The sequence below is a fragment of the Ammospiza caudacuta genome, chromosome 6 (genome assembly GCF_027887145.1).
Source record: "Ammospiza caudacuta isolate bAmmCau1 chromosome 6, bAmmCau1.pri, whole genome shotgun sequence".
NCBI classification, from domain to species: Eukaryota; Metazoa; Chordata; class Aves; order Passeriformes; family Passerellidae; genus Ammospiza; species Ammospiza caudacuta.
The window spans coordinates 9,097,366-9,241,544 of record NC_080598.1 but is presented as its reverse complement, the minus strand read 5'-3'; the positions used below and the strand labels follow the sequence as shown (position 1 = coordinate 9,241,544).

General features: G+C 38.2%; 3 protein-coding genes across 4 annotated transcripts; 1 reads left to right on the top strand and 2 right to left on the bottom strand.

Moving 5' to 3' along the window:
• Nucleotides 1-38,859: 38,859 nt before the first annotated feature.
• Nucleotides 38,860-40,222, bottom strand: FANCF (FA complementation group F). The gene has a single exon (XM_058807767.1). It carries the CDS (start codon nucleotides 40,220-40,222, stop codon nucleotides 39,044-39,046), a length of 1,179 nt encoding a protein of 392 aa, XP_058663750.1. The 3' UTR covers nucleotides 38,860-39,043.
• Nucleotides 40,223-57,376: 17,154 nt separating this feature from the next.
• Nucleotides 57,377-132,461, top strand: GAS2 (growth arrest specific 2). Of its 2 annotated transcripts, none has more exons than XM_058807431.1 (8): nucleotides 57,377-57,401; nucleotides 68,078-68,236; nucleotides 76,139-76,263; nucleotides 89,006-89,147; nucleotides 98,867-98,930; nucleotides 104,216-104,360; nucleotides 107,582-107,689; nucleotides 131,307-132,461. In XM_058807431.1, the coding sequence occupies exons 2-8, from the start codon at nucleotides 68,095-68,097 to the stop codon at nucleotides 131,523-131,525; spliced, it is 945 nt and encodes a 314-aa protein (XP_058663414.1). In that variant the 5' UTR covers nucleotides 57,377-57,401; nucleotides 68,078-68,094; the 3' UTR covers nucleotides 131,526-132,461. The 2 variants fall into 2 exon arrangements, with proteins under 2 accessions (XP_058663414.1, XP_058663415.1); XM_058807432.1 differs by lacking the exon at nucleotides 131,307-132,461 and adding an exon at nucleotides 114,533-114,675.
• A 1,830-nt stretch (nucleotides 132,462-134,291) lies between these two features.
• On the bottom strand, nucleotides 134,292-142,329 carry SVIP (small VCP interacting protein). Its single transcript, XM_058807158.1, has 4 exons — nucleotides 142,174-142,329; nucleotides 141,111-141,161; nucleotides 138,892-139,005; nucleotides 134,292-138,087 (listed from the first exon to the last, which is right to left on the bottom strand). The coding sequence occupies exons 1-4, from the start codon at nucleotides 142,234-142,236 to the stop codon at nucleotides 138,073-138,075; spliced, it is 243 nt and encodes an 80-aa protein (XP_058663141.1). The 5' UTR covers nucleotides 142,237-142,329; the 3' UTR covers nucleotides 134,292-138,072.
• Nucleotides 142,330-144,179: the final 1,850 nt, after the last annotated feature.

Below are 144,179 nucleotides of genomic sequence, written 5' to 3'. Positions count from 1 at the left end.
CAAATTATTTATTCCATAAAAAAAATAAAAATAAATACTATATATAGATATAGTGTATATATATATATATATATATACACTATATATAGTGTATATATATATATACTATATCTATAGTATATATATATATATACACAATATATATAGTATTTATTTTTATTTAGTATTCATTTTTAGTATATATATTTATATTTATTTTTATATATATACTATATATATAGTAACTTTGCAGGGAAAAGGCTTTTAAACTTTTAATTGCAAAATATTTATTTGCTTCACTGGTTCCTAAAACACTGTTTTGGCACAGTGAAAGGATTAAACATGGATATTAAAGATTTCAAAGATCAATTAATTTTTTTTCAATAGTCTTGAAAACAGAGAGAAATCCTGGACATACTCAGGCCCACACAAGCTTTGCCAATGAGTTAAAGTCAATACTTTCAGTAAACTTCAGTGGTAGGAAAAAGAAATAATATCATTAAGCATTACCTATAGGCAGGAAAATGCTTTTGTTTACATTATTTAGCTCTGATTCACCCTACAAAGACACTGATGTGATGACGAGGGTCAATGAACCTTTATTTATCAGGCAGAATATAAAAAGAGTTCTATTTTCCTGTCCTGCTGCCCCAGCCATTGCTGGGAGAGAATTGGGAATGTGCAGGAAGGGCCCTGAAAGGATCCTTCACTCTCAACAGGCCCTGGTGTCCTTGACTCCTTTGTCCCAGGCTCCATTCAAAATGACAACCCAGAGATAAAATGTAGTAATTCTTGCTTGTAGATGAAAATCCAACAGGGAAAAATAGACTTCCTTGTCTATTGTTTAGGAGACCTATGACTTCTGGAGTCTTCAATCACTATCAGCTCCAACTAATTTTCAATTCATGTCTGATGAGAACAGCGTCTCAAGGACGTCAGAAAAAAAAATTTCTTCTTTTTCAAATGGATTTGCAGAACAATAGAGGCTGTTTTTTAAAATAAAATATAAACTTTTGGGTTAAAAAGTCTTTTTAATAAAAGAAGTTTCCACACTAGCATTTTTTTTGCTTGAAAGTACTTCTTTAAAATGAAAGAAAGAGGAGATAAAAATATCTTTTACTCAGAGATCATACAGATGTCACAGTTCAAGCATTTATTTTATTATCTGTCAAATAGCACAAGAAACTCTGATATCTTTCATCAGTTTTAAAACTTGCAGTCCAAAACCTGGTAAGGATCTTTAGACAAACATTTAATTTTAAAAGATTGGGAGTTTTTGCAAATTCATTGCATTAGTCTGGGGTGTTGTAATGAGGGGCAAAACCAAAAATAATTTGCTTAAAAATTAAAACTTCTGCAGCAGTTTGAGGACCTGCATTTTAGAGCTGTTCTCTTTCCTATTACAAGTCCAGCCATTAAATATTTCTTCTCTCTCACAACTTTTTCTCACCAGTTTCCCAAAATGGATTTTCCACCTGTCTGCCTTTCTGTCCCTACTCAAACATCAATTTTCCTCCCATTTCATTGTGTGCAGCTAGAGAAGTGAAATCATTGCAGATATTCCCCTTTTTTTTCATTGTGGCAAAGAGGAGGGCTCTTTTCATGCTGACAACATACTCACAAAAAGCTGGACTTTACTTGTTTTAGCAGACATTTGCTTTTTAAAACTCTCAGAGGGCCTGACCATATGTTCAGCTCACATTTATACAGCCTGATTAATTTAACCCATTACTGTCTCATAACTGGCTTGAGAATGTACAATTCATAAGTACACCAGGCCTGTAAATGTAATTCTATAAAACACGAGTAAATTTGCAGTGTTAGAACACTCAATCTAGGTTTTTCAGTTTAAAATACATTTATATTATAGAAATCACAGAAACAAAGAAAAAATGCAAGCACTGGAGGTCCTTTGTAGCTTGGATACGGCGATTGTCGAATATGGACTCTCACAGGATTTTTATTGATCATTTGGTAAATTATGCTTTTCTTACAAAGATACATTTGATGAATATTTGCAGTTGTTCAAAATAGTAGCATTTCTTGTGTCACCACCATATAATTTGGAGCAAACAAAGGTGGGGATTCCTCCCCAGCACTATTAACAGCATTTCTTCACAGTAGGGGAAATGATGACACTGAAGTTGTTCTCATTCTTACAGTCTTGAGATGAGGTAAGACCTTTGCCAACAAATGATTCAGAAACACCTAGTGACCCCAGAATCTCTCTTTTCTACGTGTAAAACCTTTTGGGCTGAATTTAATCCATGGAGATGTGTAAGTACCTGGGCTGGGGAAGGAGCTCAGCAGACTGAATTAAACACTGCAATTACCACATGGCTGCCATTATCCCAAAGCAGGACTTTCCACTTGTGAGGTTATGTTGAGGAAGGCAGACTAGATACTATGTGGGACCAGTCTGCCATGCCAAGGCTGAGATTTCCCAAAATATATAGTCCTGGCCTTTGTTTCTTCCTATATCCTAAGTGGAAAGAGAATAAGCTAACACCAAACAGTTTAAAAATCCTGTCTTTCTGTTCTTTACTTATTCATGAGGATATGACTTTGTCATGTGAAACTGAAAATAGTGATTACTTTTTACTAGTTGAAGTAAGACCTGCAAATAGTGCAGGCTTCACAAGATGCAGGGAAAGAGCCATTCTTCCCTGAAAGGATCACAAAAGAGAGGACAAGCAGGTGAAAGAGAGAAGGTAGCATCTCTGACAAGTTCCTCAGATGGGATCAGACTTGGCTTAAACAATCCCAGTCCTGATAAAAAGCATACTGAAGCCAGTTAAAAACCTTGCTTTCAGGATTTAACTCAGATATAGAGGGATAGAATGAAATAATTTATTTTTACAAACATTTTAAGTTAAAATACACTTCCAATTACCTTCCTCAGCTGAAAAGGACAGTTGGAATATGCTGGTGTACCTCATTTTGGACAATGGCTTTGCAGGCTGTTTTGTTAGATATTTCTTCTATAAGCAAATGAGACAAGATTAACTGAACCATATTTTTAACCTCCTCAATATCTCTCATAAGTGAAAAGCAGCAAATCTATTTCATAGGAACGTCTTCTTGCAGAACTTCATCTAAAACTCTCATTTTCAGGGCTAAGGTTTTGCTTTCTCACTTATGCCAGCAACTGGGTAACAAATCTTAGGTGCATGCTCAGGTTACATTTCTCTGTTTCTCACACATTTTTTATTCACTGACTCAATCCTCAGAGCAGTTATGCCAGCAGCAAAGCATGCTATCTTTCCAACTTATTTTCTCAGTGACTGTAGATAGGCATGACAGGGATCTGGTCCCAGCCACTCACACATTGAAGTCAAAACGGTTTAATTTACAAGACTCTTTAGGGTTTTTTTTTTTCCTAGCCACAGGAGAAATTAGATGAGACGTGTCATTTAAATAGCATTCACACCACCTATTTTTGGAGAATCGATTCATTCTACTCCTATATCAGAGTATATACACTGAATTTGGAAATGAATCAACTCAGAAGTTCTCATTTCCCCACTGGTAGGATACAGTGTGATGCAAGATGTGCTTCCAACCTATGACAGCTGCATGAAACTTCCAAAAATTTGGTAGCCAGAGTATTATTAATTACCCCAGATTTTTCCTGGGGCCAGCAACCTCCTGGAGCACCTTGCTCTCAGCCACAGACTGGAATCATCACACACTGGGTGTCCAGCAGGAGGCAAAGATTGGGAGGACATAGTGAAATAAAATTATTCCCACCACACAACATTTATGTAAGAATCTCTTGATATGTGAAAATTGTGGAATATAGACACTGCCTCTTATTCGGTCAAGACAGCTAAGAGGAGCAGTGATTTTTTTCAGAATTCCTTCAGAATCCAAAAGTATTTCAACTGTTTTCATTATCACTTGTATTCTAAAGGAAAAACTGCTACCCTTGCTGATCATTCAGGTCACTGGGACAATTCTGAAATCCCATAAGAGGAAGCAGCATGGCACTTCAGAGTAAGAGCTATGACCTTCTTTTACTGAGTTGTGTACTATAGTATCCCACAATACTTAAACCAAGTCCTACTATTCAGTAGTACTTGGGCTACTGGATAGCCCAAATGCAATACGAGTGATTCAATTCTGCTCCACATCTCGCAGATCTTGGTTGAAATTCAGTTCTGCAAGTGCATGCATAAAAAACTGCATGCAAATCTTGCTAGCTGCAACTTCAAATATTGCTCAGAAAATGGAAATTTTAAGCCCTGATCCTATCTCCTCCCACTGACTTCAGCAAAGCAGGATCAGGGAAAAAATTAGAAATTATATTTGATTAGTCAATCTCAATCTGAATTCCTACTCTTATTACTACTAATAACTAGTTTACTTTGTGGCTTTTAAACCAGATTATTTTTCCAAGCCTGTCAGAAAATGCTTTTGGAATCACAAAAGAGTGGAGGTGACTCCCCTGCCTGGAGCAAAACCCTGATAAGTAAATTTGCTGATAAAACATTTCCATGAGATTAGACTGCAAATGAGCACCAGGGTCTATGAATCTAACACTTAGAGTAAAAAAGTAGGTTAAAGCTTCTACAAAAAGTCACTAATTTGGAAAACAAAAATACAGCAATGTTTCATGCCACAGTACCAGGAAAACTTTGTATACTTTACAGGTGAATTTTGCCCACTGATAAAACAATGAAATGAGTAAAAGTGATAGGATGCTACTTTTGGAGTCAGTATTTTCTATAGGAATGAAGTTCAGGAAGTCTCTGTTGATTCATCAGAGTTTTTTTTTTTTCCCAGATAACACCTTATAATATTTATAATCTACCTGCTGAGTATTTAAAATCATTGATGAAGAAGTGGGAACGGACATGAAGCAGTTCCACAAAGTTGTCTCTAATCTCATCAAGTCTTAAACAGAGGAGCCTCAAATCCAATTGGAACATACAAAGGCTCCAAAGAGTTCATCACCACCACACCAGAATAATTTCCAACTCTTCTAAAGTAAAAGCAGAGCAACCATTAGCTTATAATAACTTAGAAAAAATAACTATTAGAAGAATATGTGTCTTTAATCTACCATGGTTTCGAGCCGAACATGCTTTATATTCTATTGTTATATAATTAATACATTAATTATTAAACTTTCATTGTTCTATTTTATACATTGATTTCATCCAAGCATGGATTTCTCGTGATCCCCCTCAAACCCCTGAACATAGTTTCTCATGATTCTTCTTACAATTAAACAATAATTGCATCTAATTATTAAGTATCAGAACCCGGGACATTCCTCTGGCTGCCCTGAGGGACTCGAGACCCTGCCCAGGGGTCACAGAGCCCAGGACCCCTGAGCCTTTGTTCTTGACCCATGGAGCAAATTGCCACCTTTATACGAAGAATTGCAAGTCAGGAGAGTTTAAGCAGAATAATAGTTAGTTTGTCATGGGGTGAAAAGTAGATTTTTGAGGTTTTAGAATGGGGGCTCGGGGTCCCAAGATGGAGGAATTTGGATGTACCCTGTCCTTCTTCTTTCTTCTTCTTGGCCTCCATCTTCCGGGTGATGCTGGCACTTTTAGATTGGTTTAGAGTAGAAGCTCACTGTCTAACATAGGTGATAGGTATTGGGAAGTTATGGTAAATAATGTACACGTAGCTTTTAGTATAAAAAGATAACACCACCTCCAAGGGTGGTCAGTGTGCCTCTGTCTGACCTGCTGGACAGACCTCGGCAGGACAGGAGAAAGAATTTTATAGATAAGAAACAATAAACAACCTTGAGAATGAGACCAGAAGAGCTCTGACTCCTTCTTCGACAGCCAGGCTGGGAAAAAGAGACTTTCTAACCCATCTCGGGTCACTGTGAGCAGCAGAGATTCTGAGAATTAAGTAATCATCACATCTAACAATCATATCATTTATCATATCCTGATTTCACAGCTGCAGTTTCACATGAACTAGCAAACACAAGGCCTAACATTTCCCAGGGCCTACCCTTAACATTTCCCAGGGCCTATCCTTAACATTTTCCCAGGGCCTACTAAGCCTAACTTTCTTTCTAACTCCCTGAATTTTCTATGAGTTTAAAATCTTTTACTATCAATATGGCCTCCAGAGGTTCTTTACCAACTTAAGTTTTCTGTGGTTCTGTGAGTCAAGTTGGTAGAAGGTGAGCAAATGCCAGCAGAATGGTTCCCCACTCTTTGTGCTGTGGTACCATTGCAGCTGGACACTGGGGACAGCTACAGTGCTATTGCCTCCAAGTAAGAGTAATTTCATAAAATTAATTCCTTCTCAAGCAGCATCAATAATGCAATGTTCCCAGAACAGGGCATGTTTGGTTCTTCACATTAAAAAGGGATTGTGCTTCACCCTCACCATGAGCTCCTTTCCAGCTAGTGGCAGGACTTTGCTGGAAGCTCTGAACACTCAGCTGATCTGCTGCATTATGTATGAGCAGAGCTTGCAAACAAAAGACTGTGTTAAACAAGTTATGTTTTTTTAAATTAAGATGAAATTTGAATTTCTGGTGCTGTTACAAAATTTATGAAATCAAGACTCTTGGTATAGGCTTAGTATGTTTATAATTTAATTTTTTCTCTTTGCCATTTCTTCTGATAGTCAGCAATGAGATATTGTGATTCTTGTTGAAGAAAAATTCATTCTTTTAGATTAGTAAAAATTGCATCTGAAATACAAGTGAGAAATAGAATGAAAATATTGTTGCTATTACAATATAATCACATTTAATAGTCATGGAGCCATGGTTGCAATCTCAACATTTCCCATTGCCTAGAAAAAACTTCAGATAATATTACAAGCCAAATTTAAATGTTCCATACTTCCATAATTGCATCATTTCTCTTTCTATGTCTCCCCCAACATCTCTTCATCTTCTGCAAGTGAGTCAACATATAAAGTTAAATTCTGATCATAAGGCAACATTCAAGTTTTATTCTGCAAAAAATAAACAACAGGCTCTGCTAACTCAGACTGATTTGGTGCTCATGTTAATGCAGACTTTTGGATGAATACAAATTGTCACAAAATGTCCTCGAAAGACCAGTGTTTCTGCATGCTCATGAGGTTGTCAAACCATGGCATCATTAACATTGTGTAGTGTCCAATAATTCTGTTCTCCCCACGGACAACAACTGTGCAGAACTAATTACTTGGCAATCACATGCACTTCATCACTTCCAAATTAGATTTTAGTGATCCACTGCTTTATTTCCAGAGTAATCTAATTACTACAATGGAGTTGCCTTCACCTTTTTTTTTCTTCTTTCATTTGATATTTATTGCCACAGATGCAGTGTGAGTTAAGTACAGCCAGAAAAATGTGATTTGGGGAGAAGCAGTTGGATAATTTGCTTTAAAACATAAATGAAAATGATTCTTTAAATCTCTATTCCAATGTAAACACATGCAGTAAATCAGCAGTATAAAAAATAAAAGAACCAAAAAGTGCATCATTCTGATCACATAGAAATATTACTTTGATTTTTTTAACAGTGCTATTAAAATGCAATTCTGAAAAAAAATTCATTTAGTCACCTTGGAAAACTATGAGTGTCTAGAGAATGGCAATGAAACTAGTAAAAGTTGTGAAGCACAAGTGTGATGAGGAGCAGCTAAGGGAGCTGGGGTGCTCTGCCTGGAGAAAAGGAGGCTTGGGGGGACCCTCTGTCCCCACAAACCCCTAAAAGGAGATTGAAGCAAGGTGGCCTCTTCTCCTGGGCAGAAATAACAGGACAAGAAGAAATGGCCTCAAGCTGCACCAGAGGAGGCTTAGATTGAATATTAGGAAGAAGTTTTTCACCCAAAGAGCTGTCAGACATTGAAACAGGCTGCCCAGGGCAGGGGTGGGATCCCTGGAGAAAAGATTGGCTTAGAAGGACATGGCTTAGCAGTGGGCCTGGCAGTTCTCAGGTAAATGTTGGACTTGATGAATTTTAAGTTCTTTTCCCACTTAAACAGTTCTCTGATTTGCTTCTGTGGTATCACCAGAAGAACAGTCCAAACTGGTTTTTCCTCCTAATAGATAATTGGCATGTGAGAATTTGATCTTTTTCTGAACTCTGGATGGTTCTGGATGAGGCATTGCCCACATTCACCAGGCTGTGACTGTTCATTGCAGTATTTCACCAAGTGCTTAAATTTAAGAACACAAGAAGACCCTGGCTATTGAATGAGACCTAAGGAGATACTTATACAAAAACTATAGTTAAGAGATTAGCTAAAGCAGATGTATTTGACTATATTTTTTATGCTCAGAGGTTTTGGCATATTTTGCTCTTTATTTTCTGGACTGATTCTTGGTTGAATCAAACGTATTGAAATTAATACCAAGTCTTGCAGATCCTCATGATTTGTACAAGCTGGTGATTATGATTGTAATTTTTATTCCTCTTTTTGTGGGTTTTAAGAAAGATATTTATTTTCTCAATAGCAAGGCTTGGTTTTCTAATATCCAATAGGATCATCTATGGGATGTGTGTGTAACCACCACCTATTATATTGGACTTTTATGTATTTAGATAACTTGATTTTAGTAAAGCCTCAGTAGGCCTTTCACAGATAAATTAGGTCCTGTAATGCTAAAATGAGCATTTTTAGCACAGGATTGATCAGCATTTACAGAGTTGGGATCTTTTTCAGGAAAAAGCATATCTTACTGATATACTTACAATTAGAAAGGTGGCTTTATGTTTAAAACACATAATGATGTGTTGTCCAGAAGAAGAGTTCTCTATTGCTTGGACTTGTGATATAAATGCACTGAAATATTATCGTTTACTTATTTGTGGATGTACATTTAAAAGTACCAAGGTGAAATTAAATTCCAGAAATCATATTCTTGGCAGACTAATAAAGTCTTTATTTCCACAATAACCAAAGCCTAATGTTTTAAATTATACATACTGGTTATTGGCTATGACAGCAGAACCCATGCATCTCTTTTCTGCCATTCTAGTCCAGAATATTTAATATATATATTTCTTCAGAGACTCAGTATCACTAAAGTTTCACAATTCAGACTGGGACAACAACCACATTTCATATTATTATCACACTTTTTTTTTTGGATTCTCAATCTGCTCTCTTGTGCATCTTCTACTAGACAAAGGCATTCTCTAAGATCCTTTGACTTAGGTTAGTTACTAAAAAAGACACCCCCAGGGGCTGAGCTTACCCCAGTTCTTGTGTGTCAGAAGTGACAGAATGGAGATTTCAATGCTGTGGCCATCAAGGCAAACTTGGGAATGGAGCACAGATCCTCATGGGATGAGGGTCTGGAGAACCCTTCTGAACAGTACAGAAAAGCTACAACTCCTTTTGAATGGTAAGTGCACTCCCCACACCAAAGATATTTCTTCCCCCAACACAGCGAATAAAATCCTGGCTTTATCATGTAAGCTTTTCTATTCCTAAAAGCAGAAAAAAAATTTCATTTTCTTAAATGTTCTCTTGTTTTTGAGCACAGCTGAATCAGCATTTGCATTCAAGTTTGGGTTGCAGTGATAGCACTGCAACACAGAGAAGCAAGCCAGGAAGTCTGAATCTGAAACCTGCCAATCCCAACCTTTGTGTCTTTTTCATGAGCACCTCCCATTTTTGGCAGCAAGTCAGGATCAGATTTTCATCTCTCAACTCAAACGCTGGTACAATCACATTAACTGCAATTCTAACTAGAAAAAACAGTCAGAATTCTGTCTCTAATCATAATTTGTGTTTTCCACTTTACACTTGCTCAATAAAATTGATTACCACAAAGTCAAGTGCTCAAAATGTCTGTTGCCAGAATTAGCAAATTCATTTGGCTTTTGTGGGAAGAACTGTGAAAGAAATGGGGTTTAACTATTGCAAGCCTAAAGTCTAAATTGTATTTTTGATGTGATGTACCTAGAAGCAGATATTTTCTCATTAGACATGTATATTAAAAATGGGACAATGCAGACATTTTAGAAGAGAGTCGTACAACATAAAAGAACACTATTTTAAGGAGAGGGAAGTTAATGCAATCAGTCCATTACAACCAAACATTTTGGTGCTCTCTAGTGGCAGAACATTGAGATGTACAATAGCTTTGCTATTTATTTGTTATTTAAAGTCCTGCAAAAGACAGAATAATTTTATTTTTTCTGAGTGTACAGGTAAGTAAAGTGTCTTATACTGTATTGGCCTGGTTCTCATATGCAGGGGAAGTGTAGCATTCCTAAGTGTCAATAAAAGACAAATAAGGCTTGACTAGTGATCTCCTGTAGTCAACAGACTTCAGATTTAAGGCTTCATCCCAACACAGGCAAGGAACCACTGACACCTAAATCACACTGATTTATACTCCAGAACTGCCTCCCCTTGGAGCTTGTGGGCTTTAATTCTCAAGGTTTTATGACTGATGGCTACCAGTGCATAGCTGATGTAACAGGCACATACAGATGTGCACAACTGGATGCACACTTGCATTCAACCATGCACATGTAAATGGATCTAAAAACATTCATCCAGCCAAAGGACTGTAAGATAGGAAGGGAAAAGAAAGCGTGAGTGCATGCTGACCAACAGTTGCCCAAACATTCATAAATCAAACCACTGAAAAACTCATGAATGAAAAAGAGAAGGCATAAACATAATTATGATATCCTGAAGCTTTAAAATTCAAAAGCAGGGACAAAATTGCACTAAAATACTGTTATGTGCAAAACAGCCATTGTTAACAGAATAAAATGTTTTTTACTAAAAAGTTACTTAACTTATCTTTAATTGCTGAATGTGGAGCCATTAGGAAGAACTTTCAAATATTCTGAGAAGATGGAGAGGAGATGTTCTACCTCTGCAAGGAAAAAGGAACAAAATTTCTTGTCTAACAGAGCCTCACGTGGATTGCACTTGACCCCTAGTTCATACACATAAAAACTGAGGTGCAGGAAGATGAAGTTACTTGACCAAATTAATTTCACTGCCTAATGGCAAAGTTGGATTAGATCTGAGTTTTCCTGAATTCCTCTCCAGTGCTTATCCAAGAATCCCTCCCATTGAAAGCACACATCTTAGAACATATGGAAAGGTGCTTCTTTATGTGGAAAGTATATTTACAGTAATCACTCCAGCCCAGGGTATTTTGCTAAAAGCTTCTGAGATAAATTCATGTTTAGAAATCCTGCATGGCACACGATGGTGTTTGAGAATATTAGATGAATGTGTATTAATATATTTCCTCAGAAGAGTGGTTGCACTAGGACAAAATAAGCTCTGTTGCCCAACCTGAGACATTACATGGCTTGTCTCTTTTTTTTTGAGTACATAGACTTGATGTTCTTGTCACTTGCTAAGCTCAGAACTCTAGGTACTGTTCAGAGCATACTGGTTTCTCTCTGCTACTTATTTATCATAAGAAAAAATTTTGACCTTCCAGATCTCTTTAAATATCCTAGAACTAAGGCCATAAGTCAGGAAGACTAAACCTCATGAAGTCTGTGAAAATTCTGAGAAGTCACAGAAACTTAAAAACCTAGAGCTTACAACAGAGCAGTCAGAATATAGGACAAGAATTAAACAAAAGTTCCCTGCTTGAAGGACAGAATAAATTTTAAGACTACTTGCATGCACAAAAGTCACAGCAATTGATTTTCCAGGAGTAAATACAAAGATTGGCTCTTGCAGATAATTGCTTTGAAAGATTGTGTCTACTTTGTAGTATAAAACATGATCAGAACTTCTGCTGATGTATGTAGACCAGCTTTGAACCAGGTATTTATGTGGATAATAAGAATAACATCATTTGCTCCTGCCTGGTTCCTGAGGTCTGTATTCTGTAATGAAAGCCCAGGCACAGCATCTGCAAGTGTTTTCAGTAGCCAGATTACACTGTGGATATCTATACAAGGTGCAGTCAAAACTTTGGACTGAAACATAGGCAGAGTTTCATATAATTTCAGTTTTAAAATAACTTGCACCTCCCCAGCAAAGCTACTCGTTTCAGGACTCCTGAAAGTAACCTTTCAGGTACTCCAAAAGATCACAATTACATCCACTGAAACCAAAGGAATTCTTCAAAAACAAGGCAGAGCAAAGAATAACTTGTTTAATTGCAGTTCAACCAAAGGAATTCAACTTCTTTGCCCAGATAATTAAAGACACAAGTTTGCTATCATGGTGCTCCTTCACAGCATCATGGCCTGACGCTTCCATCACAATACAAGTTTGGAAAGGGAATAATCTTCATCAGTGAAGTTGGTTCTGCCAGTCAGATAAAAGTTGCACTCTTGGGTTATTTTTGAAAATGTTATGGAGTTGCAGTTGTTTGCAATTGTTTGCCTGCCCCAAGTTCTCAGAATGTCTGAAATGACAAAAAAGTTTCAAGATCATTTTGAGAGGACTCTAAAATATTTTTTTAAAAAAATTCATCAGTAACTTAAAACCTTCTAAATATAAGGTTCTTCTGCTACTCATGTAATTTCTGACCATGAAACCTATTGTCTCTTTTGCTGTGGAAAGACAGCAAAAAGAAGCAGTGGCCATTTAGGACTTTATCTTTGTCCTACAGTACCCTGTTGTTCCCCATCTTCCATATGGTTTTTAACTGGGGAGCAGAACAAGCTGTTTGCTGAACTTCCTTCACATACCAATTCCAAAAAAGCATTTCATGCCATCTGGACATTGCCTACAGGTTGGTAACTATCCAGAGGTGTGGGAGGAAGTCAAGGGCTGGTGCTCTACCAGTGCTGGTATGACACAAACAACAAGTGCCTTATTCACAGAGAATGAATATATCAATTTTACCTAAAGTTTGCTGGTTTAGAACATGCATTTCCAAGCTGCATTGCAGGCTCTGAGAGCACTGTGACAACCTGCCAGCTACAAAAGGACACAGGAATATTTCCTGCTTAGAAGGAATGTATGGCTTCACCCCAGAGTATTGAAAAGCAATTAGTTCATAGAATGGATCAGGAAAGTTTAAAGAAGGAAGAGGCTTTGCATTTGTACATTGAAAAATGAGGAATGCTACTTTTCTTATTCAACAGAGTATTTGTGTTATGGTAATAGCTGTTTCAAAACACATTTCAGTATATTTGTCCCTCTTCTGAGGTTCAATAAAATGAAGAAGTTAAGCAGTCAGCACAAGGTCTATTACTTGGAGACATCTTTATTCTGGATGATTCCTTTACAGGCATTATGCCCAGGTCTGTGGAAGCCTCGTGTGCCCTGTATGCCCTGACAGATTCAATTGTGCTCACAGCAGCTCCTGTGCCAATGACTGCCATTGCAGGGAGCCCCAAATCATCCCTCACCTTGTATTTCACCTGATGCCTATGCTCAGCAAGGCAGCAGCTCTGTCCCCACACCTGCTCTTTGACTTCCTCCAGTCACCTCACACCACAGGTCAGGAATTTCTAAAGGCCCTAAGGCAGATGAGGTCCCACATCATTATAAGTATACCTTGCGATTAAAGAAATGAGTCAATGTGTAAAACAACACCACCCAGAGCACCAGTACAGAAGTCTGTGAGTACAGAAGAACTGTGATTTCAAATCACCATCTCAAGAAATCACCGAGATTTAAAATCTTAACAAAACATAGTAACCAAAGTGCAATTAGCCAACAGCAAGTTCATTTCCCAATTTCTAACAACAGACTAGTGAGCCAGTTCAGGTAACAATGCAGAATCATTAGTGAGCTTAAACCAGATGGTATCTCATTTTTAGCTATAGGCAAAATGCCAAATGACATGACTAAATAGAAAAAAATCCCTATAGTATTGAATTTTTGTGCCTATTGAGCACGGAGACTGAAAGGCAGGAACATTTTTAATAACCTTTCTTTGACAAGCTTAAAGCCATTTACTGCTGAAGCCTGTCTTGGACATAAAGCCAAGAGAATAGGCCTCTAGAGAAAGCTCACTGCTGTACAGCTTCACCTTCCAGCAAAACACATTATGCAACAAAGACACATAATACTCACTTCCATTAATAAAACAGAGCCTGACTGCCTATCCCAGCAGTGACCTTTCAATCCAGGCTTCTATAGCATTTATTGGCTGAAAATTTGTTTCTGTGAATAGCAATGGTCTGATTTTAAAACTGAAAAATCTTTTCTCTCTTTCAGGGATCAGCATTTGCAAAGGCAATGGCATTCATTGAATGAAAAAGGAAAGGTAACCAAAGTAATGAAGTGGCACGTACCAAGTGGAATTTAAGAACAATATCCATACTGGTTCTGCTGATATAGCAACAAATCTGACTCCTAAAAATGTATGCAGTAAACTATAAAAGAGAATCAGCTGTACTTAGGGAGTAAAAAGCTAAGAATATCAAGATAAAATGGGGTCATTTCATAGACCAGAAGTCAGAATTACAAAGAAGATGCAGAAAGGCTGAAAAGGGTACAGAGGAGGAACACAAAGTATCAAAGAACTGTAATTCTGCCATTTGAGAGGTGGATCAGAGACCTGGTTTTGTCCAGACTTTGGAAAAGAGGGCTTAGAGATCCATCACCATGTTCCAGAATTTCAAGAGAGGCTACAAAGGAGATGCAGCCTCCCTCTGTTCCAGGGCAATGGGCCCAAGTTTCTCCTGGGAGATTCTGATTACACACAAGGGTGCAATTTTTAGAATAAGAACAATCAGACATTGGAATAATTTCCTCAGGGAAGTGATGAGTTCCCCAACATCAGACACTTAAGATTCAGCTGGACAGGGTGTTGTGCTATCTTGTCTGGACAGTGTTTTTGCCAAAAAGATTGGACCAGATGATCCTTGAGGTCCTCCTCCAACCTGGTTTTCCACGAATTAAATTTTGAACAGCATATTAGGGTTTTTTTGCAATGTCATATAAAGAAGGGTTAATTTAATGTCCATTGATTTAACTGGAAATCAGTATTGTCAAGTCCTGTGATTTTTAACAGAAAAAGCCTTAATTATTTCATGATTTATTACTCTTTTTTTTTTTTTTTTAAGAAACACCAATTCATATAGTTATATCAAGTGAGAAAATTTGGTTTTTTTAAAAGACCTCAACCTTAGAGTGTAGGGAACTATATCTAAAGAGCAGAAGCCTTAAGGCTCTAGCATTGAAAGGGAAGTTGAAAAAAAAGAAAATGCATCCATTTAAAATACCCAGGTGTTTAGGCCAAATTTATGACTAGGAGTTTGGATTATAACTGTAAATCCTAGAGCTTCAACTATTGAGCATTGTAACAAATACAATTGGAACAGGACTTTTTGTTTATGCTGGGCATTTAATGCAGTTTATGTGCTATTCTACAATCATTCTACTAACATGGAAGAGGGAATCCCCAAAATGAATGTGTTATAATTGGATGTTTTTTTCCAGCACAGGGTCTAGCATCACCCAAAACAAAATTAGTATGCTAGCAATATCTTTGCTCCTCTGAGCTTCAGTTATTGACAAAATATGCCAACAAATTGTGCTTGTGTTGTAAAGGTTTGAGTGAGGAAGAACACTTATAAAAACATTGGGCATTTCCCTCTTACATTAAGGATTCCAAATGTCTCAGCTGTCATTTTCTTTTCAGCAGCCCACAACGTCCCTGCTGCAATATCCACGAGCTCCATAGGTCTCATGTTCCTTTTCACAAGGACACAAGGGCATTGAGGCCACTTTCATTTACGGTGGGTGTTTCATTTAACCCTTACTGTGTTAACAGGAAACCCAAACTCCCCGCACCCACCTTCAAAGGGAGGAAACACCTCTGTGAAATTTATCCATCATTTTTCAGCTGTACACACTAAGCTTGCTTGATGCTGCCACCCCACATCAGAAAGGGCAACACGTTTTGCTTTTCAATGTGAATGAAAGGGATTTAAAACGCTGTCAGACATTGAAGCAGTAGATCCTGATGTAGCCCCAGAAATGCAAGCCTATGCTCAAAGAGGGTGGAATCAATTCAAGTTTTTCCACTCCATTGTGTTATTGATCACCTGCTGTAGTGGAAACTGTAGCAGAACATTTTCAGATTCAAATAACTGCTTTATTTTATTACTACTAACTTGACTCATTAAATTACACACACATACTCAATTTTATAGGATAGTTTTCAGAAAAGCTCTTTAAAGACACCACCTTTCGTATTTAAAACTATCTTAATAATAAAAAGCATTTAGTTCATCCAAAAATATGTATTATACCATGCAGATATATGATGAATTCAAATGTTCTCGTGCTCTTCCATGTGCTTGTGGGTTCCAAAGTGCCCAGTAGCTCTGAAAGCTCTGCTCCTCTGCATCCCTCCCTTTCAAGCACACTTCCCAACCTCCATCAGCATTACAACAGAATTAAAAAACTTATCACTGCCTGTTCTACAATTCTGAATAGGTTATTGCTCTTCAGCACCATCAGCCTTTAAAATCCTCTAAGATGCAGCTGCAGAATATTCCCCATCACATTAGGAAAATTTGAGAAAAATCATATAAATGGAAGCTTTAAATAAAATCCCCCAAAAAAACCCTACAACAACACAAGAACCCCTCCAACCAACCAGTTAAAAATTTTTGTATCTAGCAGAATTGGAAAGAACATAAAGGCAACGTGGCTGCTGCCTCCTGAACAGCAGTTTTTCGAGAAAGAAGGGGATGAAATAGGATAGAGATGGGCCAGGCTTGCAGCACCCCAAATCTGATTATTTGACTTAGCAAGTAAGAGGAAGCATGACACAAAATGTACAAACAATTTAAGGCTTTAATGCAGGAACTACATCGAAGAATTTTGGCTCCCAGGGACTCCCATTTCCTTCCAATACGGGAGAACATAGTCCTGCTTCTAATGATATTAAAATTACAACAACAAAGATATTACCGTAGTATTTTATCTAATTTTCTACATCTCAGGCACTCAGAGAAGACTTTCAATTATTAAAGGTATTGCAATTATCTATTTTTTCTTGGGTAATATTATAACAGGTTTATTTTTCCTGTTATTTAAATACCTCCACTCTAATATACTGAACTCCTGAGGCTACAAACAGAGCTTTTGCAATAAATTTTGTTTTTCCTCTTTCTTCTTCAAAATGTAAAGGATTCTTGAATTCTTTTACACCTTGTTGGGATTTTTTTTCCCAACTATAAAAACCTGTTGGTTCTGCATTTCATGGGTAATGCTACCACAACGGGAAAGGCTGGAAAATAAAGATATCTAAGAATGTGCTTCACTACCCTACTATTGCAGAAGTTCCAAAAATTCACACTAAAGAATTTAACAATATTAGAGTGTCTCCTGGAAGAAGAATTAAAGATAAATAACTTTGTATTGCTTAGGGAAAAGGAACCTTTTCTGCTTCCTGGGTTTCTGCATTAATTCTTTTCTTTCAAAAGCAGTTGCATGAGTGCATGCTGTCTAAGACAGTTCTCAGTGGCAAAGACCTGAAATGACATGAGTTCTGTTCTCTGCCTCCTGGAATAGAAACCTGCATGAAGAGATCATTTAGTCTGTTCACTCCAAGCATAAGGTCTATGACAAAGGACTCAGCTTCTATCTGGTAACTCTATTGGATATCTCATATTCCCTCAAAATGGCCTATTTATCAATGAAGCTGGTTATGAATGTTAGAGTGATAAAATACAGATTCAATCCAATTTTCAATACCATATTTATTTATCAATTCAATAATATATGGCACTGAAAACCTCAAGAATCTTGAACCAAAATTTTAATTTCATTTTTTCTTTAGTGAAAACGTATGTGAACTACTTCATATATCCTCAACCTTTTCCCAGATCAAGCTGAAGCCATGATCTACAGTTCCATTCTTAATATAATTTTCCTTATTCTTTCCTCTGAAAAAGTTATATTATTGAATTTTTAGTTACCTGTACATTTCACTATTGTGAAAGAATAAAGTACACCTTTAGTTTAACCAACACACAAGACAATTCAGAATAGTAATACTGAAAATAAGAATTTTTTTATGCTTAACAGATCTTAATTAATAAATCCAAAAAACTACAAACACAAACACTAATAAATGGGTTTTTGTAGATTTCCATACATTACTATGAATGTATACTGAATCTGACCCAAGATACACCCAAGCTCACTATTTTCCCCAATATTTTAGCAAAAAGGATTGTTTCATTAATCAGTAGTTTTGTAACATCTCAGGATTCCAAAGCATGTTGTAGTAAATTAATTTGGATTCGCAGCTCTCTAGGGAACACAGAACATATCACCAAACTTTTATCGGTTAAGAAGACAACAAACCAACAGACATTAAATACTGTGTTACTACACACAACTAGTTCCTACAACAGCAGAAAATGCAAACTTCATCTGTATTGAAAACTTGATTTTCAGAGCATAATTATGACACTTTCAGAGAAGGGCTGGTGGCACCACCCATGCTCGTGCAAGCCTTAACTCAGCATCTCTGCTGCTCCCCAAAAAGGCTTGCTTGCCACACAAAGCAGTTTTTTGCCGTGTGTCCACAGCTATGGAAGACCCAAGTCCCCCATCAAGAAAGAGCTGTCTGTATAAAATGTCTCTGAACAATCACAGTTAATAAATTGCCTGAAACCAATAAGGGCACAGCATGAACCAAAAATGTACAGGTGTGGAACAGATCCTAGCACAGGAGGAGAATCAAACAAGTGGTGAGTGGAATTTTCTCTACATTTGGCAGAATGTTTATAGAGAAAACAGCATGGAAAGTGAGGGAAAAGTCAGAATACTGAATGTATTTTCCAAGTACCTGTGCCAAGAGTAGTAAAAATTTTGATTATTTACTTTATAATGCTTGTCATCTGTATAACTGATGGCAGGCCTAAGGCCATCATTATTATGCTGCAAGCATGAACCATTACTCTTTCCTGTTTGCTTCAGTCTAATAAAGTAAACTTATCAATATAATAAATTATACTATTTATCATTAAACTATTAATAAAAAACCATTATATCTATTAGTGGACCTACAAATTAATGAATGCATCAATAAATCCCTACATCTGATTATAAATTATGGATATATACATTTGAAGTATTTATTTAATGAATAAAGATTTTTTAGCCTAAAAACTAAAAACAAAAGCCAAATGTGAATGAATATTTTTGGCTCTGCTCTTGATCTCGGTGCTAGCATAGTTTGTGTCACCTGTAAGAGGTTTTGGAAGGGAGGACAGGAGGTGGAGCAATGTCTACACGAGGTAAAACCTTGTGGCTGGGCTATGTTTGAAAATGTCCTGTAAAGATAATATCTACCTCAGTCCTTTAACTAGCAATAAAGAAAAAAAAAAAAAAACAACTGGTTTTGCTTAACTGAAGAAAATAAAATAAAGAATGAAAATAAGCACAAATTATGTGTTATGAGACCTGCCTATTTGCATTGTCTTTAGTCATTAGGTGCCATATAAGTAAGAGAGACAGGCCTGGCGATAAAGCCAGAAGAGAAAAAATGGCTATTTGCCAAAAGACTGGATGTCTATTAGAAAAGCAATGTGATGTGTAAGTTTCTGTAGGAAAATGAGCCCAATACAGGAAAAACAAAATGAAATTCTGCCTGTATCAGGTGACTGACTCTGGCTGGCTGATAGAAGATGGTTTTTCACATCTACATTGCCCACAATTCACTTCTGTAATTCTGCAATGATGTATGAGCAATAGCAAGAGCCATGAAGTAGTGTTGAGCCCAGGGATGAACGCGAGGGGAAGGAACACCATTTGAGGGACACAGGGAAGCACAGTTTGCTAGCAGATACCCTGAGTCTCCCAGATGTCTGAAAAGAAAGAATACATCACCAGTCACAGCAAAAAGCCAGTTCATGAACTGCTAAACCAGAAACTGAACGCTCTTGACTCCATGCCAGAGAGGATGCAGTTCATCACAGCTCCACATACTTAATCTCTATCACTGCACTCCGTGCTGTGAAACCTTAGAACAACCCCACTGCCCCAAGGACTTGATCGTTAAAATTAACAAAAAGCAAGTCAGGTAGACAATGAAGTTCAAAAATAACACGCCATATTTTAAGACATAGATGTATTTAAAAAGTTGTAATTTGATATTCAAGCTAAGCACTAAATTATCAGGGATCTTAAATCTGCAAAAATGAAGAAATCTGCGAGCTATTAGGTTTCTAAATATTCTGTGATGTAGAAACATGCCGGGAGGCAACTCCAAGGGAGTGATACATGCAATTGCTATTGATTTCAGCTATGCAAGGTTATCTCACAGCTGCTTTCAAGATACTCATCCTGTTTGGCTTTTCTAGCTGTGCAAGAAGCCATGATCTCAGTGTACACAGACCTTCTAGAAACAACAGTCTGTACTCCCCATTTAGAGTCTTCCCCCTGAAAACTTCACTAGGCCATCCAGTAAGGAGAGAAATGATTTATTGAGGCATACTCCCTAAGAGGCAGCCATCCTAAAAATTCAAATGAACAAAAACTGGAAAGTACTCTGTGCTATAAATAAGCCCACAGCTATCGTTTTCTCGTTCCTTCATCACCTCCTGCTCCAAAGCCACTGCAGATATATGCATTTTAGATGGCTGCTCTTTACAGCTCAGACTAGATGATGACACAAGATAGTTTCACAGATGTCAGACCACCAGCTACGAAAGGAAAAATATGGTGGGGAAAAAAAACATATCTGCAGGCCCTACTTTCCTGACACTAGGTTACTCCAACAAGTAAAGAATTCCAACGCTATTCAGAAATTTTCCTCGAGTATAAACCATTGGTAACTGCATTCACCCAACTGCATTGCCAGTAAGCTCATAATTTTAAGATGTTTGTAAAAACACAGTGCAGCTGGGAACCTTAAAGTATTTATAATGCAGCTGAGAGATGAGAAGTTATGAACAGTTGTTTTAAAGCTGCAGCCTAAGCAGAGAGATGCCAGGCAAATATCCCTCAGTGGCTGCATACTAGCCCAGTGGCAAAAGGAACAATAGTAATGTTCGACATCTGGAAGATAAAAGAGGTTATTAATCTCTTTTGGAAAGACTCATAACTAAAAATTGCTCTACAGTGATGTCTAGAAGCTTAAAAGCATTTAAGGCAACTGTTTTTTAAATTAATTTTTGTTCATGATTTTATTCAAACCAACCTCAAAAAAAAAAAAAAAAAAAAGTTAGGGTTTTTTAAAACTTCATTGACTCATATTAGGACTGAGTTTGCCCAGCAGACTTCAGCAGAGTAGTAAAACAAATGTTACAATAGTCTACACAAAGAACTTCCTGCCATGCACTGCCTTGCTGGTTTCTAATATAAAAATATTGCTTGGAATTGAATTGTGAATGGAACACATTTATGCCTGACAGATACATACTGAATCTCTAGTAATTCAGCAAATAATTTCATTTTATTTAGAGAAACTACTAAAAAAGGGCACTGAATTACATGGAATACTAAGCACAGTACGTCTTAATACTTATTTCTAATAGACTAATTGTGGGATATGTAATTTCTGACATAAATTACTACAAGTTTTTTCTTCCGGTCTCTAAAAAATGGCCCAAAAGTCTGAGCTAGAAAGATAAACAATGATTTCCTGGAAATGGGGAAAGCCAGGGCGGGTAAAAATGCAAGATGGTTGGGTTTGACAGGGACTGCAGTTACAACATGCTCTGGTAATTCTCCTCCCACACATCTCCCAGGGATCCAGCTCGGCAAGTTCTTTCATTTTGCACTTCCAAGTGCCAAACTGCTACAGAATAAATACTATACAGATTTTCAATTTGGCGTTTTTTTGTGAAAGAGAGAGAGGTCTACTGTGTAGCACATAAATGCCAGAACCTCAAAATAAAACCCCTGAATATAGCTGACATAAAATCAGAGCCTTTCAAAACCTCAGGCACCCAAAATTCATCAAAATCTTTTCCCACATGTGTTCATCAATTGTAAGACCAATCATAACTTATCAACAGAACTGATAAGTAAAAAACCACCAAAACACATATGGACAGTAACACACCACAGTGATAAAAATGCATTTCTTGTTGTTGAAGAGCTTTGGACTGTGAATTTATCTGCAGGGTGTTAACCAAGATACAGAGACAAGTGTACCACATTTTCTTGTTTGTACCACATTTTCTTGTTATGGGTGCTTGCAGTTAGCAGCTATCAATATATAAAATGACTTTCCAGATGGGCTAATAGTGTCTGGCTGGTCTGGTAAATTGTCTTAGATAAATGCAGCTTATTTTTCTGATGAAAACTGCTGTGAACTTTCTATTGAGTAAAATCTTTGGTAGGATAAATACACAGATGCTTGTGGCCCACCTCTTTCTTTCTGTCTTCATTGATGGTATTATGGTAGAAGTAGCAGAGGTGGCTTGTCCAGCATTATTCCTCACTCAGAATATCAAGGGCTTATCTTTCAATTTTACTTTATTTTCAATAGATATTGAGCTCTCTTCCATTTACTAAAGTTGCTCTTCACAGGACAGAGTTGTCACTTTTCTGATATTCACTAAAAATCTCAATGCCTGTCCGCTGCAGGACTCCCATGTTGGCTCTACACCAGATCTGACTGGCCCTAGCCCAGAGTTTCTCTCACCAAAAAGATCTTTTGGAAGGGATGATAGGAAACAGACTTTGGGGCAATGTCCACCTAAGGTGAAACCCAATAGGCTGGGCTATATTTGAAAGTGTCCTATAAAGATGAGATGTACCTCTGCAAACTGGCATTAAACAAGAAATATACTAAAGCATCTTCAGATATTACATCACAGCAACCCATTAGTATGCCTTGATGTATAAAAAACTATCTTTTATGATTGTGTTAGCTCTTTCAGGTTACCATCACACAATTCAAACATCCTATTAACAGACAGGTTACTCTATGTGGCAGTCGAAACAGTTTTAAATTGCCAGTCTACATTTAACCACATATTTTGATACCATTAAATTTTATTAGAACAGAACAACTGAAAGAGAAATATTACTTCCAGAAGTGATGGGTCTAAATATTGGATTTGTGGGGTGCCCTGTGGCAGGAAGGAATGATGAATCTGAACCCATGTTATCAGATGGCTAATTTATTATTTTATGATACTATATTAAAGAATACTAAACTAGACTATACTAAAGAATACAGAAAGGATACTTACAGAAGGTTAAAAAGATAATAATGAAAACTTGTGACTCTTTCTAGAGCCCTGACACAGCTTGGCCCTGATTGGTCAAAGAGTGAAAACAACTCACATGAATCCAATGAAACAATCTCCTGTGGGTAAACAATCTCCAAACACATTCCACATGAGCACAACACAGGAGAAGCAAATGAGATAAGAATAGTTTTATTTTATTATAAATTATTATTTATAATTTATAATAAATAAATTATAAAAATTATTTATTTATTTATTTATTTATTTGTAACTAATAAATATGACTACTACCCACCAGTCCCACCCATGCCCAATGGGCAAAATCCACCAGAAGAGAATCCATAATGATCCAGCATTTAACAAACCTATGCTGAATTACAGGGGGGAAAAGAAAACCCAACAAAATGTACATTTAGAGATCTCAGAACATGGAAAGCAAACACAGGTGGCATAAAAATGCATAGGATTCCTCTGGTGTGAGTAAGAGGAATTAGCCTCTCTGGTTCTCACTTTGCTCAGGAGTTGGCTCAAAGAATGCCATAAAATTATGAAAAAGTGCAGACGCCATTTCTGAAGCTCACCAACAGGCGGGCTGGCTTCATCAAAAACTGAGCAAAGACACACTCTTTTATCAAAGCAAAACATCTCCCTCAAAACCTCACCCAGGCTACAGCCCTGGCGGCACTGAATCCCTGCTCAGCACCCAAACTAAGCTGCTGCTCTCCTCCACTCCCCATGCAGAGCAGCACAACCTTCCCAGCACCCAAACTGCTCAGCATTCCAGCTTGGATGTTACCTGGGACAGCACCTACAAAAAGCTGTTTGCTCCTGACTTTTTGTTAACTTGGTTTCAAGATGCAGTCCCATTATATTTGCACATCTAATAGTTAAATACTCTTCAGTTTTGGATTCGAAAAATATTTTTCAGGTATATAATGCTTAACACAAATTTAAGAATAAAATTGTATACACTTCACCATCCTAATAAGCGCAAAAATATTCTTTGGAAGATTACAGAATCAATAAGGAAAATGTTATGAGTTCCATAAAAAGAGCATTTAATTCTGCATAGCTGTATCCCTGTAGGCAGGTAGGAATTGCAGCACTGGCTGCATGCTCCCTCCATTCTGCTTGAGGGATTCTCATGTTACAAACAGCATTCCAAAAGCCTTGGCCCTCCTGCCTCTCAACCACTGCTGAATACCTCTTTGTTTTTCATAGCCAGGGAAAGCAGTTTCTTTTTAAAGTAACCAGGCTCTCTGAATTAGGAGATGGGTCTTCATGAGTACAAAGAAGTGTAAGAATGTTTGCATTGCTATTTGAAAAAGAAACATGCAAATTTTTCAGACATACATTTTTCAGGATAAATAAAATTTTCACATTTCCACACGGGGAGAGATTTGTAAAGGGCTCCTGTATTCACATGGGCACTCCAGTAAAGCAGCAGGTTTTAAAGGAGTAACAGTGCTCCTCACTGCTACTACATCTCTTCTGCAAAGCACCTCACTATTATACAGCTTTTCCCTTCTTCATCTGTTACAGATTCTGTTTGGAAACAGAATTTTTTTTCTGCTTCACCTTCTATTTACATTACAAAGAGCAGAACCCAAGCACAAAGTCTTTGGTTTTAGATTCATTATTATGATTCAAGCAGTATGATACCTTAGGAGCAAGACTTTGTCACAGAAATAATTTCAGGTAAGATCCTTATAAAAGCTAAATTTAGAAAAACTTAGTCACCAATCTTCCAAAATATAATCAGGAAAAGTTAATCAACTCTGTGTGCCATGTTAAAACAAGCACAGAAGGAAACATTTTAATTAAAGAACTTGAATATTCAAATTCATCAGAGATCTTTGCAGAAAAGTGGGGGAAAACCCAGCAAAATTACTGTTCTTAGTTAAGACCCCAAGGACATAAAATAAACAATATTTAACAGAGCTCAATTTTCATTTATCTTTGAAATAATGAATACTAGAATAATAATTAAATGTCCTAAAGATTTCCATGGTATCTGGTAAAAGCAATATAATGAATCTCCTAGTAAATTTTGATTCCTTAACAGTAGGTATGTTGACTTGAAATAACTTTTGAATAAAAGTCTCATTTTCCTGCTTGTATATCCACCATCCTTGTGTGCCATGGGGTTCTGACTAATGGGTTCTGGCTCAAGGACCTGCTGCAGCTCTGCTACCCCAAAATCCCTAGACATTGCCTTAAACTGTGCAGTTTTGCTCCATTCTGCAGGTCAGGGCAGTCAATAGATAGATTAATGTGACTCAACAGTGCCAGGATTCCACTGCTTATTTAGGCCCACATATTATTGTTTCCTGGCACACAATAACAAAATGTAATGAAAGCAGTTATGGGCAGAGGGTTGGGAGACAGACTCCAAACTATAAATTGCTTTCCATGCTGGTCTATACCACTTCCAGCAGAAGAAACAGGGTTCATACTTAATATTTCTTTTCTCTGAAGCCTCAGTTATTTTACAAATGGCAATTTCAGAACAGATATTATTATGTGTTTCCTATCAATAAAGATCTACAGTACAAGAGGAACTGACAAGCCTGCTTGCTGACTTACAAAGCACTCAGGGCAGCACACAAACAGGCAGCAGTCAAACAGAATGAAAGACCTGAGGCCATTTTCATGAAGGAACACTCGAGAAATCAGTGAAAAGACCACTAAGCTTCCATGAGGATTTTCAAGTACATCAGTGAAATGGCACTGTATTTCTATAGCTTTATTCTCCTTAGATCTCCATCACCAACAATTCTTTGTTCTAATAAAACCTACAATAGGTGTTATGGTTTAACCCAGCCAAGCGCCACACAGCCCCACCAATGAGATCAGCAGGAGAATCAGGAGGGTAAAAACTAATAAATACATGGATTGAGATAAAGACAGCTTAATAGGGATCTGGGGATTTCTGCTGGTCACAGTGACCCTGAGGTATGCACAAGTCTCTTTTCCCAGCCCTGCAATTGAAGAAGCAGTCAGGATTCCTTGGTTGTGGTTTTCAAGGTTGTTTATTAATTCTTATTGATAAAATTCTTTCTCTGACCTGCTGAGGCCTGTCCAGCAGGTCAGGCAGAGGCACACTGACCACCCTTGGGGCAGTGTTACCTTTTTACACTAAGAACTACAAGTACACTATTTACCATAACTTCCCAACACCTATCACCTATGTTAGACAGTGAGCTTCTTCTCTAAACCGAGCCAAAAGTGCCAGCATCACCCAGAAGACGGAGGCTAGGAAGAAGAAAGAAGGACAGACCATGCCCAAATTCCTCCATCTTGGGACCCCAAGCCCCCATTCTAAAAACCCCAAAAATCTATTTTTCACCCTGTGACAAACTATTATTCTACTTAAACTCTCTTATTTATTTATATATATACCTCCTCCTTCCCCCCTCTCATACCCTGAGCCTGATGCCCCATGGTCTGGAATACCCCTTTGGTCAGTGGGGTCCCCTGTCCCGGCTGTGTCCCCCACTCCCACCAGCGTGGCCGTGTGAGAAGCAGAGCAGGCTCAGGGCAAGTAATTACAAAAACACCTCCACCTTGTTAACCCTGCATTCAGCACTAACCCAAAACACACCGTCATACCAGCCACTGTGAAGAAATGAACCCACCTAAGCCCAAAGTAGCACAATAGGGTGGCAAAACCTGTGTCTGTATGGTCACACACCATGTGAGCCTTGTTCCCATTCTGTTTGTGTAGAATTTACGGTTGGTTTTCTTCCTCTAAACTGATAGTTATCACAGGAAAATACAAACAAAATGTGCTGCTCCTGATACTAACCACCTACTGATCTTACAACAAGAAAATGTTTCAGATTCTTTTTACCTAAGAACTCTTGTTGAGGTGTGAGAGAAAGCTTAATTAATACAGTCTGTCAGCAAATGCATCTAGTGGTATTAAATTCTGCTACAAGTTTAAAACTGTAGTACATGTAGGAAGAGCTCCCTTTCAGTTGTTATAGCACACTAATGGTCAGAAAGCAAATTTTAAAAGAGGAGAAGTTTGCATAATAGAATGCAAAAAAATAAGTTATTTACATAAAGTGGGAGAGAAAGTTAGTGTTTACAAGAATGTAAAGATAGAAGGCTTAGAAAAACTTAAAAAATCAGGGTGACAATCTTCTGTGGCAGAAGATGAGCAGGTTTTTAATTACTTCTTAGCACACCAGTCCCGTGAGGCTGTAGACCAAAGATGGTTGTTCTTTTCTGAGCAGGTGGAACACTCTGAATGCTACACAGAAAACTGGAAATTCAGCCTGTAGAAAAATGGAGACTTCAACAGTTATTCCTGTTCAATTTAGGGAAAAGGTATCTAAAACTCAGAATTTCTTAAATGAAAATCTTGGGAAACAGATGTTTTGAAACATTCTATTTTGTTTCCATTCAGTGTGTAAGAAAAATTACAAATTTTCAGATGAGAAGAGCCAAAACAGGTTGCTTTATTCTTGACACCTCTTTTGACTTTCAGCTAAATGATATGTCAATGAAAGCAGAGTATTCCAGCTTTCAGCTGAGAAAGGCATTGTTAGGCAAAATAGTTATTTTCTTTTTTTTAGAAGACAGTTTTATTTCTATTTGGTTTAGTTGTCCTTGCTAAAAAATCTTTTCTCCGTCATGTCCATGTTCGCTATTGGAAGCAAGCTGAAAAACCTTTGGGTCTGACTCCACAGAAAGGCTCTGTGCCAGGTGTCCTCAAAGGGCTGCATTAATTTCTCTGTATTTATCAGTTTCTCTAGGTCTGGACTGAAGGCACCTGAGACAGTAATTCATGTTCACACTCAGGTGTTTATTATTTCTTATCGGTGAAACAGTCTCACTGCTGTGAGTTCAGCAGCTTTTCATTAGAAGGCACAAAATGGCCAACAATCTCTTGGTACAAGGGCTTTTAAGACTAAACTATCCAGTTAAGCACTGACACCTGGATTATTTTCCCTTTTAACCCAATAACTGATCCCAAAGAGCTGCAATGGGGACTTTCCTGCCCAGTCACAAAATGCCACCCAAACCCATGGAGAAGGAGGAAGAAGAAGCATGAAGAAGAAACCCAGGATGACACCCTGTGCCCTCCATCTTGCTTCCATCCACAACATACTAAAAACCCCAAAACCTGAATTTCTCACCCAGTGATACACCCACACTGCTCTCTACAATCTATTTCACACTTTTGTGGATTCCAGTCTGTCCTGAAATCTGGGAAACTTTCTCCATGGATGAGGGTCAGAGTCAGTGCTGCCCTGGGGATCAGGGCACCCAGAGCAGACAGGGAAATATTCCCTGTGTGCCCTGGGCTTCCACACTGATGTAACAGTAAAATGCCATCTCAGAAAGTGTATCTAAAATTATCACATTTTCTATTTCAAGCAGCTCAATTCTAAGTGAGTGTAACTTATCATAGCTCCGTGGGAATTCTATATTAGCTAAAAATTCAGTTATTGAACAATAGAAATTCATATTAGAGCAGAAGAGATAGACTCAAATTCCATATATGCCTGAGAACACTGTTGGGTAGTAACAGTGCTGGTTTTTAATGCTGCCTTTCATCAGTAAAGCTAAGGAGAAAAAAAACCCAAAAACAATGAATGCCCCATGAAAAATTAGGAGAGAAGTATTTTATAAACCTTTGTTAGTTTAGCTGTTATTAGGCTATTGCCTAACGGCCCCATACTAATTTTATTGGCTCATAGCAGATATAATTTGAAAGTATTATGTTACCCACATAAACCATGCACATGGCTCAGAATGTCAGCCTAATCTGTCTGTGGGAAGCATAATGTATGGTTCCAGAACAGAGATGGTGGATATAAATTATGCAAGGTATTTTCTAATCCCCATAATATCTCAGTGAATGGGACAGTCATTATGTAACAAATGTCTCCTACACCTTCCTGACAGATGGGACACGAACATTATTGCTTTTCCCTGTTCCTTCAGGGCAGGTCACTCTCTGAGTTCACTACAGTAGTGTTGCCACTAATTCTAAAGGCTTCATCATTCATTCAGATTTCAGCATTTCATTGTGGAGGAAAAGCTACCATTTTCCATTTTTTTCATATCAAGTTCAGTACCTTTTACCACAGGAGTGCCAAAAGAATAAGCAAGTCACCAAGATGAAGTCTACAACAGTGCATGTGATGAACAATTTTGTTGCTAATATAAAATGTCTACTTGCTTTTTCTTAAGCATTGCTTTTGAACCACTGTAAAACATTTCAAACATCTTAGTCTCCTATTTAAACAAGGACAGATTTGCAATCAGAGCCAGAAGTATAAATACCTGCACCAAGAGCACAACTGCTACAAACTTCCTGTATCACTCTACACAATTTGATTTCTCTGTGCTCCACTCAGCAGACTGACACCAACATTATCTACTTTCTTTAGAAGTCAGTTAAAAGATACAATTTTTGGGCAATAACTCTTAATTGAGTGTGGGTTTCATTTAAATCAAGAATTCCACAATCCAAAACCATGTTTTGGCAGTAAAAACACTGCTTAAAAAAATTTTTCATGGGGCATTCATTGTTTTTGGGTTTTTTTTCTCCTTAGCTTTACTGATGAAAGGCAGCATTAAAAACCAGCACTGTTACTACCCAACAGTGTTCTCAGGCATATATGGAATTTGAGTCTATCTCTTCTGCTCTAATATGAATTTCTATTGTTCAATAACTGAATTTTCAGCTAATATAGAATTCCCACGGAGCTATGATAAGTTACACTCACTTAGAATTGAGCTGCTTGAAATAGAAAATGTGATAATTTTAGATACACTTTCTGAGAAGTACAGGCAGGCCTACAGACTAAGATTTTGTAAAACGTACTAAAAATAATGCAAATAGCATGGCAATTCGTGAAACACTAAATTCCTGTTTTTACCATTACATATCATAATCTCTCTTCTCTCAACCAGTTGCTTTAGTTGGACCAAACCATTCTGGTCATGCTGCATGCATGCGACAGGCTCAGAAGGGAAGACTAAAAGAATCAATTATTCCAACCTTTGTACTGACAATTCCCACTACTAAATATGAAGTTAAATACAAAGAGAAATGAAAAACTAAGGCCTTTTCTACTATTTTTGGGAAAAAGTCCCTTCCAGACCTTGATCAGTAGCTGAACATTTTACCTCATGCACACGTGCAATGTTCTCTAAGCACTGAAGACACAAACTTCAACACAAAGAGCAAAATTCCACTGTGACTGAAGTCTTGCAGACACAAGGATGCATCAGGATGTTACCATTGCATGTCACAGCTGCCAAGATGATGAAAAACCTTTGCATTTTAAGAAGCTCTGTATTTGAGGTTTATTTGGATATGCCTTTATGAAGGCTGAAGGAAAAAACTTCATCCAACACATGGGTTATTTCTCTGTAATTATAAGACAGGGGAAAAAATCTTTTACCTTTCATGTTTCTTTTTATCTATTATTTTAAAACGCTGTTGGAAGGAAATTTAAAAATTAGCATAAGAGCAAATTAATATTCATGAGCACAGCAAGCCATTCTCCTTAGCTTCTGAGAACCCAAATACTTTTCAAGATGTCTCTTTTGCTAATACATACACATTTTTAAAATATGATTTCTGATTCAGCTAATCCATTTCTTAGGCCAACTCCATGGGATGTAGTTTGGCATTTTTCCTCACCTCCTCTACCTTCCAAAAGGAGTAAGAATTCATCAGCTGTGGTCATCACATACTCAGTGATGAAGAAATAATAGGCTGTCTTTTCTTCCAATTTATACTGCAAAAGTCAAGCTATATTTCTATAAATCATTGTCTTGATTTGATATTGCTTATAATTTGTTGAGTCTTCTCAAATAGCAATAAGCATGATAATGCAGTTATGGCATGTGATAGAGCTTTGCAAAGCAGATGTGAAAAGGACTGAACAAAGTTCATGGTAAAAGGCATTAGCAACCCATGAGTTCAAAGAATTGAGATCAGCACATCAGTTAAACTGCAGTGAAATAAAAACACATGCAAGTGTTTAGAGCTCGTGCTGTAGTACAGTGCACACATACCCAGAGAAGAGGGCCAGCTCACTGAAGCATTACAAATCAAAATGCAATCACCTTCTTGTGCTTAAAGTGCTCTAGGAGGAACTGAAAGGTTAATGAGCAAAGTGGCTTTAATTGCTTTTTTCTAAATATCTGGCCCCTAAAATAAACATACCTGCCCTTAAAAGCTCCATATTCCTAAATTTCTATAGTAAACATTTTCTGTTGGAATTTTCTATTCATGGAATTGTAGTATAAATAGGGATATGGTATCTTTAATACATTGCAGACACCATACCCTTTTCAAATATCCCGAGTTTGCTGGAGGCTGTAATGACAACAGTGAAATATCTTAGACACCACTGGGAGCAATTTGTCAGTGCCATGCACAGGGCCCAGTATTCTCCTTGAGGAATTAGTAGCAAGTGCATGCTCACCATTACCTGAGAGTTACTGCAGTAATCCCAGTCTCAACCAGCTGTCCCGTGACTAGTGGAGTGTGCACATACAGACTTTTGGATAATGCACCTTCTTAAACTGCTTCTATTAGTCCTTTACCATTTATTTCATGTTTCCAAAAGTCTTGAGCTGGCAGTGTCAGCAACACATTTTGACATCACTGAACACAGAAAAGAATTATTTAAGTAATTTTTCTCCTTCCCAATTGAAAAGGAATGAAAACTGTCATATGTAGAAAGTCATAGGACAAAGATAAAATCTTAGAGGGCTTGACATAGATGCAAGGTGTGAAGATGAGAATTTTATGTTACTGAATTAACACCATAGGAATCACCCCTCAGTCACTTAAACAATTTTTTTTCACATAACAAATTTCTTTCATAGGAATGGATGGTCCTACACATTTGTATGGTCTTCAGAAAATAAGTCCAGTGTTTCTTCTCGGCAGGGATACTGTCTCTTACACCTCACACCAAAATTCATGCCCTACCCAGCTCAGCTACAGCCAGTGCCACAAATCCAATCACACTCAAAAGGAAATAGCATTAAGTGTGATCCAGATGAAACCTTTCATAGGTTTATTGAGCAATGACCACACCAAAACCTTACAACCGCAGTTTTGTCATTATGAGCCACGGGCTCCACGCTACACTCCTGTGTTCTACACCATGCTCACTGCCACAGAGCTGTGAAACAACACCCAAATTTCACTGTGGGGAAGTGCACACCTGCCCTTTCCTTTTTCTTCCTTGTTTTTTCCTTCCCAGGCCATATGTTTGGTCCTACTAGTCAAAAAACGTTTGCATGAAATAAAAAAGCACATTTTAGGAACACACAAAGTCTCTGCAAAGGATTGCAAGTAAGCAATGAAAACCACAAAAGGTACTGATAAATTATTCCATTAACTTGACAATCTTATTACAGAAAACAGAATCTTTCTTTTAATTGTTTCAAGTTTTCATTTTCTGCTACTGGATCTTATTTGTGCTTTTTGGGTTAAATCATAGTTTGAGGTACTGTTTGCAGGTGGAGGGGGTTGTCTCCTTACTGAATTTTGACTCATTTAAAAATAGGGGAAAGTTCTTGTCTACTTCAGCAGTACTAAGAAATTCCCTCCATTACATTCTAGAAATTATTTTCTGCATTATGGTCATCCTACTGTTCCCTTGATGCATATTATCTTTGAAGTTGAACAGGATTTTGTACACATTTATGAAGAATAAAAGGGAAATTGTTTTTGCTCCATTAGGGAGAAAGCAAACCTCTTCAAAAAAAGCAAAACACCAGCAAATTGGAGGTGAATTCAGTGCTCAAACTAATTTGAAGCAAATAAGTGATGGGTCAGATTATTTCAATGCTATAATAAAAAAATGCCATCAAACATGTGTAGAAGATCTAGACATTAATTAAATTATGACATTTGCTTGCATATCACTTCCAATGCCTGAAGATCCCTGCATGGCTGAGAAGACCCTTAGTTTCCTATGTACACTTTATATTTTTGCCCTAAAACCAAAGCTTGAACAATGCAAATTATAAAATACTTCAAGTCAGCGACTTTCACCTCCACAGTAAGAATGATGAGCCTGTGAGAAACAACAGTACACAATTTTTTGTCAATAGCACAATGATTAAAAGCCTTTTCTCCAGGGCATGGCATCTTTTCCCAGCTGAAAGGGCAAGCTGAGGCTATTGCAGTGTTAAGCAGCTGATGAATGACCTTGTTGTCACACGTGTTTTAGGGATTTATCATGCCCAATTAATTCCTAGAAGAAATCAATTGTTCTTACCTAGCTCATTTACATTAATAAGAAAATATTAATGACTCCACTGCCTATAAGTATTGGAAAGAGAGGCTGCATTCACATTTCAGCCTACTGCTCTTTAAAGAGGATTCATTATCTCCTCCTGTGAGAGCAAAGCAAATAGAATTCTTTTCCCCCAGTCATTCAGCATTTAAACCAAGTATTTATCTAGGTATTTAACTAATTTAATCATATAGCAAATAGTGTTGCATTGTTGGCTTATTTGTATGGGTCCAATATTTATTATGCATGATAGAAAGCACATGATAATTTTCTTCCATTGCTAACTTTATTTTGAGAGAAGAACTATGCACAGGAACTCAAGACCATAATTATGATTTCCTGTTCTGAGTCCAACACGCCATGAGAGGAACAACGATACAAATGTGCAGGTAAAAGCAGTACATATTTCATTACTGGAAATTATCCTTAGGAAAACATTCAGACAATCTTTGTGGTGGGATTTAAAACTCATGACAATTGCCAAAAGTCTAGATAGAGCTTTATCAGATGCTGGGACTAGCGTGTTTGCGAGCTCCATGCTATGAATAGCCCATGTCTGAGCAATCATCCTGAACATCCCTCCCAAAGGAAGAAATATAATAGGAAGGTGCAGCTCAAGACAAGATTCAGAATTTGATTGCTGCATTTTCTGTTCAGTGCACACTGCTATGATTTCTGGAAAAATGCACTAGTTAAGTGTTACAGTAAATTGATCACATAATACTATGGAATTTATCATGTAATAGAAAAGGAATTTAAGAGCTGCATACCTAATATTATTAATAAAGTGGGCTTGTGGATAGAGACAGAGGATATGGTTTATATTATTACCTGCTCCTAGACTACATTAAAGAGCCAGTAAAATGAGAATTGCAAGGACAAAATGAACTTTCAATAGGACTTTTCAATTGGAAACTTCTGACTGCTTAACTTCTGAGAACAGTGGGTGTTTACTCCCTGCATCTCTTCTGCTTCTAGCAATGACCCTTGAGCTTGGATTCTCTCACTGGATCACAAGTCCAAGCATATCTGTGTAGAGAGGCTCTGCTGCCACCCTCTGTGGTATCTGAGATGAATCAAAATACTTACTATAAATAAAATGCCAACCACTCTAAATATCTAGGGACACAAATATCCAGTTGTGAAAGAACTGACACAATGGGAAATTACTGGCATATAATAAAATATTTATAATAAATCAGTAACTCTAAGGTACTGGCACACAAGGAATTAAAGGATAAATTAAATTATCTTTGTAGGCTACCTCTGAGAAATTATCAAAGAGAATGCACCTTAACTGTGTGTTTATCTCTGGTCTAGCTCATTGATACAATAATTTTTTTATCCTGGAACTTTTTAAAAAGAAATACATAGGGGAGAACAAACATGCAATTTTTTCCAGGTTGTCCAGCACCTCTTAACCTGGAATCCATCACTAAGGGGCATAAATTAATAAAGAAGGATATGTTTGATTAATTCCTCATGAGACAGATACAACACTGAGAGCAAACTGGCTGTGAGAAGGATTTCTATTAATTATTACCTGATAAAGGCTAGTTTTCCAGACCATACTTGTGATTATGCAACTCTATTTTATACCAGGGCAGATATAATGCTGTTCCTTTGGTCTCACCTCTGAGACCAGCCCCTATTTAAATAAACATTTGCCTACCCTGCACAGCATTTCTCATTCAGTACCTTGACATTATTCCAGTTACACCACTGATCAATGTGGTCATTTGGGCACACTGAGGATGAGTGCTTTAGAACAACTGCCAATATTAAATCAAAGCCCTTCTGACTTTTTTATCACAAAACTAATGCTGTTTCCAGCAGTAGCAAGGCCATTCAGTTCTGGTGAAATGCAAATCTACCCTTTCTCAATGGGTCCTCAAAAATCAGCAGCCTTCCACCTTTTCTCCTCACCCTTTCCACTTGCATTTTATTTACTTTTCTGCAATGCTGCCCAATAAATAAATAAATAAGCTACTCAAGTACAGGGTGCCTATGCTACTGCTGTTTGTTGTATTCTGAATGGCAATGATGTGCCTTTGCTGGCGCTCTGCAATGGGTCACTCCTCAAACTCTTCACCGGGAATAGAATTCAGCTTTAAACCTTCTGTTTTTCAGAAACAGCAGAACTAAAATTAGCCTCACAACTTCAACTTTCTAGTTAAAAGGTATCTGACAATGTTACTTCCATGTGATTAAAATATTAGTCTGCCTTCATGACCTAATAAATATTTTCTTACACATGAAAAGAAAAAAAAATCATCCTTTATGCTCACTGAAAAGAACATTAGACCCTTATTCACCTGTTTGGGAAAGGGCTGGGGGAAAGAAACCTTGTGTGCAAAAAATAAAATTCCTGCCCATGCATTGTGACCATCAGGCTTGTATATTCACCTGAATAATAACTATTTGCTAACATTGTTTTCATAAATTAACCATTTATTCTACATTATTTATCTTTATTCTAGTATCTGCATACATACTGCAAAATACTAGAATATATAATTTGCTTTCTTCTAGATTTTGCTTATTACAAGGGAACAGACACTTCACAAGAAAAATAAGAAAAAGAGGCAACTTTGTATCCAGACATCTCATAGTATGTCACTTGTGCAGCTGCAATTCTGTTTGTCAAGGGGTAAATTGTTTTTTCTTTCTTGAGGGAAGAAAAATCAAATATCAATAGCAGGAAAATGTCTTAGCTGTTAATTGGGCAAGCAAGATCCTCTTGATACCTTCCACAATCCTTACCAATCCTCTAAAACACAAGCATAGCAGTTTCTTCAATCATCATTTAATAAAGAGCAGAGATCTGCTTCTCCTTATTAAGGGAAAAAAAAAGAAAAAGGAGGAAGGTGATTGTGGAAGAGGCCTTAGCCTGTTATTGACAGTATCTTGCTTCTCATGATAGTTGAGATTGTCAAGACTTTGCACACATCAGCTGCAAATATATAAAAGGAGGAGGTTCCTTTCCTGTTTATACTTTTATTAAAAATGGAGTTCCAGAAAAAATTCATCATTCCCACAGCTACCTGGAGAACTCCACAAGCACGCTGAAATAACAGGGAAAGCGCACCAGTGTGTTTGTGCAATGAATACCATATGGATTTTGGAATTTGGTAATCAGAGATCTGGCCTCTCTTTATAATGTATTTGGGACAGACTGGAACATTTCTGTGTAATTGCTATAAAACCAGGTGCTTTTGTCTCACTGAGGTTAAAGTACCTTTTACTATCCCTGTTTCTTAAGGAAGACAGAATTGGAAATCAGTGTATAAGGTTTATACTGGCCTGGCTCTTGCCTGTCCATGCCCATGATTATTTATTTACTTTCTAAATAAAGTCACTGATGAGCCTATTACTTCCTAGCTATGCCAGTAAAAGATTCTGTAGTTGCACTTAGTTAGGTGTAATAAACATTACTTGAAAGAAAGACATATGCCTTCATGAACTGAATTTTATTACACAAAGCTTGTTTATCAAAAGGAAGATTTGAAATACTGCAAGAAGAAATTTCCTACAAGGATCTGATTTATTCTAGAAATAGTTAAAATTTATAGTGAACATTCTTAGAATAATTAGGAAACATATCTAACCTGACTTAACTTAGCAAAACTAAGACTGAACCCTCATTGAAATTTGTCCCAGAGATTCAGATACCTGGGAACAGTAGGTTTTAATAGCTGAAGTTTGGTTTGATGGTACAACATTTGCAAGGTTATTGCAGTATTTTTTAATCACCCTTAATGTATATCAGGGGAGAAGCAAATAACTTTGTCCAGCATCTTTGGGTATATTATTCATCAGGAGCCTCTGATAGCAGAAAGTATTCTAGCAGACACAAAATCTTATGCCTGTTAAAAGCTTTAAGAGCAAGCTCAAGTGCAGAGTTTCCACACCAAATGCCAAAACTACATAACACAGGGAACTGTGGCTAGACAACATAAATTCAAACTTCATGCTTTACACTTCTAAGCAGTTTTAAGCACTGACAGATTTCAGACCATTTTTTAGACAGATTTCTCTTTTTTTGATACCACAGGAATACTGACTCAGTCAGCAGGTCCACTGACATTGGTGCCTTTTAAGACTGACCACAAGTTCCAGAAGGGGCAACAACTCCATGAAAGACAGAGCCAGACAAGTGCCACAGTTTTAGAGTATGTTCATCCACACATCTCCATAACTTGTCTCACTGATGTCACATAGCAAGGAATGCAAAGAAAAGTTGTATTTTGGATAGATTAGTAGCATGTCCTCCTAACTACATAAAGGCTGCTAACCCCTAAGTATCTCTTCTGTTTCAGAATAGGTGAAGAATAAGAACTTATTTATGTCTGTAATTACTTCCATACAAGTTCAAATAAGCATCACTTCTTTCCTCAGATAAACAATATTCAATCCTTGCACTAACTGCTTCCATTTCAAAAACCAGTTTATCCTTCCCACCTTAGTTCTGCCATTCAGAAATATCTGCCATAGTTATATAGACTATTTCCTGTCATAAGACAGGCTACTACTCTAATTCACTTCAATGCAGTTTATACATTTAATAACTTGTTTGCTGTCTTTAAGCTGATAAGCAAAAGTGAAGAATCTTCTAACCCCTCCTACAAAGCTTTTGCAACAAAAGAAAGAGATGTCTCAATTGATCTTGAAACTGTAGGAACATGGTCTACAGGAACTCTGACAGGTCCTCCATACAAAAGATTAATGAGTAACTCTTTTGGCAGTAGTTCCATACATTTGCCTCATCTTCCTTGACTATTCTCTTTTTACAGTGCTCACTTTTGGTAATACTAGTTCACAGAGCTGAATATAGCCATTACTTCTGCATTACAGTACTCATTCCAATGAAAGTGGAAAGGTAGAAACTACCCTGCTCCTAACAGAAACAGGTAAGACAAATAACGAAGGGGGGAAATATTATATATACTGTATATTTTACACATATAATTATTTAATATTTTGTATAAATATATAGACATAGTTTTATATATATATATATATATAAAATACATATTATATATATACATGTAATGAAAAAGTTTACTGTTCACTCACTTTTCTGCTTCACAAAGCAAGGAATGGAAATGGGAAGAAAACCACACAGAACATCCTACACTTTACCTCACTTTTCTTAGGAAATACCTGGATATTATCAAATAATATAGCAACTAATAAAGACCTTTATTTTAGAACTTTTCAAGAAGCTTTCCAGTTGGCCTCCTCTCACTTTCTTCACTGACCCTGGGGCTAAGTCACGTGCAAGAGCTGTGGAAGCATTGACATGGCGTGGCCACCAGAGCAGACAGCCCAATGGAGACAATCACTACTAAAGGAACCCTGAATTTGTGGTTTTCACATTTGAAGCTCCACCCTCCCTTTGAACTTTTGCTCAGCCTCCAACATTTAGAAAAATTACTCCCGTGACCATATCAGAATTGTCATATTTTTTAAACACAAAACTACTCCATATTTGAAACAGAATGGATTTTCTTCATTTTATTAGATAATTAATCAGCAAGTACGGAAAAGGAAGACATTTTCTGTGTTGACCAGAAATGACAGCACAACCACAAGAAAACACCAGGCCTCCCTGAAAGATTTCAGAACCAGATGCAGTCAGAATCATTGTGATCAGCAGTCACAGTAACATTTGGTTTTCAACGAAGTGAGGAGTAGCTGTCTGGCCTTTCACACCAAATAAAGTTAACCAGATTTACTTGATTTTTTAAGTTTCTTCGTTGCTTTTGTGTCCATGCATGAGTAGCCTATTTCCATCAGTAAGTCAGTCCACACACTTAGGCCACAGACTCTGAAGTCTCCATCTTGTGTCCTCAGGAGTTCCAAGGCAGCTTGGGTCTGTTCTTTGAGCGGCGTGGATCCCTGACAGAGGCAGATGAAGTGCTCCCTTAATTCCTCCCAGGACAATTCAGCTTTCTCAAGGCAACTTTTGACCCACTGTCCCTGCAAGGGGTCATAGTGCAAGCACCTTCCCCAGCCTGTTAAGAGGTCCAAATAAGATCTACATAACTCGGAGTAGTGACCAGCCAGGAAGGCGAGATGGGAACAAGGCATGCAAAGGCAGAAGGCAGAAAATCGTTCCTGGTTGCCCAGCAGCCAGGAAAGCAGGAGCCCGGCAGTGCATTCCTCTCCTGCAGCACTCTCCTGGTACCCCCCTGGGCTGCTGCTCCCATCCCCATCCCCGGCCTGCTCAGCGCCATGGCCTTGCTTGAGCAGAACCAGCGCCGCCGCCACCACCCCGAAGGCGCGGGGCTGGGGCAGCAGCTCCAGAGCCCCGCGCAACCAGGGCAGCTGCCCCTCCTGAGCCCCGCAGAGCCGCCCCGCGGCCTCCCCGGCCCGCAGCCCCCCCTGAGCCCCGCAGAGCCGCCCCGCGGCCTCCCCAGCCTCCTGCCGCAGCCGGCTCAGCAGCAGCCGCGCCTCCACCTGCAGCTGCGGCTCGGGCCCGGGGCCGCGGCGGGGCAAGGCCAGCAGGCGGGCAGCGGCCTTGCGGCGGGCCAGCAGCCCCAGCCCGCGGGGGTCGGAGGCAGGCCCCGCGGCGGGAGGCTGCAGCAGGCTGCGGAGCAGGCGGCGGCAGGCGGCGGGCGGCAGAGCGCGGTTCTCCAGCAGCGCCAGCCCCAGCAGCTGCGGGGAGCGGCCCAGCGCGGGGAAGCCGAGCAGAGGGCACGGCTGGGAGCGGCGCAGCCGCCGCCCGAGGGCCTCCCGGAGCTGTGGACGGGCACGGAACCGGTCATGGAGGTGCTGGAAATAGCGGGCCCACTCCAGAGCCCTGTCCAGCGTGAGGCCGTCCCAGTCCCGCACCAGCGCGGAGCGGGACACGGCCAGGAGCGCGGGCAGCTGCTCCACCTGCCCCAGTACGGCCTCCATGGAACAGGCTTGGCGCTGCCGGTTTGAGCGCGGGGCCGAGCCCGGCCCGAGGGCCGGCGTGTGCAGCTCGATTGGCCGGGCGGGGTGTCAGTCGGTGCGGATCGCTGCTGGCAGCGGAGCCGTCACTCGACTTCCGGCCGATTACCCAACCCGGAGCGGGAAATTGAATTAAAATTATAAAAACCGACCGCGACTTTTCTTTCTTTTTTTTTTTTTTTTTTTTTTTTTTAAGTAGATCATTTTGCTCTATACCCTTCGCCATCTTCGCTGCCCTCCTAAAGCTACTCTGCAGTAGCTTTATTTCTTTATTATATCGTGTCGCCCAAACCACACACAGGATGCGAGGTGAGGGCACAGCAGAGCAGAGCAGAGCAGGACAATCACTAACCCTAAACCTGTTTGTGCTGAGAGGCACAGAATGATATGTACCATGGTATTGCTATATTCCTGACCATCCCCCGTGGGAGTACCAGTTGTGGGTTTCTCTGGGTCTGGACTGAAGGCACTTGAGACAGCAATTCGTCTGAGGCAGAGAGTTAGTATTGGGGAAAGGGCTAGGAAAGGCAAAGTTCATGTTAAGAGATACAGTAAGAACACAGAGATGGGGCAGGCAGAGTGGTGAGTGGATTTTCAGATAGCACTGTGTGCACTGTGCTTTCCTGCTTGATTACTTTTTTAAAAAGGACCCCAAAGTTTATTTTTAGGCTTCACAAAGGTCTTTGGTTGCTTGATATCAACCTGCTTCCTCTACTAATGATGCTTGTAGGAGTCTCTCATACTGTTTCATGGTGTGTTTGGATGTGTATTTCATGTTATGTAAACTATAGAGTCTATTTTTACCTAACAAGAAGTGAAACTCACAATGATACCTTAAAGAAAATCATACAGAAGAATGATCACTTTATTACAGTCTGAAAAAATAACCTTTGTTATGTCTTATTTAAACACAAAGAAGAAAATAGAAGAGAGAACAGTCTATCTTAAATGCTAGGCCAGAGCACAGATTTACAATCACACCATATTGCATTGCTCAGATGTCTGCTGTATTCTTCTTCTGAGTAGATGTGATAGTATGAACAGGGGTGGTCAGTGTTTCTTGTGTGGTAGCTTTTGTTTCTGTTTTGTTGTTCTATTTGGTTTTCCCCAATAAAGTCTATTGTGTAATTTTTTATTTAATCTCTAAAACGAGCATTAAAATAAGTATTTTGAGGGTATTCATCTATGGTTGTGCTAAGCTATAGTAAATGTTCCTCCATTGCAGCTTTTGATTGATAACATACATGGCAAAGAAGGTTGATGAGGAAGTAAGAGATGTGTCTGCTAGATACAAAAATCTGGGCAGTCACTTTCTCAGCTCCCTGAAAACAAGCTCACTTTTCAGTGAAGCACTCCAAAGCAGTTTCACAAGCCTTGCATTTAATATGAATTACTGTGCTGTTTTATCTAAGCTGAGAAGTCAAGTAAAAGATTCATAGGAAGTTTTATGGAACTAGTGAGTTTCTTCACTCTGCTTATGGAGCCAGTAAAATTCACCCTGGCAGGAAATATCAGTTTTGAAGCAAAATTGGTCAAGGTAGCCAGAAGTCTGGATTTCATTGCTATATTTTCCTTCCTCTCAGAAGTCATGCTGGCTATAACATGGTTATACTATTTCTCCTGAACAGAAATTCAGGACATTGTTTACTCGTTCCAACTGGCATTATAAAACTCCAAAATTATCTTTCCTTAGATAAGGGGGTGTTATTCTAAATTATAAAAATTAATACATTGAGAGAGGGATGTATAATCATCTTCTATATTTCTGCCACTAATATTCACTTTCTAACTGTAAGGAGATTTGTTTTGCTGCCTCAAATTGTGTGTCAGGCACAGGTTTGCCATACTTTATTATCTCTCATGTAGTGAAGACTTTAAACTTGTGAACCATTCTTGTAGAATTTCTTTCTATTTCTGCAACAAACTCTGTGGAAAACTGAGGTTATTAGTCAAGCCACTACCTGGCAGACTGTATCGCACCTTCCATATCTTCTGTTGAGTACTTGGTACTTAGATTTATTTTTTTGTGTGTCAATGTAATCTCTCAGTATCTAAAAAAAATAATTATATATAATATATATAATAATATAATATATATAGTATATTATATATTATAATATATAAAATGTTAAAATATTAAAATATATATTAAATATATTAAATTTTAATATATAATTATATATATTATTTTATATATAATATACATAACATATCACTGAGACAGCCTAAACCTCGCTCTAATTTACCTATGTCTGGCTATACAAAAAGTGAAATTTTTTGTATAAAAAGGCAGATTTTGCTATCTAGCTCTATTTCTCATTTTGATACTATGAGTCAGAACCAAACTAGCAAAACTACTAAACTAGGGGTATAGCTCTTCAGTATCATAAACATAAATGTAGTTGGGTGGCAAATTAAGTCACCTTTTTCTATGTGAATAATCAATTAAAAGTGAAGTTAGTACAGACATTCTAAGTTCCCTTGCACCACATGAGCCTCGTTAAATGATCATGTATGCACTCCAAAACCAGTTGCAGTTGCTATGTGTGTATTAGCTGCTGTCACTGTCATATCTTCTGAAAAATCCCCTTGCCCAGGATTCTTCTCCTGGGAAGCTGGGAAGCCTCAGAGAAAAAGGAAAAACAATATTATCTCATTTTTCTGTCCTGTGTTTTGCTGCTTTGGAACGTGGTTGTAATTATTTATCCAAGATGTGAATTGTTTTAACTTAATGACCAATCACCATCCAGCTGTGTTGGGACTCAGATGAGTCAGTCACAAATTTTTAATTGGTATCTAGTTAAGCTTTCTGTCTGTATCCTTTCTGTATTCTTTAGTATAGTATTCTTTTATATAATATAATATCATAAAATAATAAATTCACTTTCTGAGAACATGGAGTCAGAGTCTCAATTCCTCCTTCATCCTGGGGACCCAGCAAATGCCACAAGCTACAAGTAGTTTTGCCTGAGGTTGTTTGAGTTAATACATTTTTAACTTATATTTGCTGTGGGATAAGAGCATCATTCACGTTGCTCAGCTGATGAATGGTAAAGCAGAGCTGTGTGCTTTGGTCACTTGCCTTTGTGGTGCCATTTAGAGGGATTTAATTTGCTGCCTGTTGTGGTGGTGGGCTTGGTAGGTCAGAGCATGCCAAGAACACTCTTATCTACTTATCTCAGGTACTTTTCTAATAGGATCAGGTGCACAAATTCATCCATTCTTCCAGCTTGACCCCAACCCCCCTTTTTTGGGTACATGTTAAGAACTGTCTTAAAGAGCTGTCTGTTTTAGAGATTATCTTATCAGAGTCCTCTGAAAATAATATTCCATAAAACTTGAGTCATAAAGGCTGGTTATGGCTAAAGGTTTGGAGTTTTCATGTGTAATACTTTAATACTTGTATAAAGTGAAGCATACTCAGACTAAGCTTATCATCACAGGTTTAGTCAAAGTCTCTGTAAGAGTATTGGAAGAAAAAAAAAAAGAATGTTTAATAATAACAACAGAAGATTCTTTCCTGCTTGTAGATTCTGCATATTTCCATGACACTGAAGTTGCTGTCATGCACAAGACTTCAGGGAGATCTCATAAACACATTTTCATGTAATATTTGGTTATTTCTTTCGCATAAAAAGATATATAAAACTCTATGCAAGACAACTATGTATAGAGCTATTTATATGTATGTCCAGGTCCTATTAACAGAAATCATTTGGATTATTCACTTTCATTGCCTTAATATCCTGAAAACATCTCAAAATTGTCATATACCACTCCTTTGCTGCTCTATACCATGTCCTTACAATTAATATGTCTGTGAGCTACACTAAAACACATGTATGCACATGCTGGGAAGACATTTCTTTTTTTGAGTGTTAAGGCTTTTACGTATCTGTTGTTTCCATTTTCATGTCTCCAAAGCTTTTATGTGAATTTTTCCAGCACATTTCTCATTATTCTCTCAACTTTTACTCTACTGAATGGCTGCAGCTTCCAGACATATAACCTGAAAAGTCCTGGGAGAATTTACATAAAGACAATAAAACCAAGGAAATGGAAACCACAGAATGTATATGTAATTTTTTTTCAGTCTTTGCTGAGAAGCTCATTGGTTAATGTTTACAAACGAATCTGATTTTCCATTTTAACATCCTTTTCACTGTGAGGCAAATGTGGGAGACTGGGATGGTAAGAAACTTTCTTGAAGCGAGGAGGAGCTTATATGTGAATCTCATTAAGGTTAAAAGATTTTACTTTTCTCCATCCTAGCATATCAAGAAGAATCTCTCATTGAAAAAATCATATGAATGTGTGAATCATGCAAATGTTAATGCAAAGCTTTGAAGGGATTTTTCTCCCTCTTTAAGAAAATTGTAAGGGTTTTTTTATTTGTTGGTTTATTTATGTAAACACATACAAAGGAATATTGGATTCTGTTATCCACACTCATATTGTCCTCTAAAAGCAGATCATTAAAACTCATACAGCCACTTCTAGGATCAATCGTTCAGTAAAACAATTTTGGTTTCTATTGAGAGCTGCTTGCTCATAGCAAGTTGTGTACCTGTCTCAAAAATGCCTCTAGCAGTTAAAGTTTTTTTCCCTAACTCCAGAGTTTTTAACTTAATGGTGTTCTTTAAGAAGGTTTTTTCCCCATGTTTTTACTGAAAACAAAGGTACTTAATTAGTAAAAAGGCCCAAAACCCAAAATGTTTTGGTGTTGTGGTTTCTCTAGCAGTTGGGTTGCTGTATTTCATGTCACTTGCAGATTATTTTGGCTTACTTGACCCCTGGTCCATTGCACTTAAGGGTATGTGTAATGGCAAAGATTGGAGCTTTTGTACATCCCAAAATCATGACAATATAGGTGACACGTGTAGCACAATATGCTGGTTCATAGCTGCTCTTGAAATGTTGCTATTGCCTTCCCCAATTACCAGAGTTCCCTTGTGCTTGCAGGAAAGAATAACCATGGGCTAAAAAAGGGCAGCAGAGATGAGATCTAGCACAAAGGATATGTGCATAAAACTGAGAGCCAGCAAAAGAGAATTCTTGTGCAGTTTGTACCTGTGGATGGGGTGATGGGTGAAGATGAATTCCTAGAACTAAAGAAAAAGTCTAAAAGAAAAGTCTGATTTAGTAAAGGTGTTTTTTTCTGTCGTTTTGTGGGTTTTTCTGGGTTTTTTGGTATAAAAAAGTAGCAGTATTAAACCTGGAAATAATAAAATTAATATTAATTCCATTTGTTATAACAAAAAGAGAAAAAACACTACTCTTAGTAGAAACTACTGTTGAAAGTATCATCATATCTCTTGGTATTTTTATTTTGAGAAAAATATATTGGTAACTTCATCAAAGAATAATTACTCTCTCAGAAATATACTTGTATTCTGTGCAGAGAAATAATTACATGAAACAATGAAAAATTATTGTGTCTGATTTTCTCTCTGTGAAATGCTGATGCTCATCAGCATTTGAAAGAGTGTGAAGTTCTGTTAACTGACAACTCACAACCCTTGGGGGCTGGAATTGGTTCCCTTGCTTTTTGTAGAAAGAATTGGATCTAATAATTCTTAGAAAATGGACAATATGGATCAAATCTTCCAGACACAACTTGCTGATGATGAACTGCTCTGAAGCACCTAAGGGATTTAGGCACCTTGCCACAATAGCGAGTCAATGGGAACCAGATGCATGAGGGCCTTGAGAGCCCTTGAACATTTCTGCATTAAGAGAGATGATTGTGTCCAAGTTGGGGATCCTCATTCACGTAGGGGAAGCATCCTGTGCATCTGGCAGCAGTCAGGATTTGTATGGGAAACCCAACAGTTTGTAATCTGGGTGTAGCTTGCCTAAATACTGCAGTGCATAGGTGCTATGAACTATAGTACAGAAGTGATTTATCCAAGGAAATAGTCCAGAACATTTCCATAGCAGTAATCTGAGTAATTCTTTAATCTCGGAATGCGGTTTGGTTCTATTTGCTTTGGTCTTTGCTATCAAAACAGTGAGTTCACCACAAATGAGAGGTTAGAATTTTCTACTAAATGAAATTATGAAATAAAATTACTCGGGCTAAGACCAAAATGTTCATTTACATAAAATCAGTATGGTTTATCTATTCTATTTAAAGGACTTGGGAAGGAAAAAAAGGTCATGTCAGTCCCTGTCCCATTGACAAAATTGAGATCCATGTCCTGGTTCAAAACTACCATTTCTCTTGCTGGTGTGCAGAGGACCAGAGAAGCCATGGAACTGGAAATGTAGAGACTGCCTGCTAGGATGCAGTGAATCCTTAGGGAATAGGCTGATATTCAGAATAGAAAATGTTTATTTCTCCTTTTGCTTACCATATATTCAGGGTGTTTTGTTTATTTTTCTGGATTTCTAATAGCATTTTGTTCTTCCTAGTTTCCAAATCTTTGCTTTTACAGTTTTTGAAATCATTCCCATGGGAAAACTTTACAATGTGTGTATTTAGGCTTCATAGCAAGCATGTAAAGTTCAAATTTTATATAAAAATTATTGTTTCTAGGTAATTTGTGCTGTGAGTAGATGCCTTTTGCCTGACTTGCTGCTATACCAATGCATCAGTGTCTCAGGTAACTTGAATTAACCAATACTTGGGAAGTACTGACAAAGATATTGGTGCAAAATAACAATATGGATCTTACTTCATTTTTAATTTTTTTACTAAATTACAAATAATAACTTCAGTCTTCTTCCAAGCATGTCTCAGTTATTATATTAATGGACATAAACACACATTTAATCCACAAGGTTTGGTCAGGGATTTCCCACTAAATTTGTCTCCAAAGTCATTCAGCAGCCCAGTTCTTAACAGCTCACTGAACGTACCCAGTGAGTTGTGACTGGTCTGCCACATTCAGCAAAATTAGTGGCATTGTACCATATCCAAGGGGAGGATAACTGGGAGACTCTTTAGCCTTTTATTGAATTTTTAAAGTATCTTTTCTTTGAAACCAATTCCAGACCCTCTTTCTCAAAAATTTACGTGTTATGGGTCTGGCATTCTTTGTACCTGCTAAGGAGTGCAATTCTTTGTACTTTCACAGAAGTCCAACCTCTTGGTTTCATTCACATTTTTAAATTTGTTATGACCTGCCCTAGAAGACAAGGGCAGCCAATGTTCTTGTTAATATATCCCTTGGGGTGGATTAGAGTGAAAGCACCCTGAATGATCAGGTTTATATATATATATATATATATATATATTTGTGTATGTGTGTAGGGTTTATTTTAGAACAATTTGAAAGGAGGTATGTAGCTGTATTGGCTATTATTGTCTATTGTAATATAGCAATATAAAGATAACACTTCAAAACCTATAAAAGGAGAAAAGGAAAGTGTAAGAAAGATACATAGTCACCACCCATGGATCAAGGTAGAAGACAACCTATTTATTATTAGGTTAACAATCTAGTTTTTATTATTGAAGTAATAAAAATTAAAGTAAGCCTAAGAACATTATAATTTTTATCTCTGTAGCAGATTCATATTACCAGTTATGCCATGATAGAACACTGCATCATTTTGTTTACCATACATTTTTTCTACAGATGAATATTTCACATCCGTAGCTGTGAGGGTGGAAATAGAGGTTCTGATGATGGATTTAGACGTTAGCACTTGTGTTTATCACAACACTGCAGTATTTCAGATTCCTGTTTTTCCTGTTGTTGTTGTTGTATGAAGCCTGAGGGCCACAAATGCACAGTACTATATTTGGTAGCCATATCCATATGGAATCACTAGTCTGAAATCTCAGACTGTCATATCATTCTGATAACCATTCTAAATATTTAGTCGTAGTTGTTTGGTCTATTTGGTTCCTATTTATTTTCACTTGTCAGACCCACAATATTTTGTGCAAGTATTTTTTTTTACTAATAATTTGTTGAATTATTTACTAATAATTTGTTGAATTGTTTATTTAGTTAATTTGTGGGCTCTTGCATGGAATTGTGGCAGATGAAGAAATAGAAATGTCCTAAATTTAAAGATCACACAGAATAAGTTTTAATACTGGAATTATGACTCTGATCTTACTTGTAAGCATGCCTACAATGTTCACAAAGTTAAAAAAAAATAGCTTTCTGTTTCTTTCCTCATTGTTGTTTTGGGGCATTTGATTTTGATGTTCTTATGCAATTTGATCTTACTAAATGTTTCTCAATGCATTTCAGCAACATATGTCATTAATGTGGGGAGCTGGGTAACCAGTCCCATCATTGTTTGTAATTCAGCCTATCACAGGCAGCAGGAAAGTAGAAAAGTTTCAGCCAACCTCAATTAGAAAAACATGCCCAAGGCATTTGGCTATAGCATAAAAAAGAAATGCATCAGGCTCTCCCAAGAGGAAAACTAAATGTGTACACTGTTGAACAAAACCAACTCCTTATTTTGATATTGATATGGTTAAAAGAATAAAGAATCGTTCCCAGTGAAGGAAAGGATAAACTGGCAAAGGATGATCTGTGGATTGCAGGTGCTGAAGTTACACCCTAAAAATATAAACATTAGTCTTTTGTCAGCAATTAGCTATTCCCTTTTCATCTTTCAGATTGTAACACTGTGAACTGGGAATTCTCTCCTGAAGGAAAAGTGTCCTTACATGAAGTACAGTCATAGAGATGATTCTGCTATTGATCAACCTCCTAACAACATGAATACTTCTAAAAGATGTAATACACTAAAAAAAAGCAATATTTTTCATTTGTTAACTCTTCAGTCTGTGACATCAAAATGTATAATATTGCCTCACAACCCTCATGAGATATACTTGATAATTATGTTATAGATTATAACTCTGAAGCATCTGGAAGATTAAATAACTTTCCCTTAATAACTGAAATACTTGGAGATCACACACAGATTTCTTGTTTTGGTATGACAGCAAGTGATAACCAGAGCCAGGATTATTCCCAAACCCCCTTATTTCCCTTATCTATTAGCATTTTACCAGATTTGTGGCTTGCAGGATAAGGAAGAAGGAAAGACAGAGAAGAGAAATAAGTGCAGGGTGTTTCTATAAATCAACTCAATAAATCAAGGCTATCTGTATACAATTTTTGGTGTCCACTGGCATCAGACTACTTTATGAGATTATGTTTTATGAATGTCTATTTTAAAATAATATATAGATAATAATAAATGTCTTTTTAAAAATTAAATAATATGTGGTTTAGCAAAACTGATAGAACAGATATATTTGCAGAGGTGGGAAAAGGAACTGGATCACCCAACCCCACAAGTCAGGAATAACTTATTAAATGAGCTGGCATTTGTGGGATCTCAGCACCTCAGGATGGAGGTGCAGAGAGGCCGAGACCACCCTTGGGGGGCTCGGGAATCCTGGAATGCTGCCAGAAGTGTCTGGTGGCAGGATTTTGATCCTACACAGGAGATGAGACCTGTATGAGGACTGGGAGGAATTCACTGGGTGAATGGTGAAGGGATAAGTTAGTTAAAGTGTAAAACACAGGGTTTAGGATTTTGGTACAGGGGGTCTAAAGAAGTAAGATGGAGGAATTGGGGCGTGTCCTGTCCTTCTTCTTCTTCTTCTTGGCCTCCATCTTCTGTGGTGGTGGTGGCACTTTGGGATTGGTTATTACTAAAAGTGCACCGGTTAATAAGGGTAGAAGGTATTGGGGAGAAATGATAAATATTGTACACGTAACTTCGGGTATAAAGATAAGTGACCGCCCCGGGGGCTTGCAGTGTGCCCATGGCTGACTTGCTGTGCAGACCTCTGTCGGGCTGAAGGAAAATCTTTTAGATAAACAATTAATAAACACCGAGACCGAGACAAGATCAGAAGTCTCTCCTCGTCCTTTGAAGCGTCGGCTCTTCAAGGCCATCCCTGGGCCTTTCCAGGCCACCTAAACAGCTCACAGAAAACCTTACAGGCATTCACCCTGTTTCACTTGGCAGAACAGTATGGTGCAGAGGGAATGGTGTTCTTTCCATTAGGAATGCTTTGATGATGACACTGGAACAGAAGAATGAAAAGGAATGCTGGACCTGAAGCATTCCTTAAGGTATAGGACTGGCTGCTGGAACTGAGAGTTGGAAAAAAGGTCCTGGAAAAAAATAGCAGTAGAGGTGGTATCTCAACAATAGCTTCTGAGGAAACTTCATTTGGAATGTTGATGGGGAAACAGTAGGGTTAAGGGATAAATGCTGAACAGCAATGTCAGAAGCACCAGGAAAAAGATTGGGAGAGCTGTGGAGGCAGCGTGGGAAGGAACTCAGACTTGCAAAAACCTAAATATGTACCTGACCTTCACCTGTAAGGACCATCCTGCCTCTCTTCCTTTACATTGCTAGCCAGGCAATGAATTTTTAATTTCCTTGTTGCAAAGGAACAAGGAAACAATTTGTTCATTACAAATTACACATTTTGTGACTGTGCTTTATCACTTTGAATAGGGTAGAATTTTTTGCTTCACAGATGAAGCAAATGTGGGAATATGGGAAAAATAGAACTGAACTTGTGATATAGCCAAAGTATCTTCTGATTTAAGGGGTTTTTATATGGAAACAGGATCCTAAAATGGACTGCAGAAGTTGTTGCAGTGACTAGGATAGTGGAGTTTGATGAAATTGTTTTCATTGGGTAGTCAAAAGGGAAGAAAGACATGTTTGTCTCACATAAAATACCTGTGTGTGCCACCTATTTTCTTTGGGATTGACCTTAGCTTTTTCATTAAGAGGTATCAGATCAGTACCTCTCCTACTGAAATACATTTTTCCCCATTCAGTAAAAAATTACAATTATGTCTCTGACAAGTATAGACTGAAGTGGTCTGGGAAAATACCAGTGTGGTTATGATGAAGTTAGGAAGACTTTGGATTCAGTCCATGTACTTCTCTGTAAGAAGAGATTTAAAACTATGTCTATAGTTATCTGCAGTTCTTTCAAATTTGGAATAACTCCTGATAATTTTGTTCTTAGGAACTAGGCTCAAAAAAAACAAACCACCTCATCTGATTTTATTAATGGCAGTTTCACTGTAAGGGATAGAACTGTGACCTGTTTTAACTATAAACTCAACAAGCTATTTTCCTACAAAGCCCAATAACAAAGGGAATAAGTTAAAGGGAAGCAAAATTGAAACAATGAATCTTGATGATTAAAGGGAAACGTAGATCTGTGTCAAGAGAAGGAAGACATCCAAAACAAAAAGAAAAGGAAGGAAGGCAGGAATCTGACCAGCCATGGGGGAAGTGGGTGGGCAAGCATTATTACTCTCTTAGAACATTTTCTGTTTAAAATAATTGTTGAGTTCTTAAAAAACTGATTGGTCTTCTGCTGTTCTTGGTCTGGAAACTTTGTAAGTTTCAAGAAACTGCAATATGGGTATCAGAATTCTTTGTAAATTGCCTCTCAAGCACAGCATTCATCTGTTAATTCCTATGAAAATTAGTTTATGTATTTTGATTCAGCTGCTATAAAAGAAGAAGGTGATAAAACTTTTCCAAAACACTTACAAGAAGACAATGTGGCAGTGATAGCTGGTTAGATCCTCTTTTTCTCACTGCTCCTCTTGTGCTGTTAGCAGTTAAATCCCAGTGTTTCTATGTGACCTCAGCTAGCACCCTATTGGAATGATTTGTCCATTCCAAGTAGAGACCAGCCACAAAATCTAGATCTCTTGTAAAACATAAGGAACAGCAAGAGAGCTCATCACTTCATTTACATTTGGGCTAGATCTGACACATCTCAGCCTAAGTTGCTATATGTCTTAATCGCTTTCAATTGCTACACTGCCTTGTGAGGAACACAGTGTAGTATCAGCTGTAGTTAGAAAAGTTTAGAGTTCTGTGTGTGAGGGTATCATTGATTTCACTCTTAGAAGGAAGGAGTTATGAGTTATGAGCCTATACAATATATGTGGGGATTTAAATCACCTTTACCAATGTAGTAACTGAGGGTGTAAGAAAAAATTATAATAACTGTCTGCTTTATTTATGTTTAAGGCACTGTTTGTTTAGGGACAGATGATTGTGCTTTGTCAGACAGAACATTTTTGGCCTGGTAATTATTGTTCAGTTGTGCATATCAACTGCACGCTCTGTGTCCATGGATAAATGACACTCAGCTAAATAATACCATTCTATATAAATCAGAATTGTGAGCACTTATTCTATAACATTTTTCCCAGTGATGCACACACCTGGATCTTCTGAGCAGTCTGTGTATGCTGTTGCACAGTACATCAATCCAAGCATCACAGAAATCTTATTTATTGCATCAAATTTCACAGAAATCTTATTTATTGCACCAAATTTCATCCAGGTGTTTTCTGTGACACTAATGAAGATTACTCCAAAAGATTAGAAGTAGGTATCTTTCAGTAAATATGATGCAGAGGAAACAGCTAACTTGCATTTGGACTTGCAATGATGAAAACTGGATTCTCTTAGATTACAGCACTCAGTGTCATATTTAAGATTAAAACCAAAGTTTCATTAAAATGGTAATTATTTTTAGTTATGTATAATTATATAGATAGAAAGTACAATTCTTGCATAGTAAGTTTACAAGATGGAAGGACAAAACATACTATTATGGTAAAGTAGTAGTTTGAAGTTTGTTCATAGAGCTTTAACGTGAGCATTTCACTGCAGGTTGCATAAAAGTTCAGCTGACTGTGAAGTCACTGCGTGTGTTGAACAGAATTATAAGAGGATAGAATTAACTTACAGCTTATTTTCATGGTAATGAAAACAGTAAATGATGCCTAACTGAAACAATTTTAAATTCTACCTATTTCATTTTTTCCACTAGTCTTAAAGTTGCCATACAAAGGACACATTTTAACTGAGATTTTTACTTTATATTCCAACTGTTTTAGAAAAAAAATTAAAATAAGATGTATCTGACATCAGTTAGTGCAATATATTTCAGTGAGTTCCATAAGGTTGTATTTACTGATCTCAAGCCTGCAAAGCTATTGACAACTCTCCCTTTATTAAAAGTCAAGGAAGACATGGAAATTTGTGGCAAAGTAAGTGCTAAAATATTGTAGCAATACTGGATGATTTATGAAACACGTTCTGCACTCATTGTGGCTGCTCACATTCTAACAAACTGACTCAAGTACCAGGAATTTTTAGTCACCTCTGAACTCTATTTGTTGGATTTTAACTTCTGTGGCACTTACTGAAAGAAAGAACAAAGCAAATCTATTTGTGCATTCCAAACTTATTTAATTTTCATTTAATATGGTCCCTTTAATGGCAAAAAAGCAAGAAAATGAACAGGTGTGATATTCTCACCCCAATATACACTTTATGCAGCATTTCTGCTACACAACTCAGTTGTTCTCTCCCATCTCTTTTCTCTTAGTTGACCAAGGTATGTCCTGTTTAATGTATTTGCTTTAGGAGTTGATACAGAACTGGGCTTCCAGTGATCAATTTCAATGTATCTGTTATATTTGACTGATTTTTTCTGGTCAGTTGTGACACTAATTACATATGGAAGGAGGAGTGTTTGGGAAATTTGGAAAATTATCAGGAAAGTGGGATCAACAGATATGACAAGACAGATGTCTGTATCTCTGCCTGCTGAGAACTTCATCCTCCACTCTAATTTTACTTTTTATTCTACATCCTCCACTGTCTTTCTCGTGGTCTCTTTTCCTCCCCCCACTCAGTGACTGCTGCTTCAGCTCCCTGGGCATTGAGAAACCTTTGATTTAGATAATTTTCCTCTCCCGTTTGTAAATGAGCTGCAAGGTACCTTCATGAGAAAATCCTGATCATGTCACAGCATGATACAGCACTCACAGGTCACCAGAGGAGGTGATTGTAAGACATTTTTTAGGAAAGGATTGTGGAATTACACAGATAAAATGGGCCATTGTGGTGATCCTTGCTGACTTCTGTGCTCTAGAATTTAATCTCCAAATATCTATGCATCAAGGTTTAGACATGCAACAAAGTAAACCTTTCAGAATCTTTAATCCTGAATTTTTGTCCTAAATCATAGGAAGCATATGACATCTTTAGATAGAATTTGTTGCATCTCAGCCACGTACACACATTTATTATGAGAATTAATTTTAAGAGTAGCTAAGGAATTTTATCTAGGTGACAAGATATAGAACCATTCTATTGTGGTATAAATATCGTTCAGCTTTCCTACATGCACACATGACTTCCAAATATGGTTTATCTTTCTCCCTCTCCTTTCCTATGTCTGTCTTCCAATCATTGTTTATTCTCATACCATTCATCCTCTTATTTGTTTGGAAGTAGACTGTCAAAAGTATTATCAGAACACGTGGACACAGGAGGTTGAAAGTGTGAGGACCTAAGATCAATTAATGAAACTGCTAGCACTTGACTAGGGAAGTTTTGTATATTTCCTCTGCAAAGGTAAGCAATGCTGTTATTGAAATAACCTTATGCAGAAAATGTGTTTCTGCTGGGGCTCCAAAGTTACTGTGTCGAATTGGAAAGCCGAATTCTAACGTTAAAGGGTGGAAGAAGTGTGAATCTCAGTTCATTCCTAATTGTGATGGCGCTACTGAAGCTTCCACAGCATTCTCATAATGGACATTTCACATGCATGCTTGGCACTGTGTTTCCGTCCCTTTTGCTTGAGTAAGATTTGATCTAACCCTCAGCTTTTTGTTTTTCTTAACTCTTGTACTGGATGTTACATACTGCTTGTCTCCTGTCAGTCCTCAATACAAAGAGATACATGAAGTGTCTATGAATACTCTCATGCTATTAGAATATCCTGTGGTACAAACTGACCATGTAAAGGAGCACACAACCACCCTCACCTTCAAAATCTTACAGCTGCCTTTCCAGTCCTTCCTACTGGTACCTGTGCAAATGCTCACACAAGATTTACTGGAATCATGAAAAGAATTTTTTCAGATCCCCAGATCCTTTACTGGGATCTGGAAGAGCCTCAGCTCAATTCCCTGTGCAGAACTCCTCCTAAACATAGTAGGAATCTTGGAACTTCAAGAGAACATGAACCATGAAAAGCTTCTGGTCAAGACGTAACTGTTGCTTAGGAGAATGTTTTTCAACTTCTCTAGAAATTGGCAGGATTTTAAGTACAAGGGATGTTTTAACAAAATTTCTCATCTCAAGGTGGTTTTTATATTGAATCGACATAAATTGGATTTGAATTGCTGCTCCTTATTAAGTAACAAATAAAATCTTTCTCAAGGTCAGGTAAAAAATTGTAGGATAATCAAGTGGATGCAGGAATCTGCTCATCAGCTCACCATCAGTTCCAACCCAGTGCATTCTTAGTATAGATTTTAGGGCTTTTTTTCTCTTTTTTTTTTCCCTGAGCAAAAAAAAAAAAATTGGATGAGCCAATGAAAACAGTCATGCCCAGGGGCATTAAAATTTTGCTAACTGAATCGAAACGAGGAGGTAATTTAATTCTGTGCTGTTACTCACAGAGTAGATGGCTAGAGCTCCCCATAGTTAACTATATCAGCATGCTGCACTCATCACAGCAGTTAATAGTGCACCAAAAAGCATAATAATAGTATAGGAATACAAGAAATAACAAGAGTGCATTTGATTGGCCAGGAATGAATATCTGCTATTCAGAGAATAGGAATTTGCTTATAGTGCAATTGTTGAGAAAAAGCCCAGCACTAATTACACAAATTCAGTTTTCCCAGCAGATCGGTGTACAAAGAAATGAATGTAAATAAAAAATAAGGGTCAGTTTGATGACTGTTTCAGCAATCAAGTTAAAATAATTCTTTCAGTATAATTATACATGTGTTTTGGCTGGAACAATTGAATTAAGTGATTCTACACTGAAAAATAAGTGCAGTGTTCATCTGGAACACTTATTGAAAGTGATAGCATGATGCCATTAGGAAACTCAACAAGACACTCTACATTCATGCATTAAGAGAAGAAGAAGTCTGAACATCTGTTTCCCGCTATTGAATTCACAAAAGGAGCTTCATGGGCAGGGTAGAAGTGAACAAACAATAGTTGGAGAAGGTTATCTCTGACATTTAACGAAATGTTGAAGTATCACAAAAATGACATAACGTGAGAATGAAATGTTTGAAATAATGGTGTGCTAAAAGTTAGCTTGGGAAATGAAGCACAGATAACAAGAACAAGCCAAACCTCTGCCCATCACTCTCTAAAATGTGTACAATGAAGGATCAGTTTATGAACAGCACACTTTTTTATTCAAGATGTACAAGGTGGCATGAAATGGTTTTAGAGAAATACGCAATAAAGTTTCACCAAATATTTCTCTAGCCATTAAAAAAAAGGTGACAATTAAAAGATGTGTCTGTAAGTGTTAAAAAATTCCAGACATAACAGTCAAACTAAAGAAAAAACAGAGTTTTTATCTTGGATGTGACATTTTCTTTTCTTCTTTTCTTTCCATTTCCACAACTACGAGTCTTGGAAAGGGAGCAATAATAAAAGATAAATGGAAGCAAGAATCAACTCGCTGCCAAGGGCTGTAATACAATACCTCAGCATTTCAAGGGTAAATCAGTGTGAACTGCGTTTGCCGTCCCTCTGAAAAAACGAAGTATTAAACTTCCGTTCAGTCAATGCGGGCTGCTCAAGGCTAGGAAATCGGTGTCAGACAGGGGGAAAAAAAAAATAAAAAGAGGGGGGATAAATGAGGGGGGGAAGGGGAAATGTAAAAAAAAAAAAAAACAAAAAACAAAAAAACAAAACAAACAAACAAAAAAACCCAACCAACTAAAATAGCAACAACAAAACAGACAAAACCCCAACCCAAACAAACAAACCCAAAGCCGGGTTTCCCGAAGAGAGCACCGAGCTGAGCGGATGGGGAGAGGCAGCGCGGCTGCTCCCAGCGCGCTCCGCTGCGCTCGGGCCACGGCGGCGGCTGCGGGGGCGAGCGGGGCGGCGAGTGCGGCCCCGGAGCCCTGCCCGGGCCGGGGGGGAGCCCTGGCTGCCCACCCGAGCTAAGGGGGAGCCAGGCCTGCTCCCCCGGGCCGAGGGGAGCCCTGCTGCTTCCCTTCAGCCGAGGGGGGAGCCCTGGCTGTTCCCCCGGGCCAAGGTGGAGCCCTGCCCGCCTGCCCAGGCCAGGGGAGGGAGCCCGGCCTGCTTCCCCTTAGCCGAGGTAGGAGCCCTGCCTGCCTGGGCCAAGGTGGGAGCCCTGCCTGTTCTCCCCCAGCCGAGGCAGGAGCCCTGCCTGCCGGGCCAAGGTGGGAGCCCTGCCCGTTATCCCCCAGCCGAGGCAGGAGCCCTGCCCGTTCCTCCCCTGTCAAGGTGGGAGCCCTGTCTGCCTGCCGGGCCAAGGGGGAAACCCTGCCTGCTTCCTCCCAGCCGAGGTGGGAGCCCTGCCTTCCTGCCCGCCCCAGCCTAAGCGGGAGCCCTGCCTGCCGGCTCTCCCCTCCCTCCCTCCCTGCCTGCCTGCCTGCCTGCCAAGGTGGGATCTCTGCCTGCCCTGCCTCCCTGCCAAGGTGGGATCTCTGCCTGCCTCCCTGCCCGCCCCGGCCGCGGTGGGAGCCCTGCCTGTCTGCCCTGCCCTGCGGCGGGCTCGCTGTCAGCCTTGCGGCGGGGCTCTCCGCGCGGGCTCCTTTAAATTGAGGGCGTTTCGTGTGTCTCGCCGGCTGCTCTCGGGTTTAAAGAGAAAGGGGCCGGAGCGAAGCGGGAAGGTGATCTTTGCCCGGCGGCTCTGCGGTGGGGAGTAGGTGCTTTTGTTTCTTTGTTCCCCGTCCCGGGGAGGCCGCGGGGGTACGTGGGGCAGCAGCCGAGCTGGGCTCGGCTCGGCGGGCACCGCTGGCTGCTGGTGGGGGTCGCGGGGCTTTGGTGAGGGTTTTTCCCTCCCGCTCCTTGCCGTGGGAGTTTGGAAGCATGGCGGAGGCGGAATGAGAGCGTGCGTGGGTGTGTGGCGGAGATCCACGCGAGGCTCTCCCGGGGCTGGCCGCCGTGAGGATGCGGGCTGCTGGCGGGCTGCCCCGGGCATCCCCCGGGGGGCCGGGGCTGCGGCGGGTTTGCTTGGTCCTGCCCCCGAGGGGCAGACCTGGGAGCAGCGCTTCCAGCGCTCATGGCAAAGCCATTAGCTCAGCCCGGCTGCGGAGGGGCCCCGAGCAGGACAAACGCATCGGACTCCGCGGCGGGTGAGAGCGGGGCGGGCAAGGAGGGACGGGGGGTGGCTCTTACTCACTGTGCGCTCACCCCTGGCCCCAACCTCTGGTTTATCTTTATGGCTTCTCGAGGCAGCCCTGGGGTGCTGCTGGTGCGAGAGCCGGAGGGCGGGTTCGTGCGGGGCTGCGGCAGCGGCGGGCGGAGGCGGCCGAGCTCCCCGGGCGCCCCCGGCCCCTCCGCCGCCCCCCGAGAGCGAGAACCGGACCCTTCTTGTGCCAGAAACCGCTCTTAGCTAGCCCAGGGCTCTGCGTGTCCTCTTCAGGCTCTAGATTCAAATCTCCGGGGACAGAGTTTCGCTTTTAAGAAGGCTCTGTTTCTTCACTAACGTTGTAGGTGTGAGGAATGAAGGTTGCTGTTATCCAGGATTGCTGTGTGCATCCCAGTGCAATGGTGACATCTGAGCCTGCTGGCTCTGCACGCTCTGTTTCTTCATTAAGGTTCTGGGTGTAGGGAATGAAGGTTGCTGTTATCTGGGATTGCTGTGCACATCCTGGTGCAGTGGTGTTATCTGCACGCTCTATTTCTTCATTAAGGTTCTGGGTGTAGGGAATGAAGGTTGCTGTTATCCAGGATTGCTGTGCGCATCCTGGCTCAGCGTCATCTGAGCCTGCTGGCTCTGCACACTCCTGGGGGACTGCAGCTCTTGGGACAGCCGGACGGATGCATTGCAGGCTCCCCAGTGCACTTTCAACATACTTCTGACATTACTCTGCAGTGAAAAATGAATGAATTATTATTGGTTTTCCACGTGCATGATGTATTTTTTGTTTCGTTGCAAAGTGGATGCTGTGCCAAGTGTAACAGTTTGATGAGGGTTTCGTGACGTGGATTGTGATTTAATATGAAGTTTCTAAGTAGGACATTCCTGAATTCATTCTGTATGGTGCCATGAGCCATCTATCAGGATTATACTGCCCTTGTTGGAACCATGGTCAAATTTATATGAAGGTGGTGAAGTGCTGAAGAGTCAATACTATCCTCGAGTTCTAGCTGCCACTTACTTTATCCTGCTGGCTTATTTGGTCGCTTTATTTATTTTACCTACAGTCTTATTTAAATTGGCACACTCACTATGCACAGTACCTCTTCAACTCCACTTTACACCTCTCAGCTAAACTTAACACTAATTTCAGGACAGGATTTAGAAATAGAACATCATAATTAAAAGCAAAGCTGATGATTGAAGTCAGCTTGTAGTACTGCTTAGTGTCCTTACCACAAGAGACACTTTTGCTCCTTGAGAGATGTGATATGTCAGTTTAAATATGTATTTTGTTTTCTAACTGGTGGAGGTTGAAACTTTTGTACTAATTTTTAATGACTATTTTGCTTAGACAATCAGAAGAACATATAGTGAGAACCATGCAAAGAGGAATCAACTTCAGAGGTTTTGGACAGTGTTAGGAACCAGGCTCAGTTTCCAGAAGTTATAATTTTATGAGCGAGTAGACATTGAATGTTCCTAAAGACTTTGTGCTTTCCTTTTGGTAAGGGAGACATTATCAAGGCAATGAAATTGTTTCTAGTGGGCATAGTCCTGAGAATGTCTAGGCTTCAATGATTAGAGCAGATTTTACAGTGCAATTAACTTTGTTTTGCTCTGGCCTCAGACCAAGGGCCTTACAGGTATAAAGTATTGGTAAGCTCTTGTGCCAGGCTCTCCATCCTCCCCCCAAAGTGCTGCACACACTTGTAGTGGGTATTCATAATGTAAAGGACAAAGGCTTCTTGTGATTCAAACTTACTCTATCAGTGTAGATCACATTTTGATGCAAGCCATGAAAAATTCTAATTGATTAATGAGTTTCAGATGGTGGTTCCCCTTCAGTGCCCCTCCCCCTGCTCCTAATGTACAGTGTGTTCCAAGTTAATCTGGGAAAACTCGGAAACCTCGGGCTAAATTGGTTGTGGTATCTTTTATAAGGATAATAAAATATCTAGAAAAATTAAATTTCCTCGTAAGGATATGCTGCTGCATTTGTCAGCTTGTGTTTTATCTGCTTGTTTATAGTAGTGGGAAAAGTAAAGATTACATGTAAGATACCTGTGTGATAATGCAGATAAGAATGTTGTTTCTTATAGAAGGGAAAGCTCTGCAAATAGCTCTTGAAGAGGAAATATGCAAGGTAGTAGCAGAATGACTTTAAAAATGATTGTGTTTGTGTTTATGTATGTAAAAGGGCAAAAGGAGAGTGATTACTCTTCTGTAGCAAACTGGAAATAGAAGGTGGTAAAAACTGACTAGGTAACATCTAACAGTGAGTGGCAAGTCTTGGGTTTTTTCTTACTGTTTCTTTTAGTCCATTTTTAGCGTTTGAAGAAAAGGAGCTTTCACAGTTTCATTTGGGAAAGTCATTCCACTGTGTAGCAGATCTCACCATGGGGAACAGTTTCCTGACATTAAAGAATGAAAAGTTTTTAGTTATTTTTGTGGCTCTCAAAGGAAAGCATTCATATATCTTTTTTTTCCCCCTCTTTCTGCATGTATGTGTGTATATACACATATGTGTATATATGTGGAAAAACAAGAGCAACCTTTAGTCTGTGAACTGATGTTATACTCTCCAAATCTGAAAAATATGTCAACTCTGAGACAAGAAAACTGAAGTAAGTTTTAAAATGTGAATGTATTTATCGTTGTTTCTGCCATGTCTATAAAACTGGCACTTGATGATGAGAAGGTGGTGATTGCAATATGGGTCCCAAATTGTGGGCAGCTTCATTTCTGCTTGCACAATTATGCATTTTGTTCTGCAGCTCACTCTGTTTATGAACACTGAATCTCAGCCCTTTTTTGCACTCAGCTTGCTGTTGCAGTTAGGGAATGATGCATGCAGTCCATTTAAGCTGCAGTAAAAATTCAAAAGTTCTGTTCTTTTCCATCTGCTTGAGGTGATCAGAGCTAGCAGGGAGATCCAGCAGAGACCCTTGCCAGATACACTCGTGAGCTCTGTTCTGGCTTTTGATCCTGTGTCTCCTCTCTCCTTCCAGGCTGGCTGCTTTCCAGTAGCATTACCTTCTCCCTGAGACAGCAGGAGATTGTCTGTATTTATGGCTGATACCCCTCTGTCAAAGCCAGTGTACAGGCCAGTGCTCAGGTTCCAGCTCCTTCAGAGAAAGCCTTGCTGACCTTGGCTGAGTTGTGTCTGTTTCCTCTGTCACTCACAGTGAAGCAGTTGCACGGTTGTGTGTGTGATGTTTAGTTCCTTCTGGTGGCTAATGTGCTTCTTCACTCATGTTATAACAGATTTCATTGCACGAGCTCAAATCCTGATCAGATTTATGGAAAAGAGTCTTTGGACCCAGGGTCTGAGGCAGAGTTACGACACCTTCTGTTCCAGCAGCTCAGCTTTGCAGAGCACTGAGCTGGCATATGTGCAGGTGTCCTGGGTGGCTCTGGTTTGGCTGCCAGCTGCACAGAGCCAGTCACTGACCCTGCCTGCTGGGCAGCAGTGCCCAGTTTGGGGCCAACCCTGATGTCTGTCACAGTGTCCCTTCAGCTGCTATGTCAGCTCTTCTGCTAAGGGCACGTCATGTGGCACCTTTGCATCAGAGGTGATTTGATTGGTCACTGCTGCAAGTGCAGACATTTGCTTTGTGAAACATTTCCCCCCTCCATAGACACTTTTAACTTGTTTTTATTGTTTTCTAAGTGAAAACAAAGAAAAATGCTTGTTTCACCGGATACTTCACTTCTATGCTAATTCTTAAGTCATGAAGATCAAGTGACTCAGCAAGACTTCTTCATTCCTGACCTGGAAGGATTGTATGTGGGAGCAAGCTGCAGGAAATGGTTCAGGCCCCTTTTTGTTTGAGAATTAATGCACATTTAATTGGGAACCAGGTTGAAGTGACAGTGAAACTCATGTGGTGCAGAGAGCCCTGCATAGCAGCAGCTACTCAGTGTAAGCTGTTATGCATATATGCTGGGACTGGATGAGTAAATTGGAGAAAAAACTTATTGGTTCACATGATAATCTAGCAGTCTGCAGCACATGTATTTTCTATGTATGTATATCTATGCATACATGCAAGCTTTTATATGTATACAGTTTTTCCTCCCTTTTTATACTTGGTTCAAGAAAATAATCACAATTTTACAGGTAAGGAGGGTGGTTGGAATAGGAAAGGGAATTGAATCTGGGGGTCTGCAGCTGAGTGCTTCATTGTGCATCCAGTTTTACTTTCTGGATTAAACAGTCTTTGCCTCCTGTGTGTTTTGAGTACAGTGTATCATTCTTGATTCCTTTTTTCCTACCTGCTAACCCCAACAAAAGCCAGTAGAAGCACAGAAGATCATTTGTTTGATTCTCATTGCTTTCACCTGATGATCACTGATAACAATCATGAGATAGTGTAAAGTTACTCTGCTGGCAAAATACAAGCAATGAACTGCAATAAACAGATAACTAAATGCACTACTGTAGAGCAAAATAGAAACTTCACTGTTCAGTAGGAGCAAGCAGAGAGAAACAGGACCTTTTAGTGTGTTGAATCTGATACACATTTCTGGGTGTACTGTAAACCATCCCACACTGAATTCTTCATCTAGACAATGAGGCTAAGAATTTGAGACATCATCCTCTCACTGAGAGAGGCTGAAAAAAGGGTTGTGCTACATAAATATGAACTGTAACAAAACAGGATGAAAAGTAGTCAAAGACTGTTCCTCATCTACATTCTGAATAGTAGGGGAAGCAGTTGCTTTAAAGCATTTAGAGGTAAGTTTTGAAATGCTTCTGCATATCACGTCAGCCTCAGCAGTTTACAGAGAAGTGTAACATTCTGTAAAATATTTGTCATGTTTGTGTTGGCTGGTTTTAAACAGCTGTATATGTGGTGACTTGATGTTGCTGTTAGAAAATAGTGAGATTAGGAAACCCAATATTTTTTGGCTCCTTGGTTCATACTTTGTCTGCCAAAAGGAAAAGGATGAAATATTTATTTGGGCCAGAGACTTGCCTCAGCTGTGGTGATGTATCCTTAAAAGCTGCTGTCCACCTCTGATGCAAGTTGGTCCATCCCTCTGACCTCACTGAGAAATTGTCAACAAACTTTTCTTCAGTTCACTAAAAATGAAATATATGAAGAGATTTGAAGGTATCTGAGTGATGAAAAAGGGGCCTGGCCTTCACCACAGGGAGAATCTTCATGCAGATCTTGAAGGAGCTCGGTATCCATTGCTGTCACCTTCACAGAACTCTCACATTTTGGCTTCTTCGTGGATCCCAGCTACTGTCTGATGAAGTTCTGATAAGTATCTAATAAATACAATTGATGAAGTAGCTGAACCATTTATTGAAACTTGGGTACTTCAGTACTGAAGTATTGTGAAGGCTTAAGTTGAATTTAACAGGTTCAGTAGCAATCAGTGTTTGCATGAAGGATAATTCAGAGCTGGAAAGTTTCTGATGCTTGCAGGTTGATAACTGGTCTCCAGTATAACTTGTAGAGTTTGTGACAGGAGATACTCTGCTCCTTGGAAGCTGAGTCTTAATTTTTTAATAATTAATTTTAAAAGTCCAAGGTAGGAATTTTGTGGATTTTACTGAAGTGTAGGGCAGTTTTTCAGAAAAGTAGTGGAGAAGTGAAAAATTTTGGGTTTATTTTGGAAATGAAATCAAAGAAAATTTACACAGAGGTAAGGTTGGCTTGTATGTGATTTATCTGTGATTTTTCAGGCTCTTCATCAGTATTAACTTTGTCATTCCTCAGTCCTCACCTTGCATGCCTACTTCACAAATTAGTGCATACATTATCTTCATTCAGGGCTTTATTTCAAGCAGACCTAGTCCCAGTATAGAGATGCATTAATCAATTTCACCTTCTAGAGTGAAAATGATCAATGCATCTCTATATTTCTGTCTCATTTTCACCTTTATTTTGTCGCCTGTCTGTCTGACTTTTGTTATCTTTCCAGTTTCTCATTCCGAGGATGGGTCTTATGAAAACCACCTTAAACTCAGAATACCCTTCCTGTCTTTCTTTTTTCTTCTTACTTACTAGGGTTACTATGAGACTGAAGCACCCTTGCATCCTCCAACATCTTTGTTCTCACACTTTTCTTCCCTGAATGTGTCTCAAAAGTTTCCTGGGACTTTACACAGCCTGATTGCTGAGTTAGGTCAATATGAAATATACTTAAAGACAATGCTGTATTTTAGAGGAACTGAAATAACATCCCTATCCCCCCAATTCTGTACTCTGCACTTCCACCAAAACAAGCCTGAAATGTAAATATACTGCAGTGCTTCTTCCACAGACACTTGTGGAAACCCAGGCTGCTTCCATGTAGCTGTTTGAGAAGCCTTCCTTCTCTTTTATCTTGTCTTAAAGAGATGTGTCTTTGAGACCATGGAATTCTTCAGCCCCACCAGTGTCAGCAGCCAGTGTTGTGTCTGGATGACTGTCAGCCATCTCATAATGTTGGGGATTAATTAAGCCATAATTAGCCCAAGGTTCCCATGTAGAGCACTTCATATCCATGGTCCTGGAAGTGATGAAGTGGGGTGAAAGAAAAGGGGATTGCCTGTTTTCTTCTTCACAACCCAGCTCGGTGTGTGTTTGCCAATTTTTACCCTTCTATTAGAGCAGACCCTGCATGGAGTTTTCCTGATTAATATTGCTCTGAGCATCCCTGAAATATAAAATAACAACACATTTGGGTTGGAAGGCACCTCCAAGTGTCATCCAGTCTAACTCCCTCCACAAAGCATGTATGAAATGTGAAATTATTCCCAGTGAAGTGGTGCAGGGTATAAGTGGTTCCTTTAGTGAAACAGTTCTGCTTTTTCTGTTGTATTTTTCCAATTTGTATGTAAAGAGAAACAAATTGCAGGATTTTCCCAAATATTTAAATACATACACTCAGGAATAAGAATTCTCTCTCTTTTTTTTTTTTTTTTTTTTTTTTTTTTTAATTTTTTTGCATTTTTTTGCATTTTACCACTGTCATTGCAATGGTAATTCAAGAGAAAAAATTTACTTCGCTTGTGGCTCTCACTGTATCATTGGAGGTTATAGACCCCAGAAAATAGTCAAAATTATTTGAAGGTTCTTTCTGGAAAGCAAGTATGTGATAGATCATTGATATTTCCCCTATAATCTTTGATGACAACTGGTGTCAGTTATCTGTCTTGCCTCTGTTTCTATCCAAAATGATTTGAAAGAGTAATTTATGTGGTTCTGACTAACATAGAAAAACTTTAAATATACTGTAATTGAAATTCCTTAGCTGTTGGTAGCTTCTAGTGTGAATCCATCCATTTTGAGTGTGACAGTCCAGACTGATTTTCTGCAGAGCTAACAGTCCAAGTCTTTTCCCTCCCCTTCCTTTCAGCCTGCCCTAAATGAACAGGTATGATTTGAATTTAATTAACCAGGAAGCTATAAATCCAAGCTGACATTTTTACAAAGTCAGTTTCATAACAGAGCTGTGCATGAGTTAAGTACTTTAGTCTGCTTTAAAATGCTCTGCCTTCAAAGAAACTTTGATACATAAGAATTTTTTTTTGTTAGAAAAATGTAAAATCTACTCATAATTCAGAAATATGTGTTTATAGAAGAGAATAAATCTTTTTAATGTATGTTTTTGCTTCTCCCCCAGTGAAAAAAGTTGTCTAATTTCAATAAGAAGTATATTTGTAGTGAAAGCTGTGCCTATCTCAAGGGCAAGCTAAACTTCAGGACTTGGGGTGAGGTACTGTCAAAAAGAGCTTATGCAGACCTTTTTGCCAACATGGAGTTTTGTTACACAGAGTAGGTTGAAAATGCTGAAGTATTTTAATACAAGTACTAAGGTATCCCAAATACCATTACATACATTAGGAAAACTCAGTTACAGCACAATTTTATGGAAAGGCAATTTTTTTTTCTTTTGCATTTAATAAATATTGTCTTTTTTGACATTGAATTTTGTTTCAGTGTATTTGTTATTTAGGCCACAATGGATAGTATAACAAATTCTTCTTTTTTTTCTGCTATTGTTTTTAAGGTCACAAATATCTCTTACCTGGTATGAAAGGCATGTAAAGGACAGAGAGAAAGTGTTTGCAGGTTCATAAATTGAAGGCACTTGACATGTCTTACTACAATTGGTGTGGAGAACAGGCAAAGGACTCTTCCTTGTGGGTCTCACAGTCACTTAATGTCTGTCTGGTGCCACCTGTACAAGACCTGGTGTGGTGGTGTTTGAGGTCCCCAGGACGAGGGAAGAGATGAGAATCTTGACTCCATGTTTCAGAAGGCTGATTTATTATTTTGTGATATATATTATATTAAAAGGAAATGATATATTAATCTATACTAAGGAAAGAGAAAGGAGACATCAGAAGGCTAGAAAGGAATGGATAATAAAATCTTGTTAAAGATTGAGAGTCCGACACAGCTGGCTGTCATTGGCCATTAATTAAAACCAATTCACATGCACCTGTTGGTAAACCATATCCAGACCACATTCCACAGCCATCAAATAATCATTGTTTACATTTTATTTCTGAGGCTTTTCAGCTTCTCAGGAGAAAAATCCTAGCAAAAGGATTTTCATAAAACATGTCAGTGACATGCTTGTGTCTGCTGGTTGGTGTAGGCTACAGCCTACCAGGCAAGGAAGTATTTCAGCTCACTGCTACAACTGCTACAAGATTCTTTCAGAGAGGGAAAAATAACCTTGCACACTTCTGCCCCAGGTGGAGAACTAGCCCTTGAGGCAGAGATAGGTCCAGTGGTTCTAACAGCAGTGGCTCCTGTGACTGACAATGCTTAATACCTCATGTGTTAGAGATTCGTTGTCTTACCTGGAAAGTTTCAGTGAGTCATCGCTGAAGCAGAGGAGAATTTGACAAGTGTGAGTGACCAAGATTAGCTGTTCTGCTGCTTCCTGAAGAAATAATGCTTTTGAGTCAATATATTCAGTGTAGTTTTTCCTTGAATAATTTTGAAGCTGTAGGATAGGCTGTTTCCATTTGCTTACAGCATTTAGTACTTGTTAATAAGTTTGCTGTAGGAGTGCAATTTGGTTGTTGCCATGTTTTTCCTGGCCATGATCCAAACATCTCTGAAGCTCTCCAGTTATCCTGAATTGGTATTGGGTGTTGGGTCAGGCATCATAGTGGTTGTTAGCTTTGTTGTTAGCAAAATGTTTATTTCCATTTGATTTTAATAATTCCTTGCAGATCATTTTGTTGTGTTGGCAACATGTAGCTTGGTGAGTACAAATGAGGTTAACATTTATCTGTATGATTTAATCACTTAACAAAAAAAAATTCCATTAACAAAACAAAGTTTTGGTCACTGGTGTGTATAACCATGTGTAAGATCCACCTCTGTTTGTCTGATACCTGATTTCTTAGGCACATGATTACTGTTGTCGTGATTGAATCTCAGAATGGTTCAGGTTGGAAGGGACCTTAAAGACATCTCATTGCAGCCCCTTCCCTTCCCTACCATGGCAGGGACACCTTCCACTGGCCCAGGGTGCTCAAGGACCTGTCCAGCCTGGCCTTGATCCCCATTCCAGAGATGGGGATTATATTCTGGTTGGGATTATCGTCTACAATTCTAAAAACGGCGCACGTGAGACTTTAATTGGTGTAATGAAGAACTTTTTTTCTTTTTTCTTTCCTTTTTACATATTTTTGTGAGCAGGGACGAGCGGATAAGCCATGTGCACTGCCCTGAGCCCGAAGGCACGAGGGCCTGGCCTCTCCGACATGCACCAGTACAGCCAGTGGCTTGCCAGCAGACACGAGGCCAACCTGCTGCCCATGAAGGAGGATTTGGCCCTCTGGCTCACAAACCTACTGGGTAAGGTGCAACAAGATGGAATAATGCACATACTGGGCAGTGTGAGAGCTCCTTGCCCTGTTAGCTGGGGATTCAGATTTCCTTGTGTATCAAAAATAAAGCTACTATTACGTAGCTGGCATCATGTAACACAAATATTAGCAAGGTCAGAAAAGCTGATGAGTCATTTGCCTCCACTGTGTTTCTGTGAGTAGCATAACTGAATATTATACATTCTGTGTTTAATTTTCTTTCAAATTTCCTTGTAATTTTTTTTTTTTTTTTGCATGCATTTTCTGTACCTGTACCACTAAGATGAATTATACTAATTGCTGCCTTCACCTATGTCTTCCATTTTTACTGATAGGCCTCCTGAAGAGTATGGTGTAGTGACTGTCTTGAGCAGGAGGAACCATTTAATAGCTCTTCTCTGACCAAGTGGTCAAATAATTATAATTTCTGCCCAAGGCAAGGCATGCTGAGACTTGTGGTAGCCTGTGCATAGAGGGGTTTGACCTAGCATAGCTGGGACCTGGAGATTTACTGGTGTGCAGACAAAGCTTGCTGTTGTCAGAAGAGGATGCAAACCAAAATTGAGGGGAAAAAATCAGGTACATATAAAAAAGAGCAAATGAGATTGTCCCTGGCAGGAAGGAAAGAGATGTGCAAATTATTCAAGAAGGTGGAATTTAGAAATTTACTTTGAGATGCGCAAATTATTCAAGAAGTTGGAATTTAGAAATTTACTTTGAGATGTGCAATTTATTCAAGAAGGTGGAATTCAGAAATTTACTTTGAGATGTGCAAATTATTCAAGAAGGTGGAATTTAGAAATTTACTTTGAGATGTGCAAATTATTCAAGAAGGTGGAATTTAGAAATTATGAGCTAGGAAATAGTATGTTGTTTGCTGAGAACACTCAGGGAAAAATATTTTTCATGTGATCTCTGTAAATACATATGATACTACCAAAGAAATAGATGACTTAGAGAATACCTCATCCTAAAGGACTCATGCCAGTAATTCCTCTCATTAAATAAAGAGGAAAAATATTCCAGAAGCTATGTTTACATGAAACTTTAGTTGATGGGATTTTGGAAGAAAATTTGGTGTGCATGGTTTTGGAGGATTTATTTAATTTAAAAATAATTCTGAAAATCTGTTCTGTTGAGACATGGGCAGTGTCTTGTCATGGCAAATGCTGTAGTTAAACCATCTCAGTGATATCATACAGTAACAGAGTATATCCAGTGTCTTTCATCAGCTCATTCTGTATTGCTCCATTTCCTCTTTTTTAAGAGAAAGAAAAGGAAATATCAGTTATGTTGTGACAGATGTCATAAGCACAATGTCAATAGAACACAATATTTTGCAGGTAGACAATACTTACTTTTGAGTTGAGTTATGAATCTACAACTTCAAAAGTGGTAGGTGTTTTAAATGATTTATTTGTATGGTACTTCCATTTAAATTAATGTGTTTTGAATATAAAATTGTCTATGCAAAACCAGAACAAAATTCAGAACTTTTCATTCCAATTATCACAAGACAGTAATCCAAGTGACTATTTTTGAATTGGAAGCAGCACATTCCATTAAGGATTCAATATATTGTTTAATGTTTTGAACAATGAAGTTTTAGTGATCCACTCAAAAACAAACAGAAGATTGCTTGCAGTTTGTAACAGAGTTCTCCCAGTGATAAATTTAGGAATGAGGTCACTCTTTGAGCAAGAAAGTAGCAACCAGCAGGAGGTTCTGAAATGCCAACTGTAATTAAATATCTGATTTTTCATATGGACACCAAGTTCTGCACTGCAGGACTAAATGGGCACAACCTTCTTTTAATTAAGCAGTGTATACAGTTCATTTGCTTAATGCATCCCCCCACACCTTCTTGCCCCAAGCTCTCCTTTTCTCAGAGTTTGTGCTGATGAATTGAAATTATAGTGTTTTGTTAGAGTGCTTTGAATTCCTATGTAGACATTGTTATTCAAATTAATAATTCAATCAAATTAAAATTCACATTCAAAATAAATGAGGTGTGAATTAAAATAATTATTATTCATAAGAGTATATTAACTCAGAATTCAAATTTTGTTTAATTACTGCATAATTTGGATAAACTTTAAATAGAGAAGGTATGTGTGAGGATCCTGCTGTACAGTAAAATAGGAATGAATGTACAGCATGCATTGTTCAGCATCCAAAAGGATAGAAGAATATGGAAGGCTTTTTTTGTTTGTTTTGGGATTTTTCCTATCTATGTGGAAGAAATAATGTATTTTGAATTAATGGTCAGTAGATCTTTGCATGCATGGATGTGCAAGTAACATGGAGCAGATAATACTGTGTGTATCCACATCCTAGCTTGCTCTGCCTGTATCTTCTGTGGCTTCATTGTAAGTGGTTTTATTGCAGTTTTCATGCAATAAGATTCCTCAATTCATAAAGGAAATTAATATGCATATAATTTAATTTTTGCTGTTTTGTTTTATTTATATTTTGTCATTCATCTGTACTAGGACTCAACAAGGACACATAATCTTTTCAAATAAATATAGATTAAAAAATAGTATTTTAGGCAAATACAGGGCTCAAACTCTTTGAGATAGTTTGATCAAGGGATGGTTTTTTAGGAGATTTTTATGGAGAGACAGTTATGTTCTATGCAGTGTTACTGGAAGTTGGCATGGTGTTGGTTTTGCAGCAGCATAGCCTGATGTGGTTCAAAATCAAGCTGGAAAACATGATTGGGATATTGCACTGTATAATATGAATGAAGAGTTTTGATATCAGACAGAAAGCAGGAATAGTTAGAATTTGACCTTACCCAATTGATAAACTAGAAGAGTGAGAAACATGGTGCAGCTGGAAAATAACATTGGAAGAACTTTTAATCCTGAGACTTTGCATTTTTAATTTAGCATGGACATTGTTGTGGGGGTTTTTGTTTAGCAATCACCAGTACTTTTGTGTGCACTTTGCTAATTATTTTTTGGAACCATGTCAGAGAAACTCAGAGCTTCTGAGAGGACAGTTCATCTTTACAGCTCCATTGCTGAATAGATTTTAGCTGTCTGTACTCTGGGGGATGGATAAAGGACATTGCAGATGAAATCCATGTGTCAGATAGGATTAACTCATATGATATTGTACCTCAGAGCATTTTCAAAGTGGGACATGTCAGTGTTGTGGTTTGTCTGCTGGAAAGGAAGATTGCAGCCATGGATGTTGTCTCCTGTCCTTGCTTCTCTCTGTTGAGCTTTGGTGTCTCAGTCAAGAGTGGCAGTGACAAAGCTAACAAGATGTGTTAGTCTAGCTGATGTACAAATCATAATGATCTCTGAGCCTTGTTTCTATTAGGTACAGAGGTGATGAAGCATTTGGGAATGCTTTCACTTCTGACAAACTCCAAATTTGGTAGATTGTACATGTAGTTACTTTAGTAGAATGTTCTCGTGGACACTGAAAAGTTCTGTTCCACCCTGAGCAAGCTGCATATGGGAATTGGCACACTTGGGCCACTGAACTCTTCTAGTAGAGGCAAAATGGCAATTTGAAAGATTTGCTTGCCTGCTTTACTCTCTAGTATTGTCTTATTTTCTTTTGTGTGTCTGCAGAAGCAGAATGGCTGACAAGAGGAGGAGAGGGCCTCCTCACCACCCTGTAGCTTAGGACAGGTACACAGAGATGGTTTTCCTGTTTCCTCTTGGGCAGTTTTGTGAACCTCTAATCTTTTTCCCCATTCCCAGAGTTTATTTACAGGTTGCAGAGGGTTATAATGTCTTTTTGTTCCATCCAGCTTCATTTAGCATGTGGGACTGACTGCACCTCAGGCATATGTTGGGTTCCAAGGTTTCAGTCCTGAGCCCTCTTAACAGAAGAGGGCTTCAGAAGCTCATAGCTGAGGGGCCAGGGAATGCAAGATGCTGAGAAACTGGACATGTAAACATTGAACATTGTTTGATGCATGTTACAGTTTCTTGGGTGCAAAAGTGAAGGAGGCTTGGAGGAGAGGAACAGAGGTGAGGATGTTAGGAGAGGCAGCAAGTTGAAGACAAGGCTAAGTATTTATGAAGCTGAAGGAGGTGTACAGTTTGAAGCTGGAGAATGGTGAGTCTTCTGCAAAAAAACTGTCTTCCTTTGATTCTGAATTAAATCTGTGTCAGCTTAGTGTTCTTGCTCACCTTGTTGCCTAAGAGCATTCTGTGACAGAATGTGTATTTTCAACATGAGTTTGTTCAGATCCATCCAGTGGGAAATACAAGTTTTAATTGTCTGAGTATGAGGACATTCACAGTACTGATACCTCCAGTGATTCTACTGGCACTGATGTATTTTCTTACTTAGTTGAGTTGCTTTATAATTTTCTTTATTATCCGCACGCCTTTGGAATTTTTTGTATGTCCCGTTTAAGGTAAGTAATAATGTCTCAATGCTTTCAAAATTATTTCTCCTACTGTCAACTATTGTGGGGAAGAGAGCAGTCCTGTCAGAAAAGAACCAGTTTTGTATCTGCATAGTCACTGGCCTTGGTTTTCTTTATTTTTATTACATTTTGTGTTCCTGAATTTATATGCCATTTGAATTGAGAGGGTCAGGAGCAATTGTTTCAGTGGGGCCTCAGTATTGTAGATGTTTCAGAGATTCCCTTGAGTGAAATATTTATATTTGTAAACTACTGTTTTTGTGTTACTACACAAAATATACAAATGAAATAGTCCATCAGCAAGTTGTGAGGCTGGAGTCAGTCTTGCCCTGTAGTGATTACCCCAAGTGTGATAGAGGAATTGGGTAGATTTGGATACCTGGATCTTTAGGTCCATCTCTTCTTCTGAAGACTCTGCATGTCTGAGACTTGTAATGAAAACTTTATCTTCAACCTCTTGGACACACACCCAAGGCATGAACTCTCCCATTATATTTTCATGGACCTCCAGTCTGGTTTTATGAGGTCCCCCAGCACTGGGTGACCTTACAGACAATTGCTCACAGTTTGCAAGTGGTGGGTGTTCAGGTGCAGCTGTTTGACTTTTTTGAGGGGACTTTTTCTGGTGGTTGTGGTAAAAGAGAGGGTAGGCAGCCCTTGAGAGTTATCTGAAAGCCTTCATATTCCTGGATTTTCTTCTCATACTTGCAGTGTTGTTTTTTTATTATATTTAATGTTATTACCATTCTATAAAAACATCGCAACTGCTTTCTGGTAATTATAGGGGGAGTTGTGCATTTTTAATGGAGTTTGATGTTTTTTCCATACAAATACATGGAGCAGTTTTTTTCCTCAGGTTATGAACATTACTCTTACTTGAATCAATACATTTCTACTGTTAAATATGTCAGCATGTCTGTTTCAGCAAAGAAATGCCACCTTATGAAGCCATAAAATACTGAAACTGAAAGCTGACACCTAATATACTTTTCATTGGAGACAGATGTTCAATGCAAAATTCATTCTTTCAGATTTCATAAAGGCAAATAGAACTCAATCCAGTTTAGTGTACAATATGCAGTGACCAAACTGCTAATGCAATTCAGCACTTAAAATAATATAAATATATTGTTCAATAGCAGAAGAAGATAAGCAAATTTTTTTATATCTCTGTAAAAAGAAAATATCGTTAAATAAGTTTTAAGGGTTTTATAACATTCTATTATTATGAAATGATGCATCTATATATCATAAGACAGAAGAGATATATAGAATGTGGGAGGGGTTTTTTGTGTTTGTAAGAAAATTGTGTTGCAAAACAAAATAAAAATTCTTAGACTGTTAAAGATACTTGAAATAAATTTTTTAGAAGAGGAGTGTATTATAAAAAGTAATACTCAAGCAGTTCCTGAAGCATAGTTATTTTTAAAATTTAGCTTTCTAGTGGCTTTAGATCATTTTATAAAAATGCTAATGGGGCAAATGGAAAAATATGTAGGCTGGAATGGTGGCAAAATATTTTGAGATGCTGAGCTGTTGAGTTTTTTTTATGTCTGGGCTATTATAGTTTCATTCCTGGCTTCATTTAATCTGGAGATATGGCAAAAATATTATCAGTTAGGCATAAGCTAACTCTGCCTGTCTGCAGTGCTGCTGCTGCTCCTTTGCCTGGAGAAGTCATTTATGCATACAGGAGCTATAAAGTGGGCGACATGGCAAACAGAATCAAGTGGGAATATAACAGAGAAAGTCTTCATGTTAAAAAGGTATTTCTGAAGTAAAATGTGATAGAAAAAAACAAGTTTAGCTTCAATGAATAACAGAAGTGTGCTGTATCTGAAGATGGTTTGCTGCAACAATCTTTATTGTTTTTATCTTAACCTACCAAACTGAAAGGAATCACATTTTGGGTTTTGCCCAAAAGTTGCTAAAGTATCTCAAAGTTTTCAGACAAAGGCGTAGATAAGTCAGCTTTCCTAAAATCTTTTTAAATCTTTTTAATCAGCATTTTTTAAATCTTACTGCTTTATAATGCTGCTCTGTTCAGTATTGTGACATGGAGTATCAGGTTACAATGTATAAGCAAGAAGTTCAGTACTAATGCGTATACTTCACATTTTTGTTACTTTTGAATGTTATTTTTTTCCCCTCTCTTCTTAGTGAAAAAGATATGGGAAAGATTCACTTTTCCTATTTTGCTTGACAAGAAATTGCAGTGAACATGTTCTAAACAGATTAATATTTTCACTTTCCAGACATCTCATGGAAGCAGGAGTGGGTGTGGATGGGATGAGAAACCAGTCTCACTTCAGTTTTTAAATATTCTTATTTTTTCTTTTTTGACACATTAGACTGTTGTTGCTAATGCATGCTGTGTAACAGCTTATGAAAAATGAGTTAGTAGTGTTATTTCCTAAATGGCATATTTACATACTGGATGGAAAAAATGCTGTCATAATTGGAAGAACAAGAATTATTCCTTGATGTTCCGTTGATAAGAGTGGAAGTTAAAAGGGCTGAAAAATACAGCAGCTCACCAACATAGTGTACAAAGTAAAGGGAAATATTTTGGTAGAAATGTGAAAATGAAAAACCTTCAATAGGAAATAGGAATATTTTTAGTGAAGATTATGTTGAGATCCTGGAAGTGAGTCTGGGATGGTAAATAATTCCCTTCTCATCTGGGGTCAGCATGCAATCTCCTCATGGCACATGTGATCCCCTCTTCCAGGGGGATGTGATTTCATTTTTATTTAAGCTTGTCTGGCCTGCTGTAGAAGAGGGGACAGTTCCTGGCAGCTGAAGTAATGCCATATAGCCTGATATGAGAATTGATATAGTTTTAAAGCAGGGTATTTTAGGTGTGTTCTTTTAGTGAAAATTTTGATCTGTGTGGCAAGTAGATGTATAACATAAAATTTTACTCTCTGTTATTTTGTTATGTCCCTAATTTCACTTCTGGAAAAGAGCATTCATAGGAGCATTGCAGTCACAGCCTTCTCTGCTTCTTGCAGGATCAAGATTTAAGTCTACTAAAAATATGCCACCCTTTCCTTTTTGACATGGTTTTCTACTTCTGTTACAAATCAACTCTTAGCCATCCGTGCTATAACTGCCCATGCACACTGGTGTAAACCATTTTCCTGCTGTACTCTCTCTTTTAAAACATTATGGTCAAAGCACTGCATCTTCATAAGTAAAGTGAAGTAAACAGGGTTGGATATGCTAGAACTATTTTTCAAATATCATATGCCTTCCCAAAGAAATCATGGGTTTTTTTTAATAATTTGCTGTATATCTACCAGTAAAGTAGTATTGAGGTTATTCATAAAATATTCAAAGTAATGCAAGTTTTTCAGTTAAAGCTTTTTTCACTTTTTTTTTTTTTTTTTTTTTTTGTTTATTTGTTTGTTTTTAATTTATCTTTTTACACAGATGCAGTCTATACCACTGCGTGCTTTCTGCCATGTTAACTTTCTGTTTGATGTTCAGGTAGAGAAATAACAGCAGAAACCTTTATGGAGAAATTGGATAATGGTGCCTTGCTTTGCCGGCTAGCTGAGACCCTGCAGGAGAAATTTAAAGAAAACAGCTTTGATGCAAACAAGCCTGCCAAAGTAAGTGTTGGTCTGCACTCTAGCATGTAATATCAGTATCTGATGTATCCCACCGTTTTGGTCCTGAGGGGTTTTTTTAACAGTTAAGAGGTTTTATATGTGGAGATTCTCCAAATGGGTGGGGAGGAAATTGCTCTGTGTAGAAAAATTGCAATATGAAATTGATGGAAATAATGTTTATTTGGTATTTAAGTATCTATGCAAAGCAGTTACTCAAAAATACTTGTAATATGTGGAGAATAAGAGTAAAACAGATCTGGCAGTGGGATGTGGTAGGCAACAGTGAAAATATGATCCTTGTATTTATTTTCAGGGGGAGTATTAAGTAGCTGTGGGAGGTGTATTCTCCTCTAAGAACAGCTCTAGGGAGACCAATAATAAAACTCCATAGTTAGTTTTGGTGCCTTGAGTTTAAAGATCCTATTGGTGTACCAGGAAGGGTTTCAGTAAAGAGTTGAAGGAATTATATGGAAAATGTGAAACTTAGAAGATACTTAGGAGTTTTGGAAGGATCTGCTTAAGGACTTGTTTGAACACAACCTTGCTTTAATTTAAACTATTCTCAAGGGACAATCTTACTGGGAAACATTCAAGAGTGCAGCAAGTTCATTTCTTGGAGAAGTAGAATTAAATGGTTGACACATTAACACATTCAATATGAAACTGTTCTTATATTTTTGGTTGCATTCAGGTACATCTTCCTTGAAAGCTAAAACAGGCAAATAAAGAACAGGTAGAAAAGAGGCCAAGAACAGAAATCACATAATGCATTTTCTGCTCTTGATGTTTCATAACTTGTCTATAGCAGAAATTACATGGCATAAATTTTATCAGCTAGTCTGAGAACTGACAGTCTTGTGTCAGTTGCACCTGTGTAAGTTGTTTTGCTTGGTTCCAAGTTCATAATTGTTGATGTAGAAGAAATTGCCTGTCATATTTCCTAGTTTAAAATATAATCAGGTCTTCTTTAGCAGAAGTATTGGGTGGCTTTGAAGTTCCTCTTCATAATATGGTCTGGCTTGCCTTCACTTAAGTGTCATGGTAGTTTTCAAATGAGAAAACACACAAGGCAGTCTTTTTGATTGAGCCTAGGGACTAGCTAGGCAGAAGGAAGAGGTACTGGTTTTTGTGTTGTAACTTACATTAGAAGGCAATTAGACATTTGCAGTCCCATATGTGGTGATTATTTAGATTTGTTGGTCTTTATTTATCAGGCTGGTACAACTGACAATGCATTTAAAAGGAAAAAAATCTACCTCACTGCTATTTTCTCAATGTATGTTATCTCATACTTAGTAACAATTCAAAGAAATGGCAGAATAATAGATTTGTATCATTGTATACTATTAGGGAGTTATTCATCCTTTCAGATTTCAATTCCCTGTATAGCACTCTTGGGCAATAGGACGAGTATTCATGGTGAGAAATCTGACTTTGTCTTAAAGGAAGATGATATATCTTGCTCTGATTGATACTTACTGCTGATCATGAATTCATTGTGAAGCTCTTTGGGACTGTCTGGCCAGTTTAGCAACAATAGCAACAGATTTAAGAAGGCATTAAAAGCTAATATTACATGCACTGATTCATCAGCTTTTTGCCATAATTCCCTAAATTCATATTGCAGTACAAAATAGCAGAGGTTAAATCCTGTTGCTTCTGGTTTAATAGCTTGTGCAATAAGTTTCAATTCCATGTCAGTTTTGCAGTTGGTTTGTTAACTAAACTGTATCGTTCCCTTTCTTATTAGTGAGCACTGACTTTCCTTCAGATTTCAGGAATCCCCTAGGCCAGCATCAGCTATTTTGAGTGTGAAGTAAATTGGGAAAACAGACGTCAAAAAAGTTCCCAAAATAGTGTGTTTTCCAGATCTGGAAGGAAGATTGTCATGTTGACATCAACAGTTCCTTTTTTTGTCATGTGGAAGCACTTGTGGATACTGGGGACAGTTTCAAAATACATAGGAAATTAGTGGTAATGTGACTTTGGGGATAGAGCTGTAAGAGACTGAAAAGGAGATTAAAAGGATTGTGATGAAGAAGTCGTCTTCTTTCCTTAAGAGTCAGAGGCAGGCAAAAAAAGCATAACTTTTTATTCATGAACGAAATAATGGAGTTGTTTTTTATGAGTGATTGCATAGGTTAGGATGCTTGAGTGTGGAAAAAGGGGCATGTGATGGAGCTGGCAAAATCAGGAATGGTGTGGTAAATGGTCAGTTTCTATACAAAAACTATGGGACATGAATGAAGCTGGTGGAAGCCAAACAAAAAAAAGGGAGACCTTGTTTACATACAAATTGGAAAATGCTGTCAAGGTGTCACCATGATATTTTCTGAAAAATCCCTTCGCCAGGATTTTTTCTCCTGGGAAGCTGAGGAGCCTCAGAGAGGAATGAAAACAATAATTATCTGATTGCTGCTCCTGTGTTTGCTGCTTTGGAATGTGGCTTGGGCATTGTTTACCAACAGGTGAATGTTTGACTGGTTCCATGTGAATTGTTTTTAATTAATGACCAATCATGGTCCAGCTGTGTCAGACTCTGAGTCTGTCATGAGTTTTTATTATTCTTTTCTAGACTTCTGATGTATCCTTTCTTTAGTATAGTTTTAGTGTAGCATTCATTAATATAATATCATCAAATAATAAATCAGCCTTCTGAGAACATGGAGTCAAAATTCTCATCTCTCACCTCATCCTGGGAACCCTCACAAACACCACATCAAGGAGTGTTTAAGTTGAATAATTTTAAAAGTGTTTCTTGCAGATATTGTAGGATTTGTCTGCAGTAGGTCCCGTGCACAAACCTTCTGTGCCTCAGCAAATAGTCCTACAACTAAAGTTTATGCTTGCAGGAGGATTGCATGGCACAATAGAGTGGTGTTGCCCATCAGACTGTGAAAGCAGATTTCTGAACAATTCCAGGATATTATGTGTTTGCTTGGCATGTTCCAGGTGAATACATTGAGCTACTTAGAAAGGTTTTAAATGCACTTCAGGCCATGCACTGTGTTGGAAGCAGAGCTACACAATCCTGAGGCAGCACCAAGACATCATGTGTCTCTGGATTGTTCCTCTCATTGATATTCGTCCTTGGGAAGGCATGGTTTGTTCCCTGGTTTGAAGGGAACAAACTGGTTTGTTCCCTGGTTTGCTCTTTTCAGTGATTTTCCTGCACACCTCTCTCTCTGCTCCTGTTGAGCATTGCAGAAATAACAAGAATTTGCATCACAAGCTAATTATCAGGGAAAAAGCAGGGCAGATTTAAGTATTTAACTACTTGGTAGTCCAGCTTTGGAAAACATAATGATTCAGAATGCAAATCAGGTCATGAGGACCAAATTTTGATTTCTAATAATATAATTTAACAAGGGAACACCAAGTCTTTTTTCAGAGATTTTTAATTAACATTGACTTTGTATGGAATGCTAATACTTAAACACTTCATAAAATTTATGTTAAATCTGGATGTTTTTATAACATTTTTGCCATTACTTCAATACATGTATCAAAGATAGGGATGGCATATTTTCTGAGAGAAATTTATAGAAAGCCATTTTAGATTTGCTGGATTTTGCCTCTTATGTGAAATGTATTGTTATGTTCCTATTACTTGTTTTGTAAAGTATTTAAAGCAAACTATAGACATCATTGTAGCAGATCTTTCTATTTGGATTTTTATTTAGACTACTAGGAATAGTCTGGAACAGAAATGTAACAGACTTGCATGGAAATTACCTTATAACTTGAGAAAACAACATAATTTAGACCAACTGTCTTCAATTTATGGTGCAGTTCTTAGGTCTAAGTTAGTGGTAGCAGTTCTCTGGGAATAATGAATAAGGAAGAACTACAGAATTTGATGCAATTACCAGTAGTGACTCCTGAACCAAGATAAGCCAAAATTCCTGAAGCAATACAAATGGTGAACATAAGTAATGACTACAATGCAGACGAAGAAAACAAATTCCTTTTGAGGCATAGAGATCAATTTATAGCTCCCATAATTATGTTTGTTTATTTAAATAAATATTCAAATTTGTGTTTCTTTATGTCAATCAGCCCCAAAGGCTTCAAGTAAAGCTTTGCTCTTAACCTGAGGCTGATTTAAGGCTGATTTAGAAATTTTGTTGTATAGATAAACACTCCACCATGTTTTTCAAATCATGGAAGTTTTTAAGTTCCACACCTGTTTAGAATTCCCTGGGCTGTAGCAGTTTCCTTGTGGTTTTTAATTGGAAAACTTACAGAAATTCAGATTCTTTATTGTAAAGACACAGATGCATTTTTTTCTCAAAAATTACTATCAGGGCTTTGGACCATCAGATTTACCTGCAATGAGGTTCATGCTAAGTTCTTCCTGAATGTTTTCAGCATCTGCATCAAAATTTCGTCTTTGTTAAACATCTGAAAATTCAGAAAGTAAACAGATAAAGCATCTCAAAAAAATTCTGTATTTCTTTGGACTGTCTAGATATTTCAGTCTTCCTTGACACTTGTCTCATGGGAGGTAATGCACTATTTGGAGCTAATCATAGAGAAAAGGGCTGGAAAACCCTCACCTTGCTTGCACTTCAGAATGTCATAAAATGTGAGATTGCTCATTGGGAGAAAACCAGGTGGAAGAGGAAGAGGAGGCATAATGATAAAACAGCTGTATGTCCACCATTATCAAGGAATTTGAATAGCTTCTTACATTGGTTATTTAGACTGACAGTGAAAGGCTATTCACTATAATTCCATGGATCAAAGTACTATGTTATTTGACCACACTGTCAGTGAAATTATGCAAACTTTTTTCAATAAGAAATTTTACAACCTGTAATGTGTTTTGATGAACTTCAACCATTTAGTAAGAATTTTTTTAAGCATTTTTCTTAGCTTGGGTTCTTTTGGAATAATTAAGGGGTAAAGTGATTTTGAAATTGCTATTACTAAAATTAGTTGCTTCTGCCAAAATTTAGTGGTTTTTATGCTTTATTTTGAGAGACTCATGTCCTCTTTAGGAATGTGGTATTTGATAAAACATAATTTGGTAATACATAAAGATGTCCCATGAAAATCCACATGATTTACAGATTGCACCATTTATATATCATGGAAATACTTTCACATCTCATGGAATAATTGGTGCTTATTGGCATGTTCCTTCACAAGTCATGCTGTGTGACAGTGCCACAAAGAAATGCAATTCTTCTGTAAATAGCAATCCTCCAATTTTTTTTTCTCATTTAATTGTAATAAAAATGAAGGAAATTAAGAAACTAGGATTCTTTTTGTCTTCTTCAACTAACTCTTTGCTAATTCAGCTCTGAGGTTGTGATGGGAAAAGCTCAGGATCATCTACCAAGGATAGGGTGTAATTGCCCTCTGAAGGAGCAACTGTGCCACATTGTGTTCTAATCAAATGTTATTGAAGAAGCCCATTATGAAATGCCAATTTTAAAAATCCCTAGCTAAATGTTAATTCTGAAACCCAGAGATGTGAGGAAAAACCACAGACCACTTATTGAATGTGAATGAACTACTGAACCCCTGTTTGCATGGATACTGTAGGAAGGTCTTTGCCATGGCTTACCCTAGTGTCTCTCTCTTATTGTCTCTGTTTATAAAATCTTAATACACTTAAAAAAAATTAATTCAAGTCTCTCTCTTCAATGCTATCTAATTTTAGTCACTCTATTTAATGCTACTATAGCATTAGAAAAAAACAAACCACCATTAATTTTTGCATTTGGCCTTCTAGCATTTTCAGAGAGTAGCAATAATGGCTTTTAATTTTTGGTTCATACATGCCTGGAGTTTGCAAATTACTTCTTCAAGCTTTTGGAAGAGTGTCGATAAAAGTGAACTTGTCAGTAGGCATGGATGTGTTACAGATGTCGATGTCTAGAAGTTTTAAAAGACAATTTATTGACCTCCCCTATTGTATTTGTGGGTTGCCCCGTGGCAGGGAGGAATAATGGATCTGACTCCGTGTCTTCAGAAGGCTAATTTATTATTTTATATTATGTTATATTAAAGAATACTATGCTATACTAAAGAGAACAGAAGGGATACAGACAGAACGTTAAAAAGATAACAATAAAAACTCGTGACTCTCTCTCCAGAGTCCCAACACAGCTTGGCCCTAATTGGCCGATGAGTGAACACAACTCACAGCAGAATCCAACGAAACAATCTCCAAACACATTCTGCATGAGCAAAACACAGGAGAAGCAAATGAGATAGGAATTGTTTTCCTTTTCTCTGAGGCTTCTCAGCTTCCCAGGAGAAACTCCTGGATGAAGGGATTTTTTCAGAGAATGTGGATGCTGCACTCCCCAAGTCTTTGGAACATAGTGACCCAATCCCACCCTGAGTTACACAGATGGAATGGGAAGGAGCTGACACCTGTTGAGGTGGGTTCTCTGTTGTGATGCTCCATGAGCTGTGCTCTGCAGTGCAGACTCCTGGGCTCTGTGTTGTGATGCTCCATGAGCTGTGCTCTGCAGTGCAGACTCCTGGGCTCTGTGTTGTGATGCTCCATGAGCTGTGCTCTGCAGTGCAGACTCGTGGGCTCTGTGTTGTGATGCTCCATGAGCTGTGCTCTGCAGTGCAGACTCCTGGCTGTGATCTCTGTGTGTTCCCCTGGCTGAGCAGCCCCTGAGAGCCTTCCAGCTCTGACAGACACTGGGATTTTGCCTCCATGTGTTGAAATGCACATATCCTTAGGCTACATTTAAATTACTGAGTAGTCAAATAATGAAATGTGCTGTGGCTGGTGAATGAAGCTTCTGCCTTGCTGCTTCCTGACATGATTTACTTCTGGATATCACAGTGCATTGTCTGTGGATTGAATACTCTCTCGTATTCCTTGGATTTCTGGCACACTGCTAGTAGTAGAAGCTGCATTGTTTCTGTGAAACTAGTTTTTCACTACTATTAACACTACCTTTTTTGAATAACCAATCTTCTGCTGTGTGATGAGTAAGCTGTGTCTTGGACAGAGAATTTAGAAGAAAAAAGACAAGAAAAAATGCTTTGAAAATTATATTGTTAAATTAATTTTATTTTCCATATATGCTTAAGAAGCTAATGCTAATGCCACGTAGAAGAATGTGTTCTACTTTGACATCTAATAACGTGGTTAAAGCATTAATTTAGTCCTGCGGTTATTTGAATGTTGTAGTCTGTATATTTCTATAAAGCCTTGATGATGTTAATTACTTTTTATGACATATTGTAATTATGTTAGGGATTCCAAAGTGTTCACAAATGTTTTCTTAGACTCTAGAAAGTTGATAATGAGTGATTTTTGGCTTTTGATGATCTCTGTGGTTATTATATAGGGTAATAATCAGCACATGATCTGTAAAGTTGAAATCCAATTTCCTATTCCATTAAAATGATGTGATATGACAATGTAAAGACTGTGTTTCACTGAAGGACAATGTTTTGCTGCTTGTTAAGTGAATTGCTTAGGGGTGCTTGCTTTGTTGTATGTTCAGTGTTATTTTTCATCAGTCTAGGAGTTGTTCTTAGTTCTGTGTCTGTGGAAAAGTTTGGCTTTTTTTTTTTGTCTCCTAAGCCTTCAGAACTTCCTTGTTGAGTTTTCGTATTCTAAATTTGCCCTGGGGTATAAAATCTCTTGCAGCTTTAGGAGGGCTGAGGGGGTTATATTTCTTTTCTTAGTTTTTTTTTTTTTTTTCCCCAGTGGGAAATGCTTAATTTTAAATTCTATGTATACATTTCCATATTGTGTTTTACATGTGCATTTAACACATTCTTTTGACCATTGGTCCAGTTGTTTAAGAACACTTGAGCAAAATGAGGAAAGAATTGAAGGAGGAAAAGGATTGGTACTGGCCACAGAGATAAGTGAAAAGGCAGATGGTAGAAAGTTTTGAAATAGATGCATGTTCTACCTAGCTGATATAATCACAGTTCAGTAGGAATTTATGCTCACATAACACTAAATGGCCTAGCAAGACAGCACAGCAGTTAGGTGCTGCATAGCCTAATTTCCCCCCAAACCCCCATTTTGGTTAATGTAGGTCACCAGGAGATAAAAGCAAATTTTTCCTGTGAGTACCTAGTAACTGTAACCCTCTTTCATAGCAGACAAATGGCTCATCATTTTCTTTTTATTCAAGTATAAGTGATAGTTCAAAATGTCCTGAAATCATCTTTTCAAAGAGGGAAATATTATGAACAATCTTCAAAATATGGGTCAAGTCTGTCAGCCATAAATAAATGGGGATTTTAGCAAGTGTTGGTGAACTCGTTTTGAGAAAGCAGTACAAAAAATCCATTTTTCCATGTGATTTCAGAGCATCCATGTAAGAGAGTCCCTTTTGGATTAGAAGTGAACCTGACAGCATTTTTCCAGGATTGCATCATCTGTTTCACTCGCACTTTCACATCCTGTATTAAACCACATGCGTGCACGTCAACAAGACAAGATTGTAAAAGGAGTGTGACTGGGGAATTGTTTTCCTGATACTTGATAGGAATAATTGCAGCCACTGCTGCTTCAAAGCAACTGTGGTCATACTATACTATGTCAACAAAAGTCAGTTTTGCCATGTGGAAACCTAATTATTTCAGAATGATCTGTTAGAAAGCACTTTTGAAATAGTCAGGCCATTTATACAACTCAGTGAAAAATATTTGTGCATGAAACCTTTCTTGAATAAAAGCTTTCATGTGTTATAGTTTGAGCAGTACAGTGACAGTTTTGGAAATACTAAAAAAGTAGACTTTTCTTTAAGAGGTGGTAGGAAAATTTAGTAGGTGATTAGAAAATATGAGTATTTCCCTTTAATTTGTGTGATAAACCTGGTAGGGCTATTACTGAATAGAAAAGTGGGTGGAGTTTTTGCTGTTCTCTTCAGCAAGACCCTAATACTCTGGGAAATGGGATGAAACTTTTATATATTTCAGTGAAATCATGCCATGCCAGTATTGCTGTGTAGTATTTGCTCCAGAAAATGACTCAAAGCTTTTGTGGTCTTTTATGTAGCTGTTGTTCACAACAATATCTTGTTTTTATATGTGGTTGGTTGTCACTTCTGAGCTGTTCAGGACATCTGTTAATCAAACATTTTTTTCTGTCACTATGAAATTAAGAATATCTCAAATTTGCTTAGTTAAGTGTGATATTCTGTCGCAGACATTTCTCCACAGAAATCCTTCCTTTTGGATTTCTGCATCTTCGGGAGCCAGAGGTCCCCGAAGAGAAGGTAAACAATTATTATCAGCTGCTGTGGAATGCAATAGGATTCACCTTGATTGGCTCATTTTCTATGTTTATAATTAAGGGCCAATCATCAGTTCAAGCCAGGGGACTGAGTCCTTGGCCACAACTTTGTTGTGGGGTTTTTTTCTATCTATTCTTAGCTTAGCTAGCAGCTCTGCAAACCTCTCTCTATATTCTATTAGTATAGTAATAATGTATTATATATCATATATTAATAAATTCAGCCTTCTGATCAAGATACAAGATTCACCGTCTCTCTCTCACCAGCAGCGACCCACTCAGGCCGCTGTAATAATATTCTGTACCTAGACTCCTACTATTTGCTGTAAGTAGCTCTTACTACCAGAAATGTGCTTTTGTGAAGGAATGCTGTGAGTTCCCTGAATGTCTAAGCCTCATAGTGAAGCTAGGTTAAATGATGTGTTTAAAAGTCTTAGTTGTCAAGGCATAGAATTGTAATTTACGTGTATGAAATTTCAGGTGATTACTGACACCCAAACCATCTGTTCTGAATTGCTCTTCTTGAGAGAAATTCTACATTCAGCCACTGCAATATACATCAATCAAAAGATACCAAACATTTAGAACCAGATTTATCAATGTGTTGTTATTACTGGGGAGCAGCAGTGACCCAAGGGTCTCTAGGGGGTTTCTGCATTCCTGCCAGGAATTTAATGCCTTCCCAATGGCTCCTGGAGAGGGAGGCAGTGCAGGTTCTCCTGGCTGTCTCCTCACTCCTTCTCCTGGCTATCTCCTCACTCCTTCTCCTGGCTGTCTCCTCACTCCTGGCTGTCTCCCCACTCCTGCCTGCTCTGCTCCTGCTGAGGGCTCTGTGCCACAGCAGCTCCTGCTCTCCAGGACCATACTGCAGGCTCAGGGCCAAGGAGAGCAGATGGGCTGTGCCCACACTGAGCCTGAATCCCCACTGGATGCCAGATGGCAGCCACCAGTCACACACACAAGATTTTCTTTGTTGTATTGTTTGGTTTGGGTTTTTTTTGTTGTTGTTTTGATTTTTTTTGTTTTGGTTGTTGTTCAATAGTTCTAAGGTAATCTAAGTGGTTTATTACAGACTTCCAGAGCAGTGTTCAGTATCCTTAGCAGGGTTTCAAAGAATATAGGCTGTTTATTATGGTTGTCTCAGCACAATGCAGATAAAGGTACAGAACTGTCTAGAGCTGTGTGGAAGCAAACAAACCCAGTATGTCACTAGCTCTTCTGAGCTGTTCCTGGCATTAGAAACAGAAGTTTTTTTTCTAGGTGAAGACTCACTAGTTTTCTTCAAAGGCAAGCCTGAGAACATGGACACTGTGGAAAAATCCAGAGATGAGAACTGAGGAGGGAACTGAGAGGTGACATGATTTGACACTGCAGGTCTGCTCTTACAGATAAAGTACTATCCTTATCTCCTTTCCATTCTCTCTGAAGTTCCCATGCACAGCTCTGCAAGTGCCAGGAATACTGGAGCTGGCTTCTTGGCATCTTGTACCTGTCACAGTGCTGTTCATCCATAATAGATCATCCAGAATTTGTGCTTTTATTTTGACGTAAAAAATCAAAAATTATAAAGAGTAGTGTCAGATATCATTTATTTGGTCCCCTTATGTTGCCTGTTAACTCAGTCGATTCAATATCCATGTATCACTTCAGATAATCTGGTCCAAGCGGAGATTATATGGGAAAAGAATTTCATTCTGTTTGATTTTCTTGTTGTTAAACCAATTTAGAGCTGCTGATAATTTGATTCAGTGAGAATGCGATCAAGTGTGATGTATGTGCAGTGGATGTTTTATGTAACTGGATTGATGGAGGGCTGTGAAATGTCACCTCTTTGCACCTACTGACAAGATGGAGTTAATTATGAAGTACTGAGTGTTTCTGATTCCACTGAAGCACTATAAACCAGACATTAATTGTCAAGACTTGAGGGAATCAAAATACCTTTATAACTGTGACCAGCCTCCCCTGGGACCCTGACCTGCCCTCTCTGCCCATGGCCCAGAGCCTCCCTTTTGGCTCAACCCCTCTTCTTGCCAGAGCTGTGTTGTGAGCAGATCATCTCCAGCCTGCTTGCTGGCTTTCGTGGCTGGGTCAGTGGAACCCAGCCTGGTTTCATGGCTGGGTCAGTGGAACCCAGCCTGGTTTCAGGGCTGGGTCAGTGGAACCCAGCCTGGTTTCGTGGCTGGGTCAGTGGAACCCAGCCTGGTTTCGTGGCTGGGTCAGTGGAACCCAGCCTGGTTTCATGGCTGGGTCAGTGGATACGAGCCTGGTTTCATGGCTGGGTCAGTGGAACCCAGCCTGGTTTCATGGCTGGGTCAGTGGAACCCAGCCTGGTTTCATGGCTGGGTCAGTGGATACGAGCCTGGTTTCATGGCTGGGTCAGTGGAACCCAGCCTGGTTTCAGGGCTGGGTCAGTGGAACCCAGCCTGGTTTCAGGGCTGGGTCAGTGGAACCCAGCATGGTTTCAGGGCTGGGTCAGTGGAACCCAGCCTGGTTTCGTGGCTGGGTCAGTGGAACCCAGCCTGGTTTCAGGGCTGGGTCAGTGGAACCCAGCCTGGTTTCGTGGCTGGGTCAGTGGAACCCAGCCTGGTTTCGTGGCTGGGTCAGTGGAACCCAGCCTGGTTTCGTGGCTGGGTCAGTGGAACCCAGCCTGGTTTCGTGGCTGGGTCAGTGGAACCCAGCCTGGTTTCGTGGCTGGGTCAGTGGAACCCAGCCTGGTTTCGTGGCTGGGTCAGTGGATACGAGCCTGGTTTCGTGGCTGGGTCAGTGGAACCCAGCCTGGTTTCAGGGCTGGGTCAGTGGAACCCAGCCTGGTTTCAGGGCTGGGTCAGTGGAACCCAGCCTGGTTTTAGGGCTGGGTCAGTAAATCTGTTTGGTGCAGATACTGATGCTCTATCAGCGGCATCCTTTCTGATACTGAAATCATGTGAATGGAACTGCTCTGGTGCAGTGAGGGCCTGTCTCTACAGACCTTGACTTTGTACCTGCTGGATTTACAGCCCTGTGTTGTGCCCTGGGCACTGCTGGGTGCTGTTAAACAGGAGACAGTGACCTTTCTGAAGTGTTTGTAGTCTTTGGGCCTCAAGACCCATTCCTTCACACTATGATTACCTCCTAACATAGAACTGAAAGTAATTCACCCTTAACTGTGAGAAAGTTCAGCTCCTAGTTTAAAATCTGTCTTTATAATATATATTTTATTTTTTTTTTAATTCAGTGAACTGGACCAGACACTAAATCCAAAGCCTGTAGTTACTAATATTCCTAAGAAGTAGCTAATGTTAGTTCAACTTCATTGTGTGGACTTTTGAAAGACTTTTTGGTTGAGAACTTCATGCTGTTAAATTCACTTCTCATGCCTCTCTGCTTGGAATTCTTTAATGGCCAAGGAAATTAGTTGGTGGGAGTTACCCATCTATGTAAAATTTGCATAGTGATTCCATAATACTTAAGTGTTATGATAGCATGTATCATTTAGCTAAATAAAGAATTCCTGTTTTTCAGACCTTACCAGTTCGGAAAATTCCATGCAAAGCCAATGCTCCTTCAGGGTCTTTCTTTGCACGGGACAACACAGCAAATTTCTTATCTTGGTGCAGAGATGTAGGCGTGGATGATACCTGCCTGTTTGAGTCAGAAGGTTTGGGTATGTATTTCTTTATTCTTTATGTAGTAGTTGGTAATTTAAAATAACTTTTCCTTTGTGTTTAGCCTTGAAAGACAGAAAGGCTTTTAATAGGTCCTGACTCTAAATCTGACCTTTGTTTGAATGTGTTAATTCTGCTGCGTGTCTGTAGAATGAACAAATGAAGTACACATCACATGCTGCTCATTTAAGTCAATTTTAAGAGGAACTTAAATGAGAGGAAACTCTTGCCATGTTTTCTTGCACACAAATGATTTTTCACCCCACACATACTTTTGTGAGCATGGAAAGCTGTTCCTTAGTTCTGTGTATAAGATGGTGCTTTTCTGTTTTGGTAGAGCAGGATACAAGTGCATGTTCAGTTCTGTCTGCAGACATTTGGCTGGTTGTGGAGATTTAATGAATTGCACAGGAGGCGAGAAGATACAAAACTTTTCCGTTTCCCATGCTGACCATTTTCCCCAGCTGGCTCCCTTCTGCAGTTCTGGACAAAAATTATCCAGTACTACTGCTTCATGAAAAGAATTGTACTGCTCAGGAAATCACTGCTCTAATACTACATAGTCTTCATTGGTTTAACTCTTCCTCTTCAAAGGAAATCTTATGAATCTTGACTTCACAGCTTTTCAGCCAAATCTCATGAAATGAAGAGAGTCCAATGTTTGTTATCTGAAATCAGATAAAAGTGTAAAACAGTCATGGTGACAGATCAATTTCTCTGGAAGACAAATGAACACACTGTGCTGAAGCTTCTTTGTTCTGTTGCTCAAAAAGCCTTTGCCCTGTTGAAGCTCTTACATGTGTTGTGACTGATCTGATCCCATTCTTTCACAGCCTTGTTCCCTTTCTATAGTCTAGCACAGATATTTCTGAGAGTTTTTTCATTTGTCATTTCTTTTATCCTGGGAAGTTCTTTTAATTACATTATTTTATATGTCTGGGAGAAAATGCTTGGCAGAGGACAGGTTAGTATCTCAAAGGTGACAAATAGTATGTTGAATATATGTATTGACTCTGTTTTGTTAATTAAATCATTAAGATGAAATTCTTATTTGATATGGTAAATCATGTGGGAGATGAACAATAATTGTAGTTTCAATGATTTGAAATGGTGGAGAAGTTGGACATTTACCTAGGACCAAGAAGCACCAGGAGATGCAGCCCTCCAATGCCTGAGGCAGGCAGAGGAACCTCTGGTTAATGAATACTTCAAGGTATTTGAAGTTTGTGTTGCTATGGCAAGCACAGCCATTTGCCATTGTTCCACAAATCTGTTGTGCGTTTTTAAGAAACAAGATCTTGTTCAGAGATGTCATAGCTGGAATGCAAATATTTCCTGATAATTAATTTTTACACATACACAGTGTCTTGCCTGCCATAGTAAAACAGAGTGCCAGTCCACCTGCAGAGGTGTTTTCCAGGTGTGTTCCAGAGGACATCCTCTCTCAGAAAACAGAAGTGAAATACAGCTGAGTGCACAAACCTGTGCTCTATTTTGCTTGATTACTGACTGATTTTCTTCACTGATTAAAAACTAGGTTCTGAGGTTTATTCCCTTATTGAATAATGTACTGCTAGAAAAGATTTATGTTGCTTGAAATAGGATTAGGCCCTGATAACAATTTTGACCCTTTTTTCTGAACTTGAGAAGGAGGTGGTAATCATGCCTTTAAAGAAAAAAAAAGATAAAACCAGTAGCTATTATTCTCCTTCAGTTAGTCCTTAATTCAAAGTTTTGCTTTTTTGAGATTTTCCTAATGCATTAGAAATAATGATAAATCTTAACAGTTGCCAATCTAAAGCTTTTATGTTCCTCTCTCTCCCACAAATCACTTCACCAATGCATAGGAAGCAAAAATTCAGCAAAGGTAAGTAATATCAAAGGTTCTTTTCAAAGTAGTGAGAAATGTGTGTGAATGACATCTATCTTTGCACTGCCACATTGAATTCTGCATTATTTTGCTATTAATTGTGGTGAAATTATGGTTACAGAGGTAACTGGTTTTGTATATTTTTCTCCCATACCTAATAAGCTCAGTAAACTGGTGTGTAAATTGATAGTGATAATCCAGCTTTTTTCTGTCTCTATTGGAGAACCTTATTGTATCAATTTTCTCAATTGAGTGGATTTTTATCCTCATTTTTTACTCTTATTCTGTGTGCTTTATGGTATGCAAATACTGTGTTATTTAATTAAAGGCACATAGTAATATTTTCATCATGCTACTGTATCATGCAAAACATTCCTGAGGTTTTTTTCTGGCAAATATGTATTCTAGAATTACAAGAGTGATTTTGAAGATCTAGTGCACTGAAATACTTGAATGATGGATTTATGGCACTGACTTAAAAAAATAAAGTACCAAGTGTGTTAGAGATCGGCAAAACGAACGAAGAAATTGTTAATTGCTATTATTTCTCATTACTTAAAAATTCTATATGTCAATGTTATAAATTCTGAAGAAGTCTCTGAAATCATGCCAGTATAACTGCACACAAATGCAGCCATCACTCCTGACTTTTTAGCGCTGAGGCTGGAGTGGCACAAAGGCATTTCTCACTGGGATGGAGCTGTCTCAGACAGAGACCAGAGCAGATAGGGGCAGTCCCAATGAGCCTGCAGGTAAGTGATGTTAGTGGGAATCTTGAGTGTTCCTAGAGGCTGATCTGCAAAGGGTTAATTGCAGGGCTGATCCACACAAGCAGCTGAGCAGACCTATTGGTGTCATGTTACTCCTCTCCTTCACTTGTGGGCTAATTTAGCAATTTATGTAATTATTTAAAGTTAAGCACATTTTCAAATGCTTTGTTCGATTTGGGCTGTTCAACTGAGCTAAACAAGGAAACAAGATTGAAGTCTTGAAAATAAATAGAAGGAAAAGTAAATAGAATGAAAAGCAGAGGCGCTTGATATGCTAGTAGATATGGTTATGCTGTCTAATCACTAGTTACTTTAAATATCATTGGAAGAGAACAGAAGAAAGCTCAAAAGTTTGAAGACTTGTACTGCTAATTTGTTAGTAATCTATAATATGATGTAGTTTGTCTTGCTGAATGTTATCATGCTTTAACACAGGTTAAAATGCAAACAAATTGGAAACAGTTTCCTGTTAAGATTTGTAACACAGCCAGAGCTGACTGGTAGCAATTTATCCCTAAGTGCAGAGACATGGCAGGAAAGTCTCCAAGTTAATGCCTTTGCAAAAAAAAGGCAGCTGGGGTAGCTGATGTATGAGCTGCAGCTCACACATCTGTAAAAATTATAGCAACACAGTAGGTAGGGATAATAAAATTAAATAAATTTTTAAAATTGCTAAAAATAGCAGCACAGTATGTAGGGATAATAAAAATAAATAAATTTCGAAAATTGGTAAAAATAGTAACACTGTACGTAGGGATAATAAAAGTAAATAAATTTTTAAAAATTGCTAAAAATAGCAACACTGTATGTAGGGATAATAAAAAAAAAAAAATTTAAAAATTGCTAAAAATAGCAACAGTGTACATAGGGATAATCTGGAGTGCTGCAAAATAGAGGGACACCATGTGTGCTCCCTGCACTCATTGCCAAATTTAGCATGCGTGTCATACTTTTTACTTTTAAAGTTAGTGTATTTAAAGGAGAAGGAATTAGCTTTGTTGATACCAGAAATTATGATCCAAAATCCATATTTTGGATCTGTGCAAATCTTGAGGTACAGTGTCCTTGAATGGTCTTCTTAGATGTATCAGACTATGTGGGACTCTGAATATGATGTGGTGACTCTCTCATGCAGTGTAAGGATATTAATACTGCCTTTAATTCCTCTGTTCCCATAAATACTCTTTGTAAATTCCTCTGTAGGGAATAGCTCAGCTCCTGTAGGCTTTAGGGCAGCAGATCCCCACAGCTCTGGTAATTTTCTTTATGGAAGCATACTAGGTGGAGATATTGGTAATTTTGCTCACGCCTGAAGAGTATAATACTCAAAGAAAACTCCTCTTGGACAAATAAGAATGGTAAGGTTTTCTATGATTGCTTTAAGTTCTGAACTCTTTGTGGTAATGGAGTGTTGTTGGATGATTGTAGGATTTGGAACCAGTGAATATTCTGCATCTCTTCCATGATAAAGAATACCCAGCAAGAAAAGGGTTTGCCACTGAGTGTGCCAGCATGCTGATGTGTCATCTGTTTTGGGGGGTGTTGGATGCTGTTGATGTTAATGTTTTGTGCTTGTATATTCTATGCATATGTACACACAGGATGTGACATGGACTTCTTTTGATGCAACTGATTGGTTTGAGTTTCATGGACAGGTTTCCTTAATAAATGTATTTAGTATTTTAGTGGAAATAGTAAACTGAAGCACAAACACCTCTGATCTCTCTTCTAACATTGATGCTTTAAAGATTATTTTTAAAAATACTCAAATATTGCTAGCTTAAAATTATTTTATACATGAGGAAGATTATTTTTTAAATTATTAATGTAATTTATCTGATTTCAAGATGGAAGTTTTTTCTGTTCTTTTATACTGAAACATCTACATATTGTAACAGTTAAAATTTACTTGAAGTTGCATCAGAATAAGATTTTGTCCCATCTTTCACAACTCTTTACTAAACTACTCGTAATATTACTGAATTTGTCTCATTTTGAGGACTATAGGAGCATCCTAGACTCTTTGTTGTTACCACTGGATTTGCATGTTAAACTAATGAATTTCAGTAAATCATCAGTGTTCAGATGATCTGTATATCCCTTCTACATTAATTCTTTACTGTCCTTAGCTCTAGTGTGTTTGACACCTGAATTGTTTTGAGATTTCCATGAGTGATTGAGCTGAAAGGGGCAGGGAGTGTAGGGGAAGCACAAGTGTGTCAGAGCATAACTCTGCAGAAGCAAGGGTTAGTTTGTTATAATTTAACAGAGTGTGACAAAACAGTATTGGAGGTTTTTTTTAAAAAAAAACAAAAAGCCTTCTGTAGGATCAGAGTAAAAATTAAAGGAAAATGTGAGAGACAATAGGAAGAAGGACCAAAGGACCATCCTTTTGGAAAACTTTCCCTAAACTTGTGTGAGTTCTGATGGCAATTGGAATCCTGTGATAATAAATACCAAGGCATTTGGTAAAGCTCTTTGCTTCTAGTGGGAAAAGGAATGCATTAGAAACACAAATCATATTTACTTTTTATGATTCAGCTATGCCTGATATCTTAATCTCTAAAACAAAAGAAATTTTATGTTAGAAGAAAGACTGACTTCATTAAAAATGGTTTTTAAAAGTGTTAGGAGCCAAGATTTGAAACTTGGCTGGAAGTTGTGAGAAGTTTATTTCTGTATTGGATATTCTGTATTTATTTCTGTGATTGGATATTCTACTAATTTAAAACAAACACAAAACCACAAACAAAACAAAACCCCTGAATGTTATTGCAAACTTTGAGTTTAAACCTGCTCAGTAAAGACATGGACTCCATGTGCTTTGTGTGTTCTGTCTCCTCACAGTCACAGGTTCTGAGAATGCTGGAAGCAGAGGCTGCTCCTCCTCTGCCTCTCCTGGTGGCATCCAGGCTCTGTCAGAGCCCAGGACATTCCTGTGGGTACCCTGGGAGATTCCAGACCCTGGCAGGGGCTCAGAGACCTTGGCACAGAGTCACAAGCACCTGTGCCTTTGATTTTAGCCCATGGAAACAATTACCAACCTTGTGTGAGGAGTTACAAGGCACAAGGGTTTGAGTAGAATGATAGTGAATTTGTCACAGGGTGAAAAAGTAGAATTTTGGGGTTTTAGAATGGGGATTCAAGAGGCAGGATGGAAGAATCTGGGCATGTCCTGTCCTTCTTCTCCTTCTTCTTGTCCTCCATCTTCTGCTGTGACGGTGACACTTCTGGGTTGGTTTAGGGTAGAGACAGACTGTCTGACATAGGTGATGGGTATTGGAAAATTATTGTAAATAAAGCACATGTAGTTCTTAGTATAAAAAGCCAACACCACCCCAAGGGCACAGACTGTGCCACAACCCAACCTACTGGACAGACCTCAGCAGGTCAGAGAAGGAATGGGATAGATAAGAGAAAAATAAACAACCTTGAAAAACAGAGCTGAGGAATCCTGACTTCTTCGGTCATGGGGCTGGGAAAAAAAGAGAGTTTTTAATACCTTGGGAGCCATTTCAGGAAAAGAAACCTGAGAAGGTAAGGACCTCTGGGGAAGCACAAAGGTTGAGTGAACAAAAGAGGAATACCTGTAAAAGGAAAATGGGACAGCAACAAGATGGGAGCAGTGTGAAGAAATGTTATTGCCAGAGGGAAGCAAGGATAAAAACTTCCAGGAACTGAAAAGGAATTATTGTTAGCAAAGAGTGGCTGGAGGTAGCATGTAAAGATGGAGGCAATGAGGACAGCAAATAAGAAGCCTTTAAAGAGATGAGATGAAAAGCAAAAAGGCAGGACACCTAAAATAAGCCAGATTGTTTGCACTATTTCTCTGTCTTCCCATTGCGTTCTTGTCAAGCAAATGCCATCAGTGAGATTCTCTAGCAAGATGGATATTTCCATTCACTTTATGCAGGGGATCTGCAAAAAATGACATTTATTGGTGTTTGAAGTCCCCAAATATGTATGCTGTATAGTCCTCAGGAATGTGTTATTTTCTCCTTAGAAGCACTGTCTTATGAGATGCCCTGATGTTTGTTTTTGTGGTTGGTTATTGCCTGCACACGTCTTCATCCTCTAACAATGATGTCACTGTGCCACATTATTCAGTGTGAAATGCATGAAATGTGTCTAGATTATGTCGATTCAGACTTGCTAAAGGACTGTGAATTTTGTTTGGGTACATAATTTTTAAACTTTTTAAATCAAATTTTCTTCTAGCTATATTTATGGATCTTTTTGCAAATAGTGGTGGTTGAACCTCTCTTTTTCTTCCATTCCAAAGTCATTCAGATGTACATACATATTGCATTTTACTTGGTTTGACTATTCCAAACCCAGTTTATTCTATTTATATTTTGGGGTATGCCTTACTTTTTAAAATCAAGCTTTATTTTGGGGCTGTCGCAACCAGTTTAAAACCAAAATAGCAGAACAGACTTCCAAGGGTCATGAATGTAACACTTTAAAAATACTGATTACTAGTAAAGGTAAATATTTAATGTAATTACTATGCTGTGGGAATGAAGAATATTGAAAATAGCTGAATGTCCAACTGTTCATCATTTATATTCTTAGTAACAGATGGCTGAAGAATAAATCTATTTTTCCTAGTGCAGTGCCTGTTTAGTTTTCCTACTTTGCAGTTTCACTTCTGGAAATACATTTGGATGAGATTAGAGGATAAATGCATTCCTCTCAAAGGGCTGCACAGGCACCAGGAGAAGATGTTGGGATGAGCATTCAGCTCACCCCACTTACATTATCCTGTCAGTGGAGCCCCAGAGGCTCCACTGGAGTCCCAGAGGCTGGAGGTCTGCCCTGGGGTTACCCAGAGGTGTTCAAGGCTCTGGAGTCCCCTTTTGGCTCTCATGCATGCACAGAGCAAAGTGATTGCTTTCAGAGCTTTAACTAGACATTAAATATCTTTTTCAGGTATGGTATTTTTTCTTCATGCATTTGAGTTAGGTGAGTCTGTAGATTACCAAAAGTTTATATAGCTGTTGTCTTGACCGTAACTCATTAAAAACAAGTTTATTTTGATGCTGTTCAGGTTTTTCCTGATTTATACAAAGAGTCACACAATTACTTTTTGGTCTCAATGCAATCTGAAGTGTAAGGTGCAATTTTTTTAAATATTGTGGAAATTTTTAAAACCTGATTTTTTACTCACAACAACATAAGTGCTTTACTCTAGTAGGTATTTCTAAAGAGTAGATTACAATGTTCTCATAATTACTATCTTCTCTTTTCTTCTGATTTTATTTTCTTCTTGAAGTTTTGGGGAGTTGATTATACAAACAGCCACAGACCTTTCTTGGTTTATTGATTTTGGATTTTGCTTATATGCTTTGCTGAACTTCTTTACAGAGCATTACCTGTTCTGAATCGGGGAGGGAAAAAAATGTATTGGTTTATGGGGATATTTCATAATTGTTATAACTTGCCCCTGAAGGCAAGGGTGACTGAGGTTCTTGCTAAGAGATTCCTTTGGGCAGGTGAGAGTGAAACCACACTGAGTGACTAGCGTTGATATTGATATATATATATATATACACATGTATGTATGTATGTATATGGCAGGTTTATTTTAGATCAATTTGGTTGCAATGGAAAGGAGGCCTGAAGCCATTTTGGCTGTTATCATCTATAGAAATGCAGCAAAGTATGGAGATACCACTTAAGAAAGTGTAGAGGGAAAAGAGAGAAAGGATAAGAGCAGAGAGTGAAGTGAGACTTAATTGTTGCAATTTCAGTGTCTCTTGTTTAAAGTGATGTTGAGGGTGGATAAGGCCATGGAACACCAGGTTCATTGGGATAAAACAGAGTCAGGTTCAGGTGACAGCACCCAGGGTGCCACTCCTGGGGTGAGGGTGGTCCAGCACTGTGGTCGAAAGCCCCGGGAATTATTCTGGGCACTCTCTGGGGGACTGTGGTGGTTTGTGACAGCTGAAGCAGGGCAGGTGCCCGTCACACCAGCGTGGCTGAGCCAGCTGTGCCCCAGCTGTGCCCCATCAGAAGGGATGGACGCCTGCAGGCCCATGGGAGTGTCCCCGTACCTTCCACGGAGGGGAGATTTCCACCTGAGCCAGTTCTGTGAGGGAGGACATTGCCATGATAAAAAGCACTGTTCCACTTGGCAGAATCTGCTTCTTGTGAGGCTTTTCCCTAATTTAGCTCAAAACCCAGCTTGTTGCTAAAGGAAGTTGGTTTGTCGTGGTGGGTGCACAGCTCCTCTGTGCCTGGACTGCTCTTACACAGCTGAGATATTTCAGCCCCACACACCCAGAAACTCTCCCCCTCTCTTTCCAGTCAGGAGTGCAAACCTGGCCTCAGCAAAGCACCTGCTGCTCTTGCAAATGGCTGGTTGGGACATTAACCCCTAACATGTCCATCTCTCACAAAAATGAGATCATGCTGTGTCATAGCTACTTCTGAGTCATAAAAAAACTATTCTGTGTGGAATCCAGCATGCAGACTTACATTATATGTATGTATGCATAAAGAAGAAACTCTTTTTTTGTCTGTTTGGGATTTTTATACTGTGAAGAACTGATTCCTAAAGCATTCTAGTTTCATATTTACTGTAAGAGTAGATGTGAAAAAAAAAATTCAGGACCAAATTTATAGTGAGGTATGTCTTTGTTAATGCAACTTTGTTATTTTTTAAAATTAAATTGGCTAAGAAAAATAGTGAACTGAAGGATATGAATTCTCTTAGTTTGTCAAAAGAAAAGTATCACTCTAATTTTATTATTTTTGACTTTCTACTAATTAAAGTGTTTTCAATATGCCAGATCTCTTGATTATTTTTAAATAGTAATGAACTGCTTGCAGATTACCTCTTATCCCAAATAATTATTCAGTGATTTAGATAATTAAATGGAGCTTCTGAACTCTGAGAGCCACTCATGAATCCCATCCTTTTTATTCCAATAAAACTCTACTGCAAGCCAAAGAAAACAAACGTTTATCAGAGTCAAGAGTAACAGATGCTGATGATTAGGTTCCATTCCATCACTAAGATCTTTAAAATAGCTTTTATTCATCAATGTCTTCCATGTTCATTTTGCTTTTCTAGTTCTCCACAAGCAGCCAAGAGAAGTGTGCCTTTGTTTGCTGGAACTTGGAAGAATTGCAGCAAGGTAGGTGAAAATATTCAGAGACTGTTGAAATATTTGCATTCTTGACAGCAGGGGCTATTGACAGACATATTAAATCAGCACATCTCAAGATGACTTTTGTGCTCATTAGGTTCAAACAGAATGTTTGTCTTGATGTCACTCTTGAGGGCAGTTGTTAGCAAATATTTCAAAATATCTGTACCTCAATTAAGATGTTTGTAGGCTACCCTTCTATTAGGAGAGGAAGGGATTTTTTTTCTATAAAGCTTTGAGCCATTTCTCCTTATAAAGTCAGATCTCTCTATAAACAACTGCAATTTAATGAGGTTTACTGGTAATAAGGTGATCTTTACTAGATCTAAATCTGACCAAGATGATTTTAGCTGTGCTGGACCTTCAGTACATTGTATTGTCATCTTTGACATCAAAACAAAGACTTTTGCTAAGCAATCAAAATTACAGTAACTAGAATGTGATTTTTCCCCCTTTTTGCAGATGTAGATTTAACCAGCATAGTGCATAAGATTTACTGAAAAATCCATGAGCAGCAGCACTGCTGCCCATGCTTGCATGTAAATTGAAGTTGCATTCACTGATGTGTGTAAAGTTGCAGTACCTTGCTATTCAGATAGTTTCATAAATTTTGAAAGAATTCCTTGTGGTAACAATCAAAGTGAGGGAGACACCTGTTTATTCCTAGTTTAAGAACTAGTATTGGCTGTATTAAAATTGCATCATGTGTATTCATATTTTGTGAAGGAACTCACATGGAAAACTAAAAATTTGTCTCATGGTCCAGTTTCAGAAAAAACTTTGCTGTCAGTGGAAGCTTGCATAGGAACAGCAAGGATCAAAAAAATAGTGATTTCAGGTTTTCACTTATTTTGTTATATCCAGAACTTGTGTTCAAATGGCAAATTTTTTTAACTACCCAAAAAGAAGAAAGTATGCAGGTGCATAATGAAATGAAAATTAGTGAATCTTAATTTACCTGAGCAAACAAACTGTGCTTTCAAGACCAGCTTGGAGATAGACCTGGCAGCACCCAAAGCCCCTGTGCCTGGGGCAGAGCTGTCAGGGCTCTCTGCCCCTGCTGGTTACTTCATAGTACCCACCTTACTCAGATGGGCAGTGTTGGATTCTGCTAAACTTGCTTGAGTTAATCTCCTTTTGCAGTGAGATTTGATGTCTCAATAGATCTACAAGGGAATGAAAATAGAATCTTATCCTTTATATTTGTCTTAAGCTTCCATGTCTTGGATGCTTTCTGTTCCAGACGTGGAAAGAAGTACTGAAAAAAAATAAGCCATGCTTTCATTTATTATGCATATATATCCCTTTACCTTTAAAATATTTGTATTGTATTTTTTATTTATAATGCAAGAATATTGCCATATATCATTAATTATTATTTTATATATTGTGTTTCCATTTCTGTATTTGTGTTTCTTTATTTTCATTTAATTTATAGCTTAGGTGTCAAATAACGTGTCTGTCTACTTTTCCCTCTTCTACTATCTCTTCAAAACCAAACTAATCCCCATTTATAATCTTTTACACTTCCAAGGTACACAGAAACTGAACTGGAATGTCAGATTAATACAATTTAAAACCAAATATATGAGGCCTGTTTTGCCTGAGCTGTGGTAAACTAGAACTGTGTGGGAAAGAAGAATTGATAATTGCCTTCTTAAAGTGTAGGAAAGAGCACATTAAAGGGAGGTTTCTGTGCTGCTTTAAACAAGACAGAAGTCAGATGGATGCTTTGTAGAGCAAGCTGGGTCTTTTGGCTGTGGTGGTGTTCACAGGGGTCCCAGGATAAGGGAAGAGATGAGAATCTTCCCTCCATGTTTCAGAAGGGTGATTTATTATTTTATAATATGTATTATATTAAAAGAAAATGATATATTAGAACTATACTAAAGAATAGAAGAAAAGATTTCATCAGAAGGCTTGAAAATAATAGAAAAGAATGGCATGATAAAATCTTGTGACTGCTCAGAAAGTCTGAGGTGGCTGGACTGTGATTGGCCATTAATTAGAAACAACCACATGAAGCTAATCAAAGATGCACCTGTTGCATTCCACAGCAACAGATAATTATTGTTTGCATTTCTTTTCTGAGGCCTCTCAGCTTCTCAGGAGAAAAATCCTAGCAAAAAGATTTTTCATAAAATATATCTGTGACCGTTGGCAGTCTTAGGGATCTGCTTTCCAGAACAGGAGCTCCGGAAATCTTTGAAAAAAGTGCCTCAGTCTGTTTTTAAAGAACAAAAAGTGTCAGAGACACTGAGTAATTTTAGAAGCAGAGAGATGTGTTCAAAGTGCCTTACTCATCACAAAGACTCAGCTTTTTTGGCATGCTTTGCCCAGCTAGATCACTGTTAGTCCTCAGGTGTGTAACTCCCCAAAGTCAGCCTAAGCTTTTTTATTTAATGCAAAAGGACTTGTGATTGAGGCACAAGTGGGGAAGAATGAGGATTGCGTGAGGAGGAGTTACATTGAGCTCTGTTCTGCTGAGCTTGAACTTGTATTCAAAAGATAGTCTCTGGAGGAGGGGAGCCAGGTGATAATTTACCTTTGCTTTAGCAATGCCACGTTATCCCATAGTGTCCCCTTAGACAGATCAGGGACAGATGGTCTTGATGGATGGACTGCACAGTGAGTGGGAAACTGGTGTGACCACTTGGCTCAAAGAGTGGCAGTTCAAAGATATTAATAAAGATACAGTTGCCTGATAAATTATCCTGAATTTCAGCTTGTTATGAAAACAAAGTTCCGAGATCGTCTGCAAAGCTTCAATAGATAAAATGAGGTCTTGTGTCGCTGGCAGATGTTATGTGGATATAGTGAGATTTATGAGGGAGGGAAGTGTCCTACAGGGTGGATTTGACCTCTGAAAATCCACAGACTATTGCAGTGGGTTGCACAGGTCCAACATTCTCCTAAGTATTTGAAAGGCAGAGGTCATACACTGGAAAAGAGCTAAATTATTTTTTCTGCACAAAGGATGAAGTTCTTTGGTTACTGTTAAACTCTGCAGGGTTAAACAACCCTCACAGGTCTTTTGGAATTACTGTTGAGCAATTTCAAGGTCTTTCTGCTATTGTATTCAATTTTTCCTTGACAAAAATGGGAAGTGGTGCTCTAAGAAGCCTAACAGAGATCATGTTACAGTGCACTGCTGCTTCATGTGGAGTTGTGAGAAGCCAGGCCAGAAAGGAGCAGAAAAGGAAATGCTCAGCATACCTTCCTGGCATTTGCACCTCTACCCCTCTCAGAAAAGATGTGGCTTTTTACAATTTCAGCTTTCCAGCAACTTTGCTTCAGGTTCATACAGCATGTGGGGGGAAAAAAGTGTGTGTGTGTTTGTTTGATCATTGATTTTATTTTTCAACTGTTCATCAGAGGAATTCAGAATATTGGAAGTACAGGAAACTTTAAAAATCTGTCACTAAGACAAAATCTAGAAACTATGAAAAGTAGTAGAAGCAAAGAGGGAACATTTCTTACAGTGGAAGAGTTTTATTTGATGAGTAAGGCTGTGTGCAGAAGTAGGCTTAGAGCCCAGTGGGAATTCCATGATTTACAGCCTGTCAGCATCTGCAGACAGACAGGAAGTAAATAGATTGTATATAAGTGCTTGCCTCAATGTTGGCTGACTTTTCATTACACACACTGCACCAGTCAGAAGCCAATACAAGCACAGATTTGGTTCTTGCTTTGCTTTCTATTAATTTACTAGGCATTAGTATGACTAAATTAAACTATCAGAAAAATGCAAAAGCTAGTATGTGTGCTTATATCTTTTCTCTGTACACTTCTAAGATCATTATGGCATTTAGCTTTAATTTTCATGGTATGTATTTGTTAATGCTCAATATTTTAGTGTCCAGGTCTTTATCTAGATTAGTCAGTGTAGTTCCGCATTTGGACCGTGGACTTTTCTGCTGCAGATAAAAACAGAATTTCATTTGTACAAGTAGTTTGCTATGAGAAGTCCACCTGGTGTGATAACTTTTCCAAGCTGAAGTCATTCTCTGAAAAAGGAACTCTGGTGTGGTATTTGCTGGGTCTCCAGGATGAAGGAGGAATTGAGAATTTGACTCTATGTTTTTAGAAGGTTAATTTATTATTTTATGTACTTACATTAAAGAATGCTGTACTAAAACTCTACCAAAGAATAGAGAAAGGATACAGAAAGCTTAATGAGATACTAATTAAAACTCATGACTGACTCATCAGAGTCTCAACGCACCACGACTGTGGTTGGTCATTAAGTAAAAACAATTCACATGAAACCAATCAAACATTCACCTGTTGGATAAACAATCTCCAACCACCTTCCAAAGCAGCAACAGGGAGAAGCGAATCAGAAAATTATTGTTTTCATTTTTCTCTGAGGCTTCTCAGCTTCCCAGGAGAAGAAATCCTGGCAAAGGGATTTTTCAGAAAATACGACAGTGACACTCTGGGTGTTTTTCTGGGGTTTGTTCAGTGTTGGCAGATTAAAAAACCCCCAAAACCAGAAGGGGATTATTGGTAATTAGAAAAATGGGATGCATTTTTAGACTTCTGTCCAAGCTCTGCTGCTTGCTGTGAGATACTGACTCAGTCACTTGCCATGAAGCTTTCAGAAGATCTTTCAAAAGGAACCTCGCTCTTCAAGTGCTCTGGTTTGAGTTTATCCGTGAGGAATTGCATGTATTTTGTTCTAGCTGGAGCTACAAGTGTGTTGCCACTGCAGCCAGAGATCTGAAGGCTGTCTGTCAAAAATCAATTAGTAGAAACACTCACCACTTCTGAAGAGTAGTGGCCATGTCTCAGTTTACTTATCTGTAAATTCAGTGCAATAGCTGAAACCAGGAAAGCCCTTAATCCCTTTGCATTTGTGGTTCTTCAGAAAATACTAACACAAAATGTAAGTTGTTAAGTAATTTGAAAAGATGCTGTTTGGAAAGAAAAAAATAAGATAGAAAAAAAGTGCAAATGTACTGAACTTGACCATACATTGCATGGTATTGCAATTTTTGAGGTCTTGTTTTGTTCATAAATTATTCACCAACATATATCAGACAGAGAAAGAAGCTGAAAAAGTACCTTTATTTCCTGTAAATTTGATTAACTGAGAGACTGCATCTAAATTTTTTTTCTGTTAATTTGAAATTATGGCAGTATGGGTTGGTGTATTTCAAACATGTCTACTAGTTATTGTATACAAAGTAGAAATTCTTTCCACTGTTTTGTTTTAAAATATGTAATACTTTATATGGACTAGTAATTTATTATTTGCATCTTTCCAAAAGGTGTGGGGTGGAACCTCCTGGATTAATAAAATTGGAAAAAGAGATTGAACAAGAGGAAACACTTTCAGCTCCCCTTCCATCTCCTTCACCATCACCCACAAAGTCTCCTGGGAAAAAGAGCACAGGGAAGCTGTTGGATGATGCTGTAAGTTGTGGGGGGAATCTTCTTCCTGCCTTATTGGTTCTGATGTGCGCTCACTTGCAAAACACAAGCCTGAGCTTATCATCTCACTCTATTTTAAACATTTGTAGACTTACAGAGTTATTTGCTTTTTGACCACAATTATTTATGTCTGAAGCTTAGAAGAAAAAGTCACACTGTGCAGGAGCCCTGCAGCTTAGCTTAGCTTTGTGCTTAGGGCCACATTCCCTTCTTATTACTGCTTTACTCCTTATTCACCAACTCCCACTTGGTGCTTTGTCTGAGCAAGGACTGAGTCAGGACAAGATTTGGCTCATACTGACTTGTACTGAATGTTAACAAACACTTCTGAGATATTTCAGCCTAATTTTTATGCTGTTCTGCATGATTCTCACATAGTAAAACACAAGCATTGTTTTCCTCATTGTTAGAATCTTGCTTTGAATTTCATTAAATTGTCACAGCATATTGTGTGTTCATGTTTCTGGTGCAAACCCAAGGGGTTCATTTGAAATAGCTGGAATCAGATGAAAAGGACACATTTTGAGCCCATGAAGAGGTTAAACTGGAAAAGTAAAACCTAGCCTGTAAAAAGAAGCAGTTACCATAGTAACTACTACATTGCAAGGTAGATGTGCCACCTGGGAGTTACAAAGCACTTCTTGAAAAATCCATGTGCCACTTTCCTGTTACAAAGAGCAGATGGAATATAATGTTCCTTCATTTTATTGAAACACTTTTTTTAAAATTTGATGACTATAATTACATTTAAAATTCTCTGGTTTGTATTTCTTCCTTAACTTTGCAAAAGCACTTGTGTTTCAGCAGAATTGAGAAAGAACAGTTATGTGTAGAAGGAGGCTGGTGGCTGCATATCATGTAGAAATTGAACAGAGAGAATGTAGGTTTTCTCCAACCACCTCCTTTAATTTAGAAAGCAGTATGGATAGAAACAGAATGGAATTCATCCAGCTAGAGTCCTGACCTGCACTGCCCCAGACACTCACACCATAAAATAGCAGCAGTTTCTCATATAGTCCAGACTTAAAATAAAATAGAATATAATTCCTCCCTCTGCTTCCTTATTTGATTTCCAAATTCCACTCAATACTTCTGTGTCCTTTGGGACAGTAAGGCAATGGAACCTGCAACAGCAGGATCAGCAGTGAAGATCTTATTATCCTCTGTTTTACACCAGAGTAGGTTTGTGGCTTTCACTCTCCACAGGCAGAAGATGGGTCTGTTTTGGTCTTATATTGTACAAAACAACCTTGATCTTGTTTGGGCCCAGTGACTCTGGGTTTTTTATTCCTTATATGAGCTCTGGTGGATGAAGCATTAAGTTCCTGCTGCCCATTTTCAGGTGTTAGGGTGGTAATGCCAAAGGATATTTATTGTGTCAGGAATCCCTCATTATTGAACAGCATTCAGAGGGCCATGGCCAAAAAGCTCCCTAAGCATGATTCCAGTCTTGGTTCCACCTTCCTAGAAATACAGGAATACACCTTTTTCATCCCCAGCAAGCTGCACTTGGATTTAAGTCATCAGCCACTGATTTCATGTAAATTATTCCTATTGTACATTAACTATGTAAATAGTTTCTAATAGTTTCTAATTCTCCAGAAATGGAGGCTAAGTCTCATCCATGTTGAAAAAAATAATTTGAGTAACTGATCTTAAAATTCAAAACTTCATTCATTCAAACTGAGGACAACTCATCTGATACTTGAGAAATACTTCTTGTGTGTAAAATACATGTAGAATTCCACTGTTAAGTGTTATTTTAGTTATTTTTCTTCATAAAAATATTATGCCCTGATTAAAGATAAATAAGTCTTAAGAATACTTATATAAAGTACTTACGCTTAGCCTCCACAGGGTAATAAAATTATTCAGATAAAGGCATTGAACCATTTAAAAAATAATTGGAAAGTATTTAAATCACTCAACAGGGTTAGTTTCAAAAGTATAGAAACAATAATTGGTTGCCTTTTAAGTTCTTTTTGGCTTATTTAACATATTATAATTTAATTCTTAAAACAAATCTGAAAAACATTTGTACTTCAGAAGCCTTATCTATTCATGATAAACAAAACACTCATTAGAGTGCTACAGCTTTGGCCAAGCATTTTTTTCTTTTCATTAAACAATTTAAGCCTTTAATTTGTTAGCTATTCTGAAAATATCCTTTCCTGGGCCACAGACCATTTTACAGGCCTTGGTTTACAAACTGGATATGAAAATGTCTTTGGAATATTGTTTGAAATGGACAGACATCTACAAGTTCCTCTGGCATTTTGCATTGTTTCATGCTGACATTCTAGGTGTGTATTTTGTCACAGAATATGGAAATGCAGCACTAATTCCTGCTGTTCCTATGCACAAATGCAATTTGAATGTCAAGGAAGAGTTCCACAGCCAGACCTGCTCTTTTAGTATTGATGCCTTTGCTGCTTTGCCATCATTGAAGGGTACAAAATGTGCTTTTACTGAATGTCACTGTCTTTGGTAGCACGTGCCAGAGCAAGGAGGCCAAAGTCAAGCTGATGCAGCTAATAACATGCAGGAAGGAGGTTTTCATCTGTTTTTCTCAGCCCTTATTTTTTGGGGTTATGGAGTTAAGTTTGGCAATGTGTTCTTGAGGGCCCTTTAAATTAACTTTGATTGAACCAGCCCTAACAAGGAGATCATCAAATGGCACTTGGAACTACTGGGGAGTGTCTTGGCATTAATTTTTAATCATGTCACAGGGTTTTCTGTATGCTTTTTCCCTAAGGTGTTTGAGCACAATTTTAAAGAGGCAGAGCCTCTTAATGGTAAGGAAGATTTCTCAGTTTTTTATATATTTAGGAGGCAGGATGCATCTTATGACATCTTCATTTTGCCTGTTAGCTGTATTAGCACTTTGAGCTGATTCGTCAAAAAATACTCAGAATACACTTACAAAAGTTTGTGCTAAACTCCATGAAACAAAATGCTTGACTTCAGATCAAGAGTGCAAATTTGATGCTGGCCTGTGTAACTTTTTTAGCTCAGCTACTAAATCATTGCTATTGGAAACACCACAGGGTGCTTTCTGGGGTTACAGAAATGTTAAGCAAAACCAAGAAAAATATCATCAATTAAGACTACATAAAATGATATATTATGACAAGTGTCATATTGAATATTTTGCTATCCATGCTATTTTACACAGTTCCTATTAATGACTTCTTGTTTTATAGGTGAAACACATTTCTGAAGATCCACCTTGTAAATGCCCTACTAAGTTCTGTGTGGAGCGTCTTTCACAGGGAAGATACAGAGTTGGAGAGAAGATCCTTTTTATAAGGGTAAAGATTTTATTTTCACTTCTTTATTTTTAATTTGCTTTGACTTTACTGCTACCTTCCACTTTGAAAATTACATCACTGATTAACAGGAAAGAATATTTTCTGGTTAACCAGCACTGGCTCATTTTTATGACACTGTTGTAGAATAAATAACCTACAGGGTGTTAACTGGCCCAAGGGATTATTAATGTGATAAATATCCTTCTGACTTTAGGTCATTGAATTTGCTCTCTCTTTAATCAGTTGCAGCCAAATGAAAAGTCTTCAGAAATAGACCTGGTGACTTCTCAGTTTGGCTTGAAAGAATATCCACTGCCTTAAAACAGCCTTTCTCCCAGTCTGTTTTGACTGATACTGTTTAACAGTCCAGGAAACAGATCAAAGGCTTCATGATCATTGAATTGCCTGACTAAGATACATTGCTGAAGCAGCACGAGCAAACCATTAAAATCCATAGATGTCATTTGATTAACAGGTATTTCCAAACCCAGGGCTGTATTTTAGACTTTGTATGCAGATTATTAACTCTCACAGCACAAAGTTAATCAGTATCAATATTTGCCAGCATTATTATATGGCTGAATTTAGCACATCTATACTTTCAAAGATTAATTCTTCTGATCCACTTAATCTTCTCTATATATGTCTATGGTAATAATAATTGAAAATATGCTAATCTTGTTATTCTGTAGTTGTATGTTAATCTGATTCCTACTACACTTCTTCCCATCTTCCTCTCCACATGCACTATTCTTGAGTCATGACAAAATGATAGGTCTTGCTCTCCAATAACTGTTATCCCTGTTGTGCTAAAGGCACATAACTGTGACCTGATAAAACTGAGCACTTGTAAACAGAAGAAGTCAGAGGGATCCCTTCTTATCTGCAGAAGTCAAGTTCCTGGTTCAACAAAATACCAGAGCTATTATTCAGGCAGAAACTTCTGCTTAACATAGCTTACAATGAAGTCAGTGAAGCCAGATAAGGGTTTGGGTTTTCTCAGGAGTGTGAAGTTGGGAACATGTAAAGTATTGTGCTGAATAAGTACTGAGAACTCCTGATTAATTCAGTAATAGGTCATAAAGAAGAAGAAATAATGGATTTATTAAATCTCAGATAGTTTGAGATTCAACATGCCAGTATAAAGGATTAATAGCTTTTCTGTTTTTTAGCCAGTAAGAGACTTTTTTTAATTCTGCAGTATATTTAGGTAATAGCTTTATTACTATTTTCATACCACATTGAAGAAGGTAATGATTGTTAACCAAAGACCTAAGTATCTGGCATAGTTTAACATTTACATTTTCTTCCTTTTGGTTTTCATTTTAAAAACATTATCAAAGTATTTTTAATATTTTTGTTTTGAGAAACTTGAGTTCTGCCAGAATGGTGAGTGTCAAATTCCCTTTTGCTGGCTTCTTTATTATGCAGTCTAGTCCAAGCCAGATTTCATTCCAAGTTTGCAAACAAAAATCCCTTTTCATATCACACTGCTGCATTCCAAGTTGAATTGTGCAAAAAAATAACAGTAATATAGATTAGGTATTAAACAGCAGTGTTAAAGATCATTCCTACAAAACTTACATCAATGGAAACTTGCCATGCATTTCAGTGGGAACAAGTTCATTTTCCTAGGTTTTAAAAGGCAGTTGTCTTTTGGTTCTGGTTGGTTTGGTTCATTTTGGAACACTTCACTGGATCACAGTAAGTTTTTACTCTTCACTCTACATGTTCTTGAGCACATAACTAGATGTGTTAGCCTTTTTTTGAATCCTTTGGGCAGTTGTGAAAAAGCACATTCAGGGTGTGGAGCTGATTTTTAATTTTGATGGTATTTGGCATCCTCCCTATTTGATGCCATGAGGTAGCTCCTCCTGGGCTGTATGTTCTTTACACAGCATGACACAAATAAATAAACCAAATAAAAGCCATTTGTTTCCAGCCCAATGGGCTCTAGTTGGATTGAGGTCAACACTTTCATTGTTTTAAGATGGCTTAGTACATCCACTGCTGCATTAGCCTATTAGCTTTATCCAGTAACCTCTATAGAATTTAAAACCTCTGTCATTTCAGTAATGCCATGTGATAGGGGTTAACTTGTATTAATTGATGGCCAAGATTAATTTTTCAGAAATTATTTAATAACATCTGTAATTTTTTTTTTCTAATTCTGCAAGTCCTGTTACGAAAAAAAACAAAACCAGCATTCAAACCAGAAGAGAAAGTATCCCAAGTTGTTCTTTTTATTAATTCATATCTATATATCACATAAGTGAACAAGGAATAGCAAAGCAAAATAAACGTGGCAGAGCATAGATTTCATGCAAAAAACTCACAGAAACAATGTACATGTGTCAATTTAAAGTAATTCTGAGGAAAGGAAATCCTTTGGAATATGTAGCAAAAAATGGTCCCATTAAAATTAGAGTATTTTTTTTCTTTTAACATGGGAAAATATTTAAATTCCTAATAGAAGTTTTAAATCCATTAATTAAGGGAAATTACAAAACTTCATAAAAACATGAAGATACTTAAATCTCCTGATAAAATTGCAGTTTTTTATGCATGAAGTATTTCCATAATGCATAAACTGAATGCGATTAAAATAATGCTGTGATGGCTTAGATGTTAAAAATTTATTTTCAATAAAAATTTACCTGCTTGTAGATTCTTTTTCCTTCCTTCCAAGTAGGAACAATTCTAAGTTCCACTTCCACACAAAATATGAAAGACATGTTTTAAATTAATGGATTATATTTAATAAGTTGAAATAAATTACCAGCTTAAAATGCAACCAGTTTCAATGTTAAATTGAAAATTTTTAATTTTCAATTTAAAATTGAACCATTGGTTTAGAGTTAGCAGGATCTCTGTATGTGTGCAAAATACAATTAATCATTTGCTTTTCCACTCTCCTACCATCCTACCATTCTGCCTTAATCTTTCAGAATGGAACTGAATGAATAAACCTGTTTTTAAAAATAAGGAATAACAAGTCATGAAAACTTCTACAAATATTTGGTTTATAAATTGGGAAAGAGAGTCACAGACTTGAAGTGCTTGCTTCTTGCAGAAGGCAGCAAAGTAGAGATTTTTGTAGTCAGAAATGTCAGTCACACCTTTACAAAAGGGACTTCTTATACAGGTTCAGTGACAAGAAATCTGGTTTCAGTGCTCTCATGCTGCATTGGATATGCATTAGTATGAAAATTCCCACAAGCTGACCAGCTCCTCTCAGAAAGATCTATATTTTGGTCCATACCTCTGTGACATTCAGATTGTTGGGAAATTGTCTCTAGTGCAGCTGGAGTCCCACTAGATGATGTAATGGCTCCTGGTTTTAAAGCTTCTGATTTTTCCTGTGACATTTAGATGTTCTTTATCTTGCAGACCAGTTGATAAGAATGTGATTGCTCTTAAATATTTGACCTTGTATCCTTAATAATTAATATCATGTAACATTGTTTTGCTGTAGTAATAATAAAATGTTTATTTAATACTTTCTTCTTCTAAATCCCAGGAAAGGGGAGGTGTTATTTACCTGCTACAGCATCTATGTAGAAACTTTATTTTCAGATTCACTAATATATGTATAATATATATGTTTTTGTGTATATATATATGTGTGTATATATATATATATATATATATATATATATATATATCAGTCAGTCTAGTATGCACTATTGCCTCTTCCTGGTGAGAAAAATGTATTTTTGTATAAATATAGAAGTGCATTTTACTCAAAACCATCCAGGTAGGGATGATGTATCATATACCATAGAGGAACTGGAAAGAAGAAGAAATAGAAAGCAGATTGATTATACAGATCTCAAGACTCAGATGCTTTGCTCTGCCTTTCCAGTTCAAATGCATCAGTTGTACTCATAGCTTTTGTGTTTCTGTCTTTTGTTTTTCCTTCAGCATAATTCTCCTAGCTTTTTTGTCTTCCTTATTCCAAAGATTTTCACAGTTGTTCTGCCTTTCCCAGGCCTATTCATTTCCAACCTGTGAAAGAGTTTATGTTTTTAGTAGTGAAAATCCTTTCCTGAGCTTTATCCATAAGAAATAACTTTCCAGGGTGTTTAAAATGTCACAATCATGGGCACAATTACCCTAACTCCAAAGGAGATACAGTGGGATGCCTGGGGTCTTGTGAGTGAATTCTGGAAACACCTCTTGCGCCTCAGGACAGCAACAATCATTGGTCTCTGGGCTTCTCATCTCAGTCTTCTTTGTGTTTGTAGCCAGCTGCAGTAATTCCCAACTGGAGACTGCAAGAGAGCTGGGGAAAGGCATGTCTGAAGTGCAGCCCCAGTGCATGCCCAGATACAAGGTGGTTTTGGGGGCCTTTCAGCTGGACACTTCTTCACTCTGTGCCAATTCCTCTCCAACAGCTTTACAGTCACAGAAAAGATGACATTTCAGTCTCACTTGTGCTACTGAAGGTGGAATTCTTCTCAGCCTTCTCACGTTTCATTTATTGTTAACAAAAAGAAAAAAAAAAGTCCTTAAAGGGCCAGTAAAATTTACTCCACAAGACTCAGAAGCTCTTGAACAAACAGTGATCCTGGAGTGTCAGTGGGGTGGCTGCCATTGAGTGCTGCCTGTAGAACTGTCAGGAAATCCATTTTGTTCTGTAGTCTATCATTAATCTATTGAGATTAGGCAGACCTCTGCCCTGCCCCTGCTTAAGTTGCAGCTTGCTTGTTCTTTTAGTTACCCTTTCTCTCCTGCCTCTCCCTTTATTCTTTATTTTTTCCCCTTCCTGCCTGCAGCTTTTCTTGTTTAGGCCTGGATGCCTCCATGGAGCCAGAAGCCCATGGACTTTTCACTTTGTACCTGATGGTGCTGGTTTTGCACTCAATAAAAAGCAGCTACAGTCCACTATCTGGTCCTTTGGAGAACTGACATCTTTAGTTAAATAGTTGACTGATTCTCACTGAGAGTTATCCAAACCCATAAAGTATGAGAAATTAAATACTTCTTGGTTTTTTTGCTCCTCTTGATTTAATTTTCTACCTTTTTCCACTGACATGGTGCATTTTTGCAGCCATTCGTGTTAATTTAGTGTCTAGAACTTTGAAAGGGTTCATCAGAAACTTCTTTACAAAAAACTCTTTGTAAATCAAATTATTAGGTCCTAATTTAATGGTAGACTGTTGAAATTCCTCCTTTTTACTTTCCCCCAATGAAGTTCTTGTTAGACTTGGTGGAATTTTTTCATAGAATATATCTTTGATGCAATATTCAGATTCAGTGGAACTGACAGGCTGTGCAATAGCTCTGCAGTTTTCCTCACCAGTTTAGATTGGTTTGCCTCAGTGATCTCCTTCTGTGGATGATCAAATACTGTGTCTTCTTTAATTCCAAGTGTCTCCCTCTATGCGTTATTGCACAGTGAAAACTCCATTTGGAGATAAGAAACATTTTCAGCAAATCATATTGTGCTTTTTTAGGGTGTGATGCATCTTCAAGAAGAGTAACATTCTAGTTCTTGAAATTACTCATACACCTGTGGTCATTTTCTGCCATAGTATTTATAATTTAGGCTTTTAGAACTGAAGTTATAACAATATTACATTACCTAAAATTAGTAGAAAGAGAATTCTTCTCAGGAGGAGGCTAGGACAGAGTATTCTGAAGCTTTGTGTCTAGAAGTATCACCCTAAAATTAATCTGATTTCCTTAGCTTTTGTAAATAATACTGAAATGATGTTAAGTAATTTTTATATTTGCATTAAGGTTTTATCATCCATGGAATCATAGAATGGTTTGGTTTGGAAGGGACCCTTAGAGGTCATCCAGTCCAACAGGGTTATCTTCAACTAGACCAGGTTGCTCACCCATCCAGCCTGGCCTTGGATGTTTCCAGGGATGGGACATTATTGTATTTGGGTTGCCCTCAGATGAAGGCAGAAGTGATGAATCTGACTCCATGTCCTCGGAAGGCTAATTTATTATTTTATAATAAAAAAAAAAATATATACTATATTATATTAAAGAATACTATACTAAACTATACTAAAGAGTACAGAAAGGATACTTACAGAAGGCTAAAAAGATAATAATGAAAGCTTGTGACTCTTTCCAGGGTCCTGACAAAGCTTGGCCCATATTGGCCAAAGAGTGAAAACAACTCACAGCAGAATCCAATGAAACAATCACCTGTGGGTAAACAATCTCCAAACACATTCCACATGAGCAAAACACAGGAGAAGCAAATGACATAATTATTGTTTTCCTTCTTCTCTGAGGCTTCTCAGCTTCCCAGGAGAAAAATTTTCAGAAAATATGAATGTGACGGTACATCCACAATCTCTCTGGGAAACCTGTGCCATGACCTCACCACCCTTGTTGTAAAACACTTCTTCCTTATATCTAATCTAAATCAACTCTCCCATCAGTTTAAAACCATTACCCCTTGCCCTGTCTTGTCACATAAGGAGTTTTTATGTCACAGCAGAAGGAAAATTGCTGCTTCCTCTGCTGTGGTTACTGCCTTTGACAGTCTTGCTTTTCTCAGCCTTTAACATAACACCATGTTAGTTTAACATGAACTTTAGTGTATTTGAGAGTAATTATTTATTCATGTGGGGAGATGTTTATAACATCTCTGTGGCAAATGCATAACCATGATAACTTTCTGTCTCATTTTAAGTAAGTTTTAATAATCTCAAAGATTTTTTAAATATGAGGGAAATGGGTTCCTGCTTCTGTGTCAAAGTTTTTTATATGTTAGACTACCTGTAAAGGAACTGATTTCTACCTCATCTGCAACCCCCCATCTTAAATCCTTCCATTTCCTGAATTTTTAATTTTTATTTTTCCTTTTGAATGAAGATATCAAGGAATATTTGATCTCTCCACGCTGAATTTCGATCTGGAGTCCAGACACAATTTTGGCTCTTTCCAAGAGAATAACGATGGATCTGGGCTGTGCAGGAGGTTCTGGTGTGGCAGGGAGATCCAAAGACAGGTGTAGCCAGGGCCTTTGGGCTTGGCAACCAACTGATGGCTTCCTGGCCTGTTCTGCTGGTGTGATTTTACATGGAGCATATCAACAGGCCACTTACAGGTAGCCCAGCTAAGTCACAAAATGACTTTCTATTAGAATTTATTTCTTTTTAACTGGCACAGATATTTATTTAACCTTTTGATAACATTCAGCATGTTGCTTTCCCTAGAAGATGTTTGAGCTCGACTAAACTGGTATTGCTTTAGGATCCAACATACCTCCTGCTTTCCATCAAAGGAACACATAAAAAATTGTTGAAGCAGTTATTGCTTTTATAGCTCAGGTTTTGCTTCCCATATCAGACCTGAGAAACCTGTTACCATTAGCTAGCCTATTATAAACTCAGTTAAACTAATATAGCTCACTTGTTTTCAGACACTGTAGTTGAAGAGAATACTTAAATATTGTTTTGAACAATAAATTGAATTCTTTATATGATAAGGTTTAAAAATTCCTAACCTAAAATGTTTCTCAGTCAAAATGTATGTATTTTAAGTGTATTTTAGATATTTTTAATTTTTCTTTTAAAATGTATTTCTCCTGCATCTAAGGTGTAGAACTATAGTAGTATTCAGAACTCAGTGTAGAACTTTCAAACCCAGCTCATGTAAATCAAGTAAAATGGTAGGCTGCAAAAAACTCAGTTTTTCAGATATTTCAGTAGTGCTCATGCAAATTTCTTTTATGTAACAACTTCCTCATGATTTACTGACAGGCAAGAAGGAGAAGGAAAATTTAGCATTTCATAAGGGTACAAAGAACTGTGTTTCTGTTTCATTCTCTCCTCTCCACCCCAGTTTCTCCAAGTATTGGCAAGCCAAAGAATGATATCATGGCGATTTCATGCTGAAAGTGTACATTGTTCTCATCTCTCTCCTTCTCTTTAGTCTTTGCTACAGTGGTGGGATTTTTTTTTCTGTTTTGTTTTTAAATTTAATATAGTGTTTGCAAAAGATACTATAGAAACTCCTACTTAACAATTTGTAGCAATTCTGGACATAAGTCAGATTTTGAAGGAGGCCATGAAAACCTGGTCTGCCTGTATTGATAATTGTGTATAATTTTGTCACAGATTGAGGCATAATGTAGCTAACTTACTAAGGGTTACAGTAATTTTACACTAATTTTTAGAACACATTTCCAACTTGGGAAAAGTAATAGCAAAGGGGATGGGGGTTTGTTCAGGTTTTTTTATCAGCTATTATCATTTTAGTATTCAGTCTTGACCTAGCCCTGAGTCCCTTGCAAACAGCACCAAAAAAAAATCAAATCTCTGAGAAGTAAAGCTGCTTCTCAGTGCTTCAGGAAATTCCATCAGTACAAAAATGTGTTGAGGACAAGTAAGCAAACAGTGCTTTTGGAGTATCCCAGTATATATGGAATAGTGGGGCAGAGGCTTTTTGTTAAATGTGCAAGGCATCCCCATCCCTTGTTTCAGAACAGCAATGTGTCTGTGACACACTGACCAGGCTGCTGATGGTGCTTCTCTATCTCTGTCTGCTCTCCTCTGTTCTTTCCATTTAGTCCCAAAACTGGCCTGAGGTTTGAGCCAGAGGAGATGCCTTACAGCTCAAAGCTTTATGCTGTGTACCATGGTGTCATGAAATCTTTGCTGTAGGAAATATGGAGATCAGGTGTTTGATTCAGGTCTGGCACTGTGTATAAATGTATATCTAAAAGGGTCAGCAGTGAGGAGTTCTTGAAGCCAAGACTCTGGCTGTATTTGACTTCAAGCCATCAAGTAATTTTTTGCAGATTCTAGTGAATATGAATATATTGACATTTAATACTTCAGGAATTTTTATGTAATATTCCCTTTTTGTTAATACTGAAGTAAAGAGTCCAATCCAAAAACTAAGTATCTTGATGAAGAAAGATTATATTGATATGAAAATAGACATAATTACATTTTACTCTGTGATCTTCACATTCATGTTTCTTTAACTGTTCAAAATTCATAATAACTGCTTAGGAGACACTTTGAGAGGAAAGTAACATGGAAAGAATTTCTCAGCACTGGTGCTTAGCATTAGCAAAGCTTGTCTAAGGGAAAGATCTCTGGAGTTTTATCTCTGTTCAGAGCTACTGCTTGGGGCTATCCATGATGCAAATAGAGCTAAAAGTTAACAATTAGTTAACTAACAATTAGTTTTTACTTTCAAGATTAACATAATAACAAAAACTTTAAAAAGCAAAGTAATTTTAGAACAAAAGCTAATACTAACTTAATCGATTCTCCAGTCTGAAGAAAGTTTGTTTTACATCACACATTCATTTTGCTTTATTCATATTATAGAAGTGGAAAAATGTTATGAAGATCTATTATGATCTACCAACTTAACACATATGTTTGCATTTAGGAACTCTTGTGTGCTTTATACCCCGTCTTACCTGTGCACAGGGTACTTCATGTATTTTATGAGTGTGTTTATGTGTGAACACAGTTATTCATGGGTGCATACAAGTGCACATGTGCCACACTACTATCTGTGAAACCATAGTCCTTTGACTAAAAATTAAAAATTTAGGTGATGTCAACTCAAAATACATCAAGGAGGATTGATATGTTAACTGGGTAAATTTTTAGACATCCAGGTGAATTAAAAGTGAGAACTGTTACCCTTTAAGTATGGCAAATGCAAGAAGAAAATGTTGATTTAACCGTCTCTGTTTTGGCCCTGAGTTTGAAATATTCATGTCTGCTAATTTTGAATCTAGTCAAACTGTTTTGCAGAAGAAATGCACTATAATAAAAAGTATCTATTAAACTGCATATAGGGAGAGACACTGTGAAGACATCAGTGCACAAAGATTCTGTAGAAATTACTTTCCTCAGTGCCAGCTGGGAAACTGGTTCCTCAATAAAAATTGAATAAAGCTTTAAAGATTTAACAGACCTGTAGACAGACAAGTGAAATTTTTAGAAACTGCAACAGTTGATCCTAGTCAGGTCTGTGTTTAGAATATGAAGTAGATATAATTTTGGACACACAGGGGTTCTTAAATGTTCAGATGGAGCATGGAGCCTCTTCTGTGATAACCTGAAAATAGGAGGAGAGGTAAGGTTAAAAAAAATCTTGCCTTCTCATGGATTAGGATATGGCCAGGGCACACCATCCAGGTGTGGAACACAGGAAGCACTGTCTGCTGCACAGTTCAGGTGTAGCAGCAATGAACAACAGACAGTATTTGAGAAGGCATTTCGCTCAAGAATGTTTCCATTGCTTTTCCAGGCTTTACCAAAGCATCACCTGACCACCTTATCAAAGGAAAATATATTATTCTGGCAGTAATGAAAAAGTACATCTCTGAAAGAAGTTAAAACTAAGGATGAAGTATTGAAGGATGCAAGGATACTTGCATACTTCATGTGTACACACTGGATTTGTCTAAACACAGCTCTTCTTTTGGTTACATTTTTTAAAATGAGTTTTACATAATTCTTGCTATTGCAATCATGATTTAAAAGCATACATGCAATAGAAGCACTGCTTCTGTTCCTATTATGTGTGCTCACTGCCTTCCTGCCCTGAAATGCAGGACTAAATGTTATAAAATTTATTCATGCTTCTGAGTAAGTGAAAAGTGGTTTGTGTTCTCTGAGATGAGAGTCGACATAGAGCCCAGCTATCCACAAATGAGCTCTGAGGAAAACACCTTTGCCAGGAATCCGTTCTAAATCAGAAACAAGTTTGCATATTAAAAGGGAAAGGACGGACACTCTGGGCTACTCTGTTAGAGTAATCAGTGTCTTTTTGGCAGCTAGCACCTTCTCCCTTTCCAAGATCTCTGCCAGAACCTAGAACGATGTTTCTTCTGGTATTTGCAGAAAGATATAAAACTGATGAGTGCAAAGAGATCCAGCCTGCTAGAATATATACAGCAGGGAATTTCCATGGGACTGAATTGAAGTGCTGTCAGGTTACAGCTAGCAGCTATCAAAACTAAACTGAATTACTAATACTAACTTGAAATAATTCATTCCTGTGTCAAGAGAGTTACCAGAGTCCTAAAATTATTAAATAGCCCACAGAAAAATAGCCCAATATGAAAAATCTGTGCATTTTTTTAAGCCTGATTGCTTCTCCTTTTAACCTCATCAATTTTTTATCTTTAAAATTTCATGCCAAGGAAGTGTGTTTTTTTGGTAACATTTACTGCACTTCAAATGGATTTCAGGGCTTGGCACCTGGTCAGCCACTCACAAGTGTCATGAAAGTACAGTAAACTCCTGGAAAGCATTCCAAAGATAAACTTGGAATTCCACAGAACAAAATGATATTATTACCATGATTTTTCCTGGATCTGTCTCATGGAAAAGTGAGGATTATGAACAAAGTTAGTATCAGATGTGCTGTCAAAGTAGGGCTGTGGAGAACAAGAAAATCAGTATTTTGTCTTTTATTGCCCAAATTTACCAAACTGGTGAATTCTGGCAGTTTCATGTCCATGTAAAATATCTTGTCTTGGGTCAAAGCACTTAAAAATTCAGCATTAACACACCAAACTAGATGAGACTGATTTCAGCTGAAATTTATTTTGTGCTAAGCTGTTTAGAATAAAAGCCTGAATTAAAAAAAAGCCTGAATCACTTCACCATCTGAAGAAGTGATTTATATGTGCACAGTTTACGACAATAGGAAGATTAATGTGGCTGAGAAATAAAATACTTCTAATTTGTATGTTTAGTTATATTCAGTATTAATGGAGTAATAGTGTAAGGATATACATGTAGATGTGGCAAGGAGATTCAAAAAATGGGTGTAATGACTGTGGGGAAGTAGTGATGTGTATGAAATGAAATAGTTAACTTCCATACCTGAGAGTCATACATTTTTAAAGCTGAAATGCCAATCCTTAATTTCTCTATGGCAATACAATTGCAGAGCAAACCCATTTTAAGTTCAAATGTGTTAGAAATGTGCTTCAAGATGATGGCAAGTGCTAATCTGGGCCCAGAAAGAGAAGAAAGAGGTGTAGCAAGAAAAGGTGGTGTCAGTGAAACAGCCTGCAGCCACGTTGTCATATGTTAACTTCTGCTCATGCTCTCCTCATAAATGCACTGATTCACCTCTGACTTGCATTGGGATGGCTGTTTCTAGAAGCTGGGAGAGTGACAGGTGTGGATTTGCTGCTTTCACACTGCAGCAAGAGTAAATTTTGTCCACTTGGTATGCTAGTTTAAACTTTCCAGCCATTTTCACTCTTCTCCTGTTGATGTACTTGGTACGTAATTCCCAGTATTACTTACACTCTGGTCAATTTGGCCCAAAGACTTCCATGCTGGTCAAGTCACTTGAGATCTGGTAGAGTTGAAATATGTAAAATACCACAGATGGCATTGGACTAGATGTGACTTTCTAGCCAAATATTTATGTGTATTTGGATCCATAGTCAAAACCAATGACTGCACTCTTGGGTAAATAGTTTGCAATCTGCAAAATCTTAATTTTATTTAAAGTTTTTCATTCCATTCAGATGATTTTCACTTTTTAAAAGCACATTAGTGTAGCTTTGGTTCATTTCTGACAATGCTGGTTTCATGGATTTGCAGTGACATAATTTCATTCCAACTTTGTAACATCATGCCCCACAGACTCACACTGACATCATTTTGAAAACTTTGAGAGAATGCTTTGTACTATTTAAAGAAAATTAAGCCTAAGGATAAACATTATTGAAATTATGCCACCCCTGTTCTCCCCTCATAACCCAGTGTCAATTAGAAGGTGTTTAATGAAACCCATGGAGTTAAATAAATTTATTACAGGCCTGTTCATTTAAAAGAATAACTTCTAGTCTAAATTCAAGCAAGATCTAATGAAACAATCTGCCTCTAGATACTTTCCAAATGTAATTTTCTTGCTTTTGCATGTAGCTCTGTTGATTTAAAAACCAGGGCATGGAGGTAGGAGACAGTTTCCAGATTTCAGTGTAACTGTTTTCATCATTTTGGTGTTGCCTTTAACTGTTCATATATAAGGCTGGAAAACATACCTTGAGACTTTGTTCTTTGCCTGTTATATTTTATCTAAAAGCACATGGACTAGAGTTTCCAGCATAACTAGGAATCATAAAACAGAAGGAATCTGAGGCACTCTGTAGGCAGCCAACCAGAATCATGGGTTATCTGGGCTTTGCATAGGTTTTCTGAAGTATCTTACAGAGTCCTGACACTTCTTATGAATATAATTGGTATTGGGTGAAGGAACATTATCTGAATATTGCCAGGTAATTGAATATTTTCACTGATATTTTTCTCTGAAAAATCTTCCCATGAAAGCTTCTCCTCTTCCAGTAATGGGTCAATGGAAGCAGTGACACTGCAGGGCAGAGTTGGCTGGCAGTGTCCTCACTTCCTGGGACCTTGGGTTTCTCAGATATTTCCTTCAATTTACATGAAACTATAAAGATTTCTCCTGTTTATAATGTGTCCTCTATGTAAAGGCAAATTGAGCTGGAAATTTGCCATAATGAGAACATAGTGTTGTTAAAAGATATAGGGGGTTTTTTTTGTTGTTTTTTTGTTTGGTTGATTGGTTTGGGTTTTTGGGGGTTTTTTTGTAAATTGACATTAGAGTGAGGCCAAAGGACAATGTTAGCAGAGACTTGCTGGTGCTCAGGACTATGATGAGGAGATAATGGGAAAAAGAGTGAAATATAATATACAAGTGATGCATTTTTCGAAGATAACTGCTCTAAAAGTAAAAAAATAATTGTTAATTACTGTCTGTTCACAAGACATACAACAAATAACGGAGCAAATACAGACTTACACACTTTATTACCTTTAATCTTAAATGTTGGTCAGCTCATGTTTTTAACCTTACCACGGTCCACCTACAGGCTTATGAAAGTACAGGGTTACAAATCTAGGAGAGCATTTTTCAAAAGAAGAAAAGGACATCAAGTTGAATGAAGCTGTAGAAGTGTAATTGTATAAATATGAGGCAGGGGGGAAGTATTTTTCTTTTCTGAAGTCTTCTGCCCCTTTTTTGTTCTTCCATCCATGTACTCTTCCTTCTTTAAAAGTATACATGATACAATCCAGGATAAAGAAAGAGTGGCATTGGTCCAGCATCCAGAGTTCCTCACTGCTTGTTACAAGTGGAAGGGTGGTAGGTGCAGCTCATCGAGGGCAGGAGGTGGAGAAGCAACTGGAGGCCAAGCCTTCACACCGTGCTCCAGAACTTTCTGGAAGAGAGTCAGGCTAGAAAATCTCTTCCAGTATATTGGGAATTAATTTACATTTCTTTAGAACTAGACTGTAACCTAGGTTTTCGGGCAAATTAACCAAATTGATTTTAGGAATGTGAGTTAGCAGCTACTACTGCTCCACAACAAATGTCCATATGCAGTGTTTCACCTTAATGTAAATGTTCAGCAGTAGCTCCTACTGGACTGCCACTAAAATTGTACTGCAGCTCTTTGAGGAATATTCTGGCCTCAGAATACAGCTAGGAGATTGGAAGAACAGCAGCTCCCTGGTTTCTCCTTGCCATTCTGGGGTGCTGGATTGCTGTGGGGCACTTGTAAACGTAAGGTTTGCACTCCTCTCTGTTCCAATGCTCATTCCTTTGTGCTTCCATTCCCTAGGAGGTTTTCATTTTCTCTCACATGTAATCCAGACTTCAGTGGAGCTTGTGGGTTAGGTTATGGAAAGTACAGGAAATAAACATCCTGTAGAGGAAAGATGGAGGACAAGTAGGTGGCTTAAATGACTGAAGTATAACCCATGCTTGAAAACAATAGATGGATCTCATTTTATTTATTTAATTGGTGATACTATTAAAAAAGATTCTTGTAAGCAATATCCTCAATATAGCCACATTTTAATGAGTCTTTTTGTAGAGGATAGTATAAATAATAGTTTCCTTCTAAAGGACCATATTGTTAAATATATTTAAGATGATTAGACAATAGAATGTAATTTTGAATTAGTCAGAAATAAAGGCTGGATGAATTTATTTGCATCTCTATTCTAGGATTGCTAAGCAACCAAGGACAAATGGCTTTATGTGTGGCTAGTATATTGTATTGATTTAAAAAGCTTTTTTAAAGGACATTCATTCTTTGGCACAGGGATAAATTGATTGTAAGCCTGATTATAGCTTCTCTTGGATAATTTCTGGATTTTAGTACATGATCTCCGCAGGCCAGTGTAGTCATAGGAATGAAACTTCCGCAGTTTTACATATCTCACTTTAATTAAACTTCATAACTGCCATCATCGCCATGCATCATGTTGGTGGCATTCTTTCTTGTTTGTTTCTTTATTTTTATGTGTTTATTTTAATAAGTTGCAGTCACAGTAAGGCAGGGGTTAGTGCATATTGAAGTTGTGCACTATAGGTTCTTCATCCTCAGGAACATACAGACAGCTCAATAATTTTGACCACAGACCAATTTCATCTGCAAGCATTCAGTGAGGAGTTATGTTATGCATATGTTAAATCTTAAAAACTCCTAATTTCAACTATATCTACCCTCTGACTGATTTCATCTCAGTCAGCAGAAATTGTACTTTTTAATGTTGATATTTTACCCACACATATTCACAGTTCCTACCTTTGACTAGCCAGCAAGCCTTTACACAGATGCACTGGAACAAGTAAATCCTGTTATGCCAAGCCTAGAGACTTGAAGTATAGAATTACAATATATTTACTTGCTGAAGGACGTGTGAAAAATATGTCTGTAGAGCTTATAATTAAACCTACATCTCATAAATTTGAGGAAATGAAATAGTATTCTAGCTGTTACATATTATTTTCTCTTATGGGTTGGATCAGACACTTCAGCACTTGCCACTCCTGAAAAGTGATACCATGAAGGAGTAAAAAGCCTGAATAGCAAAGGCATTATTGAACTTTTCATGGAAAAATATGCAGGTAGTTTCTGCTTCTGAAAGTGTAAAAACAATTCTGAGAATGTCCAGAAAAATTCAGATCTTCCTGGTATTCTTTTTGTTGGGACCCTCACTTTAAAACTACTGTATTTCCGTTTGCTTACTTGATGGTGCCAGACCAAATGAGGCAGCTGCTAATCCTGAATAAATTCAGAGAAGGCAGAAAACCATCTAAAATTCAAAGTATTTGTCACCCTGACGAGTAGTGCAGAAGACCTCTACAGTCTGATATATTTTTTAGTTCTTCCCAAAGATAAATCTGCAGGCATAAAATACATGGCATTCAGTTCCTTGTTAAGGTATCCAGAAATGTTTCAATTTTATTCATTTTTATTGCATGAGGAAATGAAAAAGTGCTGCCTATCCTTTTTGAGATCTTAATTTCACTGGAGTATACTTTTTTTTCCTATTTCTCATGCTTTCAATTGATAGTGATGTTTGCCTGCCTCCTTGTGATTTTCCTTATTACTGCAGTCCTGACTTGACATCTTCAATGGTTTTGGCTTTGTGGGGGTTTTTTGATTTTTTTTATTGGTTGGTTGGTTTAGTTAGGGGTTGGGTTTTTTGATAGGCTATACTCAGCTACTGAATTGAATTGTGATGGTACTAGACATGCTATTTGTTTGTTGGTTTGATTGATTGATGGATTGTTTGTTTGTTTGTTTTAGGCTTCACATGTTAAACTGAAACGCTTTGGTCAATTTGAGGATGTCTCTCAACTAAACTTAATTTTGAATATACCTTAAAAATAATTTTAAAGTTTATGTGTCATGATTTTAACCACTAAAGGACTGGCAGCATCTTTATTTCAACAGGGGGCAAAAGTCAGTGATGTGGGGAAAATGGCCAACAATCACTTTTGTGACAAATATTACAAAGATCACGACTACAGGGAAGGAATTGTTGGGTTTACTGTACTGGTATCCCAGAGGATGGGGATGCATAATAAAAGAAACAAGTAAGCATTTTAACTCCAGCTTCTGCATTAATCTTGCATACACTTGAAAGTAGCTGTTTGAAGCAATTTGGAAGGTAAAAAAAAAATAAAAAAAAATATCCAGACAGGGAAACACACAGATTGCTGCAGTTGGGTGTATGTGGTAACTGAAATCAGTCTGTACTGGACCTAAAACATCTGTCACCACATGGAGACATTGCTTCCAGAGGCAGGCAGTGGGAATAAATCTGTAGAGGAAGATGTGCAGGTTTTTGTTTAGTTGCAGGAGGTACTTTCTTTTATTTGGCTGTTTTGAGGCAGAAAATTCGAAGAGGCAGAATGAGTCTTGATAGAATAGCTGGAGAACAGATGGCACTTCAGGATTCATAAGAACATTTTCATGTATTCTGCAATCCTGTAACACGAGCATGTTCACATGCAGCCCACTCACATTGGCATGATGAAACCCTAGATCAGCTGAATTCTGTGGCAAAATCTGAACAGATGATCAGTCTGCATGGATACACTCTGTAAGTGACTCAACATCCTTAAAGGAGTGTAACTTAGGAGAATCTTGATAGTCTGGGTAAAATTAATTCCTTTTTGTATTCAGTGGTGTTTCTGCTTTACATTTGTGCACAATTTATAGATGGAACTCATGTTTTTACTTCTTGTTAAGTTCTGCCTCTAACTTATTCTGAATAGTACCTCACTGCTCTAATACGTTATTTTAGAGGTATTTCTTGGGGGGTAAAAACTTAGTTGACTTTAGAAAGTGAGAGAGAATTGCCTCAAGCTATTTAGGTTTCTTTAAGAGAAACTTTTCAGGGCCCCAAATGCTAATAGAAAGATTAATCATTGCAATTAAGAAAATTAGTTGTTTGTTTGGGTTTTTATTCAAAGGTAAGAGTAAAGTCTTTTTCTTGTTTTTAAGAAATCTCTCATAAATTTATTTTAGCAGCCTCATGCTAATGTTTTTTAATTTTTTTTCTTAAATACAGTCTTCCCCTACCTCTATTATTTGATTTTAGTACATATGGTTTTCCATAACTCCATCCAGACATACCATTTGCAAGTTGACACTTTCACTTGCTCTCATAAACTCTGTCTGATTTCTTTTTATGTATTTCATCTGTTTGCCATATCATCTCTTCTGCTGAGTGTTGCATAAAATATTTCTTATGAGTCAGTGTTGCAGCTAAGAGCAACTAGATTTCTGCTCAATATCACACATTTCAGTTGATAGGGACGAGGTCCTCCTTGTGGCTGGCCCAGACAAATGTGTCCTGAGAGTGAGAAACAAAAAAGTGTCACCTTAATTGCCCTCAGAGCTCAATGCGCCAGATGTCACCCAAAGTGCTTGGAAATGCACAGTCCCTTTACTTGCAAATGCCATTCTGAACATGAATCCCATAGAAATAATTTTCCTTGACATGATTAATCTTTGTCCAAGGCATAAATGCCTTCACTTGTAAGAAATACACTTGTTTTTAATGAACAGGAATTGTGATTACTTCTGCCTCTGTGTTATTTCTTGAACACAGTGCTCACCTATGCTGGATGCTGTTTTCAAACAGTAAAGCAAGATCTAGTGTTAGACATTAAACACAGGCTGTTTCCAAATTCTATAAAATAGTTTCAGACAGAAGCCAAATGTAAGGTTTGAGGGAAAACGAAATCAAGAATAAGAATTTCAAATGTCCAAACTGTCATATTATTTTTATCAGTACAAAAATGTATTTCAATTTCAGTTAGTTAGGCAGGAAGACTTGGAATAATTATTTCAATGAGCCTGCTATTGTCTGGAAGCAGAAATAAGCAGCTTCATTAAGTGCAATATCTTTGCTACCGTCAGTCCCAATGTCTTCCCTTTGTAGAAATGTTTAACACAATGTTAGTTCCAGAGGTCAATAGCTATCTGTGCCATACAAGGTTCATTTTCTAGCTTGGGACCAAGGACAGCTGTTACAAGTTCCAGGCCCAAGAGCATGGGAAGAGAGAAAAGAAGAAGGATGGGACTTCATAACCTAAAGCTATAATTGGACAATTATCTCCAATATGCAAATGGAGCAGAACTTATAAAAGTGACAGACCTTGTGACTTGTCGTGCATTTTGTGACCATTCTGGTTCCTTTTGGGTGTAACCCTGACTGGGCTCTTGTGCTGCCCCAGGTGGATCCATTAAGGCCTTTTTAAATCCCTACTTTACACTTTAACTCTGTCTAGCCTCTGTTCTATGTCAGCCTTCTCAAGAAAGAGTTTTTGGCCCAGATATGGAGTACAACACCAGTATGAATCAGCCCAGGACACCTTGGCTCCCCAGTACTATTGTCTGTAACATTCCAGTGGGTACTTCTAGGCCACCTGTGTGTTATCATTTTGCTCATCCCCACATCTTGTTTTCTGCTTCCTTATTCTGTCACCAGCCTGCTGTTGATGTACTTCTCACAACCCACAACTGGCTGATCTTCAGTGATACTCTGTTAGATTTATCAGAGTGCTGTTTTCAGCAATTGCTGTGGTGCTGTCCTAGAATTATGTTCTGCTGATACATCAAATGGAAGATTTTTCTGGTGCATTGTTCCTGATACCCTGCAAACATGCCGTTTACCTGCTCTCTGCTATAAATGGGGGCTTGTGAAACTACTTATTTCTCTTAGATCACACAGGGCTTTAATAATTTAGCATTCTATTCATTTTTATACACGCTGTGTCTTCATGATCAAGTATGTGTTTCCTTGCTTCTTTCAGACCTTTATAAACCCAGATGTAAGTAAGCCATCACCTTTTCCACATCTGTACCTCTTCTAGGGGAACTCTCTAGGAACAATTTACAAACTTTTTCCCCGTGGTATTGGGTTTCTGACCTGATTACAGGCTAGTTTCCTGAGCTGTGACTAAATATAAGTCAATTTTTGTTTTCATTTCATATTGCTGTGGGGCTTGGTGGAGATCTGCTTTCTGCACAAACCAAAAGAGTGGAGCAGGATTTAGCTCTGTGTAATGGTGAAAGGCACAGGGTTGAGATACTTGGGAGCCCTGTTCCCAGATTTTAAACCGTTTCACAGGTTCCACTTGCCTTCCTGCTAGGAGTAATTTGCAATCGTGTATGAATTATAAGTTGCTTAAGCAGTGTTTTAACATAATATAGGTCATACCAAGAAGGTATAGTAATATATGAAGTGTTTGTTTTTGAGCTCCAGCAGTGATTTCACTGGAATTACTAGCCACTAACTTTTCTGCCTGTCTTCAGCACAGATGTTTTCACGTTTTCTATTCCCAGTTGTGTTACCAGTGCTGCGCCGAAAACATGGCATCTTATAGTAGCATTATATATATATATATATATATTCCATAAGCACTGTAAAAAACAAGATTTTTGACTGATAAGGTAGTTTAACAACTTGGGAAATTATTGCAAAAATAAATTGGAAGTCATGAGGTAGAAATCTCAAAGGAGGTCCTAATCTCTAAGGCACTAACAAATGTAATGTAAAAGGCCTGAAAAGAAACTGAATCCCAAAGGACAAAGGCAGTCTCATTTTAACTCCACTTTGCTTACCCTTGTTTGCTTAAGTTTTTCACAGAAAGGAGTGGCTTTGGAAATGGAGTCAGTTGCCAAATGGACAGTAATACCAGTCTAGAAAAAGAAGAAATCAACACACAAGCAAAGTGACTAATCAATTAAGTAAAGATGAGTTGGGTGGAAGCAATTCACTTCCTATTCCAAAGCTGTCTGCTATGTGTTTGTGTAAACAAAGTCTGTTTGTCCTTTTGATCTGAAACAGAGGTTGTTTCAATGAATTAAGTGGGTACCTGTTGATGTGTTTGATGCAGATATAACATTAAAATAAAATTCTTTACAATTCAGAAAGTATGTTAACTTTTAAACCAAACTGTAGCATAGCTAGAAATACTGTGACAAGCAATTAACATATGTTCTTGACATATTTTTTTCAGTCTGAGCTTTTTTATGACGTTTTTTCCAACTAAGTGAGATTTGTTTTGTGTGATTTACAACGTATAACTCCCCAAAAATGAGAGGGAGATGTTAATCCAGAGTTCCATCGATTTTCCGAGTCATTATCATGGTGTCTGAAGAGAGAGGAAGTGCAGGCTATTTTATTGGGGTTTTAGAATGACAACACAGAAAATCAGAGCTGCTCCTTAAACAAATCCATATGTGATGGCTGAGGTTGCATCTGCTGGAACTTTTAAAACTAGAAGACATTTTTATCCAAAACATTTTTGTATAATCCTATATAAAGGGGGGAGCTGGGCAAAATGTGACTTAATGAGGGATGATAAGGGAAAATGAGGAGTGCATATTTCCTGGTTTTCAGGTGGAAAAAGACTTATTTTTACTTATTTTTACTTATTTTTAGGGTAATATAAGTTGGAAGGGGCTAATAAATTATCATCTGCCAAAATATACATTAATAGACTGCAAATAGATCACTTCAGTAGGGATGAATAATTAGTACCTGGAATTGGCTACATAATTTGCACTTTTTCAGATTTGTAGAGGTGAGGTTTAGTTTTAATCTCTTGGACGTGCACTCAGGCACATAAGTGACTCCTTTAAAGTCTAAAATAAGCTTTATTGTTTTATTGGACTAAAACATTTCTCTAAGAAGACACAAATTCTGTGACAAAAGGGGAATGAAAGCCCAGAGAGTGTAGTTGGAGGGAAGCTTTCCAGCTTTCCCACTGGAAGCTGATTTTCTTCCATATTCTGATGGGAATTATTCCTTGTGTGTAAGGGAGTCCCCTGTGTGTAACAGCACTACTGCCTTTTATAATCTTATGTTACAGTGTCTATAAACTTTTTAATATAGGACTGTATCTAAATAGAACCTGGCTGGTGATTAAATCAGATCATACTTCAGGATTTTGCTATAAGTTTTATGAGGAATTCTAGTGATGGAGTTGCATAATCTTTGCTAATGAGATATTTTTAATGTCTACATTTGGCTTGCAAGCAAATAATCAGGAGCCTGTCACAGACTCTGGTGCTTTCAGGTCACTGAATTCTCAGAGAAGCAGAAAAACTTCATGTAGCAATAAACAGCTACCTATAAATTTCTGAAAATTTGCATCCCCGTTTGAATGAATTTAGAAAACTTCTAATTTTGGCATTCACGTTGGTTATAAAATAAACCAATAAAATATAGAATGTGCTGTTTTATTATACCTCACTGGAATTTATTTTTCTGTTCTGCATGGAGAAACAACAGGGAGAAATTAGTAAAATCACCAACTGAATTCAAGGGTAGGCAAGGGAAAAGATATACTGGTATTTGGAGAAAAATTTTATTTTAATTAAATAAATTTTAATAAATTTATAATTATTATTATTAATATTATTTTAATATTATCAATAACATTTTAATAACTTTATTAATATTTAATTTAAATAAATTAATTAACATTTTATTTTAATTAAATAAAATAGACAGAAAACTCAGGTGCTTCCAAACCCAAATAAAATACTTCTGATGTACCTCATTGGATTATGTATTGGAATGTACTGTCAGCAAGACTTAATTGTTAAAATAAATGTAACTTCATTTTCTTAATTTTTTTTTCTTAAATTTTTCAGAGATAGAGGAAATTGTTTTGGTTGTTTGCCCTTCGCTACTCCTGTAAGGAAAAGCCAGTTTCAATTCAATATAAAACAGTGTCTTTACTAATATATTTTAAAAAAATATTCTTTAAGTATTAATGTTCCCTGACATATTTCTACTAAACCCATGAAGAACAGAAAGACTCTATGCTATAGGACTAGAAGAACATGTGGCATTTATTTACATAAAATATGAAAATCTTTAGTTTGAAATAACATCTCATTTTCTTACTTTTTTTTTTAATTTACTTTTAAAATGTGTAAGAGCCTGAATGAGAGATGTGGGACTCCAGCAGCTCTCCAAAATGCAGTTTATTGTATCTCCAAAATGTAATTTATTATATGTTACAGCAGTCCAGGGTGGTGGGTGACAGAGCTGTGCCCACAGCTGTCAGCTCCAGCTGCACCCTTGGTTTAGGTTACAGATGCATTCTATACTTTTCTTTTGGTTACATTGCATCTTTTGGTTACATTGCATTATAGACTTCCCTTTGCTGAGCATCTTAACACAGTAGAACCAATCTACACCTTAACTTTTAGCTCTAGCCTATCATAACTGCTGTAATTACCATATTCATGTCACTGTTCTCCAGTCACTAAAAGCCAGTACATTACAGTTTAAGCCAGAAGTTGTTTTTCAGTTTTCTTGCAGTGGAAAATTCTGAGACCTTTTTTCTACTTGCCACATTTGCTGACTTGTTTGTCTGTGCTGTCTTCCTGCTTGGTAAAAACATTTTCTTGTTTGGGGTGGGTTTATCCTTTGCTCTAAGCCATAAAATCCCCTTCTAACTAACACACCCTTTGCCTCCTTGGTTATCCAATAAGACTGGCTCAGCAATTCTGTTCTTCTATATCAAAACTTGCTTCCATCTCTATTCCTTCATCAGACTCTACAGTTAAAAGTCTCCCTGCCAAGCATCTGTGAGACTTCCTTGTCAAACTTTCATCCTTCCCAACAAAAATGCAAATAAAACCCACTCTACTATTTCCTTTCCTTTTATGTACTCCCGTCATATGTTTTTGGCTTTCAATTAAAGTAAGCAGGTTGTTACAGCAGTAGAAGTGTGATTTCTTTGTGAATGGCTGCCTCTGAAGAGTGTTTGTGCTTTCCCTGCTGTGTAATTGCAGATGCTGCACAACAAACACGTGATGGTTCGTGTGGGAGGAGGCTGGGAGACGTTTGCAGGTTACCTGCTGAAGCACGACCCATGCAGAATGCTTCAGATCTCCAGAGTGGATGGGAAAACATCCCCAGTCCAGAGCAAGTCTCCAAACATCAGGGACATGAATCCAGACAATTATCTGGTTGTTTCTGCCCATTACAAAACCAAGAAGGAAATTAAGTGAAATAAGCTTCTCATGTGAGTGGGACTTCATGTATGTAAGTCCAAATTATTCTCCTAAGTGTAGTGAATTTAGTTTATGCTTTAAAAGGACTTTGGAAAATTTAACACAGACTGGAAATGACACCCCATTTTGAAGATCTTTGAATTTAGAACTATTTATTTCTAGTACTGTATCTTCTATAGCAAATTACCCTTGATAGGCAAATTACTACAATCGGATAATAAATAGACATATCTTTTTAGCCAAATTATTACTCTTTATTATGTGAATGTATACTTAGAGCTACATAAAGGAGTGGATCCTGTTAATAGAAGAAAATACACAATGAAATATATTTGTACCAAATCTTATTACTTTGAATCCCTGACTGTTAGTCTAGTTGAAATATATAATGCAGGTGGAAATTGGGTACTTGGAGAAATTATTTGGTAATGTCTCTTGAAATGAAATAAAAATTGACTATTTGTATGTTTTGCAATCTTTTCTTAATTAGCAGAATATAATGGCTTATTGCATGCCAAACAACTTCTCAAAGCCATTACTTAAAAGAAAAAGCCCAAGAAACCCCTTCACACCATTTTACTATTTAAAGCTGGAGACAGTGCTGAGTGTTTGATCTATGTGTAGATCCTTTCTGGTTTTGACAAAGCTGCCCAATGTGGAAGCATTGTCATTGGTTGGTCATAGCAGGGATGTTCTGCAGCCATGAGGGGAGCAGTGACAGCTGCACAGCCTCAGACCCAAGGAGTCCCTCTGGAGTCACAAAACATGGCTCTCCTCTTGGATATGAACTTTTCCCCCCCCCTTCTTTTTAATGTTGTTGGTTATTGTTAAATGTGAAATATTCATTACCCTGTAAATAGAGCGATTCACATTCTCAAAAATCATTCACACACCTCTAATATAGCTAAAGGTGTATGTGGGCTTAGTTCATTATTTTGGCTACTTTTCTATGTTTATATTTGGTAATTTATGTGCCTTGTAACATCCTAGAAAAATCATTTTATAGGATTGTTTCACTGACTGTATAAATTTTTAAACGAAATAAAATTTTTAAAATACCCACACATTTTGAATCTCTTATTATTTGTGATCACTCGTCTCTACTTTGCTATTGTAAATCAAAGGCAACTTCGATGAAGGGAAGAGAATGATGAGGAGGATTCCATGGATACCAGAAGGCTGATTAATAATTTTATTATACTATACTATATACATTTCATCTAAGCTGAATCTGCCAATGCTCACCTGCTCACAGTGCCCAGAATCCCGTGGCTGTCACCCACAGTCCCCACACACACACCTGGCCCTGACAGGCCAAGGGAACAGAACACCATCCCTGTGGGTGAACAATCTCCATATTGCATTCGATTTGGCACAAACACAGGCACAGCAAGTGATGAGAATTGTGTTTTCCTTTCTCTGAGGTTCAGAGAATGTGAATCTCAGAAATCCTTGGGAAGAATTGTGCCTTGCTTTTCTCTATGAGGAGAAATGTGGCAGCACTTTGCTGCTACTGGCTGGATGCCTCCAATGCACAGCATTGCTTGCTGCCCTAGTAATGAGCTGCACAAAGGAGCAAACAGATAACACAAAAATACCCATATTTTTTTGAAAACTGATTTTTCTTCACAGAGAAAAAAATTCAAAAGCATCCTGTAAATATTTTTTTTTAGTCCTGACTAGTATTTTTCTCTATTTTCTGATGTTATTTTTTTTTAATGATCTGTTCCTGTGGTCTTTAACAGAAAAATGTCTGTGGGCTAGGAAGGATCAAGCCCATCTTTCATGTTCCATGCCTTATTAAGATCAGCACATTGTATCTCACTTCTGTGAAAAAGGCTTACCTCACCATCTAAAAATACCTGCTGAATACAAACAGCTCACAATTGCTTGGTGCAGCAGACAGAGCAGCACGACATCATTCCAAAGTTACAGCCTTTTATTCTTATTTTAAACTACTTTCTAGGGAGATTAAACACATATGCAGCAATAGATCTTTTGAAAAGCCATAGGAAGTCTCAGTTGTCATAGCAGTTGTCATATGTCCTCCTTAAGGGGGCAGAAAGCAGAACACAAGCAACATAATTTTATAAAAAATGTAGTATAGCAGGAAAAAAAATCATGATCTTAATATAAGCACTGAGAGATCTGTTTTCAAGTGGAAAGGGAAGGAAAAAAATCACTCGTGAAAATGTGAGATGTTTGTTTAGAAATAATGGCTAGGTTCTTAAACATAATTACCTAGATTTCACAGAATCATTGAGGTTGAAATGAGTTCCAAGATCTTCAAGTTCAATGTTTATTTCCATCATCCAATACTAAGTTTGTGTTGTTATTATGATGTTGGTTTTTTAAATATTGGAAGTTGCTTACATATTAATAAATCAGAGCAGATAATTACAAAAAAAGTTATTTGTAAATTTATTTTAATAGTAAACTTCAACAGTAAGTAAATCCAAACAGAGATTTTTAACTAAACATGAATCCCTTTATGTGCTTGGACTGTACCTGTCAAAATAGTCTCTTTTTTTTTTTTTTTTTTTTTTTTTGTTTTGCGGTACTCAAATGTCTTTAAAAAATCATATTAAAACACTTCCTGAATTTAACTTTGCCAGTTCTGGAATGGGAGACTATAGGATTTTATTTTAAAGTATTGCCAGCGCCACCTGATGTAAAACCATGCAGGTGGGACTTGCTGCTTTTGACTGCATTTATGTGGGTGTGAATAACAGAGGAGGAAACAAAAGCATCAATAAAATAAGCAACCAAAGAAATGCTGTAAGCTGGTTAGTCTGGAAGGGGGGGTTGGAGGTAAGTGTTACTAATCTGGTAATTATATTTTCATTGTGAATTAGGTCCTGTAGCAATGTAGGAATTGGAAAATTTGTTAGGAACCTATGGCTCAATTTATAAAGCTAAAGCTGAGCAGCAGAGTCTTGCTCAAAGGCATACAGCCCTTGTTGCAGTGACAGGGGCAGAACAAATGGAGGTCATTTTCCATGATGTAGTGATTTTAACTGTCTTGCTGAGTAAATTGGCTGAATGTGAATATTGGGGAGGCTGAAGTCCTAGAAACTTCCAGGGATAGGAGCCTTTTCTCAAAGTCCTTGCAGACCAAACCCCACGGGAGATGCCTGTGCATAAACTGTGCCTAATCTTAAAATGGATAAATGATGTAAAATTATTTACAAAACAAATTACTATTGTATAATGTCAAATATGACTCATCATGCTGGAAGCCATTCAGAACTAGTTTGGAAATGTAACTGTGATATCTGTTATTGCTCTTTATAGACAGTGCATCCTGTCCCCTTGCTATTCATACATTACCTGGAGATTTTTTAAGCAGGATTATTTACATCACTGATTGAGGATAGGGGTTTTCACATCTTTATTACAGGGATAATTGCTTCTTCCTTTTCAGTACCACCTTTTTGTCCAACAGCAATTTAGAGACAATATGGAAAATCTCTGGCAGCTATTTAAAGGATTGTTGGTGTGGATGAGTGAAATGACAAGGCAGTATATATGTGGGAAGGTACAGCAAGTTTCTTGTAACTGAAGACTCAATCCTGAATTTATTACACACATTTATTACATCACTTTAGATCTGGAAGATGAGCTGTTTGCCCCACCACAGAGTTACAGAAGTGTCTCCTAGAGATGCTGACAAGGGTTGGGTTCTTTTTGGGCTGACACGTTGTACTGCCTCGTTGGCAGCAGCCTGAGAGTACCTGACAAGGGAAGGAGGCACAGGGCTGCTGCTTTGCTCTGCCTCCTCCTTTCTGAGCCTGTGGTGTGTCAGCTGAGGTAAGGTGGAACACAGGTGGGAACACACTGCATTTTGGAGAGCCCCTGGAGTCCCCCACATCCCTCATTCAGGCTCTTAGTGACTGACCAGAGTCCAAGCCAGCTGACTGTGGTTGGCCATTAATTACAAACAACCCCATGAGACCAATCACAGATGCACCTGTTGCATTCCACAGCAGCAGATAACCATTGTTTGCATTGTGTTCCTGAGGCCTCTCAGCTTCTCGGGAGAAAAAGATCCTAGCAAAAGGATTTTTCATACAATTATGTCTGTGACACCAGACTCTGGAAAAACTGCTGGCACTGCTTGTGCCTGATGAGCTGCCTCTCAAGTACTTTGTCTTGTCACTGTGCCAAATCCACACGCTGAAGTCATCTGTGCTCCTCAGGGCCCACTGATGCTGCCCATCCTTGTGCACACACAGCTTCTGCATCTTCCCAAATCTCAGGAATTTCCTGCTACAAGCATGCGAGCATAACCTTGTATTTTAACCATATGGAGTGGCAAATTGTTTCACTTTGTTACTGCAACAAAGATGATGCTGTCACAGTCATGGAGAGTCAGCATTTCAAGTCCAGTTTACCAGCACTGGGCTTTGGCCTGCCAGTTTTTGAAATATAAGACTGTGCTTTGAGAAGATGAAGGGAAAAAAAGAGTTGTACTGATGTAAACAAAATACCAACCATCTAGATAATCTATGTGAAAAGGTGCATTTTAACAGCCTCTGAGGTGAAGTAAACATGCAGGATTGAGGGAAATAAGGACAAAACTCTTTTTGTGGTCCACATAAACCTACTGCTGCACTAAGCAATAAGAAAGACAGGAAAGACATCTACAAGGAGAGAGAAGCTCTCATCTAACGTGGCTCCCAGCCCTGCTGTTCAGTGGCACATGGCAGGTTGCTATCAGCTGTACACTACTGATCTGCAGTAGTTTCTGCTTTCTCTGTGAACTGAAACAAAACTTAAACCAACAATTATTTACTCAAGTAATTCCCACTCAGCTAAGCCTGGCCATTTGGGCAATTGGATATGTATGGTATAAGAACATCCTTTGAAACAGCTTTGTGGGTGATTTATAATCTAGAACCACACACACTCCCACATCCCCTGATGTGGTTCCTTAGCCATAGAATAAATCCAACATTCAAAACCAGGTCTCTTAAGAAGCACAGACAGCTCTGGCTTTCACATAAAGGATGCAGAGAGAGAAGAATGTGATGGTTTCTCTAGGTTTTTTCAATGCCTTTAAATGAAAGTGTTCATGGCACTAATGCAAGCAGAGGCTTGGATGACAAGAGACATGGTTGCAGTTTCAAAGGAACATATGACAGAAAATGAAGAGAAAAATGTTTGAAGTTTTAAATACCCCAAGTGACCAACAAAGTGCTGCTTAAGTGTCTTGTAGGACACCTACTCTGGTGCTAGACTGAAATTCTCATTTCAAATTAATGTCTGAGATACCTTTTTATAATCTGCATTTTCACTAGACTTTAAAAGAATTATTATGAACAGTTAATACACTGAAGAGAGCAATTGCAAAGGAAACTGAAGGCAGGCTTCAGCCAAGGATACAGCTTTTTTTCAGCCCAAACACCATTATGTTAATATCCAAATTCTCCCTTCTCACCTCAATTTGAAGGCTAAGCCAGGAAAACGTGTCAAGACTGCACTCTCAGGACAGCACTGGGCAGTACTGAGATGTGAAAGACAAAATACATAGTTCAAGGGGTGGTGAAAAGCCTCTCTATCTTGAGTAGGTCAGAAATGCAGCAATTGCAGTACTGAGCCCATGCACGATGTGCATAATGCTCTCTGGGGAAAAGAAAATGTTTTTGCACTCTAAGTAGCCCACCTAAATAGATAACACAAACTTTTGGAAATGAACTGGCAAAGTGATGACATAGTAACTGTTTTCCTGTTCGTTTTTCAAAATCCTGAGGTTAGCACTGCCCTCTTGTGGAAAGAAGTGAATACAACTACTAACAGGATTTTTAATGTTTTAACTCTCAGTATTCATTATAAATACTTACAGACTCAAAAGAAACCCACATGAGAAAACAAGAACAATTATTATACGCATAATAAAATGGCATTTTTGATCTAAGTACAGAGGATTTATAAAGGTTTCTGTTTCTTCTTTTACTAGTGACAAAATTATCCCATTTGTACGGACCTGCCATGACTCTACTTTTTCTCTTTTCAAAAAGGCACTAAATTCCTAAGCAGTGCAAGTCATTAGGAAACAGAAAAATGCTGTCATCCACATGTTCAAATACATACATAGGTGAAAAAACTTTCTACATGAGGACTTGGAGAAAAGCTTAACTGTGGAGCTTGAAATAAGCATCAAAACCAACAGGTGGGCACCTGAGCTTGCTCAGGTCAGTCATACACAGACAGACAGACAGACAGACATCAACTGACCAGACAGTACACACATTTTGGCTGACTACACATGAGGCCACTTCCAGCTGACAGGAAGTCTTGGCACGGAAGCAATAAAACATGCACGGAAAACAAACAAACGAAACTGGCAAAACCATAGTGTTCAGAATTAGTTCTTAAGTTTCTTTGTGACTGCTTCCACATCCATTGTCCCACAATGGCAAGGTACTGCTGAGTCTTCAGAGGTAAACAGCAAAAGCCACATGATGAGTAAGTGCCACCGGGCTGCAGAAACTGACAGTTACTGGCAGTAAACATCAAACATCTTCTCCTCACAAGTCCTGTGTTATCCAACCTGCCACTAAAGAAACAAACAAAACACACCACAGGTTTGTATGAAGGAAAACAAAGGAAAAAATCCCAAAGCAAACAAACACTGTAAAGTTGTCAAACTACCATAAATTCTCCATTCACCTTTAAATTCTCAATGAATCTTTTATCCCAGCAAGTGATGGCCATGCAGTGTATCAGTGGCAAATTACACAAACTCCTGCCTCCTGAATCATGTATGGTACTGAGGGCAAAGATGAAGGCTTATGAAGGCTGGGTTTCAATGATCAGACACATCTATTGTTTTGGAGAGGCTGTAATTCTTCACTAACTCTCTGCCTGTCCCTCTGAGGTAAAGTTCCCATTAGAATAGCAACATTAGTAATTTTATGCCAACGCTGGATGTTTCTTTTGTAATGAGAGACACACAACCCCCAGACCACTGCCCTACTTAGTTTAGTGCAAATGTTTTCTGTAAGCTCTGAAGGAAGAGAGACAATCTCAGCTGGCACTGAAAGGGACACTGGGTACAGGGCAGCACAGTGATGAGGGCCCCAGTGCTGAAACCTGTACAACTGATGCATCATTCGTGTAGAAACTGGGAAGAGGGGAGGGGGGAAAGCAGCTCTGCCATGGCTGCTGTGCTGCTGTCTTTCTGTCCTAGTGATAAAGTCTCACTAAGAACACTGCATGGCAATGACACATCCTTCCATTTCTATTCCATCTCCCTTCCTCTTGGTTTTTCCTCAAGTTATTCATTTTTCTACATGACAAAACAGATTTTCACAGTGAATATATGGCTAGTTGAATCACATTGTTTCTTTTTTAAACTTACTCTCAGTCCTCCTTCTCCTCCAGGACGTGAAGCTGCCATTCTTCTTTCTATTTCCTCCTGTTTCTTTTTCTTCTGCTCTACAGACTGCACATTCTTAATACCTCGAGAGGAAGCCTGGGAGAAAACACATTTGAGTAAGACCAAGTTAGTGATTTTTCTGGAGAGAAACCAAACTACAAGTGTTGCCAACACTGTTTTATGAACTGTGGTTTGCATGAAAAGCCTGAAGCACTTAGTGATGCTACTATTGCATCAAGGCTGCCCTTCCAGGAAATTTCCTCATTCTGAGAACTCTTGGTCCCACAGGTAAGTGAGGGTGGTTTTGTTTCCCTTTGTTATTACATCCAGGTGAAGATATTTAATCCTCAGATGCAGAACCAGAAGTCCACAAATTTTTAGTCTGTTTTTTTCACTATCAGAGCCTACTTTTACCCTCATGAACAGGGGAGGGAAAGACCTGTGTTAGTAGTGCTAGCCCAGGCTGTGAAGAAGTTAAACTTTTCAGCTGTGATCTCTGAGAAATACCCTGCATGACAGTCCACCCTTCACAGGGTGTGTGGGCAGCAGAATGAAAAATCTGTCCTGAACTGCATGCTCCATATCCTTGTGGAACTGTTCAATGACAATCTAGACTAGATGGCAGGAGCATCAGAATTACAGTTAACACCATGAACTAGAAAAAAATAAATTTTAAAAACTGATTCTTATCTAAGTTTAGGGTTATAATAACATTGCAGAACTCATACAGAAGATGCTAAAATCTATCAAGGCAAGCCAGGAACGTTCTCACCTGAATTTCAAGGTCCTGACAACAAGCTCAATTCTCAGTGGGGTACCAAGACAAATCTTACCAGCAAATAACAACATAACAACCCACTTAGCCCATATGTTCTCTGCCTCTTAGGAAACTGGCTTTCCAAGTGAGCCAGGTCCCCAAAGTGCCTGCAGCACCCCAAAAGGAAGCACAGCTCACATGATGTCAGGAGGGATAATGAGCAGCTGAGAAGCAGAGAAGGAAGGACATCTGATCTACTCTCTTGTCCCTTCATAAGGGTGAAACTAAGTATGGCTGCTTGCAAAACATCTCCATTATCCAACATTCAGAGACTAAAATAACCTCAAAGATAGTCCTGAAAAATCCTTTATCTCTTTGTCTTCCAGGAAAACAAAAAGCAACAGAGTGATATTTGCATTTTTCTTTGTCAGCATAATGGGTCCCACAAAGCTTCAAGGACATCCACAACCCTAATTGCTTCACTTCTCACTCCTCTCAGGAAAGCTTTTCAGCCAGTTAAGAGCTTGCTATTTCCTACAGTTATGCTTAAAAACCCATTTGTGGTTGAAAACAACATGTGGGTTGCTTTTAGTACATAGAATGACACAAAATCAAGGATTTCAGGAGTCTCATGCATCACTCAGCTGTTGCTCCAATTATTTACTAAACTCCCTTCAAACCAGGTCAACATTGTCCATGCACAATGGCCAATTCATAATTCAGTATGTAATGTCACTGACATTCACACAGATAGCAATCCTTTCTCTTCACAGTTCAGCTGTGCTCTCCAAGACACACCATCCCAAATCTACAATAACAGTATATGCTGTAAGTCTTTTTAGAGCTATGTAAGGAAAATAAACCAGGCTGGCTGTTCTGCTAGAACATTTGTATCCTACCTCTTCTAACTTTAAAGATATCTAAGCTTGGCAATCTTAAAAAGACAAAAGACTGAGTTAAGACTACATCTTTGCTGGAATGTGAGCTTACAAACATGTTCAAACTGTTGCCTTCTTGACAAAGAAGAATCTGCAAGTGCATGCAACTTGCAGTTTTAAGAAAAGTACAAGTGCAGTACCACTTGAAATTGCCACTGCAATTGTTTGAATACTTCTCTATCTCTTGTTTTCAAGTCTTAGAGCAAGGAAAAAATAATGTTGAAGTTGCTGTTCCAGTTCTTAGGTTGTTTTATAAACTACTGTAAAATATCTCCCGTCCAAACAAGCTCAGTTAATTTCCAATGGTCTTAGAGCACCTTCCTGTGAAATTCCTAACAGATACAAAAAAGGTACAAATGTACATTAATAATACCAGGAAAGTACTTAACAACAATTCCCACAAGCCAAACATAATACCCAGTGTCACCAGAGAAGCCACAGCCATTGTTCCCATAAACCAGTTATCTAAAAATAATTTCAACAAATGACATTTTATCAGATATTACCTCCATCTGCCTCTTTTCAGCAGCTTCTGCTAGTTGTCTTCTTTTTATTTCCTAGATAAAAATGTTAAAGACAGTGAAATTCTACTTCAATATAGTTTTTGCATTCTTTTTAAAGTCTTAATTTTTCAGTATGACTCAAATCCTGTGATACTAACTCCCACAAAATGACAACTTCAAGGTAATTAGCATCATCTTTCCCTGCACTGCCAGCCTGCAAGAACAAAGTGTTTTTAGTGACTAATATGCCAGAAGAGCTGACATATATACAGTCAAACCCCACCAGAAATCACTATTCAGCTCTTCTGCACCTTCACTCAAAAAACCCAGCCTGGGGTGAAATGGCACGGAGTGTATGAAACATCCTTTTAGAGTCTGGAAAGGGGAATGCTTGCTCTCCCAACAAAGGGGGCTCCCTTCCTTCTCTCCCGCTTTTCCTAGCCCGCACAGACACGGGCTAGGAAAAATGTCATGCAGTGGAGGGCAGTTAGAAGCGAGCATCGCTATCCACTGGGAAAAAAAAGCACAGCTTTTCCTATTTCTTTTAAAAGTGGGGCTCAGTTGGCCACAGTTACGCACTAACACGCCCCACGGGAACCCCCGGTCTGCTCAGAACCACGGTGCCCACGGGTGACCGTGGGGCAGGGCAGGGCAGCAGGAGGAGGTTCCGCCCGGTCCCCACAGAACCACAGTGCCCAGCATTGTGACCGTGGGGCAGGGCAGGGCAGCAGGAGGAGGTTCCGCCCGGTCCCCACAGAACCACGGTGCCCACGGGTGACCGTGGCGCAGAGCAGCACCAGGAGGAGGTTTCGGGGCCCAGGCCCGAGCTGCGGGGTGCCCCGGGTGTCCCGGCCCCAGAGCTCTCCGCAGCCCGGCCCGGGGGCCGAGGACCGGCTCCCTTTGCCAGGCACAGCCTCCCGGGGCACCGCAGCGGCCCCGCGGCCCGGCCTCCATGTCGGGGAGGGAGGGAAGGAATGAAGGAAGGTCACCGCCCCCGCGCTCCCCGCACCGCGGCCGCCCAGGCGGTGACAAACAGCGGGGAATGACAGGGCAGCCCCTCACTCACCGGGTCCGGCGTCTCCACCACGTCCTTGACGGGGTCCCCCATGCAGGGCAGGCACTGCCCCATGGCGAGCCCCGGCAGGCAGCGGCCCCGCGGAGGAAGCGGCGGCAGGGCCCGCCCCGGCCTGGGACCGGCGGGGGCGGAGGCTGGAACGGGGACGCGGGAGTGCCCCCGGTAGTGAATTCCGTGGAAGGTGTTCCATGGTGAATCCTGCCTGTGACGGCACGGGAGGACGGTGCCATGGGTATCGGGGCCCGCGGGCAGGCAGCATTGCCGTGCCGGGCCCGCCCGGGCTGCCCCAGCTCAGCTGTGAGGCCCGGACCTGTCTCGGCCGGGTGATCGAAGGTGGCGCTTTCTGGCTCTTCTGCTGTTTCTTCCAGTTTTTCTTAAGAGAAAAGGAAGAAACCTTCTCTTCCAGTTATTTATAGTAGACTCCGGCATTACCGTATTTCCTGAAATTGAGTGTTTCAATTTCCTGAAATTGAGTGAACTTGATTGATGTGTTTGGTGTGTACATCAATCCCCAAGTTATGCGAGGCGCATAAAATGTGTGAAAAACGCAAACCACTTGTTTTTAAAGTTTTAAAAGTTTAATAGTAATAAAATGGTTATAAAAATAATAATACAATTAGAGTGATAATAATTTGGACAATTTGGATTAGGACAATATGAGACAATAAAAACAAAGAGTTATGGACAGTCCGGGTACCTTTTTCTGGGCAAAATAAGCCCAAAAAAGGCCCCACGTTAGCAGAGGATTAACCCTTAAAAGCAACAGCCTGTTGCATATTCATACACCTCATACATGATGCATAAATTCCATTCCAACACAGGATTCTGTCTGGGCAGTGTCAGCTTCTTCCCCTGAATCCTGATGGCATGTTCAGGGCTGAGCAAGGTGGGAAGAAGTTCATTTCTTCTGATAATGGAGCAGTAAATTCTCTTTCTCTGAAATATTCAGGTGTCCTGTGGCTGCTATCTCAGTGCAAGTCCTTTCTTTAGAAAAAGGTATCTTACATAGCACAGTTTCTATTTTAACATTTTTTATAACCTAAAACTATATTTAACACAATACTTAAGAAAATTAATACAGCATCACTTTCTAACACAACATATATAATATTCATTTTAATATTTGCAAAAAGCCAATCATAAAATATGCATTTTTTCACAAATGTATTCTTAATAAAGGATCATGCAACATCTGCCAAGATTCTTGTCTACCTCAGTAATTTTGAACAAGGTTTATCTTTTTTGTTGTTCTCCTAGCATTTATTTCATGAGCTTGTGATGCCATACTTTGTTGTGAAGTACGAATTGAAGTTTTTGTATTTGTTCCATCCATCTGTAATCAGGCATAAAATCATGTGATGGTAGAATCATAGAGTGGGGTGGGTTGGAAGGGATCTTAATGATCCTTGTCTTGGTTTGAAAAGACAGATGTCCACTAAGGAAGGCAAGAATGTCTCTTAATGTAAAGGTAAAGTCCCTCCCTTCAAATTATTGTAATTTTGAAATGAGGGGCTTTCAGGCAAAGATAATTATGTTTAATGAGTTTTGAATACCTGATTTAAGAAAAAATATGTATTGAAAATGTCTGTGACCTCTCTGCAGGGTTTTGGGAGTGCGTTAGGAGATCTGAAAATTTGTTACCGATTAATTTTAACAGTTTAGTGATGCTGACATTTGTGCAAGACTACTACTGAGTTGTGCCATATTCTGACTTTTTAAAATGTTGTTTACTATCTGCCTCTTATCTTCTTGATATCCAGCAGGTGGTACTGTTGACACAAAAATATCCTGTATTTTCCAAATCGATAATCACACCTTCAATTTCTTGTTTTGGTTTGATATTACCAGCAGTTGTATTATTGCTATTGCATGTAAATCTGGAGAGAGAAGCCAGTTCTGGCTGATAGTTTATACCAGCGCTGGTGTTCAGGGCCCTGTGGCCCGGAGTGGCCGGCTGGGTGCTGAAATTCCACATTGTGCAGGATGCCTCCCAGACC

What these genes read in the sequence shown, in the direction of transcription:
- GAS2 (XM_058807431.1), top strand. Translation starts at nt 68,095, where the DNA reads ATGTGCACTGCCCTGAGCCCGAAGGCACGAGGGCCTGGCCTCTCCGAC. An exon ending in ATGCAAACAAGCCTGCCAAA is followed by an intron (nt 76,264 to 89,005) that starts GTAAGTGTTGGT and finishes CCTGTTTTTCAG; the next exon opens with ACCTTACCAGTTCGGAAAAT. An exon ending in AGAAGATCCTTTTTATAAGG is followed by an intron (nt 107,690 to 131,306) that starts GTAAAGATTTTA and finishes GTGTAATTGCAG; the next exon opens with ATGCTGCACAACAAACACGT.
- SVIP (XM_058807158.1), bottom strand. Translation starts at nt 142,236, where the DNA reads ATGGGGCAGTGCCTGCCCTGCATGGGGGACCCCGTCAAGGACGTGGTG. An exon ending in TGGTGGAGACGCCGGACCCG is followed by an intron (nt 141,162 to 142,173) that starts GTGAGTGAGGGG and finishes ATTTTTATCTAG; the next exon opens with GAAATAAAAAGAAGACAACT. An exon ending in CTGAAAAGAGGCAGATGGAG is followed by an intron (nt 139,006 to 141,110) that starts GTAATATCTGAT and finishes GTTTTCTCCCAG; the next exon opens with GCTTCCTCTCGAGGTATTAA.
- FANCF (XM_058807767.1), bottom strand. Translation starts at nt 40,222, where the DNA reads ATGGAGGCCGTACTGGGGCAGGTGGAGCAGCTGCCCGCGCTCCTGGCC.